The 136861-nt window shown below is 48.5% G+C and overlaps 4 protein-coding genes across 9 annotated transcripts; 2 read left to right on the top strand and 2 right to left on the bottom strand.

Annotated features, from left to right (window-relative positions):
• Window positions 1–11173: 11173 nt before the first annotated feature.
• Pla2g2d (phospholipase A2, group IID) lies at window positions 11174–17885 on the bottom strand. Its single transcript, XM_013035703.1, has 4 exons — window positions 17825–17885; window positions 14966–15110; window positions 13721–13827; window positions 11174–12644 (listed from the first exon to the last, which is right to left on the bottom strand). Exons 1-4 carry the CDS (start codon window positions 17862–17864, stop codon window positions 12499–12501), a joined length of 438 nt encoding a protein of 145 aa, XP_012891157.1. The 5' UTR covers window positions 17865–17885; the 3' UTR covers window positions 11174–12498.
• Window positions 17886–31412: 13527 nt separating this feature from the next.
• Pla2g2f (phospholipase A2, group IIF) lies at window positions 31413–39829 on the top strand. The gene is made up of 9 exons (XM_013032615.1): window positions 31413–31528; window positions 32128–32180; window positions 33196–33340; window positions 34060–34169; window positions 35017–35216; window positions 36228–36363; window positions 38148–38241; window positions 39327–39442; window positions 39786–39829. The coding sequence occupies exons 1-9, from the start codon at window positions 31413–31415 to the stop codon at window positions 39827–39829; spliced, it is 1014 nt and encodes a 337-aa protein (XP_012888069.1).
• Window positions 39160–107745, bottom strand: Pla2g2c (phospholipase A2, group IIC). 6 transcript variants are annotated; one of them, XR_001175625.1, is made up of 8 exons: window positions 56094–56177; window positions 55138–55221; window positions 54138–54178; window positions 48984–49082; window positions 46681–46825; window positions 45686–45789; window positions 39962–40188; window positions 39160–39825 (listed from the first exon to the last, which is right to left on the bottom strand). XR_001175625.1 is itself a non-coding variant. In XM_013031026.1 (7 exons), the coding sequence occupies exons 4-7, from the start codon at window positions 49021–49023 to the stop codon at window positions 40019–40021; spliced, it is 459 nt and encodes a 152-aa protein (XP_012886480.1). In that variant the 5' UTR covers window positions 49024–49082; window positions 54138–54178; window positions 55138–55221; window positions 56103–56178; the 3' UTR covers window positions 39160–40018. The 6 variants fall into 6 exon arrangements, 5 of the variants coding, with proteins under 5 accessions (XP_012886480.1, XP_012886474.1, XP_012886487.1 ...); XM_013031026.1 differs by having other exon boundaries at window positions 39160–40188; window positions 56103–56178; XM_013031020.1 differs by having other exon boundaries at window positions 39160–40188.
• Window positions 56170–63031, top strand: Ubxn10 (UBX domain protein 10). Its single transcript, XM_013031015.1, has 2 exons — window positions 56170–56285; window positions 61994–63031. Exon 2 carries the CDS (start codon window positions 62009–62011, stop codon window positions 62855–62857), a length of 849 nt encoding a protein of 282 aa, XP_012886469.1. The 5' UTR covers window positions 56170–56285; window positions 61994–62008; the 3' UTR covers window positions 62858–63031.
• Window positions 107746–136861: the final 29116 nt, after the last annotated feature.

The following is a 136861-nucleotide window of genomic DNA, read 5'->3' as shown; positions in this document are numbered from 1 at the left end:
AGCACCACATAAGCAAAAAGAAAAAAAGCCAGAAGTGGTGCTGTGGCTCAAGTGGTAGAGCGCTAGCCTTGAGCTAAAGAGCTGAGGGACAGCACCCAGGCCCAGAGTTCAGGCCCCATGACCAGACCCCCCACCCCCAAAAGAAATAATAGTGGAATCTATTTTTAACGAATAGTGTTGAACATTTTCTGAAAACAAAAAAATTAACCCCATGATATTACCTTGAACGCATTGGTATTTCGACATATACTCAATGACTATATTTAAGACTGTAACGGAATAAGGATCATATGCCCAATTTTCTCTCAAAAAAATTAAAAATCAAAACCACTTTCAAGATGCAACCTTCCTGTGGCTTTGTAGGGGAAGCCGGAAGCTCCTCTCAGTGGCCAGTTTCTTCAGCTATGAAACACTGAATGATGTTTTCTCATTCTCCCACCAGGCTAAGAGGTGCTTGTCCGGTAAGGTGTGCAGATATGGCTGTGGGCAGGTCTTCTCCCTGGAGCGTCCAGCTCAGAGCCCTAGTATCTAGACAGGACAGGAAAGAAATGCTACAAGGTGACAGATGAAGTACCTACCACAGGCTGGTGTGCATTTGAGCTGGAAGGGACCATGGAGAACCTTCATTGATCAACCCAAGAATTGGGACCCCCGAGAGCTGAGACTTTCCCAAAGTCACACAGTTCATCTCCAGCCAAAGCAGGAATAGCCCTCCTGACTTAAACCTGGAGCTCAGCTCACCACCCGGCTACAACTCAATGGGAGAAAATGGAACCCAAAGCAGTTGAGAGATGCATTCACATTAGGGGTCCTCAAGAGACCCCTAGAGTCTAGTCAATGGCTTGCTCCATTTTTTCCCTCTGTACTTTGCCTCTTCGACTTCCAGCAGCCATCTGTGGCTGGGTTCTAGGCTTCGTACTCCATACCAGACACCCCAAGGCTGTTGTTGCCTTGGACCCACCTTCTCTATGGTGAACAGCTCCGAGGAAACAAACTAAGTGGTCCCTCAAACTTGGGAAGAGATATCCCCACTTCTGATTCACCCATTCCTTGGTGGACAGCAGCCCCATCAAAGAAGCCATTAACTACCCCCCTCTCCTTAAAATTGCATCCCTCCTCATTTCAAAGCTACTGAAATTTATAAAGCAGCCTACCATGCACCCTAGCTAGATCTTTGTATAAATGTGGGCAGAGAACACAGATAGATCTGCACTCAATGGGTAGACTGCCTTTTCTGGCATCTGAACGTGGCCTTTGGACTCAACCTTCTGAGCACATGGGTGAAGAGGTTCATGGCTGCCAAACTAAAATGGATTCAAAGAGAAAGCCCACTGGTAGATACAAAGCAGAGAGCACAGAGAAAAGAGGATCTGATGAGGTAGCAGGTGACCCTCCCTTTTGCTGGACACTGCCCCTACCTGATCTGAAACTCTGGAGGCAGTAGAGCACTTGTGTGCTGTGAAGGCAGAGCTGCTTTGCCTGAGGTCACACAGATAATGGGGAAGACAGGTGGGAAGGAAGCAGAGGCTGCCAGATCCCCAAGCTGTGTTCTTAAGCTGTAGAAGAGATGGCATCAGACTCGGAAGCTGGGGGACTGGGCCAGTTCTTGCAGCAGGCACTGGAGGAAAACATGTTTTTGTTTTGTTCAGTGTGGGTGTGAAGAGTTCTGATTGTGTAATCTTAGCCTAAGCCATGTGTTCTAGAATTCTTTTCCCTGCAGAGTTCTAGGTTGGCCGGGCCCAGAAAGGTGGAAGGGAAGTAACAGCCATCTGTATATGTTGTTTTCTTTCTTTTTTTTTTAACTTAAAAGATTGGATTTCAGAACTGCTATCATATTCTGGCCTGCTCTGTGTGTGTGTGTGTGTGTGTGTGTGTGTGTGTGTGTGTGTGTGTGTGTGTGTGTAAGAGAGAGAAAGAGAGAGAGAGAAGTTTTATATATTTTTTAAATATAAGCTAGACACCAGTGGCTCATGTCTGTAATCTTAGCAATTTAGGGGGTTGAGGTCTGAGGATCATTGCTCAAAGCCAGCCTCAGCAGGAAAGTTTATGAGACTCATCTCCAATAAACTACCAAAAAGCCAGATGTGGGGCTGTGACTCAAATGGCAGAGCACTAGCCTTGAGCACAACGTCTCAGGGACAGCACCTAGGCCCTGAATTCAAGCTGCAGGAACAACAACAAAATGGAGTGTAAAAACTAAAAAGTCACTGTAGAAACATATGACTATCCTAACCCATTCAGGCAGACTAACTTATTGACCTGTATTCAGAACAGACAACTGGTTGACCACTCTCCTAGAAAGGAAGTTGTGTTTGGGACTTCCTAGGGAGGCCCAGCCGCTTCCGAGGGTAAAGCCACAAGGCTGCTTGCCCACCTGTGTCTGCTGGGTCTCTGTCTTCAGTGTCTCTGCTGTTGGAGCTGGATGTGGGTTTAGCTCTATGAGTGAGACAGACAGCTACTTCTGTGAGGTGCTGTGGTAACCAAGCTGGGGCCAAACGTACTGAGACCCACCAGGATCTAGTCCATGCTTCCAGATGTCATTTGTTCTGTGGGTTCCTGTTTGCCCATGCTTGCTATCCTCCCTTTCATCTCCGGCTGTTTTTTAGACTCTCTAGCCTGCTCATTTTGGCTTTAGCACCAGACAGAAGAAATGGCTTCCCGCAGCATGCTAGGCCAGCTCTCTGGCTGATCAAGTCAAGTCCCTACAACTATTTTTTATTTAATTGGGAAGATATGTAACAAGCTCATATGGTTGTTACTTCAACCCATTGACCAGATGTTTTGAAAGACTGCCAGCAGAGTGGCAGAAGAACAGAAAGGCCTGCAGTAGGTTTCACACAAGCAATACTGTCACTTGAGCCAGGTGACCCAGCAGATCAATGGACCTTGAAAAAGGTGCAGCTAAATACTCAAGGAGGCCTGGACAGGCCTCAAGGCAATGCACAGGCAGACCCCTAGGGGTGCAAAGCAAAACTCACCATTGACCACAGAGAACCCTTCCCTGTCTTTCTTGCTTCAAACCAGAGGAATCACAAGGGGTCTGTGATTTGACAAGTCTCACATCAGAACAGAAATAAATATCACCAAGATCTGGATGGATAGATGTTCCAGCCTGGTAAGGGGAAGTTAGCATGTTTTACACTATATAAGGGATAATACATTCTTCTGGGCAGAAAGACTTTTTTATGGTCTTTACTTGGAAATTAATGGGAAAAAATATATATGAGTTGGGTGTGGAGTTAACAGGGGGTTGTGTGTTTGTCCCACGTTCCTTAGCTAAGTTGAAACTGTGTTCCCCAGAATCTCATCCCCAGGTATTGACTTGGGAGATCTGAAAGCCCACTGGAGCACTAGTCATGTGGTCTCTCAGTGGGAAAGCTGGAGCAGGGGGGGGCGGACACTGTGCAGCTAAGTCATGTTGGCCTCACCTGCAGGCAGATAATTTACAATGTGGGATTTGGGCATCCCGAGGGACAGTCTGGACAAGGGTAGGGCTCACCTTTTGGCCTCTCTGTCTGTCACCAGTGGCTCCCAGGTTGGGGCTCCTTTGGGAGGGAAGACTTCAGTTGAGGATGACATGCTAGGGAATGTCCCCCAGGAGGCTGGGGGTCATTGCACATGGAGGCACGGTCTTCTAGCATAGGTTGCATCTGACATTGAAGTTCTAGCCATTGTACATGCTCAGGTGCTACTGCAAGCCACATGCCAGCCTCTGCACCCACTTGGAGATCTGCTTCTGATATTTGCTCCCGGGACCTCTGCCAGCCAAGGAGGGAAACTGGAGCTCCTACCTCTGACCAGCCAAAACAGATGTAACACACCCCAACTCTTACCCAGGTGGCTGGATTCTCCCAGGAGTCCTGCTGGACTTAGAAAGCCCATCAACCCGAAAGCATACTTTCACACTTAATGGGTGAGTAAATTGAGGTTGAGTGTGTGCCCCATGCCATGCAACCTGAAAAATGCAGCATTGAGGTTTGAACCTAGATCTATGCAAATCCACAGGCTGAGCTCACTGGGCCTGGGCTTGGGACTTCCTGCCCTCAGCCTACCCATCTGATGTGGCATGGGGCTGGCAGAGGCAGTACCAGTGTATTGGATACCCTGTAGGTGTAACCCTGTGCATAGGGGAGTCTCAGTGGCTGGGATCCCCCAAACTAGGCATTCTTTGTTGTACCTAATTCTGACTTCTGTCTCTCAATTTAGACTTGTGGCTATGGATTCCCCTGCCTCTGGCAGAGGTTCTGAACAGGACTTCTCTGGCCAGCACATCAGTAAGAGATCAGGACGTTTTAAATACGTCTGAACCCTGCGGCTGTAGATGTATGTGCCAGCTGGTCTGGGTGTAAGTTTTATTACATTCTGTGGGTTACCATCAAAGGTTTGAAAAACCTTCCCTCCCATGACCTCACAGGGTGCTTTTCTACCTGTGAAGTCTGAGTCCTTGTCTTAGCCTTCATGATGCAAAACCTGAAGGATTCCCTGGGACTCGGGGTCCCTTCTCAAACCCGAAGTCAGAATTGGGCTAGAGAACTCAAGCTTTTATAGCAAGAGTCCCAGATGTTCAATCACCACCAAGTGGTGGATGTGGATGTACTGACAGACATCCACATCCAAGGTGCTTGGGACCTCAGTGACATAGCCAAAGTCACAGGTTTTAGGTATGCAAAGCTGTGCTGAATGGGCTTTAGAATCAGCGTGGGACTAGTATCTTCCCCAAGGGACCTCATTCCTGTGGCTTCAATTCTCAGCTGTGCCATGGGCCAATAACACCTTCCTCCTTAGATATATGTAGACACTCAATGTTACCTGTGATAGGAGTAGAACACCAATCCCCAGTGCTATTGATTCCAGCAGTCAGTTTCAAAAAATGAGCCCCAGAAGCAAGGTGGTTCAAGGTAGAGGCAGAGAAGCTGGCTCCTTTTCTCATTCTGGGAAGCACTAGCTACAGTGGATGTGGCCATGGCTGAGTCGGTCATTGTGTGGGTCCCACTTGGGAGAGCGCCGGTCAGCTCTGAGTAGGGCATAGCAGTAGTTATGAGTGTGGTAGCCACTGTGGAGAGACCCAAGCTGGGCCTGAAGCAAGTAAGGCTGAGTCTGGCCCTAACTGCTGTGGCTTTCCACACCCTAGCTTCTGCCTGCTCTTACTCTACCAGCAAAACCCATCCAAAGGCCAAGGCCCAGCTTTAACACCGCCTCCAGTGCTCTTCACCCCAGCAGGGGTCCTCCATCAGCTTCTGGGTGCCACAATCCTGTTCCATTATTAACACCCATGGGTGGTCCTTCAACACACTACTTATGCCCAGCCTACGGCTAGGCACTGAGGACACAGAAATTCAGTGACAGCAACCTTTCAGTCTTGTTTGACCCTCAAGATGCTTAGACAAGGGACCACGCCACCCTGTGAGAAGAACTGGAGGCTGGGTGAAGAAGTTTTGGAGTGAACCCAGTGGCTGTCATCTGGTTAGGACGATGATGATCTGTCATGAACTCCAGGATTTCCTGTCTCCCAAAGCAACCAGTGACATAAAGGACACAATTTACATCTCCCATTATCTTGTGACTCTCACAGCCCCAACTTCCCATGGCATAGCACAACCCCCCTGGGGACAGCGTGACATCTGAGGGCCTGGTGGGGAAAAGAAAGTTCTTCCTGAGGAGTCCAGTGAACTCTGAGGCGGCCCCAAGCACTAAGGGTAGAAGGGCCCTTCAGAATGTCCAGGCCCCCAGCACCCAATCAGAACTGCTGGTCTTCAACTCCACTCCCCATTGGTCAGAACTGGGGTCCTCAGGAAAAATGAATCCTGGGAGGTTGTATGGCTCCCATGATCTATTGTTTTTCTTCCCGTCCGAAGGTGAGCCAAACAGATGCTCACATATCCTCCAAGTCCACCATGATGACCTCAAACACCAGAACAACCTGTGGTTCCCGTAGGAATTTTCCAGATATCTGAAGTTGGGATGGTGTCCCAGAGGTCAAGTTGTCAGGAGGCATCACCTATAGCTGACCCTGCAGGGATCTGGGGAGAAGGTAAGCTGAATCTTAGAACAGTCACATCTCAAAGTCAGCTAGCTATCCATTCCAAAGTGGCGGGTTCTAGGAATCAGTGGGCAACTCACATGTCAGATGTGAGTACCCGTGATTCAGACACTCTGAAAATTGTTCTATCTCTACATCGAAAAATCTCTGAGTCATCACTTCAGAATTGCTGATCTTGTACATCCAGAAAGTTGCATAATGGATTTCCCAGAAGTCAAAGCGAACCAGCTGCCAGACGCCAAGGTTACTCAGGTTTCAAATAAACTGGGTTGTAAACCTCAAACCTGTGATTACCTTCGCTGAGCATCTGTTTGCTTCATCTCTAGATGAAGTCCCTCAACATCTCCCCCTCCCTCCGCCATGGCCCCCATAAGGAATTCTCCAGGCCTTTGAACATGTTACATTTTTCAGTGTTTTCAACCCATGAGCCAATTTGAGCATACCAACATCCATTTTACTGAGTTTGGAAACTGAGAGACAGAAAAAAAAAATGTCTTGCTTAAGGTGGGACCCAAGTCCATGGAGAGGCAAGGTTTGAAACAGATGCCCAGACCCTGAAGTTTGGGTGTGTGTGTGTGGGGGGGTCAATCCCAGCAACCTCAGCTGGTTTCTTGTTGCAGTATTACAGTTCCTCAAGGGCCTGGGACTCCTGTCGGTGCCCCAGTGCCTTGCGTTCTGCTTGTCACCACCAAGGATGGTGTCATCTGAACACAACACATAATTGTTTTAATGTCAGTCACCGCAAGGGCACAGACAGGCTAAGGGACTGTCCCAGAACCATTCTGTGTGTCCATAGCTGTATGACAAAATAACGTGGCTGCTCTTACTCAAAATGAAGCCCAGGAAAAGCTTCAGAGTCAGCCAGCTTGATGGCCACATAGGAGGGAAGAATAGGAATTCCATCTCAGTGGCCTCCATGAGCTGCCCCTGATCTCCAAAGCCAAAATGAAAGCCCTGGGTGCGGCAGCCACTTCCTCACACCTGCTGGACATTCCAGAGCTCTCACCAGCTTGCCCTGGGGGAAGAAGGAGCACATAGCAACAAAACCCGGTGTTTCTGATGAGGAGATCGACAAACCAGCAGTAGCTGTGGCGTTCCTGCGTGTTTTCCAGATGTTCCGTCTCCCCAGCCTCCCCACAGCTGGCGAGACAGTACCTTAACGCCCTCTTCACTTACAATTCCATAGCTGGGAGTTAGCAGACTGCAGAAAAGACAGCCCTGTGTGGAAGATCCCGAGCCCACCCTCGGGATTATGATGGTGTTTATGTGTTTTTTCTACCCTCCTTTATCAGCTATACCTTTCCCTGTATTCTTAAGATACCCAGATGGTGGGGATGTTGCTTTATCTGTTTTGCTTTCTAGTCGAGTGTTTTTCATCCGCGTTATTTAGGGGTCCATGGAGAATGACAAGACAGTGCAGGAGAAGAAAATTACTTCCTCCGCCCTCTTAGTTTGATTCATGGAGAGCCTGCAAGTTAAACCAAAAAGAGAGAGACACTGAGACAGAGTAACAAGAGGAAGGTATGTGATTTTTCCAAAGATGACCAAACATTTGGTCATCTGGGGCTGAGGAAGGGTGAAGAATGACCACAGGCTGTTGGCAGGGTCAGGACTATACACACCCATCTCGGGTAAAGCCTGGAGTGGAAGGGCGGGGGGCTGCCTCCACTTCCTCTTGCCCCAGCCCAGGCCCAGCCCCAGAAGGAGCTTTGGAGGGGACTGCCCATGTGGACATTCCACTTTGGTGGCCTCTTAGAGGTCAGGGGCAGTGTTTCTGACAGAGGTGGATGATTAATTTCTGATTGGTGGAGAGAGGAAACTAGGAGGTGATAAAATGACCCCATTTTCCCTTGTCCTAACCTTACCAGTGGTAGCACCCTCCTGGAGGGAGATGAGGATAAAAACCTCTCATGACTAGGCAAATCAGCCCATTACAAATAGGGGATTGGTGAGCCCCAGTGCACACAGCTGGGCCATGATCCCACTGGAGAAACAGTCTATATCCCCTTCCTTCCCTGGTCTCCTCTTGCCTCCAGGATGTGATTAAGAACCACTGAAAGTATAAATCAGAGAATTAAAACAGAGCAAGGGGCTGGTCCAGGTAGCAGAGCACCTGCCTAGCAAGCACAAAGCCCCTGAGATCAAATACCAGGACTGTTCAAAACAAAACAAAAAGGGGACAGGAAAAGGGGAGTAGGCCAAGGCAGGAAGGAGGCAGCTTCAGGTGGCATGGTAGGGACAGGGGGACCTCTGGCTGGGGAGAGCACCTGTCTTGCCAAGGTCAGTGAAGGCCCTAACACTAGGTGTGGCCAGAAACCTAAGTCTAGAAGAGAACTCGGGATCCCTCATGAAGATTCTGAAGCCAGGTGGCTGAGGGCAGCAGTCCAGCCATACACACATGACCACCCCTACCGTGGAGCTGTATGAGGAGCAGGAGGAAGCTGGGAAAACAGGAAAGAACAGGGAAGAACCTTTGCCCATCAATGGACCCTGGGCTGGGTCTTTCCTGGAGGAAGGAGCCTGGAGCCAGGAGACTTGACAATAGCATCAGATGGGGGTTGGGAAGGGGCTTAGTGTGGTACAAAGAGGCACCATTGGATGCCACTATTGTCCATCACTGGGATTATTAATGTGTCTGTGTCCCCTGCTTTGCAGTATCCTAACCCACTGTCTTGTCCCTGGGTGTGGCTGATCTTCTCTAGGGACACCAGGGCTGACTCAGGAGCCACCCTGACAAAAGACCGTGGGAGTGCAGGTGGGACATTGCCCTGCAGCTAGAGAGACCAGGGTTCGAGTTCCAGCCCTGTCACTTATCAGCAAGTGAGTCATTCCTCAAGTTTCAGTTTCTGGCCCTGTGAGATGCAGATTGCATGCCAAGTCTAGAGGGAACGGGGGAGGGCCTGGGTTAGTGGGTCCTGGGGTGTTGGTGTCAGGGGTTATATGTCTGCCTGCTCTTCCCTCCTGGGTATCACCAGGCACAACCAGACCTAGAGAGACCAGAATGCTGAGTGGGTGCACCCTGCTTTCTGCCCCCATCGATCCAGATGTCTGTGACAGATGTGGGTGGAGCGATGTCTTCTGAGCCTCCTTCTGCTTCTTGTCCAGTTACAATAGTTGGATATTGGGGCAGAACAAGAACTCAAGGATGGGAGGGTCTCCCCTTATCTTAGGACCCATAATCCTGGCTGCCTGAATCCACCTGCCCCTCCATCCTCCTGGCCCTACGTCCCAGTGCAGGGCAGGGCAGGTCCCATCTCTCCTTGTCTATAAGCACTTCTTGGTTCTCAGCCTGGCCTTGTGGCCCTGTCAACAGCCCCAGCACCCTGATTCTGTCAGCTTCCCACCCCTCGGGAATATTGACTATCCCCCTCTTGGGGCTCGATAAATCCCAAGGACTCTAACACCAAATAACTCCCACTGTCTTGGGCCACCACTGGTCTAGGGTGGCCAGTCCTGAGAGGACCTCGGCTGGGCAGTGGTAGACTGGATACATGGATGCTGCCATGGCTAGGCTTGAGGCCTAGAATCCTGGCTGCCATCCTAGAGACACAAAGGGCTGACCCATGAGCAAGAGCCACCACAGCCAAACCAGGAGTGGTCCTGCGCCATAATCACTTGTCATGTGAGATCATAAAACCTGGGAGCTGAAGTCTAGTGAGCCATAGTTGTTAACTAGAAGCTGCTTTTTTTGGGGAGGGGGCAGTGAAGCGAGTGGGGCCTGCTACTAGGGATCAAACCCAGAGCCTCACACATACTAGGTACATGGTCTACTATTGAGCTGAAAGGTTCTGGACCATCTCAAGGGAACATGATACTGGAATCTTTTAGGAGGATCCAGGAGTAGAATCCTTCTGACTGCTTATTGCTAGCTTTGGGCTATAGAAGGTTCAGGGCCTCTCTCTGCACCTCATCCCCTGGATTATAGATGCTCACATTGGCCAACACTGAGATTAAGAGTCACTATACAGAACCAGGGGCCAGTGGCTCATACCTGTTATCCCAACTACTCAGGAGGCTGAGATCCAAGGATCACCATTCAAGTCCAGCCCTGGCAGGAAAGTTTGTGAGACTCATATCTCTAGTGAAACATCAAAAAGCCAGAAGTGGAGCTGTGGCTCAAGTGGTAGAGTGCTAACCTCGAACACACGAAGCTCAGGGACAGTACTCAGGCCCTGGTGCCAGGACTGGCACCAAACAACAACAACAACAACACACACACACACACACACACACACAAGTCACTGCACAGAGCCATGGGGTTCAGATGGTCAAATAGGAGCTAGAGCCCCTGACTGTCCTGATAGATCTGGGTAGGGGAATCAGACCCAAGGAACCAGGCCAAGAGGGAAAAGCAACTTTCTTCACAGTGACTTCTTGGGAATGACTTCTGATTGGGTCTCTGCCTAGCAACAAGAATCACACAGTTAACTCTTTCTGTGCTGGACAACACTGTGCTCAGAGTGCCTTATGCATTGACCTTATCCAGCATGTACCCATAGCTGTTGATTCTTCTTACATTGCTCTGCTCAATCTAATGGGTTTCCAGGAAAACTGCTCCCTCACGTCGGACATGGACGTGTCAGAGGCTGTGAAGCACAGGGCAGCCAAATATGCCTTAGTTGCACAGCTGGAAAACACAGTCAATCTGCATGAATGGTAGATTGTGGGTCCTTGTATATAAAAGTTACTGTGACCAGGCACACACTATTTCAGACCCTGAGAGACAATGTCTTTTGCTAACTACTGTTCTGTTTCAGAACAAAATTCCAGCCAAGCCGGCCTCATCACAGACATCTGGGATCACCCACCTCTGGTACTGAGAAGAAAAACAGGTTTGAGCCATAAAGGGCACCCAGTGAGCCTGTCATTCACATTGAATAGCCCTCCCACTCCTCACCTACAACTTTCCCTTTCCTTTCCTCTTAAGAGACTGCCCATCCTTTGTTCATTTGGGAAGCTGATCTGAGCCATTCTTCTGGGCTTCTCCTTGGTTCTCTGGAAAAAGACTTTTCTTGCTTGCACCATCTACCTTTAAAAATTTTTTTTATTGAGCCTATGATTCAGTGAGAGAGAAACAAAACCTAGTTTGGGTCAGAGGCTGGTATCATAATCAGTCTAAAGTGTTTTCTAGAAGCAGAGGCTGAGATGAGGTTTCTTGCACAATTGCTTTATTGAGGGAGAATGTCTGGATGAACCAGTGAGGGAACCAGGAAAACAGGCCAGGCCAGGGATGTGCTGGAGCCCAGAGGTGGTTCCAGAGTATCTGAGCATCCTACCACCCCGATCCCAGGAGGAATTGGGCCACTGCACCACCCAGAAGTCCAGCACGCAGGCCAAGCCTTGGGTGTAGTGTTGTGCCACGGGTCACAGGTGGCCTCCAGAGGGTGGGAGTGGCTGTGGGAGTGGAGGAGGGACAAGGCAGCCCTCAGGAGATCTGAGCAATCCGTAAGAGGAGTCAGATCGGAACTTGGCTGGGGGAAGGGACTCCTGAGTCCGGAGGGGACCTGGGTGGACCACCAACATCTGCTCAAATCCTTATCTGTCTCGTTATCTATATCTATGCACTGTGGGCTCATCTGATCCACAGCGTTAATTGAGTGTCTAGTATGTGGGAAACAGAAGAAACAGAGATGAATCAGAGCTGGTCTCCAGCCTCTAGCTGGAGTTGCAGCCTGGGTGAAGGAGGTGGGAAAAATTCCATTTCTCATTCATCACAGGAAAGCACAGTAAATGGCATCCCTGGGAACTGCTAGGGAACCTGCAGGGAGGAGCCCTTGGAGCAGGGGGAGGAGCGGGGAGAGGAGAAGGAGGGCAAGCCAGGACAGATGGTCTCCTAGCAAGTTACCCTTCCATGCTGAGGAGCTAGAAGGGGCCATTCCTCAGGAGGTTCCATGAGCCACCCAGGCCTTGGCACCTTCCACTTTCCCTTGATCCTTCATTCAGTTTACTGAACCTCAGTTGGGCTGCTGATACTTGCAAGGGGCTCTGGGCTAGGGAAGCTCTTGGTTGGGCGGAGGGGTGGACTTCGGGAATTTAAGACACATGTGGAGTGGACTGAGACCTCAGAAGGGCTCTATCTAGCAACCAATTGGCCACAGCTTAGTGAGTGCACTGGTGGACATGAGGCAGGCTCGGAGGCCAACAGGGTAACTGGCAGAAACCAGCCTCACACTACAGAACCTGCCATCTCTCCCCCTACCCGGCTGCTTTGGCTCAAACACTACCCCCCAGCAGAGTCCCCGGCCTTGACTTTCACAAAGGACCTGGGTGCCCCCCACCCCCCTCAGAGGAGACAGCAGGAAGATGGGGAAAGCAAGCATGAGGCATGGCCAAGCCAAAACTGAGGGTTGCAGGCTGGTCCAGATGGTTAGATACTGCTCGCCGCGGGTCAGCAATCCTGCAGGACTTCCTGAAGCTCCAGATGCATGGGCTTGTGGGCCGCACAGGGCGAGCCTCCATTAGCACGTCGGTTTCTCACCCTGGCAGTGGGGCCTCCAGTAGTAACGAAGGCGCTTTTGGTAGGTGTCCAGGTTGCGCTTCAGGCACAAGGCTACCTCCTTGTCACAGGCACACAGCTGCTGCTCACACCAGCTTCCCTTGTCAGCTGTGGGGAAAGGCAGGCGAAGGCTCAGTGTCTGTCACTTCCCAAAATGGGGGCATCTGAAGGCCGCACGGTCCACACTCGGCTTTGGAGTTTTGCATCCAGACACTTTGACCCCTGATACCTGGCTTGGCTGCCAAGCATGGCTTTGACTTATACACTGACTCAGCAAATTACCAACAGGCTGGACAGGAGGGTGAGGCAAGGGTTAAAAGAACCACAAACTCGATGCTGAGAAGGTGCCAAGGGTACAGGACGTTAAACCTGTCAGGAGCCGAGATCTCAGCTGGAGAGGTTCTTCTCAGACAGAATTGAGGAGGGGAAGAGAGTGTTCTAGGCAAGTGGAACAGAATGTGCAAAGCCTCCAGGCAGGAGGGGGGGCACTTGCCTCAGTTTCATTCTCTGTGGAGTAGGGATGGAGGCAGGAGCATCCTGTGGTGGGAGGGGCTGGGGTGAGAATTGAAAGCACTTTGTATACAAGGGGTGCTCAATTCCTGCCAGATATTACTACTGAGTCCCCACTGACAGCAGTTGTTATGACAAACCCTTTGGATTTCCCAGCCTTGGGATCTTGGGCCAAAGTGGGACTGGACTCAGGGTCTGGATGCTCAGACCCCAGAGCAGGCCTTGTCATTTGGAGCCAAGTGTCCGGGTGACACATTTTTCGTACTTTAGTCTGGGTTTCTTATCCAGCCAGGGAGGCTCAGGGTTTCACTGCCTTCTCACTGAGAATTCAGGAGGATCCCTATGGTGAATGGAAAAAACCATCACGGACAGGACTGCATGATTCGCTGCTACAACTCCGTGGCAGGCCCCCCGCCAGGCTCCATCTGCTGCTCTCCCTCTAGCTCTTGGAATAACTTTGGGGTAGATTACAGAGGAGGATCCTGAGGGTTGGAGTGGTTGAGCAGGGTGTCCATGGTACAGAGTTGGTCAGGGTGGGGACTCTCCCTTGAACATTCCCACTCTCGCTCCTGCCCTTCTCCCACAGTTCAGACATCTTTCCGCCTCGGACGGTCACAGGGGCCAGAACTCTCTCCCCAGGGCTCCAGTTCCAGCCCTGAGTCCCGAACACTCACAACACTGGACTTCCCCCTGGGAAAAAGTGAACTTGTAACTGTCCGTCAGGATCCTGCACTTGTGGGTCGTCAGGTGGGCGTAGCAGCAATCGTGTTTCTGGCAGCACCTGTGGGGAGAGGGCGTGGAGTGGGGGCAGGCAGGGCGCACGGCTACACAGATCTCACAGTCAAGTTGGGTCTCCGTCTGCCCTACCCACATGCCCACTGGGAAGAGTGGGAGCCGGCAGGCCCCTGGGCTTCCTGGGGATTATAATGTTGATATTGATTTCCTGCACTGGCTGCCCTCTCCATGCATACATGCATGCTCTCTCTCTCTCTCTCTCTCTCTTTCTCTCTCTCTCTCCCTCCCTCCTTCTCTCTCTGTCTCTATGTGTCTGTGTGTTTCTCCCTCTCTCTCTCTTTCTCTCTGTCTCTGTGTGTCTCTCCCTTTCCTTCTCCCTCTCCCTCTCTTTCTCTCTCTCCCTCCTTCCCTCCTTCCTTCCCTCTCTCTCTCCCTCCCTCCCTCCCTCCTTCTCTCTGTCTCTCTATATCTCTGTGTCTGTGTCTGTGTGTCTCTCCCTCTCCCTTTCCCTCTCCCCCCTCTCCTCTCTCTCTCTCTCTCTGCTGGTCCTGAGGCTTGAGCTCAGAGTCTGGCTGCTGCCCCTGAGCTTTTCTGCTCAAGGCCAGAGCTCTACCACTTTGAGCCACAGCTCATCTTCTGGTTTTCTGGCGGTTCATTGGAGATAAAAATCTCATGGACTTTCCTGCCTGGGCTGGTTTCAAACCGAGATCCTCAGATCTCAGCCTACTGAGTAGCTAGGCTGACAGGTGTGAGCACTGGTCTCCAGCCCATACATTCTCTCCAAATTCCTGTGCCATCCCATGGCAGAAGTGGTAGTGTTCTCTCCACTTTGCAGATGAAGAAATACTCAGGTCAAGCCACCAGGCCAAGGTTACAATCCTCCTCAGCCCCAGGGGTGTGAGAGTCTAATGGAATGTGGTTAAAAGAGGGGAGGGGGCATTGGAAAATCATGTGCCATGGGAGTTGGATTGGAGGCAGAGGGTAAGGGAATAAGACCTTCAGAGACACTGGGGAACCTTCTAGAAGACCAGCTCCAGAAGCTCCAGAAGGGTTGGGAATGTTCAGGTACTCAGTAGAATTCCTACCATATAGTCCATGCTCAGGGAAAAGAATTCACTAAATGAATGAATGAGTGGAAGGAAAAAGGGTGAGTCCCAGGCAGGGCGGGCGGGGGAGGGGGTTACCAGTCCGTGGCGTCTTTGGGCTGGCCTTTGCCACCCAATCCACAGTGACAGGCGTACGGCCAGTAGTAGAGGAAAGGTGACTTCCCCGTCACTTGTTTGACCATCTTTCTCAGGTTCAGGAGCCCACCTTGGGTTGGAGTCACGCCTGCCAAGCATGCCAGCAAGAAAGAGAGGGAAAGAATGTTACGAGGTTGCCCTGGGGCCCTGAGTGGGCACCTGTGCTGTGTTGACGAGTGTGTCCACCTCGGATGAAGATCGTCATCACATCACACCTACTTCTGCTGATACAAATAAAGTGCTGAGTGGCGATGCAGCTCTGGGGGACAGTGTGGCTCTGGGTCAACCCCAGAAATGAAATAAAACATAACAGTGTGACAGTTGTTGCTTACTTTTTTGTTTATCAATTTGCTGACTGTCCCATTGTTTCAATGAAACTTTGTCACCTGGAGTAGTTTTAGATATACAGGAAAGAGGCAAAATTAGTCTTCCAAGGGCACCTGTATACCCTTTAGCCAGTTTATTAATTATGGTCAATTGTTAAAATCACCACTGGTACAATGGCAATTGTGTGTTTGTGTGTGTGTATGTGTGTGTACTAGGGCTTGAACTCAGGGCCTGGGTGCTGTCTCCTACCTTTTTCTCTACCACTTGCTCTACCACTTGAGCCACAGCTCCACTTCTGGCTTTTTGCTGGTTAATTGGAGCTAAGAGTCTCACAGACTTAATTGCTTGGGTTAGCTTTGTCAATCCTCAGATCTCAGTTCCTTGAGTAGCTAGATTATAGGTGTGAGCCCTGGCACTTGGCTGATTTAAGAGATACCATTTAAGGGGTTGGGAAGGTGGCTCAGTGGTAGAGCGCTTCCCTTGCATGCATGAGGCCCTGGGTCCGATTCCTCAGCACCACATAAGCAAAAAGAAGAAAAGGCCGGAAGTGGCGCTGTGGCTCAAGTGGTAGAGCGCTAGTCTTGAGCTGAGGGACAGCGCCCAGGCCCAGAGTTCAGGCCCCACGACCTGAACCTCCCCCCCTTGCCCCCACCAAAAAAAGAGATACCATTTAAAAAAGCCTGTTTTCGAAAGAATAAAAAGACTCAAGATTATAGAGGGGAAATGGAGGCAAGATGGAATCCACTGCAGTTGGGTTTTATGTTCTGACTGGGTCCTTGATTTTCCACTCATTGTGCGAGACAGAATCCTGACTCACCCGTCTCCCTCCCCTCCCTCTCTCTCTAGAGAAATCAAAGTACTCTGAGCTTGCATGGCTCTCCTGGGAGGCGGTGTGATTTAGAAATCAATGATTTTCATTTCAATCTTAATAACTGCTGGCCAGAATTGATCATAAGGGGAATCTGTTTTATTGGGAGACAGAAATACATTATGTTGAATTAGGAGAAATAGGAAAAAGCTATGAAGTCAATGAATTCAAGGGGTGGGGGTGGGGGAGTTGGAGAGAGACAAGCAGGAAGCAGAAATGGAAACGTGTGCTGCCCCTACCCCCCAAGAGATACTTCTAGAACACAGGGATCACACTCCAGATGGAGCCAAGAGTCTCAGGAGCAGGAGCTGGGCAAATCCCTTTGGTGACCTGACTAGGTAAAGGATGTCACATGAAACTCAGACACAGGGAGCAAACAGAAAATGAGGGGTGAGCCCCACATTGAAGAAGATTATGAGAAGAGTTGGTTGGGGTCACTTCACATAGTAAACAAAGGGAGGCAAAACTTATAAGCAGGTGGCCTGAGGCTGCAGCTAGAAAAGACTGGTCTGCGGTGTTCCTGTGTGTCACCACCCCTGCTTGTCGCTGGTGGCTCTAGCTGAACAGGGCGTAAAACAGAAACTTTGCTAAGCTTTAGCTATGCGGTGATGATCATAGGCTTCTGGAATTATTTGGGATTCCTAGCTGGAATCCTGGGATTCTTGACTTCCATGATAAGGAACTCTAAGGCAAACTAGCTAGAGAATAACTTAGAATCTAACCTTGTGGCCCAACCAAAGACCTGAATTCAGAATCTTGCCATTCTGGATGGACCTCTGGCTTCAACATCTAGCTCTTTCAATCTTAGCTCAGAAAGATTCACCAAACCCTCACCTGCCTGGCACAGCTCACCCCTTCTGCCAGACAAGGAATGCATTTAATTTGATTCTCAACGCTTTGGGAGTGGTTTCCCTTTGCATCAATATAGTGAGCAGAACCCAGCCTGAGAAGTTGGGCTCAAGGTACGTGTGGGGGCAAGCAGGGGCTTTGGGGGAATTAGCTTCACTTGTCAGCAATTCCTGTATCCATGGTTTCTCCCAGCCACATTGCCTCTGAGCAGGAAGGAGCGACCGCAGGAGACACATGGCTCCAGCTTTGTGCATGGACTGTGTCTAGCTCACACTTGCTCAACATTCAGTATCTATTTTTCTCATTCGAGTGTATGAAGGGGATGTTATCATGCCATTTAGCAGATGAGGATATGAGGAGGTTGGGTGTTTTGGCCAAGGTCCTGCTACCAGGAGGTGGTGGGGTCCATATTTAGCAGAAGGCAGACTCAACTGAATTATATTATCTCTCTACATTGAGAGGTATTTATCTGTTGACTGTGGATTTTCTAATGTTTTTCACTAACCTTGGAGAAATGCTCCTCTCAAGAATTTGGGAGTCCCAAGACAACATAAATCCACTTTGGGAAAATGCAAGAGCAAGCTGGGTATGGTAGCACACACTTGTAATCCCAGCACTCAGGTGGCAGAGTCTGAGGTCAGCCTGGGCTGCCCAGCAAGTTTGAGCCAGCTTGAGCTCCCTTCCTCCCTTCCTTCTTCCCTCCCTCCCTCCCTCCCTCCCTCACTCCTTCTTCCTATCACACTTCCAGTCTCACTCACCAGCCATCACCAGCAGCACACACAGCAGGGTGAGTTGCATGGTCTCACACCGGGCAGTAGAGGCAGCAGATGGAAGTCCCCTTCCACGCTGGCTGCCACTTATATGAAAGGCATGCCCCTCCCCAACCGCCCCTCCCCCCTCCTCTCTCTGCTCCAGTTTCTGTGAAGGCATCTCTGCTTCCTCTTTTCTGGGACTTGGAAATCGTACTTTTGGGTTTTTAATATATTTTTCATGAAAGAAGCATAAATCCAATGTAGAAGATTTGGGAAACATTAAAAAAAACACAGGAAACAGAATCACCTGCAAAGACATTAAACATCGTTAATATTTTGGTCCTATTACATTTCTTATCAAGCATTGTAGCCTCCTCCTTTGTTTCCCCTTCTTATCCTCCCTTCCCATCCTCCCCCCTGCCCCCCCACCCAATCCTCTCCACCCACTCCCCCCATCCATCTTCTTATCTATATCTATCTCTCTGTCTGTCTATCATCTATCATTTTCTATCATCTATTTATCTGTCTGTTGATTTATCTCCATACTTTTTCCTAACAAAACATGAGTACTTTGCAGAGTACTTTTGTCAGTTGGACACAGCTCCACGTGGTTATTCTTTTACAGTAACATCTTACAAGGCCGCCTCGCGTTCAGTGTTTCACGAAGCCCTTCCTGATAGTCACAGGTGGTTTCCCATGTTCTAGTATTCGAATGAACCACGAGACGACTGCCTCTTAGTCTATGTCTTGCACAGTTGCTTACCATGGGCATCAAGCAGGCAATAGATGGATGGATGTGTACAGACAACTTGGCCTTCATGACGCCTGACCTGGTTCATTTATGAGAATCCTAATGAGACAAGGGTTGTGGGCCCAACGTCCTGGGAGGAGGGTGTGGTGGGTGGAGCTGCTGGTGTCAGGACCTAGGTGGACATCTCCTAGACTCCATCCCCAAGGCTGTGTACATGACTAGATTGCCCTGGGTAAGAGCCTGGCCTCCCACGTCTTTGTAGCTCACACCAGAGCTAGATGCTCTACTCTGCCTCTTCTACCTCCTGTGTAAGACAGGGTGTGGGTGGTGCCTACTGCACAGGATTGATGTGAGGCCTGGAGGTGGTGACCAGTGCTATGGGTTTGAATGTGTTTTCCGTAGGTGCGTGGGTCAGGAACCAACAATAAGAGGTGAGTGGTCTTTGAGAGGTGTGCCCTAGTGGGATCAGTACTCTATCTCTGGCTTCCTATCTCTCCAGGTGATCTTGCCCTCACACACATACTCCTACCATGATGCCATCCATTGTGATGTGCCCAACCAAGATGGCTACATGTAACTAATGGTCCAACCAACATGGGCTGTCTAATCGTTCATTTACAGCCTCCAAAAACTAAGCTACACAACCTCTTTTCTTTATAAAGTACCCGGCCTTTGGTATTTCCTATAGTAACAGAAAATGGATGGATACGATCTGTGAATGGGATTTGGTCCACTGATAGAGCTCAACAGATGTTAGCTGAGATTTCTCCCATATCACATCTCCTTCTTCAGCCTCACACCTGACTATAAATGGAGTAAGCAGCTAACTTTTCCATCTGCATCATCAAATCGGCTGCTAATCTACTGCAGGTTTTATCTCTATGCATTTTGTTCTCTTGATAAATTTGATCTGGGTCTTTTCCCCTCTCCCCCTTCCTTACTCTTCCCCCACTGAGGCCCTTCCCCCCCCCCCGTCGAATATGTTCTGTTTCTCAGTGTACTCAATCTTTCCTTTATCTTCTTAAATGCATAGCTACTAATCCTATCATCTGGGTTGAGTCATTTCTGGGTCTTTTTCTATTGCTTGATATTTTTTTTAAGTGAACACAACAACTTTATTTGAAAGTAAAAGGAAAGTCATGAAGGCAGGGAGACTCTCCTTTGACACAAAGACTCCGGAGAAGAGTCCAGTGGATAGTTTTATAGGAAGGAGCCCCGGTCATGTCTCCTCTTTTCATTGATTGAGTGGGCCCTTGGGGCATTATGGGAAGGAAAAGTGTTTGAACAGAAGCCTTCGGCATTATGGGAACAAGAAGTGTTGGGCCAAGTGTTATCAGCCATGTGTTATATCCATCACTTTTTATTCCTGTCTGTCTCACCATTCCCTTTTCTTTCCTTTACCTCCCTGCTTCACCTCTAGGATGGAAATCCTGTTAGGAGTCAGGGGTGGTGGCCACACTAGGCTACTTCCTGATGAGAGAGGTGGAGGGTGTGGCAGTCTGGGGTCCTCTGGGAAGGGTCTTTTAAGACGACAGGATATGATTTGTTCCGGTGGACCATGGTAAAACTCCAGAGGAAAGCTTATATGAGGCTCCTTATAATGGCCATTTGTAGCTTGATGAACTCCAATCTAGAAAAAACTTCACAAGGAGGTTGAGAATGCATGAGCTAAGTTTGAGCAGAACTGTTATATGCCTGATGGGTTCTTTAGAATGCATTTCCAGAAGTGAAATTGCCAAAGCAGATGATAGGAAAGTTTTCCATTCTCTAAATTCTGTGTGGATTTAGGCCTGCCCTTGCGATCTGAGCACCTGTGAAGCTGGGTGTCTTTGAGACTTGTCAGCTGGTCCATGCTTTGCTTCCCTGGTCACCGCTAGATAAACCTCTTGCAGGAACTGTTGGGCTGTAATTGAGCACAGTCCCCAGGCAGTGGGTGGAAGGAGGCAGGAAGACATGCAGATACCAGAGAGCAAATTCTATGCATAATGGTTACCGGTGTCTGAGCCTCCCAGATGCCAGGGTTTGGGTGGTTCTGTCATTCAACTTTCTCAGCCACACCAGGCAGGAGAAACTGTTATTCCTATTTTACTGATGAGGGAAACAAGGTTGGAAACTTGAACAGGGCCACACAGTAGGGTATAGCTGAGTTGAAGTGAACACACAGGTTTACCAGGGCCCTAGGTGGAGCAGTGGGGGTTCTTGACACATGTGCAATGTGTATGGGTGCTGTTCTGGTCCAAAGTCAGAGATGAGTGGCTCTGCTGGACCTCATCATACCTGATTGTGCTTCCTGACCCACTCAGCATAGATCGAGGGGGAAATGAAAAAAATTAGCCATGCCCTGACACCTGCTGCTCAATCCACTACAGAAAAGAAAGGGGTCCCTTCTCCTAAGAGATCCCCCCCATGTTTGAGAGTGTGTTCTCCTAGCCAGACAAGGCCAGTGTCCTCCCTCCTACCATACTCCCTGCAAAGCCCCATTCTTCAGGACAAAATCCTTGCAGAGCACATCTGAAGTACTGCTCTGAAGCACACCAGGATGTCCGCAAAGCCAGGGAGCTGGGCTTCCTTAGGGTGGGGCCCATGGGAAAAGCAGAACCATAGGAAGCGGGTCCGACAACTGGAGCCACTCCTATGTCTGCCACCGCAGAATGGATGGACAAGTGTTAGCGTCGCCTCTCACAGATACAGGTTAACGAGCCACGGCACACAATGGCCTGGGTGAGCCTCCCAAACATGAGGCTGAATGCATCTCACAAACACAAGGACACATGTGAGAAAGAGAAGGGTCAGGACTGTGGTGCTGTGGAATGGTCCAGCTACTTTGAGTTTTCCTGAGTCAGGATAGTGGGGACACATGGAGATACCTGGGGTACCAGAAGTTGTCAGGAGTGCCGATGTCACTCTATTGGAGACATGAATGTGTTCACATGGTGGAAAATTTATCTGGCTCTTCTACCATTCGTTTCCTGTTTACGTTTCAATGATTTGAATAATTAACTATGATAATGGTGATGGAATGGGTTTCAACTTCAGTAAGAAGGCTCAGAGAACCTTCTAGATAATCAGACATCCTAGTTGATGACCAATAGAGATTAAGTAATAGAAATAATGCCACGGCCTAGATATCAGATGCACTCTTCAAACTCTGTCTGAACACTACAGTTACCTTGATGGCTTTTTTTTTTAATCTCTTATATCTTCCAGTTTTTTTTTTTCAACTGGAAAAAAGAGGCCTGTGGGGTTCTGCAATCTTGTTGTCATGGTAACAGGAATGGGCACACAGTAGGTGGTTAGGAAATGTGTGATAGCTGCTGATCCCTCTCTCCAGGAGAAAAGAGCTTCAGGAGATAGAGAAGAATCAAGAAGCACTTTCAAGATGACTCAAACTTCTCATGGCCAACAGCTAAAGGGTGAGTTTTGCTAAAAGGTTCTTGCTTGTTTTCAGACCCAGCCCAGCATTTTAAAAAATTCAGTCATTATAAATAATGTGGGAGGGGGAGTTAAAATATGCGGGAAGATAGGTGGAGATTATATGCAAATACCACCATATGGTATATAAATAATGTAGATGTAGAACAGATTTTAGTACTTTAGGATTTGTGAGGATTCCCAGAGACACCAAGTAATGACTGTATTTAATATGTACGATGTCATGGGTGGCATGTGCTCCCATCTGTGAGATGCTCACTACAGTCCAACACCTCCAGACCCTCCCTTTCTCTCCACTTGGATCCCAGGTAAACACTGATGTGCTTTCTGTCGCTATAGATCCATTCGCATTTTCTAGAATGTCATCAGGCCCTACTTATATGCTTTACCTAGTTTCACTCCTTGTAATTATTTGGAGACATACCTTTTTTTTTTTTTGCCAGTTGTGGGGCCTGAACTCTGGGCCTGGGCGTTATCCCTCAGCTCTTCAGCTCAAGGCTAGTGCTCTACCACTTGAGCTACAGCACCACTTCCGGCTTTTTCTGCTTAATGTGCTGCTGAGGAATTGAACCCAGGGCCTCATGCATGCAAGGCAAGCGCTCCACCACTGAGCCATCTTCCCAGCCCTTGGAGACATATCTTTGATGCTGCCTGAATCTCTATGGTGGAGTAATATACCATTGTGTTGATAGGCGCAATTTTTTAAACCATTTGCCAGAAAATGAATATTTAGTAGTTTCTAATTTTAGTCTTTTACAATCCTCCTCCTCTTCTTCCTCCTCCTCCTCCTTCTCTTAGATTTTGCATCAAGCCTTGTGACCCATTTTTCAAAAAAAAAACACATTTATTTCTTTAAATTATGTAAACGACATGTACCATGAAATCTATAATCAGAAAACTTTGCATGCAGTTCAGCAGTAACATTCCCACTGTTGAGCAACTGTGCCTGCCATCCGCCCACAGAAGGACTTTCATCTTGCAAAACTGAAACTCTGTCCCGATTAAGAGCAACTTCCTATTCCTATTCCCTCCCCAGCCCCAGGAACCACCATTCCAGTTTTCATTTCTATGAACTTGACTGCTCTCTGTACCTCACAAAGAGAGTCGTGCAGTTTGTCTTCTGGTGACCAACATTGTACTCATTTCACTATAAACCCAAATATCTTTAAAGTTCATCCACCTTCCTTAAAGACTAGGCAAATGGCTCAGGTGGTAGAGAGCCTGTCCAACAAGCACAAAGCCCTGAGTTCAATACCTGGTATTGCCAAGAAAAAATTTTCCTTCTTACTGGGCGCCAGTGGCTCATGCCTGTAATCCTAATGACATCCTGACTCGGGGGGTTGATGTATGAGATCTCAGTTTGAAGCCAATTTGGACAGACAAAGCTAAGCAGTAAAAGACTGGTAGTGGAGGTACTCAAGTAGCAGAGCACCAACCTTGATCAGAAAAGCCAAGCAGGAGTATAAAGGCCCTGAATTCAAGTACCAGCACACACACACACACACACACACACACACACACACACACACTTCCTTTATTCATTATGATCTACTTTCTTCTTTGTGTGTGCATAAACTTATTTTTATTTTGTGTTGTGCCATTTCTCCTTTATAATTTTTGCCAAAACCTGCCAGCCTTGTGTGTGTGTGTGTGTGTGTGTGTGTGTGTGTGTGTGTAGTTGTAGGGAAGTGTTATATTACTTCTTTCCCTGAAAGTCTGATGTTTCTCTACCAAAAATACTGACAATAGACAGAAGAGAGGAAAACAAATACAGATTTTATCATGTGCCTACATATGGGGTGAAGGTCCAAAAAGCATCATGATGGTTAGGGAAGTGTGATTTTCAGGCTATATGATTTACTTTCAAAGATAACAGTATTAAGTTAATATGTATATGAATATGCCACACACATTTATTTCAAATGTATAATTCAATATTTTTCCTCTGAGGCTAGGACTAGAAATCTGTATCTAACGCTCTAACACCTGAGCCACCCTTCCAACCCCATAATTCATTTTTTAATACAATCATTTCAGACACCCCCCAAAAAATACCCTTCCTGTTAGCGGTATTCCTCGGTCCGCTCCACCATGCGTGCCCTCCCCTCAGCCCTGGGGGGAATCACAAGTTTAGTTCCCGTCTGTCCATATTTGCATATTCAGCATTTCATAAAACTTCAGTCATGTTACATCCAACACCATCACTGCGTCCTTCCAGTGGTGTGATCAGATCCGCTGCCTGGACAGCCCAGGTTTGCCCCACCCCTCAGCACTGATGGGCCTATGTCCCTAATGAACAAAGCTTCCTGGGTACAGTGTGTGGATCTGTGTTTTCATTTCTGTTTATTGCACACCTAAGTCCAAAGCACTGTTTCATGGAAACTGTGTAACTGTTTGAGGAGCTGCCAGACTGTGTTGGCAGGAGAGGTGATTTCACACTGTCGTCAGCTGGGTGAGGGTTCCAATTGTTTCCCTTTATCACCACCAACCCTTGTTATCATTGTTTTCTTTTTAAAATCACAGTCATCTGAATGGCTGTGTTGTGGCGGCCCACTATGGTTTGGATTGTGATTCCCCAGTGACTAATGATGTGACCCACGCTTCCATGTGCTTATTAGCCATGAGTTTATCTCCTTTGAGGAAACGTCTAATTCAAATGATTTGTCACTGTAAATTAGACTGTTGTCTTTTTACTATTTTTCTTTGTATGTGCGACAGTAATGGTGTTGAATTCATGCTCTTACTTGGCTTTTTCACTCAACGATAGTGCTCTACCACTTGAACCACACCACCAATCCAGCTATTTTTGCTGGTTAAATTGGAGATAGAGTCTCCAGAACTTTGCTGGCTGGACTAACTTCAAACTGTGATCCTAAGATCTTAGCCTCCTAACTAGCTAGGATAACAGGCATGAGCCACTGGTGCCTGGTACGCAATTTTACTATATGTGTGTGTGTGTGTACACAAACCTGTGTGTATACATATATATATATATATGTGTGTGTGTGTGTGTATATATATTATAGTTGACAGCTATCCCATATATTTTTAATTTCCACTTAATTTTAGGAGTAGCTTGACAATCTCAATAAGAGATGTTGTGAGGATTTTGATTGGCAGTTTCTTGACTCCTTAGAGCCAATGGGAGACTTGACATCTCAACACTGAGTTTCTGATTCATGAACATGATCGAGCCTTCAATTTATTCTGCTTTTCTCTCATTTCTTTAAGCACTGTTATAGTTTTCAGTGTACAAAAATTCTACATTTTAAAATCACTTTCACCCCTAAACGTTCATATTTTCTAGATATTATTATAAATCAGCTTTAAAATGTCACCCTCAAGTATTCACTGTGAGAATGTAGAAGCATATTTTTTTAAATTTTCATCTTATATCCTAGAACCTTAGTAAATTCAGTTATTAATTCCAGTAGCCTTTCTTTAGGTCCTACAGGACCTTTTTGTGTTATTAAACCCTAGGTTTATTGCTTGGATGAGGGGATAAGTTTATGCAACCAGGACAAAACCTTTGGTTGACTCATATTCTCGGTTGTGGGGAGCACTCGTTTGGGGCCTATGTTGGGTCAGCCTGCAGATTCATCTCTCATCAAAACCACACAGAACTTACTTAGCATCCTTATTGTGTCTGTTCCTCTCAAGATGCTCCCAAATAGCAGACACTTGCTTAGATGGATGGTGGAGATGCTCAGGAAGGTCACAAGCAAGTCCTTCGGACTTAGGGATTCCTACGGTTTCCTTGCAATCCGTGCGAACCTCTCAGGATTACAATCTTTAGTGGGTGAGGCAGGCCTTTCTAGGCCAGTTTGTCAATCTGTTCCTTTGTGTCATCAAATGTCAACTTCAACCAGCTGGGGATGTTGCCACAGTAAGACAGAACATGTATGCATTCCATAAGGCTAGTGATCAGGCAGCAAAAATTCATGGCAAGGACAATTCTGTTTGTGCCAAAGAAGACATCTTTTTCCTTCCTAATCTGAAGTTTCTTGTCTTCTGTTCTCTCCTCTCCCCTCCCCTCCCATCTCCTCCCTCCTCTCCTTTCCTCTTCTCTTACTACTCCCCTCCTCTCCCCTCCCCTCTCTTCTCCTCCCCTTCCCTCCTCTCCACTTTCCTCTCCTCCCCTCTCCTCCCCTCCTCTTCTCTCCTCTCCTTTTCTCTTCTCTTCTCTTACTACTCCCCTCCCCTCCCACCTCCCCTCTTCTCTTTACCCTCTTCTCTTCTCTCTCTTCTTCTCTTCCCTCTCTTCTCTTTTCTTCTCTTCCCTTCTTTTCCTTTCCTTTCCCTTCCTTTCTCTTCTCCTCTCTCTCTGCTCTCTTTTCTTCCTCTTTCCTTCTCCCTATCTCTTTTCCTCCCCTCTCCTCTTCTCCTCTCTTCCTTTCCCTCATTCACAAGATCCACCAGTGCAACACCGAGTCCAATTCCTAATTTGGAGAAGGAAGAATTCAGTTCTCACCATCAAACATGAGACTGGCTGCAAGGTTTTGGCAGATCCTCTTTTAAGTTGAAGATGTTTGTTCCTATTTTGTGTTTGTTGACATTTTTGTTATTGCTATGGTTTTGTTTTGTCTTTTGAGATAGGCAGTCCAGGCTGGCTTTGAACTGACAGTGAAGCCCAAGACTAGCTTGAACTCCTGATGCCCCTGCCTCAGCAGGGCCACTGTACCTGGCTTGGTTTACTAAAGAAAAAAATTACAGATAGCACACATATGGTAATATTATATACCATATATTGTATATTGTATATCATACACATATATTGCAGTACTGAGGGATGAACTCAGGTGGTATCATGAACCTGTTATCCCCACGGGGAGGGGGAGGGGGGATGCAGTGTCTGGATGCAGTGGTGCATATCTGTTTCTCTGTCTCTCTGTCATCCCTAGCAATCTGCAAAAACACCACAGGAGAATCATAGTCTAGGCTGGCCCAGGTACAAAAGTAAGACCTTACTTTGGAAACCACCAATGCACAAAGTATCTGGAGGTGAGGCTCAAGGTGGTGGAGTACATGCCTTGCTGAGTTTGAGGCTCTGAGTTCAATCCCCAATATCACTGAAAAAAATCACCCTCCCACTCCTGAAATAGACCTGTCTTGGTCACTGTACATTTTTGGTTGGATATTATTAGATTCTGTTTGTCAGGAATTTTCATGTCTATGTTCATGAGGCATCTTGGAGTCTCCTTGACTCATAACGCTTCTTATTTAGCTTTGATATGGGAATAATGGTGACTTAGTGGACTGGGCTGGGAAGCATCTCCTCCGTTTAAATCCTCTGGAGGAGTTTATGAATAATAGATGTGCGCTAAATCGCATCCTCTCACGATTCATATGCTGCAGCCCTAGTACCCAAGACGTCAGAATACCACTATATTTAGAGATAGAGGGTGCTGAAAGAAGCGATTAATTTCTATTGAGAGTAGGCCCAAGGCACTTGATTTCCTATCAAAAGAGAAGCAAGCTTTGTTCATGACTGACATCCTTGGACACAACCACAGGGCTGTGCACACGAAAAGAGAAGACCATGAGAGGATATGGTGGGAAGGGAGCCCATCTGAAAGCCAAACTCAGAGAGGTCTGGGGGCAAAACCAGCACCTGCACCTGGGACTTGCAGCCTCCTAAGTGTGAGAAAAGAAATCCGAAAGCCCTAGGTCTGTGATGTTTTGCTAAGGCAACTTTGGCAAACCAACAGGCGAGGGAAGGAGCTAGCGTGTAGTCAAGTTCCTGCTGAGGCCTGTAAAACCAGAGGGCATTCCCAGGAAAGGCTTCACCTACAAGTTCCATGTCTTTAGTAGTTACAAGGCTACTTCTAGTCGAGTGAGTGTATATTGTCTTTCAAGGAACTTTGCCATTTTATCTGAGTTGTTGAATGTATTGTCACATTTATATTAACACAATGATGACAAATAAAATTGAAACCACATGTTTGCCTTTCCCTCCCTCCCTCCTTCCTTTCTTCCCTCCCTCTCTTCTTTCCCGATTTCTTTCTTTCTCGTTCGTTTGTTCTTTCTCTTTCTTTCTTTTTCCTTTCTTCCTTTCTTCTTTGTTGGTCATGGAGCTTGAACTCCATGCCTGAGCTTTTTAGGTTCTACCACTTTGAGCTACAGCACCAGTTCTGGTTTTCCAGTGGTTAACTGGAGATAAGAGTATCACGGACTTTCCTGCCCAGGCTGGCTTCAAACTGTGATCCTTAGATCTCAGCTTCCAGAATAGCTAGAATTATAGGCATGAGCCACTGGCACCTAGCTAAGTTTTGGCTGTCTGTGGAGATTTCCTTTGCTTTCTATAAAGATGACCATTTTGTAGTTATTCTTTGTACAAATAATAGCTCTAACTAATGGAAAACTACTTAAACTAAAAGCACTCACTTTCCCCAACAGTCATATCTTAGAACAGGTTTTGCTGCCATCTCTACTGGATCATCTCTTTTTCCCTTCCCCCTGAACAAAGGCACCTGGAGTTTGGGAAGAGAGCCTGAGACCAAGGCCACAATTGCTGCTGATGTCCCTGTCAGACAAAGACGCTGTTGAGATCTTGAAACCCTCCACTCAAGATAAGATTGCTCTTCTACCCCGCCTCCATCTCACCCCACTTCCATCTGCCCTGCCTGACTTCATTTATTCTGCCTAATAATTAAAGAGACCCTAGTTGTAAGGGGGGTGAGCCATTTCCCCTTCAGCCAGGCTGAAGGAGGCTTGGTTACCCTTCCCAGGTTTTCAACCAAAACCTGCTGTTGGTTTATTTATTGAGTTATTTTTGTCGGTCGTGGGGCCTGAACTCTGGGCTTGGGCACTCTCCCTCTGCTCTTCAGCTTAAGGCAAGCGCTCTACCACTTGAGGCACAGCGCCACTTCCAGTTTTCCGTGGTTAATTGAAGAGTCTCACGGACTTTCCTGCCGGGGCTGGCTTTGATCCACAATCCTAAGATCTCAGCCTCCTGAGTAGCTAGGATTACAGGCATGAGCCACTGGCACCTGGCCTGCTGTTGGTTTATTGAGTTTGCCTTTCTGCTCTTTTTCTTTTTGTATGTTTTGGTGCCAAAATCTGGGAAAGAGACTTGGGACAGGAGGATCTTTTCCTTCTCTCTCTCTCTCTCCTCTCTCTTCTTCTATCCTTCTCTCTCCCTTTCTCCTTCTCTTCCCTCCCCTCTCTTCCAAAACCACCATGTGCTTTTTTTGAAACATCAACTAGTCTTCAATAGTTTGCCTAATGAGTTCCCCTCTGTAAATTGCTTTGGATTTGTTACCTTAGTTACTGTCCTTTCGCATTTGTCTCTGAAAAACAGCTCAGGTTTTGTATTTTGGTTTACAAACCCAGAAGTAGAATTTCTGGGTTGACCAGTTTATTATTGACATGATTATTGAGCACACCCAGGCTAGGTGTGGGGAAGGAGGTGAGCCAGGCACCCTTCCTTCCCCTGGGGGTGGGGGAAGCTTCATGGAGACCAGTGTGACCAGCCCAGTGCAGCTTCTCCAGTGGGATTTGCAGAGGAGAAAGTGGCAGTGGGGCCCAGCACAGGCTCTCAGGGGTCCTTGGCCCTGGACCCTTGCATGTGAATCCAGAGACCCCCAGAGAGCTATAGGTTAGAAGCTGGGTTTTTCAGCATGGGCACTGTCCTCAGACTTATATCTTCTTTCTTCCCTCAGAGCATGGGAAGCTCCTTAAGAGATGAATGTAAGCATGAAAGCAAGAATAGAAACCCAGACTTGGGCAGACAGGTGATAAAGCAACCTTGTCACTCAGTCTGAGGAGGCAGAGTGACATCCTTAGCCCACAGGGAACCCCCGGGCTCATGGAGGAAATAAGGGCCCTTGCTCTATAGGATTCCTAGTCTGAATGAGCTGTCCGGATCCCCCAGCCAAAACACATAGAGATGTCGATAAAGGAATGCACGCACAAGTGCAAATTACCTCCTTTGTATGGAAGGGCTTGTGAATGGATTTGGCCTGGTATTTCTAGAATAACTTCCAGGGAAGGAGAGAGACCTGGCTCCACGAAGAGGAAGCTGGGGGTGAATGACACAGGAGATAGGCCAGTTGGTTTGGGGACAACCAGAAGAGGAAGCTGGCAAAGTCAGGGTTAGGAATGGGAGCCCAAAAGCTCCTTGGTGTGTCTCCTTAGCAGGTGCAGGGACACTGGAAGAGAAGTGTCATGTCCAGGCTAGAGGTCCATGTGTGGCGTGTCCATTTCCAAGAGTGTTTTCCTTTCCTCTCCCTGCTCCCATCTTCTAATTCACCTTGGGATTCTTAAGCAAGCAGATCTTTATACATGCCCCATAGCACAGGACCCCTGACTTGGGCTAGGACAAGTCTTACCTGGTGAGGTCTTGGTGCTAAGGACCAGGCAGAAAAGGAAGAGTGCCAGCCAAGTTCTCTGCCAGGAAGCAGAGGATGCTGGGATTGGAGTCTAAGGAGGAGCCATCCGTACGGACTCTCTGGCCCACCAGCCCCTCCACCAGAGGTAATGGTGCCTGGGTACATTTGTCAGTGTCCAGAGACACTTTTAGTTGTGATGCCTCCCAGAGGCCAGGGGAACCTGAACGAATGTCTTTTTCTTGATCAGACATAGATCCTTTTCTTGATGAGACTCTGAACTTTTTTCAAGAAGGCCTTGATGCATGAGTGAGTGTGCACTGTCTGATTTCAGTAAGAATCCTGCTGCGTTGGTTCAGCTACAATCTCCGTCCCCTCTAATAGATCACCCTCATATCTGATGGGTTCCCCACCCCACCCCGCCCCCCACAAGGGATGTCTACTTACCAGGTTTCTTCAGCAAGAATCCTGTCAAGTCAGTTGAACCAGAAATCCCTTTACCTCTGAGGGATCCTTTGGGTCATTTTCCAGCCACTAGCTCTCCTCCACACAGCCCTGCGCTGGAATTTCCCACTTTTCCTTATTGGATTTGGGGGTCCAACCCCATCTCTCTTCCTCACCCAGAGACCCAGATGTAACAGCTCTACACTTATTTATATGATGGATCCCTCCCCCCCCCCATAAAGTTCAAGGGCTTTAACAGGGATCAGTGAATGAATTTTTTTTTTGGTTGTTGTTGTTCTTTAGCATCTTCTAGAAGGGGATGGCCATATCTTCCAGCTAATTTCAGGTACACACAGGAGGCAATTCCTGGTATATAACTCCACCCAGGGGGCCAGGCTAGACTATGTGAGGGGTGGTGACTTTGCCAGCAGCTGTGGGCAGGGCTGTGGCAGTGGGCGGGAGGAGGTGGAGCCTCCTTTTTCTAGGGCACCTGTCTGCTGCCTCCTGCCCAGGGGCATCGCCCCAGCACTGTCCTGCCAGTGTGCATGGCAGTGTGAAGCTGGGGCCTGCTCCCCAGAGCCTTCTGAGCATATTCAGGACCTTTCGAGCCCTATGTCGCTGGCCCCCCAGAGCCCAGGACATGACAGATGGGGCACAGGCCAACCCCAAAGGGTTCAGGAAGAAGGTGCTGGTTAGATGCCCCTCTGGATGGAGGAGGCCAAACATCAGGGCCTCTCCTCCTTGGAGAACCTCCAGGTAGGTACTTGCTGCTCCAGGATGGAGCTTCTGGAGGGGGGCAAGGGAAGGTGATAAGGGACTATCCTAGAGCTCATTCCTCCTGAAAGGAGGACTCTGTTTCCAAGTGCTGGGTTGAGACATGTCCTTGTGTCTTCTAGCAATAAAAGGGTCAACCTCTAATGGGATGCTTGAGGTCAAAAGCTGAGACATCTCACTGTGGTCACTCAACATTTCAGAAGCAGAACTAGAACACGAATCCAAGGGACACCCATCTTTCTTGGCTGGGGCTTCAAGACCAAGCTGCTATGTTGGGTCCTGTGATTTCTCATCCCAGAACGCCCCCTGCAATCCACCAGAGTGGTTGGCTCTGGTCTGAGAGAATGACTTCCTATGTTGGAAGCTGATGCATGGAAGGAAGTTGGTTCCAGTGCCTCCTGGCTCTGCAACCCCATGGGGGTGTGCTCTCAGGAGGCACAGGGGAGGTGGGGAGGCCAGGCTGACAGGGACATAGAGGGACAGCATGGGTGATGCCTGTGTTGAAGCCAGGGAGGAACAGCAGGCTTGGACTACAGGAAAATTGAGGGAAGGACTCAGGCTCTGGCTTTCCTCTCCTTCAGGTCCAGCCTGGGTGTGAAGAAATTCTTTGCCATCGCCGTCCTGGCTGGCAGCGGTGAGCACTGGCTCTGGGGAGACTCCCCCTTCTCCATGTTTCAACCTTTCCTCTGTAAACTCAAGTGCCTCCATTATGGATCCACTGGCCATGGGGGCTCTACTTCCTGTCTCTGGGCCTCCACTTCCTGTTAGGCTTCTTCCTCTCCTCCGGGCTGTTTACTCCTCTGGGCTCTTGTAAACGTGCTGTGGGCCTTTGGCATTTACGAGCTGTGAGGGCGCAGGGTGCAGAGCTGAGCAAGCATTGTAAAACGGTGCTGTTTGCTGACATTTGTGGACTTAAGCGTATGTATTCGTGAGTTAATGAGTTTGTGTGCAGCCAGACACACGTCTGTTTGTACGCACATGGAGGTGTGTTCCAGTGTATGGGGGCGTCTGTGTATGTACCACATACAGGGCCATAAAATGTGTCTCCAGGCTGATGCCTGAGTATGTGAGCTTGTCTTGGTGTATGTTTATTGTGGTCTATATATCCAGAAGTACTGTGTGTGTGTGTGTGTGTGTGTGTGTGTGTGTATGTGTGTGCGTGTGTGCGCGCCCCTCCTGTTCAGGGCCCACTACATTTCCTACTCTTCTCTTCCGACTGTGGAGGCCTAGGCCTAGGTTTGAGCTGGCTCCTTGCAGGCAGCATCTACATAGCTGTGAGGGTGAGGATTTCCACATGTGGGGTGGGGGGGGGTCCCCTGTCAAGTCATCTCCTGGGCCAGGTGCTCTGTGCAAAAATTTAAACCTCTTGTCATTACCTGGGTGCCCTCAGATTGGCTCAGGTGGGTGTGATGCGCAGGTCTGAGCGCTTCTGGCTGGGACAGAGTAAGATAGTAACACTGAGAACCTACAAGAGTGGCTGGGGTGGGGGGGAGGGGAAGGAGGGGAGCATCCAGCCCCCAGCCGGGTTCTGAAATCTTTGGCTTCCTCCCCCCAACATTTCCTCATCCGTGCAGGGGCCTGTGGAGGCCGGGAGCGAGCAGGACGGGTGGCGGGCGAGGGCACAGCTCACCCTCCTGCTTCTCTTGCAGTTGTCTCCACAGCCCATAGCAGCCTGTTCAACCTGAAGTCCATGGTGGAGGCAGTCACAGGCCGAAGCGCCATCCTGGCCTTTGTGGGTTATGGGTGCTACTGCGGGCTGGGGGGACGTGGCCAGCCCATGGATGAGGTGGACTGGTAGGTGCTGGATGCCAGGGCCCTTGTCAGGACCAAGAAAGGGCAGCTGAAGGTCAGAGTGACCTCTACCTCCACGAGGTAGAGGACTGCTTTACAAAGGACTGGCTTGTTTGATGACTTAGGGGCCAAGAGCCTGATCTTTGCTTGTTAAGACTTTCTGTTGTCTGTCCCCAAGGTCTTGGGCTTAGAAATGTCACCGTCCATCCCCTCTCTAGGCATGTCCCTCCAAAAAGAATATGTGGGGACAATGGTGACACAGCTGATGCTCCCTAAACACCAGGCCCGTGACAGCCGCTCCCATCAGATCTATGGGCTGAGAGCTCCCCGAAGCCCCAGCTTCTGAGCTCACTTTCCCCAGAGCCCCTAGCTAGCATGGCCATCAGGCACAGCCAGGCACACAGCCTATGAGTACAGCCCGGGCTCCTCAGAGCCAGGCCTAGCTGCCCGCCTCATTGCTGGACCATACTACAGGATGTCCCTCCGCTAAGGCTCCAAGGGGAAACCGGAGATAGGACAGGGACAGGATCAAGGACAGAAGTCCAGGGCAGCAGACGCAGCTCTGTCTAGCTGTGACCTCAGACAAATAACTGTCCCTCTCTGGACCTGTTTGAAGGTCTGGCCCAAGAGGGACTGGAATAGATAATCCCCAAGTTACTACTGGGAGTGAGACAGACTAGCCAGCTGCCCCCAAACCCCCTGCTCACCTTTGCTGCCCCCAGGTGCTGCCATGCCCATGACTGCTGCTATCAGAAGCTCTTTGACCTCGGCTGCCGCCCCTACGTTGACCACTATGACCACAGGATTGAGAATGACACAGTGATTGTTTGCAGTGAGTCACTCCCCCACATCCAAGCTGGGAATGGGGGGTGGGGGGGCGGGGAGGTAGATGGCAACCCTTACCAACCAGTGCCGGGACTCCAGGCAGGCTTGCCAGACACAGGGTTCATGATATAAGAATGTCCCAAAGATTGCATGGGACATGCTGATGCTAAAATCTAAATGTTCATCTAAGATAAACAGCAGCATAAAAGGAAGAAGCTGGGTACAGTGGCTCATGCCTAGAATCCCAGCTACTCCGGAGGCAGAGAGAGGAAAGGATGGCATTTGGAGCCCTCCTACCCCACCCCCAGCCCCTTCTGAAGGATTGTAGTTGGCAGCCAGCTCCAGGGAAATTGAGCAAGATTCGGGGCGCTGAAGTCAGCAGGGCAGGACGAGGAAAAGAAATAATAAAAAATGGCCAGGGGCTCCTGGCCCTGGTAGGGTGCCCAGCAAACACAAGGCCCCGACTTCAAGCTCCCTAACCAAAAGAATTAGAATAAGCACTAGTTGGGTGTAAGTACTAACAAGCATGAATCTAAATCAGCCTAAGTACTGCTTCTCCTTACTTGGTACTTACTGCTTCCCTCTTCTGGAGTGGGGACCGGTCTTCATTTTTGCCACAAAAGGGCAGGAGGTCTGAGACTGTAGGAGGTGACCTCCTTTGAGGGTGGGCCTCAGTTTCCCCAATTGTACCATACCATATTGGATTCGCACGGCTCCCTCAGTTTGAAACGCTGGAGTCCCACCAGGCTGGCATAGTGGAGTGGGGCCCAATACGGCAATGTTGCTATTGGTCTGGGTCCACTCCAGCACCCCATGTCCTGACTTAAGCTCCTTCCCATCACCCACCCCGACAGGTGAGCTCAACAAGACAGAGTGTGACAAGGAGACGTGTGAGTGTGACCGGAGCGTGGCCCTGTGCCTCAAGAGCCACGCGTACAGGGACCAGTACCGCAGCTACCTCAACGTCTACTGCCACGGGCCCACCCCCAACTGCAGCATCTACGAGCCACCCCCTGAGGAAACCACCTGTGGACAGGGCTCCCCAGCCTCCCAGGCCCCAGCCTTGTGTCTCTGAGGTCTGAGAGAGAAGAAGGTGGAGGGTCTGGCTGGGGGACCCCAGCCAGATGGGGCGCATGGGGTAGGGCTAGACCAGAGCCTGGGGCTGCCCTGCTGCTCCTCCCCAGAGCCCAGCACTGGGCATGGCTGTGTCTGTCCCGTGTTGATTCAGCCTTGGGGGGATGTGGCATGTCGGAGTCTGTCCTGACCATGGAGGATAAGGCATGAGAGGGAAACACGGGTCTCGGCTTGGCTACCTTGCTACCTAGCCCCTCTGAGCCACCAGTGCTGGCCTGGGGCTGAGGGTGTCCTGGGACCACGCTTCCCATCAGGCCTTGCGCTGGTCTCAAAGTCCAGCTTGTAGGAGAGCTGCAGCCAGCCCTGCTGGATGGCGCACGGAGACTCATCTTGGCCTTGGAGACCTGTGGCTCCACTCAGGGATCAGAAGCTTCACCCCACCCTCAGCAAGGTGGCACAGAATCCACAGTGCCCCCCTCTGAGCGTGGCATGATCAGGATGGGAATGGCCGCAGCTCTTCTTGCTCATGGTGACCCACCGCCCTGGCCAGGCCCCTCCCCACATGCCTGGGGTAGGGGTGGGGTCACAGGGCTGACCTCCCTGCAGCAGCCAGGCCAGTATAGGGGCGGGGTGGGGGGACACAATTGGCTGGGCTGAGGACCCACATCCATAAAGATGGCCACAAAGGTAGAAGGGTCAGGCAGGAAGGTTGGAGGACTGTTCTGGAAGGGAGTAGAGAGGGTAGTAGAAAGGGGAAGGGAGAAGGCAGGAGGAACGCTAGACAAGTGAGAGCCGGGAGCCATCTAGGAGGGAGTGGCCTCTGGGCAGGAAAAGGGACAGTAGCAGGAGAGGGGCAGCTGGGGTGCGGGGCTCTCTAGATCTGGGGACTCGTGGGCAGGGTGAGGGGACCTGGGCCTGGGCTGGGGTCTGCACCGCACCAGACGTGCTGTTTCTGCAGGTCCCTTTGTTGCCTCCTCGTCCCTCCCCTCAGGGTCAGGAGCCCCCAGTGACCAGCACCGAGGACCCATGGTACTGTGCCCTGTCTGGACAGCAATCAGGAGAAAGCTCAGCCTGCCCTGGCAGTGACTCCCTGGCCATTGTCACTGAGGAAGCCAAGCAGGACGGAGGTGAAGGCAAAGGGAGATGTGTAGGAAGAAGATGGAGGGATGGGCCAGAAACCTCGAAGAGAAGCAGCGTTTAGAACAGCAGCCGGAGGACGGAGGCTGCCACAGGGGCTCTGAGTTGTCGTCGGAGGCTCTCCCACTGCTGGCGTGGTAGTCAGCACAGCAAGCTTAGGGTCTCCGCCCTGCCTTGGTGCCCTCCCCCCACTCAGCACCTCTTGCAGGGTGTTGACCTCTGACCTGTGGGGCCCGCCAGAGGCATACACATATATCGCTTCTTCTGGAATCTGGGCCAATGAGATTCTATTGCCCAGAGTCCCCCTACCCTCTGCCTCCTCTCAGGCTGTCTTGGAGGCCGAAGCTTTAGAGAGCCCCTGCAGTCCCGTACCCACCTCCTCCAGTCAATAAAGGTCTCCTGACTTGGCTCCCCCATGGCTGGGTCTTTCTTGGCTGCGTTTCCAGCTGGGAAGGCAGGATCCTGATGCCCTGCAACTGGTCTACCTGGCCTCCTTCCCCTGCCTGGGCAGAAGTGGTCATGGTGCAGCAGAGGCCAAGTACCTGAGCTTGGAAAGTGTTGCCCCACCCTGGGACAACGGCAGGGACTGGACTCAGGGCTCCACAGTGCTCCCCTCACCCTTGTCTGTTGAGTAAGTGGGGTCTAGTAAAGCAGGCAGCCCCAAGCCACGCTGCCCACAGTTGCAACCTGAATCCCGCCCTCTCCTTTTTCCCTAGTCACAGCTTTGGGACCCTCTTTTGCAGGACCAAACTCTTTTCTAGAACTTAGGCGCCACCTAACGGACATTTTGTGTCACCTCTGGTGCTGCGTTGGAAACCCTGGGCCCACACAGTGGGAACCCACCGGGGGAGAGCCCTCCCCCTGCAGCCAGTGTCCACCTCGCCAGCTGGTCATTGTCACGTCTCATGGGGACCAGCACAGACTGGGCGGCTCCCTCAGCCCCTCACAGGCTGCAGTCTTGGGCAAGTTCCATCCCCCTAGGACAGTTCAAGTTCCCCACTTCCACCCAGTATAGTTGATAATGAGGCTGGGATCAGAACTGCCCGGACAGGGCCTGGTGTAGAGGCAGAAGATGTCAGAGCTGAGGACGGAGGCCTGGCTTATGCCAGGGAGATAGGAGTTCCTCGGCGGCTGGTGGATGACCTGTGACCTCCCTGAAATGAAACCTAGCTGGAGGCACAGCGAGACAAGCCAGCTTCCCACATGCAGGGGGGAGAGGGGGGACAGTGTGGGCAGGGGGGGGACGGCGGAGAGGAAGCTTCCGTGGTATTGTCTCAAGAAAACTGACAGACCCCTGGCAGCTTGCCCGATCAGCATCTTGGCCACCCAGGGAACCATCATTTCTCGCAGCTGGGCATTGACTGTGAGCAGAGGTGGCACCCCCGGGGGCAAAACCATCCAGCAGCCTGCCAAGGGTGGCCTGCCGGGGCAGCTTCCTGGGTAGAAGCAGGATCCCAGTGTCGGGGCCTGGGGAGGGAGAGGCGGATGGATGTGTTGCTCTTAGCACGGTGTGCGCAGAGCGTGGTCTGCCTCTCCTCTCTCCGGTGCTGGCACTCTGCTCACAGCCGCCTTTCTCAACAAGGAGGCTAAGGCCCAGAGAGGCCAGGTCAATTGCTCCAGGCCACGCAGGAATGGAGCCCTGACTGCAAGCCTTAGCCTCGGAAAGCTCCGGGTCCAGCATCCTCCTCTGGAGAAGGTGATGGGAAGCAAGAGATTGGGAATGCACAGACAGTGGGTCCTAGCCCACCGTGGTCTTACTGCTACCTGTAACCAGGCCCCCGTTCTCACCCACTCCTCAATTTCATCAGCAAGACAGAGAGTCCTCTGACCATAAATCAGAACAAAGATAAGCACATCCTCCGAAAGAGGTGGGTGGACACAAACATCAGTTGTTCATCACAATGGGGAAACTGAGGCCCAGAGGGATATGAGCTCGAGGCCCTCCTTACTCCAACTGCCTCCACCATGCCCAGACCATGTCTAGTGGCTTCCATCCATCTCATCCCAAACTCAGCTTCCTCCCCATCTTCCCTGGTACCAGCGCCAGAAGACAGACTCTCTCCAGGTTGGTACTGAACCCTTGGAGGAGCTTCTAAGATCTCTCTCCTCTCTCCCAAGTGGCTCTAGATCTGGCTTCTTCTCAACCAGACTCTATAACTGGGGCCCTAGGGGCAAGACAGGCAGGCTCTGCCGTGCGGCCCCAGCAAGGCCCCTCAGTGGGCTTGGAGGTGTTAACTGCACCTGCCTACAGGCAAGTGCTTGGTGGGTGGAGCCTGTCTGCTCCAGCTGCAGGCACTGGCTGCAGATGCCCACACTCCCCCATGCAGGCTTTGGGGGCCTGGGCCATGCCTCTTAAGCCATTTCAGTAACGCCTGGCCTGCCGCTGGAGCCAGCACCCATGCATCCAGTGACCCAGCCACCCACTCCTCACCAGCTGCCTGCCCCCTGCAGGGCCCACAGCCACACCCACACCCACATGGCCACATGCCACAAACCCCAGGGGCACGACACCATGCCTGGCCCCTTAGGTGTGTTTTCTGAACATCCCTGCCCCGCACAGAGCAGGTGCCTAATCAGCGTGTGTTTGGCAAGCTACTGCACAATGACAGCTCTCTGTGTCTCCCACTGTCCTGTGAGCTGGGCCCTCGCCTCCTGTGCCTAACCAGGGAAGGGCCACGTCACAGGGTGTCCATGCCCTCCACGTCCGGCCTGCTGCTGAGAACCCAGGAATCTCAGGGAATGGAGCTCAGTAGTCAATCACGAGCCACACCAGAAGAACACGACAACTTTAATGCAGCTCACAGTTCTGGAGACTTGCAGGGGGAGGAGGGGAGGGAAAGGGGGTGTCCTCTGGGACACTGAGCAGAAAAGGCAGGTGGAGAGGGACGTGCTCTGGACCACAGAGGCCAAGGCCAAGTACAGCCAGCAGATCCTCCCTCTGCCTGCCTCCTAGTGAGCACCGAGTCACCGGGCCAGTGCGGCTCAGGGAGACCCCGCTGTTGGGTGAGCAGGCTGAGCATCACGGTGGGAAAGGCCAGTGTGAGACCATGTTGGCCACCTCCCGTTCCGGTCAGGCGCTGTCATGCCCAGGGTCCACCCCCTCCCCCCCCCACCCGGGGTGCACACGTCCACGTTTATTAAAATGGACATCTGGTGGAATAAGAGGTTCCTACATCTGGGTGGAGCCTGGGACCCCGCTGATTTGCCATGTCCCCCTCCCCACCACCCCTGGTTTCTTGACATCTTCCCAACCCTGGCCAGGCAGGGGTGGGAGTTCGGGTCCTCGTGGTACCCCGACTCCTGGGATGCCAGCACAGCACGGTTCCCCTGCCTGGGGACCTGCGGCCCACACCGCACTCGGGTGTGATGCCTGGGGACCTTTCTGCCCACCTCTCCGCTCGCTCTCCGCCAGATCTGGGTTATGAATCTGAATTCTTGGCCGACCCTGTACCCTGATTGGGAGCGGAGTGGGGGTGAGCTGGAGGGGAGATGGGGGTAGATCCAGGGCCTCTCTCCTCCCAGATCTTCCTTGTGTCCTGGTCATCTCCACCCACCGTGGGGCAAGGAGTCTGTCTCCTCACTTCTCACCTCCCCAGGGCTGGCGGCCATGTGAGGGAGGGCGACGCTCAGGGACAGGGGGTGGCGCTAGCACTCCCGCTTGCGCTTTCTGCACTGGGGGTGGCCGGAGTAGAACTGCTTGAAGTTTCTCTCGTAGGTGGGCAGGCTCTCTTTGAAGCAGTACACGGATTGCTTGTCGCACTCACAGGCCTGCAGCCCGCAGAAGCAGCTGGCTCCAACACCCAGGGAGCATCTACCTGCAGAGACACACAGCGTCACCCCGGCCCCTCCACCCCAGCTCCCGGCAGAGGGTGGGCTGGGACAGGAAAGGGAGAAGCTGGGACTCCTTGCCCTTCATCTGCAGCCCTTCCCGCAGCACATCCGGGGTCCCACAATGCTGTGAGGGGCCTAGAAGGAAACACAAGAGGCCAGGAGGGTGCCTTGCCCAGGGGAGGTCCCCAATGATGGTCCCCCGCCACCTGTGGGCCACGGGGACAGGTAGGACCCATGTCCCCAGGGCTCAGCTCCCGTGCCCACATGTGGGTTGCCAACCCCAGCCACCTCCACCAGGACGCATTCCCAAGGGCAGCCCAGGAAAGCCAGCGCCCCCTCCACCTGCCAATCATGTCTTCTACCACTGCTCCCAGCCCAACCTGCCCTCCGTCCAGTTCCCGTATCCGGCCCACCGCGAGTCCCACACACGCCCCCACGTGTGTGCCATTTCACACTCTGCCTCCTTCTTTCCATCGTCCAGGCTGCTACCCAGATTCCTGTTAACAGCAGTTCTCTCTCCTTCGTAGGAGGAAGTGTTTTTAAAGGGTCCCGTGAGTTAGGTTCATGCTACTGCTGAGCAACCCTCCTGGTTTCCAGTTTTTCAGGCAAGACCTTTGTAGTGGCAACCATGTACTCCCATGCCTTCCCCCTCCCCCAAAACCATCCTCCTCCCTCACTGTGCTCCAAGGTACACCTGCCTCTTTGCAGTCATGTGTCTGGCTCTGTTGTGTCTCAGGGCCTTTGTGTGTGCTATATCCTCTTGGTCTAGAACTCTTATCCTCAGAACAGATTCAACGGAAGGGCCTATCATCCCCTTTGAGTTTGATCAAACTCAGTCCTTTAAAGAGGCCAGCTGCCTGGTCTGGAGCTCTCTCCCAGCTCCCTTCCCCTTTTTGTCACTGTGGATTTCATCAACATACTTTCTACAATCTGCTCCCACTCTGAGGTCCCTGAGGCTGGGGCTCTGGATCATCACTGCACCTCTGGCACCCTGAAATGCTGGTGCCCTGAAGCTGCTCAGAAATAGCTGCTGTGCACTCAGATAAAGCTGACTGCCCTTTGTCTGAGCAGCCAAGAGGTGTGGGAGCAGTCAGAGCTCCTGCGCCCAGGGTGCGCCCAGGTGTACAGGCCCGCACGGAGGGTCTGCCTGAGGCACCGCTTCCTCCTCCTTCTTTTCTTTCTTTTACATAAACCCACCCCAGGCATCTTTGTGGGGTTAAGAGTGGAAAGGGGTCAGTGGGCACCATGGCTTCTGTCGGTAATCTTAGCTGCTCAAAAGGCTGAGATCTGGAAAATCTTGGTCAAAGCCAGCCCTAGTTAGAAAAGCCCAAGAGACTCTATCTCCAATGAACTAGCCAAAAGCTGGGCTGAAGGCATGATGAAAGTGGTAGAGCACCCGCCAAGCAAACAAGCTGAGCAACTGCAAGGCTGTGAGTTCAAATTCTGTGCCGCTGCTCCGGCCCCATGACCAACAGTAGAACTCCCTCCTAGGACAGATGGTGAGGTGGCTGTGGCTGCTGGAATGCTCCACAGACGCCTCCCATGATGACTGCCACGTGTCCCCATGTGTCCTGAGCTTCATGTGCGTCCCCTGGACAAGCTCCAGCTGCAGGCTGCCTGCTGTCCTCCTCCCTCTCTGAAGTCCACAGCCCTGCCTAGTTCTCATCCCGCTTCTGTGTGGAGATGGGGCTGGCTGGGCCCCGGTGATGTGCTGTCCACACCATTCCCGCTCTCCCTGGCACCTGCCCACCCTATGTCATCCCGCTTGCCATCGGGCCCCAGCTCCCCAGGGACTCTCCTCATGCACTGTCCCCAGGGACAGCGCACCCTGGGGTCCCTCCCGGAGCTGCTGCTGCCACAAGCCTGCAGGTGTGGGCCACCACGCCTGGCTCTTCCTATCCTTTCTCAGGTGTGGTCCTCTGGAGCAAGTCTCTGGCAGCAGTCTTTTCTCTGTACTATCTCTTGGGCAGCCTCCCTCAGCCATGCTAGGACAGGTTTGTCATGACCTGGGAGAAAAGATGGCCCTAGACCAAGAGAACATGCCTAAATCCAGTTCCTGCATCTAACGTGATGAAGGGGAAACCGAGGCGTGAAGAAAGGATCTGGTGACTGCTTTAGAATGCGCTTTCTCCTCCATGAACTCTACCTCCACAATACACAAGGTGCAGCCTCAGTTCCTGCCTGTGACTGACACCATCCCCTGCTCTCCCGCCCTGGCAGGCCTCTGGCACGTGTCTAGAATGAGACTGATGTTCCCCAGACAAGGCAGGCTTGCTGCCTGCTCTCAGAACACACTGTAGTCTGTGCCTAAAGACGCAAAGAGGAGGCAAGATCATTGCAGGGAGCCAGGAGCACGGAGAAAGAAAGCTGTGACGAGGCGGCTTTCCCAGTAACAGGAAAGGTCCCTGCAGACTAAACTTGCAGTGGTGTCCCCCACCCCAGTCCCAACCCTAGGCAATGATGCTTAGTGGTCTAGGTGGCTGGAGCAGATTCCAGGCTGTGTGTACGAGTGGGCAGAGGGGTGCCAAGTACTTGCATAACCCACTCAATGGAGGGATGTCCTCCACACTGGAGGGCAGCTGTCCCTTCCTGGCAAACTGGCCGCACCCTGGGCTTGTTGGTGACAGACCTTCCTCTGCTCGGCTGATCTGTTGGTGGCATTAAGAACTGTGGACAGATCAAGTTGCTTCTTTTCTCTCCTGCTCACTTACCCCTCCCTCCTGAAGAGCCACTGGTTGCTAGGCAACTGGGGCCCAGGCCCAGGTGTGGCCAGCCTGGGTGCTAGGTTTCAGAGCTTCCAGAACGCTGGAGGCTAGGAGAAGGGAGGAGGTGGCAGGGGGAGGCATCTGCCCTCGCAGGGGCTACTCTTTGAACTGGGTGTGGAGGATGAGGTTTCATTCCATGACAGTAAATAACGTCTGTGACCCTCACCCCTGGGGTGACTCAATGAGACCTCCAAATGGTGATCAAGACACCCTAGTCCTCTCCCACCATGGAAAGGGGAACAGGAAGTCTGGGGAGAGCCAGGAAGCCAGCAAGCACCTGCTGGCAGCCAGTCCCACCTGTGGGTCACTTCTGTCACCCAGCCACCTTGTGAGATGTGGGTGATTCGGTCTCCTTTACAGATAGGGAGACTGAGGCCTGGTTGGGCAAGGAGGAAACTGAGGTCAGAGACAGCTCGGCCAACTCTGAGGCCTCTTGGCAGGCATGGGAAGATGTGGGGCACCAAGAGGCCCAACTCCATCTCTCCCTGCCCTCCCGTGGCTAGCGCTGAGCACCTCACCAGCCTGTGGTAGACCATGAGACTTGAGTTAGAGTGAGAGCCAGCCCACCACCTTCCTCCAGACCAGGGGGTCTGAATCCCCACTCTCCTCTTCCTGGCTGTGGGACTGTGGCCATCTCCCTCGAGCTCTCTGAGCCTTGGCATCTTCTTGAGAATGGGTATGGGGGGGGGTGGGTAACCGCCTCAGAAGCTGACCACGCGGTGCTGTGTTTCTTAGATGAGAAAACAGAGGCCCACACAACTCGGGCTAGGCAGGTGCTGTGGCGCACTGGAGACTTCAGTATAGGCATCTTAACCTTGCCTGTGCCTTAGACCCATCCCTTCCCCGCCCTCCGTGGGCTCAGTCTCGCCATGGCAAAGAGGAGGAGGATGGTGTGGGAGAGCAGTTTCTGCTCTGGGGCGTCCGTAAGATCGCCTATGCCAAAAGAGTAGGAGCTGAGCTTGTCTCGCTCCGTGCCCAGCCCAGGTGCTGGCACTGGACCGGCCCCCAGTGGGCCTTCACTCAACCCTAGGCAAGAGAGCAGAGGTCCCTATATTAGAACCTGGGGTGCCAAGAGGGTGAGGACAGTCCCCCAGAGCCCTGAGCAAGGCTCTGGCCTGTCAGAGCCCAGGCTGAGGCTCAGGGTGGCCCAGGAGGGGGGCATAGCCCAGGCCTCAGGCTCCCGGGTCGGCTCCCAGCCCCTGCCTTTACTCCCACTATGGTCCAGCACACACATCACAGGGACAAGGGTCACTGCTGGGCTCCAGCCTCTGCCCCATATCTCTTTCCTGAACTCTCCCTACCTCTTGGGACTCTGCACAAAGTCACATAGGGCACTGGTGGCTCACGCCTGTCAGCTACTCAGGAGGCTGAGATCTGAGGATTGCAGTTCAAAGCCAGCCTAGGCAGGAAAGTCTATGAGACTCTTTATCTCCAATGAACCACCAGAAAACCAGAAGTGGCACTGTGGCTCAAGTGGTAGAGCGCTAGCCTTGAGCTGAAGAGTTCAGGAACAGCGCCCAGGCCCAGAGTTCAAGCTCCAACCAAAAGGAAGAAAGAAAGAAAGACCATGAGCCATGCACCCCCCAAAACACCCCAATATACACTAACCAACCGCTAAGGACCCCACCACTCCATCTCAGTCCTCTGTGCAGCTAGATCCTGTCCCTGGCCTGTACTATACTGAAGTATTGTACTATGTGACGCTAATGATATGCCAGGTGGCCTCCTGCAGCCCTGCCCCAGGCCTCCCTGCCTCAGATGGGGGCTTCGAGTGTCACATGGAGTGATGTGTGGCTTTGGGCCAGGGCAAAGAGCTCCAACTCAGGAAGTCCCCCTGAGTTTGTGCGGGAGGGACACATGCCAGCGTGGTGTGGTCTTGGAAGATGGCTCCAGGAAGATCTCCCAGTGCTGACTCTGTGGCTCCTGGGTGGTGAATTGCTGGGCACTGTGTCTAAGCCCCGAGCCCTGGGTGAGGAGGGAAGGAGGGGAAGGGACACAGCTGTGGGTCACATCCCTGTGAGGACAGTGGCTCCTGTGACTCCACAAGGCCAGGCGGGAGCGGGGGGAGGGGACAGGTGCAGATTCTAAGGGACACAGATCCCCCGCCAGCCTGGCATGGAGGCGCTCGCCAGAGGCCAACGTCCAGAGCCTTCAGTGTTCCCTCTTCAGAGCAGACTTGCCCTCCCTGTGCCCACCACCTGGCCCCACAGCCTGCTCAGGAGCCCTGGAGCCCTCCATGAAGGTAGATGCTGTGTACTTGCCCACGCTGGCATCTTCCCTTTACCCTTCCATGCCCTTCCTAGTGTCCCCCGCCTGACCAACCACAGGGCATTGCCTATAGTCACCCTTCACAAATATTTGTTCAGCTGAAAGATGGCTGACTGCTTTGATAACACAGGACGGAAAGAAGGAAGAGCGCTCTCCAGCAACAGCTGCCAAGGGAAGCTGCAGGCGTGTAACTAACTGCCAGCTGACCACTTTTTATTGAGCAAGCTCTGCACTCCCACAGGGTGCTGAGATTCAGTCGTGGGCACAAGAGACCCTAAGACCATGCAAGGGGTCTCCACAGAGCTCTGGTTTTTCACAACTGCCCTCCAGCCGCCCCCCTCCCCCCTGCTTTCTACCTCAAAACACTTGGGGTGAAAAACACCTTGTTTCCCAAAAGATCACGGCAACAATGAGGCGGCGGCGGTTCAGGCACCGCCCAGCTACTCACATGCCACGGTCCCGTTGGCGATGTAGAACTGGTAGGTGTTCAGCACCGGCTGGCAGCCCAGCGCCTTCAGCTTCTGGTAGCAGCAGTCATGTGCCCGGCAGCACCTGGGGGCCGTGAGAGATGAGATTTGTTGGGACCATGGGTAGCAACAGGGAAGGGCTTGCCTGCCTCCTCTCCCAGGGGGAGGTAAGGGGGGGTGGGGAATACAGAAGTGGCTGTCCCTCCATATCAAAGGGGGATGGGATCCAGGACCCCCAAGGATGCCAAAGCCCTGCAATACCCAAGCCCCTCAAAGTGGCAGGACACACCCTCCCATGATGCCTTGCACAGTCTCTAGATTTATAATACTTAATTCCACGTAAGTTATCATCATATGGTGTCATTTAGGAAATGACAGGGAACTCTTGAACATGTCCAATCCAGGTGTCATTTTATTTTTGAATATTTAATATCAACGTCTGGTAGACTTGAGGACATGGACATGGACATGGATTCAGAGAGTCAACTTTAATATTAAAAATAATAAGTTGGAGCTGGGTGCTGGTAACTCACGCCTGTCATCTAGCTACTCAAAAGGCTGAGATGTGAGGATCGTGGTTCAAAGCTAGCTCAGGCAGGAAAATCTGTAAGACCCTTATCTCTAAGTTAGCATCAGAAAAGCCAGAAGTGGAGCTTCTGTGGCTGGGAGAGTGTTAGCCTTGAGCAAAAATGCTCAGGGACAGTGCCCAGGCCCAGAGTTCAGTGCCCAAGCCTAAGAAAAAAAAAGGATTTCAGACAGCGCAGCAGAGCATAAAGCACGCTGGCGCCCACGGCTGTGCCAGGTCCCCGGCAGCTTCCCGAGTCACACCATCAAGAAGCTGGCCTGCATCCTCGATGCCTAGCCTGTACCTCCCAGGCAGAAGTTCGAGTCCGTTTCTGTCACTAGCACTTCAAGCATCCTAACTCATCCTCCAGCCTCCATGTGAATCCGTGGGACCCTGTACGCTCGCACGCACCTGTCAGTGTCGTCCACGGGAATCCCTTTGCCCCCAAGTCCACAGTAGCAGCCATATCCATAATAAGAGAAGAAGGCGCTGCGGCCCGTGATGTGCTTGACCATCCTCTGGAACTGCCAGAAGCTGCCGAGGGAGGGGGCGGGCCCTGCCAAGGAGGAAGCAGGAACAAGGAAGCCAGCATGAGCACAGGGTGGCCTTCACAGCCTGCACCAGAAGGGTCTGCGGGCCTCTCCCGGGGCCCTCAGACAAAGCACATGACCCAGCCAGGTCCTCAGCCTCTTTGATGGGAAGGAAACTAGGACCAGACTCAACCCTGGCAACCTAGGATGGGCACCCAGTTCCCCTGATGAATGCTCTAATGGCAAATAGGGTTTTCCCCTGAGTAGTTAAAAACTACCACCCCTGGCCACCACATGGGGAGCAGTGGTAACTAGAAAAACTGAAAGCTGAAAGCCCTAACAAATGCACTCAGAGCTACAAACACTGTGTGTGTGTGTGTGTGTGTGTGTGTGTATAGGTGTGCATATATATGTGCGTGTGTGCATGCACACATAGGTCCTGGGGCTTGAACTCTGGGCCTGGGCACTGTCCCTCAGCTTTAGTGCTCAAATTTAACACTCTACCACTTGAGCCACAGCTTCACTTAGGCTTTTTGGTGGTTGATTAGAGATAAGAGTCTCACAGACTTTCCTGGCCCAACTGGCTTGGAACCTTGATCCTCAGATCTCAACCTCCTAGGATTACAAGCATAAGCCTCCAACACCCAACTCCGAGCGAGAAACTTTTACTTCTAAAAAATGGTTATGAAAGTGGGCCCACAATGACAAATGCGGATTTTTTTTTACCACAGCATTATCTGCAATATCAAACTCTGCAAACCACCCACCTGTCTACTGAAAGGAGGAAAATAAAAATGTGTCTTGAAAATATGCTTCTCTTAATAGCAGTATCTCTAGGTGATGGGAGTGAGGAGGCAGGCTAGCAAAGAAACAGACAATGTTTATTTTGTACACCGCTAGGCAGTTTGTTTTCTTTTTTAAATAATAAGCCTGCATTACTTTTTTATCCCAGTGTTTGAATACCTAAGTGTACAGCTCTAGAAGAAATGTATCAGGCTGTGGGATGGATGGGGTACACTCATTTGACTTTTAAATTACAGGTATATATGAGTTTTGTAATAACAACAGTGAACACATAAACTTAGAACTGGGTGCTGGCTGTTCATTCATGTAATCCTAGCACTCAGGAGGCTGAGATCTGAGGACTGCAGTTCAAAGCCAGTGTTGTCAGAAGAGTCGAAATGTCTCCACTGAATCACCAAAAAGCCAGAAGTGGAGCTGTGGCTGAAATGGTAGAGTGCCAGCCTTGAGGGTAAAGCTAAGAGCTAGCACCCAGGCCTGAGTTCAAGCCCAAGCCCTAACAAAATAAGCAAACTCCAAAACATGAACTTGAAGAAGATAAACCTAGTTTTGCAAGGAGGAGAGGAGAGTGTTTTCTCAGGCGTCTTCCTGTCTCACTGCCACGTGAGACACCATGTTGATGAAGCAGTGCTGGGGATGGGCAGAGTGTGAGCCCCAGGGTGCTCAGTTGCCCCATGAGACTCTGCACCAGTTCTACACACACACACACAGGAGGTCCTCCTCCCCACAGTGACTCTGAGAACCGTAAATCTCACCATGAGGGGAAGAGGGAAACCTGGTTTTGACACTTTTGACTTAAGGATAAAAAGTCAGCTGAAAAATTGATTTAAATAAATAGTTTCACAGCTAATTCAACAAATGTCTCTTAGTTTCCCAACAGACCCCAACGGTCTCCCAAGAGGCCCCCGTCCACCTGGCAGCCTGTGACCATCTCCCAGCAGCCAGGACTTTAGAATGACCATTTACTCCACAAGCCATCCTAAGACTGTCTTTCTGATAAGAATTAATCTAATTAGCTAGAAATGTATCTGCAGTATAGGGCTGGAATCCATATGACTTTATTTTTTTAAGGAGCCAGTCCTAGGGCTTGAACTGAGGATCTGAGTGTTGTCCTTGAGATACTTTGCTCAAGGCAACCACCATTCCAAGGACAAGTTTCTGGGGAGTGGGGAAACCACAGCCCAATGTCCTCTCCATGGTCAGGGAGCATGGATTTCCCATAGTTGTAGGAGGTTCCAGCACAGGGACAGACAACAGAGACAGAAGCGGAACGTTTGCAGGAGCCTGGTTCTCTTCTGAGCTTTGTGCCCTTCCTTTGCCCAGCGGCACAGCAATGCTGCAGACAGGAGCACCGTGTTGTGGCACAGCTGGCTTCGTACTTACAGCAGGAGACGCAGACAATGAGGATGGCGATGACCTTCATTCCTGAGGAGACCAGGGGTGCAGGGTGTCAGGGTCCTGCTTCAGCTGCCAGCTGAATTCCTATTTGGGGAGGAAATGGCCAAAATTGGATGAGGTCATCTGGGTGCAAACCCTAGTTTCAGCACAGGCTTTGAAAGCCTTCAGCTTCTAGAAGGCTCAGCTAGATCTTTTTTCAGACCTAATTATCTCTGAATGTGGTACTCTTCCTGGTGTTAGACTCAAATATAAAACAGAAGAAGGGCATGAAAACCGCAAGTGTTAGCCAGGCTCTGGTGACTCAATGCCTGCAATCCTACCTACTCAGGAGGCTGAGATCTGAGGATCACTGTTCAAAGCCATCCCAGGAAGAGAAGTCCAATTAACCAGAGAAAAACAGGAAAAAGAAAACCACAAGTGGAGCTGTGGCTCAAGTGGTAGAGCTCCAACTTTGAAGGAAAAAAGAAGCCAAATGAGTATGCCTTGAGTTCAAGTCCCAGCAGAAGCCCAAGAAACGCAAGCAAAAATTGTGGTAATTTTTCTTTCTTTCTTTCCGTGGCAACACACTAACTCTCCAACTTTTTTCCCCTTTGGAGGAGTCAGTAGGCCCTGTTCTCCCAGGTTTAAACAGCACAGATATGGTTCACTATGGAAATGGGCTCAGGAAAGACGAGTTCCATCTTCTTTCTTCAACCTCTGGAATCTGAGCCGTAAACTTACCCTCTCATGCTTCGTTTCCACTTCTGGAAAGTTGAGACTAAAAATCTCTTATCAATCATGTTAAACCTTCACAAAGAAACTCCCCAGTCATTGCAGGCATTACATTATGCAATCCTCACAACTTTCATGATCACTTCAGAGATCAGGCAGCAGAGGTTCAGAGAGGGTGAACAAATCCTCACCATCTCACAGCTGCCGAGGGGACCGGGTGGAATAGTGAAAATAAAACTGGTTTGCACCATCAGCTTCCATGATAGGTAAACATGGCCTTTTCATTATGTTCAGCTGAGGAAATAGCGCCCCCAGCAGGCACCCCTGCCACAGACAGACACTGTGGGACTCCGTCTCTGCCATGGAGCTGCCACATACTCTGTCCACAGCTTGCTTTCAACTGCTGCCCTGGACTTTTTTTTTAAATTAAGTTCTGTTACCATGGGTACGGGGAGGGGGGGGTGGGAAACAGTCGTGCTGGGTTTGGTGCACAAAGAAAGGCATGTTTTAAACAAGCAGGTGTCGACACTTTAAAGAGACAGAGAAAGGGGCTTAGCCCAAGACTGGTAACAAAATCAGACTTTCGTTAAAACACTTACTGGGTGCTTTGCTAATGAGCAGAGTCTAGCCCAGCTGGCTACACACACCAGATAGGTTAAATGTAGAGCAAAGATCCACCAAAAGCCCTGCAAGGGCAAAATTCTAACTTTGCTTTGCCTACCAGCTCTAAAAGTACAGCAATTGCGTTCTGGGGAAGGGAGCGTCCAACCGCCTCAGCACTAGTCAGCAGTCCTCTGCTCCAAGAGCTAACCACAGGCTGCTTGCGGCAGCAATTTCTTTTCTTTTCTTTCTTTCTTTTTTGTGCCAATGCTAGGAGCTTGAACTCATGACCAGGGCCACTGTCCCTTAGCTTTGTCACTCAAGGCTGGTGCTCTACCACTTGAGCCACAGTTCCACTTCCAGCTTTTTGGTGGTTAATTGGAGATAAGAATCTCACAGACTGTCTTGCCCAGGCCGGCTTCAAACAGTGATCCTCAGATCTCAGCCTCCTGAATAGCAAGAATTATAGGTGCAAGCTGCTGGTGCCTGGTGCAGCAATGGTTTTAAGGGTCCGCCTTGGGCCTCTTGCAGGACAGCTCTGAAAGGTATGGTGGCCCCACGGCTCCCTGGAGGATCAGCTGAGACCCCAGCAGTCACCTCTGTGTCAGTGTCTCCCTGCATAGCCACTTGACCCTGTGTGTGCCAGATCCTCCAAACACCAGCTTCTTCTGCTCCCCAGTCTTGCCTGTCTATTCCATGGCTGCACACCCTGGGAACCTCCTAGCATGGTGCTGTCTCAGAGTTGTTTCTAGGGAGCCCAGGCCAGCTCCCATGGGCCAGGGAACCCTGTTGTGGTGTGGTGCAAAGAAAGGCCTCTGAAATCACAGGCAGGAGCGGCAACCCCCCCAGGGAAGGCCATGGAAAGGTTTTGAGTCCAGTACATTCTGATTCCACCCATCCCCTGCTCACTGCACCCCTACCAAGTGACCACTGTCACTTCTCCATTTGACAGAGGAGGAAAACCAAGACTCAGAGAAGTGACTGGGAAAAGATCCACATGACTACTCAGTCTCTGGTTCCTAACTCCAAGTCCAGGCCTCCTCCCCTCTCCGGGTCATCTGGCATTTCCAAGGTCTTAGGATGTTTTCACAGACATTGACCTTCATGGGAAGCCACTTAGGCCACAGGGACATGGTTCTCTCCACTTGACTTGTGGTTTGGGGCTCTCAGGTCTGTGCTGAATCAACACCTAGAGCACAGGGCCAGAGACTCGACACCAACTTCTGAGGCAGCAGAGCCTTAGGGGCTTCCCTCGGCCTATCAATGCATCATTCAGACAGCTGTGGTCAGCTCCCCTCCCTCCCAGGAAAAGAGGATGGAAAGAGCCTGTTTGCCAGCATCCTGAGGAGCAAAGTCCATCTTGTCCCAGGGCCTGCTTAGAGCCATGACTGGTAGAACTAGACACTAAAAGAGAATTACAGGCATCCTATACATTACATTCATTTAATTCTTTGCACAGTTTTTGAACATATACTACTCACTAAGTCCTCACATTGTTATCCTCATGGTATGTGGGCCATGAATACTTGAGGAATGAATGAATGAATAAATGAATGATCAGAATCTTATTCTTCAGCTCATAGAAATAACAGTGACTATAACCCATTGAGTACCCATATGGAACTCACCATGAGAACAAAAAGTGTAGCTCAAGTGGTAGAGTACCAGCCTAGCCAGCATGAGGTCTGAGTTCAATCCCCAGTGCTTCCAAAGACAATGAAACAATGAAAACTTCACACGGAGGCAGGTGTTATCAATCTCAGTATTATCAAGGAGGGCAGAGATTAGGTAAATTTGCAATTTTCATTGTAAATCAGCAGGGCCCTGGTTAACCCCAAGGCTAGTCTTCATCCCTCAGCATTTTTTCTACTTGGAAGACAAGAAGGCTGTGTAACCCAAACTCAAATGAGAAGGCAAAACAAACCAAGCAAATCTGCACATTATCACTATCATCTTCTTTCACATACAATTCTAATGAACAGCTCAGCCTCTTTCTCTGAGACCCAGCAGTTGAAAAGGACTGGAATTCAAGAGTGGCTTTTCTTAATAGGAAGGGCAGGGGGAAATGATCCAAACAATAACCATCAAAGGGTAGGATCCTGGGGCTCTGAGTGTAGGGGCAGATGGCTGGGCCCACACCAACTATATTGTACCTAGAGTACCATTAGTGACAGTGAGTTGCTAGAATGTTTGCATTGTGCAAGAGATAGCAATGGTCTCCTCCACTAACTTTGGCTCTGTGTCAAAAAAGAGTCAGAGCTGTTCCACCATTTCCCATCAGAAGGATTTAAGCTCCTCAGTTAAACTTCCTTATCTAAGATGGAGACAATGACCTTCCCCTCCACTCCCTGAGGCTGGTACATTCTTCAAGTTCTGGAGGTGAACGCTCTCCTAACAGTAGCCAAGGTCACTGACAGTGTCTGATAGTTCCACTCCACAAGTCTGGAGAGTAGGCAACACATTTTTTGGATGTTTTCCAGTGATGTGGGGGGGGAAATAACACAACTCTGCAGTACTTCAAGGATTATGTTTCATTATCTAGAAACGTCCTTCAGTAGGTCTGCTTAGAAAGTAATGCACAAGGAATCACAACTAACTGAGCAACTCTAGGCCTTGTGACTTTGCTTAAACATTATCTGTGATCTCCATCCACAGGTCTAAAGGAACAGCATAGCAAGACCCTGGGTAGAGACTCTGAAATCTAGAAGCCACCAGTTCAAGATGGGGTCAAGGGTTCTTTGGGGCCAAGCTGCTAAGACACTGGAGCTTCCATCTCTGGCCAGCCCTCAGGGTGGGAGGGGGGCTCATTAAGCCTTCTAGTTGGTATCCTGAAGGATACCACCTGGGAGCTTGTGACTCTCTTGGTAGAAGACCTGGTTGTTGGAATCAGCACCAACATCGTTATTAATTTAATTATCATCTACTGAGCACTTACAGGAAAGCAGGCATTGTGTAAGCAGAGCAGAGGACTCTGCGATCTATAAATTCCTGCCCCCAAGGAGCTCGTAACCTACTGAGGGAGAGCCCTATGGTAAGATGGAAACAAGAAAAAGATTATCAACCCTCACCAAGAACCTCCACCTGCCAGGCACTGCAAAACTTATTTTCACCCTCACCACAATCCAATCTTAAAAACTCCAAAGTCCTCAACTGACAAGTAGTGGAACCAGAATTCATACTCAAGCATTGACTCTAGGATCCATACCTACAACCCCAGTGCATCAGGTAGCTCTAAATGCCACTTGAGAACAGAGTGGCAGAGGTGGGATCCTGGGGGTATAGTGAATCTGGGGACCAGCTGAATGTGAGCTCTGCAGCTCACCAGCAGAAAGCCCTGAGTTTAAGGCAAAGCTCTCCTCCATGGAGGAGAGCTGATCTAGTGAAGGTGCATGGCACCATCTTGGGTAAATTCCACTGGACCAGAAGGGACCAGAAATAGCATGGGAGATTGAGGAGAGGATGGTCAAGAATGGCCTTCACAGAAGAGGCAGCTTTTAAAACAGGCTTGAGAGGAGCAGGCAGTTTCACTTCAAGGAGAGAAGCAAGCTGAAGCAGGCAAGACCGAAGACCCAAGATAAAAAGGCTGAAGGCCCATTTGGAGAACAAACCAGCTGATCCCAGAAGAGACCTGGAGAGTGGAATGGGACATAGCTGAAAAGGAAGGTGAGGACACTTAAGAGGGCAGTGACCTCTACCATGTTTCCTGAGAACCCCATCTGTGTGTGTGTGTGTGTGCATGTGCGTGTGTGTGTGTGTGCTGAGTCCAGGGCAGCCTTTGAAGAAACTCTCTGTAGAGAAAGTCAGAAGATAAAGGCAGTAGAGTCTCACCACGGAACTGGCTTGTTTCCTTTCCTTTCTTCCACAGGGCCCTGGAGAGCAAAAGGTATGTGCTGCTGAATATGAAACAGGCCACAGGCACAACCATTACAGCACCAGGTGTCAGCAGGGGCAGACGGACCAAGTGCATGCACACACGCATACAGCAGGTAAGAAGCCAATCTGAGTCTCCAAGGATTGCATAATTGCTAGTTGATGTTAAAATAGCTGATGAAGAATCTACTTTAATCTTTTCTGAGTGGGCGCTGAAGAGCATTGCTTAGATATTTCTGACAGAATCATTAACAAGAAATAAGCTGCTAGCACCTAACTGCAAAAAAAATCACCAGCTTCTAAAACTGCCACCATCTCCTCCATCCTCCTGGATGTCCGTGGTGGCCATGGGGCAGGCACTTCCTCGCCCACATCAGCAGACTGTACACAGCCTTTGAAATGATCCCAGTTCCCTGCCCTCAAAGAATGTGCCAGTGTCTTTGCCGATCCTCACATCTAGCCTGTGCCTGCTCTTCCACCTTTGGCTCAAATTGTACTGAAAATAATCTCTTTATCTAGATACAAAGTGTCTTCTCAACCAGCTTTTGAATGTCTTAAAAGAAAGGTTAGGCTTGTGTTCCTATCAAAATCTTGTGCCTACAAGTACAAAATAGACCAGAGAGCAAATATTTGGCCATAATGCTAGATAATGAATGAATCTATGATTCTTGAATATCTACTAAAATTGGATTCTAATAATATAGTCATTAAATTATTTATCTGCATATTCCAAAATTCTAGAGCAGAGCTTGGAAGAAAGTAAGTTCAGCTGGGACTCCTTTTGAAGCCATCTTTTTTTTTTTGGACAGTGCTGGGGATTGAACTCTGGGCCACTACCTTGCTGGGCAAGCACTCTATCACACTCCTAGTCCTTTTGAATTTTTTAGCTTTTTTTTTTTTTTCAGATGAGGTCTTGTGTTTTTGCTCAGTTCAGCATCAGACTGCATTCATCTCTTACCTTTTCCTCCTGAGTAGCTGGGATTATAGCTGATCCTCACCACACCTGGTTTGGAGTCATCTTAATTCCAACTTGGAAGGAAGGCTTCATCCATTGATGGGATATGAAGGACAGGTGGAAATTAGGCAAATGGAAGAAGGGGCAAAGGTTGGGGAGGGAAGAATCATGCAGGCCAAAGAGACAAGCAAGAACAAAGCTTGGGGATATGGATGGGTGTGGAGATAGTCAAGCTTGTAGGTCTCATGGCAGGTGGAGAAGTTTCCATAAGATGGCTTCAGGGTTTTCCTCTGCTGAGGACAAGGACTATCATCCAAGTGGGAGGAAGGAGGGGGAGTCAAGAGGTTTCATAGTAAGAACAAGGTTTGAAGGAGTCGCTGAGGAGAACGGCTAGGATGCAGGAGAGGAACCGGAGGTCCTGCTGGGGAGAGCTGACAGTCTGACTGGAAATCAGAAAGCACACTGTCCCTTCCACCAGAGTGCGGGTGAAGGCAGATGGACGCGGCCTGGCCTCATCCCATGGGCAGGCAGAGCAGGAGCAGGGGGAAATTCTTACCCAGAGAAGGGCTGAAGTGACAGACTGTGAGCCGCCCTGATGAGGGAGAGGGGAAAGCGTCCCCAAAGCAAAGCGGTCAGGCCCTCGGAGGAGGTCTGGGTGCCAGTGACCAGAAGGCTCTGGAAGGCTCAGGAAGGAGGTGCGGGTGATGAGCAGGCCCCCATGCTCAGACACCCCCCCCCAAACAGCCCCTCTGCTTCTAGGGACCACGGGAATGAATCTTAACCCCCATGTTAAAATTGGAGAGGGCCGGGGCCTAACCCAACGTCACAGAAAAACAAGGGGTGTTTGAAGTGAATGGGGTGACACCCGGGGCCGGCCCACCCCTTCCCCTAGAGATGACAAGGAGAGGAAGAGGAGGTGCAGGCCGGGTCGGGGCCACCTCCCCAGGGCAGGGCCACACCTGGCACACCTGAAGCACCTCCGCCCTGCGGGTGCGGGCCCAGCTCCTCCACGGCCTCCCGCCCCCGCACTGGGCAGCCAGGTTCCGGTCAGGCCGGAAGCACGTGGCCCCCCACCCCGGGCGGTTGCCGGGCGACGGGGCTGTTTACCAGCTGGACGCAGGCAGCCGGGCGCAGGCGGATGGAGTGCAGAGGTGAGTGAGGCCTGCTGTCAGACCCGAGGCCTCCCCCCACCCCCCACCCCCGCCTGCACGGGGACCCCAGGAGAGGGCAGAGCCCCAAACACCCCACAAACCACCCGGGTTGGACCCCCTCAAACCTGGCCCCAGGGGGGCGGAAATCCCTGGAAGACTGGAGCAGGAGGAGAGTCAGGCTTGCAGCCACCGCTGAGGAGCCTAGGAAAGCTTTGGGGCCATGCCCTTCTGGAGGGGGTACACAGCGCCTCTGGACACAGACCAAGGACACAAAAAGACGTCTCTGTCACACAGGCCGGAGCCTCCCCCAGACCTGTGCCCTTTGACCCAAGTCAATTTTCTTTTTCTAGAAGTTCTTTCTTGCCCCCTCTCCCCAACCCCTCTGCACTTTTAGGTTGTTTGCTTGTAGCGCTGCCAAGAAAAGCAGAAGGGATTGAGTTATCTTTGCCTCCCTCCCCCTCCCCCCTCCCCTTTCTGCCCAGAAATCTTCCCCAAGTTTCCTCCCAAGGTTTTCTCATTCTCCAGCCAACTACCATGTTCTTGCAGCCATTTCATCCTGCAGGCCTGCCTTGAGGGGAGGCTGGTAGGGATGGGGGGGGAGGTGGCAGGAGGTGACATTAACTGATAAACAGTTTTAAAAGACCAATTCAAATGTATGCATCTTGCAATAAACCAGCAGATGGTATGTGGGTGGTTATATTTTATTGCTTTTATTGGTTTCAATTTGGGTTGTGAAATAGACTGGGCTGACCTTGAGATGGGTTTTGTGGGTGCCCTTGGAATGCAGAGATCTTGTTTGCATGTCTCCTATCTGATTTTCCTTCCTTCCAGGGGATCAGGTGGTAATCTTAAGGAATGGGCACCTGCCCTCCTGGCAACAGTGCCCAGTGTTTGATTCTTGCCTCCTAGCAGGCCACTGCAGCCAGCCCTTATGTTTAAGTAAACAGGCCACTTGCCTATTCAGCTGGCAGCTTGATGGATGCCTACGCCCAGATCTTGTCAGATCACTTGGTGGTTGGGTGTCTGCCAGAACTAGAGGTGGTGAAATGCACTGAACAGGCTTAAGGATGTCTGGACCCAGGATATTAGGCAGCGTTTGGGACCCAAGGTGAGAATAGAAAAGGCACAGTTGGAAGCTGAGTGCCAGGAGCTCAGGCCTGTAATCCTAGCCACTCAAGAGGCTGAGATCATGGTTCAAAGCCAGCCCTGGCAAGAAAGTCTGTGAAACTCTTATCTCTAATTGACTAGCTCCAAAAGTGGAGCATCAGTCTTGAGAAAAAAAACAAAAACAAAAACATGGGAACCACACCCAGGCCCTGAGTTCAAGCCCTCATACCACATACACCAAAAAAGAAAGGCATAGTTGGCTTGGTTCACCCAAATACTAGTTTTCCCCACCTCCCCAGCCCTTGCACTAGATGCTGGGAGAACTAGTGTTTCCCCCATGTAGCAGATGGTCACTACCCTCAGGAGGAGGCAGTGGGTTACGAAATCAGGTTGGATATAACGGTTTTACCTGAAGGAGGTGTTAAATCTCTAAATAGCCATGAGTGGGCTTTTGGGAATTAGTCATAATTGAAGTTTTTCTCTTGAGCTAGCTTGCAGTCATGTTATCTTATGACCAGAGTGTCTTGATTATGACACCCCCTGAACATAGCTAATTATATAGTACCAAAAGGTATAGCAAGTGCATGCACATACTCAAGTTTTACTGTTAAAAATAATCTAGCAAGAGTGCCTGTAAGAACACATGACTTTCCCTCACATCAGGGTTGTTAAGGAAGAGGTTTCTAAGTTACCAAACTTACTGACAGATAAACCTTCCCGAGGCATGTGTGGGTGTTGGAAGCCAAACCTGTGATGATTATGTGGAAGCTGTGGGCAAATTAATAGCCATTCCCCTGTGGGGGAGGGTGGGTAGGATAGGGGCTGGGGGTGGATCTTATCTTTGGCTCATCATCGGACAGTTCTGTCTTTCTCCTGTCACCCTGACGTAAAGGGCAGAGCTGCTTCCTGCAAGTGAAAGACTAGAGAAGTGAACTCAGAAAAACCACAGCCCTCACAGAATGCAGATGAAATGAACATGGACAGGGGCAGGTGTTTCAGGTGTCAAAACTTTGCTAAGGAAGTGGCTCCTAAGATCCTGGCAGCCAGATTGGGGTGGGAACGATAGGCAAGAAGTGGGAAATGAGAGTGGAGAGAGACTCAGGCTGTGAGTGTAATGAAGCAAACATGAGACCTTTAAAATGCTAGAAGAAAAGTAGAAAGTATCTGGGATGGGATGAGAGAGGCCAATGTTGTTAATAAACTTTTGTCTATACATACAGACATCTGATGGAATGGTGAGGCCCCTAATAGAAAAGGTAGCTCTAGGAATACTTGGATTAAAAAATAAAATAAAATGCAAAATGGAGGATCACTGTCCCAAACTTCGGATGCAACAGGATGTTGGGAACACGCAGGAACTGTGCGCTTGGGTTCATTGTGGTTTGGTGGTGCAGAAGAGGAAATGCCCTTATGTTGTTGGGTTGTGTTCTCAAGTTCTCCTTTGATTCAGGAAAGCCAGAGACCAGGATGCCAGGCAAAGTGGGGATGCACGCCATGTTTATTCAAAGCTGTCTGTCTGCACAGTAATCACTGGCAGTAGCAACAGCCTCACAGTCCCCAGCATCACAGCACACTGGTCCACCCCAGCATAGATTCACAGCCTGCATTCCATCATCGACACCACCCCTGTCCTTCAGGGGCAGCTCGCTGTCATCCCACGCTTTAACCTGCCCTTGTGTGGTACCTGTTTATACCCTCTCTAGATAAATGTGGCATCTGGCCAAGGATGGCCACACAAGGCCAGTCTCAAGGCTACCTACTGGGCTACCTAAGATGGCACATGCATACATGACTCAAGGTTACCTAGATTTGCTGAGCCAGCTGACTCCCAGTCCTTGGGATGTGTAGGCCCAAAGCCCTCCAGAGGCCATAGTGAGAGAAGTCTGACTCCATTTACCCCACACTGGGAAAGTGCAGAGTGGCAAGATTAGAGCATACAGCCTGAGGGGTGGAATGACACTGGTCAACAGGGGAACTTGGAGGAAGTGGATTTGAGGTGAGTGAAGACATGGCCTTGGAAGGGAAGTGAGCAGTTCAGGAAGTTTTCCCACAGTTTTGAGGTAACTGCATAGGAGGTAGCTGACTGGAGTCAACATCCTGGTGTTTCTGGGCCTGAGACCCAGGTTAGCAGGGACTAGGAGACACACCACCAGCACCCTGGGGAATGTTCTAGCAATAGGTTCCCAGTCACACCAAACCCCAAACAAAACCTCTTTCCTTTTTCTCTAAGGCCTCAGAATTGTACCTGCATTGCTTTGGGTTGGGGGGCTGAAGTTCACAAGCATTTAAATAATATCTTCAAGGTCGTGTTGCTAATCTGCTCAATGAGGAATTGTTGTGTATCAGAAAGGTAGGATGGTCGTATGGCTGGCTGGTGTCAGAGCCTGAAATAGACTAACCTGAGGTCTTGTGACTCCTGGTCCTCTGTCCTTGTGCCCACACATGCTGTTTCTTGGGGACCGTGGGTTGGGAGGAAATCACCAGAAAATCTTCAGTAAGCAAGAGAGTAAGCTGGCCAGCCTGTGAGCAGAGAAAGCATTAATCACCACGGAAGGCCCTGCAGCGGAAGGCAAGGGAGTCCAGCAGGAGGTCAGCCGCATCTTAGGAAAGGTATACTGGGAGACAGGAGGAGGAGGTGGGAGGTGTTGGTGCTGAGGGAGTGGGGAAGGGTGTTGAAACATGTGACAAGATGTGGTAGTTCCATTCCCCCAAGACTGAATGTTCCCATCGGGCTTCAGTGCTTTGCTTCTGTCAGGTCAACTAAGCATTCCTGAGCACCAGGAGTGGGAGAGCTAATCCACAGGTCTTCAGGGTGTTGGCAAGGTAGTGGGCAGCAGACAGACAAGATGTGATGTGCCTGGAGAAAGCCAAAACTGCCCCTTCAAGAACAGGCTTATCGGCTGGGGCATGGCTCAAGTGGTAGAATGCTTGCCCCGCAAGCATGAAGCCCTGAGGTCAAACCCAGGACTGCAAGAGGACAGGAGTGACTTGTTTCTAGTACAAAAGAATACAAAACTAGATGTCATAAGACATGGATTCTGTTTCAGACTCTGTCACCAGCCAGGAGTGTGACTACCAGGCAACTACCATATCTTCTGGCTCACGTGAGCTGCTGAATTTACGTGTACCCAGAGTTTCCTTAGGATAGCAGGGTTCAACAAATTATGGCCCACAGATAAAAACTAGGTGATTTGTTACCTTGTGTCTCATGGGCTAAGAATAGCTTTTATGCATTAAAACACCAACAAGTCCAAAGACATGTATATGGTGACCTATGAAAATGACATGAAATTCAAATATCAGAGTCCCACAAGAAGTTTGATTGGTTGTCACCAACCCATTCATTTACTTATTCTCCATGGCTACATTGAAAGACAAGAGTTAGGATAGACTTACATGGGCTACAGAACTCCAAATAGTTACTCTCTGGCTCTGCCAGGAAGGGCTTGTCCACCCCAGCTCTAGAATCTAAGCACCTTCCCCGTCAGCTCTGGCAGGAGGGCCTTCTGGCTCCTCTCCTCCTAGCCCAGTTAGGGACTAATATTGCATTAAGCAATTTGTGCGGAGCCTCCTATCCTAGCAAGGGTGAATCAAAAGATAGAAGGAAAATGAAGGACAGACAAGCTATGGGTGAATAGGGGAGGAGGAAGGAGGAAGGCCTGTGGCAGAAGGAAAATGGGGTCTCAGAGTGTGTTTTTCTCCAGTGAATAACATGCTAGGGCGGGCCATCTAAAGGGCTGTGACAGGACAAGCGACCTGCTGCTCTGCCTGCTCTGGCGTAGAGCTGAGCCCGGATTCCTGGCTAAGATTGAGTGGTCGCCCAGTTGTCTCATGGTGCAGAGGCCTTCACATGGTTACTTTCTCTCTCTTTGCAAAGATGGCCATTGCTGCCACTGACTATATCTCCATCTGTCTTCGTCCATGGGTGGTATAGGGCTGCCAACGCTAGGATCCTGCGAGTTCCCTGAGCACAGCAAGCTCTGCCTGTCCCAGGATTTCACCCAGCTGCTCCCCTCCCCTGGACACTTTGAGACCAGGCTTGACAGCCTAGAGCCCAGGGGCCCAATCTTGCCTGCCCCATTTTTTGTGAATAATATCATGCTTGAACACAGCCCCACATTTGTTGAAGGCACTGCCCACAGTGACTTTGTGCAGTGATGATGGAGCTAAGCAGGTGCAGGCAAGACTCTGTTTCCCAAAGCAGAAAATATATACAGAGAATGTTGGCTGACCCTGGGTCTAGACTGTCTCAGGACACATTCCCTTTCATCACCATCCTCTCCAGCTTAAAGGCCCCTCCCCATACGAGCAAGAATTAGTCCCCTACCTTAATCCCTTGCCTAGTTACTATGGGTTAAACCTGTTGTTTGTCATTCTAATAATTTAAGCTGAAAGGTCTTTGGTTCACTGATATATTCCAAGTGTGAGGAATGAATGAATGAATGAATGAATGAATGGTAGCTGGTATCGCTCCCTCCAAATGCCAGCAATCCAGAGAGAGACCCCATCAAGCTTGCTCTGAGCACTTGCAGGGAAGGGCCTTGTGTGGATCCTGGTGTCCCAGGAAAGTTAACCAAAGGCCTCTGTTTTTGCTTCCTTAGGGGCCCTGAGAAGCAATGGCCACAGAAGGCCCTGTGACCATAGCACCACCAGAACGCATCCCTCTTAACACAGCAGCTGAGAGCTCATCTGCTTTCATCTGGAAGCCAAACTCACTGAAAATGCATGTCATCAGGCCCAAGTCTGCCAAAGGCCGCAAGCGGCCCAGTCTGCACAAACCCCAGGGCACACAGTCAGGCTCTCACTGCGGACCTTCCTCTCCACCACCAGCCAGTTCCTCGGAGTCACCAAGCAGTCAGAAACCAGGAGCCTGTACACCCACATCTCCAACGCAGGGAGTCCCAGATGAGTTCCCCGAGCTACTGCAAGTACCCATGGGGGCCTCCTCTTCCCTCAACAAGTACCCAGTCCTCCCATCCATCAGCAGAAGAGGCCTGAAGGAGGAGGCTTTGGGTACAGTGGGGAGGAAGGCTAGCTCCCTGCAACTAAGCAGCATTCAGGCTCTTTATCACGAGGAGGCCTGCACCATGAAGACAAAGAAAGAAGATTCTAGAGTTCCAGCTCTTGCCCTAGAGAGGAAGTTTGTCATCCACACCAAGAGGCAGGGCAGCCCCAGGCCTGGAACCCTGGAGGAACCCTCAGACCAAGAACCCAGGCTGCTGCTTGCTGTCCGATCGCCATCAGGCCAGAGGTTCGTGCGTCACTTCCGGCCCACGGATGACCTCCAGACCGTCCTTACTGTGGCCGAGCAGAAGAATAGAACCACCTATCAACACTGCAGCATCGAGACGATAGAGGTGCCCAGGAGACGGTTCACAGACCTCACCAAGTCTCTGCAAGAGTGCGGCATCCCCCACAAGTCAGTGCTGGGCATCTCTCAGGAAGACGGGGAGGGGAACCCCTGAGCCCACAGGCGCCCACCTGGGGTCCCCGTCTGTGAGCCAAGAGCACACTTGTGTGGCAAGGCCTTCCATGCAGCCTGGCTCCAAGTGCCGTGTGAGCCTGTGCACCTGTGGCCCTTGGGCCTCATGTCCACAGTATGTCCTTGGGGGGTCAGACACATCTGCACATGCACCAAGCGCCTGAGGAATCCCAGCCTTATGCTCCCTCCTCCTCTGGAGCAACCACAAGTTCCAAGGCTGTGCCTGAAGCAGCTGCAACCAGGATATTTCTTCCCAGAGTGTTGGCTCTGTCTAACACAGCCCTTTCCGGAGCACCTGCCGCCTGCACAATGAACTCTGATTCTCTTAAAGCCAAGGTTTGCCTTTCTGTATTTGCTGCAGGATTAAACACTTCCCAGAGGGATTGCAGTCTGGTAAATAACCAGGGTCCAGGAAATTTCTAAGTGGCATTTGTATTTCTCGCAAGTATCTTAAGGATTAACAGACTACTGACCCTATCTTTAGACGCAGCAGCTCTGCTGGGCCAGGAGACCATAGCTGCTTGGGGATTCCAACCTGTGTATACATCAAAGGGGAGAGCAGGCCTTCTGCAATCACAAATCCCCAATACAGCAATGGCAAGTCAATTGCTTCCGCAGCTGTGGATGTGCCGCTGGCTACTTCAATTAGAAGCTGGCTAGCTTCCCCAGTCTTGGTGGCTCCGGACTATGCAGAAGTCTTCCAAAGCAGAGAAAAGCCAGGGTACTCTGTTCCCATTGCCTTTAACATGCACAAACTTAGAAGTCTGTACAAGATCTACTAAAGGCGCCTTGGCTTATCTGGGTATGGACAAATCGTTTCCTTCCCCAGGCTCAGTATCTGGATGTCTTTAAACATAGAAGGTCTTTTGAAGCAACCACGTGCCTTGTGGTCTGAGATCCAGGGCAAGGCAGGCACCTTGCGGGAGCTGCTCTGCGGTCCCTCTGCTGAGACCATGGCCACACAGCTGGCAGACTGGCATTGGATCACTTAGTCTGACTGCCCTGAAGACTGTCAAGTGTTGTCTGTGTGCCTCTGAGGTGGAAATGTGGATAGTTTGCCAAAGTTCTCTAGAACTGCAGATTCAGCCGGACTCCCACAACTCATCTGGAACTCTCTATGGCCCAATCCTCATTCAGAGTAGACTTGGGGACCTTATCCCACAGGGCACAGCCTTCACACAATCCTGGGGACCAGTACATACCCCCACCTCCTAGGCGCACACCGGAGGCAGGAAGCAGGCGTTCCAGAAGCACATGACAAGGGCATCCTAGAGCAGAGAAGGCCAGTGGTTAGAAATGTTACCCTGTCCTCTGCAACCACACTTGAGACCGGCTTGTCTTGTCCACTATGGCCCACCCACATAGCTCACTCTATCCTGGGTCCTCTCTGAAATGTTTGCCAAAAGCCTTAATGCCAACCTGGTCTAGTCAACAGCTCCTCTGAGTAGAAAGGTCAGCTAGACCTGGCAGGGCCCTGGACAGGCCCGGGTAACTGGCCACTTCTTTCAGTCCCTGACTGTGGCAAGAAGGCCAGTGAGTCGATCCTAGAGCATACAACACAGGATCTTCATCTCCCACAAAGATACAAAACTCAGCCTCTGATCTCAGAGGCTAGGGAGGAGCCTCCCATAAAACCTTACTTGCTCTATGGTAAGAATAAAAGCCCACTCACCTACAACTTGGTAATTTCTCCAGCCTGGAAAGATTTAGAAGACTTGCTTGACAGGACTAGAATCTTTTGTTTTTATTCCTGATACCAGGACTTGAACTCAGGACCTTGTTGTTTTCATTAGGCTTTTTTGCTTATGTCTGGCACTCTACTACCAGAGCCATATCTCCAGTCATCAGACTTCAGTTGGGGATTTTGCTAGTTAATTAGAGATGGAGTCTTGTAGACTTTTCTACCTGGGCCGGCTTTGAACCACAACAATCCTTACAATCTCAGCCTCCTGAATAGCTAGAATTACAGGCATGAGTCACCAGTACCTAGCCAGAGTTAGAATGTTGTGCACACTGGGGTTTGCTATTGGTATTTAGCTTAGCATTTTGCGGTAGCAGAACAAAAGGAAGGCATGAGCGTAGAAATATTTTAGGATATGTGAAGAATACTAGATTTGAACCATCATAATTTTTTAGACAAAATACAAACAATTAAAACTGATTTGTGTGAGACATGCTGTGGAGAAGTGTATCTTGTATTTTATTTAGCCTAAGCCTTCGGCCACCACCCCAGTAGGCAGAAGTGTCCAGACTGTCTCCTTTGTTTTTCCCTGGGAAAGTACTATTTCTACTCTCAGAGCCAAGTCCTTCTCCCCACACACACTTCAGATACTCACAGTAGGACCTCCTCCCCAGCCCCACCCCACCCCACCCCGATTGCTGCATTTCCAACTTGCATCCTTGCTTATATCAATTGTTCCTAACTTCCAGTTATTGAAAGCAAGAACAGACGATGCCAAAATTCTGAGGATCTTGGTGGCTGTGCATGTAGCAATACCAACTAGCACCCTGCCCTAAGGGGCTCAGCTGGGTCTGCATGCTACTTTTGGTGGCCCTGGGGAGGCTAGCCTTGCCCATTTTGTGGTCATAGATCTTAGTGATGTGTGTAACCAATGGTCCTGAAAGCCTCCCCTGGGCCACATATGGTGTCCCACACCCACACATGGGTGTCCCAGGAAGAAAGATGAGACCACCACTGAACTTCCCACTGGAGCCTAGTGATGTCCATGGCTGCTGCCATATCCCAGGGTGAGGCCCACACTGTATCACACGAGATCTCACTTTTCCTGAAGGAGATGCTCATCCACCTCTCCCAGTGACGGCACTCAGAGGATTGTGCAGACACGAACTTGGCATGGGACAAAGCATCATGACATAGTCCCCAATAAAGCCCAATAGGTAAATTAGTCTTGGCAGCAGGAAGAGCAGCAGGAGAAATAAGTGACTCATCATTTAGAATCCAAAAAAAGAAAATGGCACCAACAGATGGCAGGTGGTTTTAACACAACAGTCTTCACCCTGAAAGTACCTGGGATTCAGTAAACAGCCACCAAGGCCAGGGCAGTCCTGCCAAAGAGATGGCCTGTGGACAAATGAGTATAGGCCAGGAGTTACCATAGAGCCCCATATAAAATGCCTCACAGAGAAACGAAGTCCATTCCAACACAGAACCTTAAAGATGAGTGACAGAATGCCAGTATCACAAGTTTGCTTTTTATTGGCTATTTAAAATAAGTTTCTAATGTCAAATAAAACCCCAGGCTAAGAAATTTCTAAATTTTCATGACAAACTGTGATGAAAGAGTGCTTAGTTTCCAATTGTTTGGGGCATATTTGGGATGACATTTTGGTGTGTTTGTGCCATTCCTGGGACTTGAACTCGACCTGGGTACTATCTCTAAGCTTTTGTATTTTTTTGTGTTCAATGCTACCACTTGATCCACAGCTCCACTTCTGGCTTTTTAGGTGCTTACTTGGAGAGAAGAATCTCACGGAATTTCCCACCTGATCTGGCTTCAAACCATGATACTCAGATCTCAGACTCCTGAGTAGTTAAGATTAGTCATGAGCCACTGGTGCCCAGCTTTGGATGACATTTTTATATGCTAAGAGGATGTGCTTTTCTATCTTCTAAACAATCATTAAGAAAACTAGTTTGCTTTGGCATGAGTTTTGAAGGCATCCTGAGAATTAAGCAGGAATATCTGATTTCCTGGTCAAAGGCAATATACCACAGTGACACTGAAAGTTCAGGAACTTCTTTATCTCACATCTAGCCAGACCCCAGCCGGCCTCTCTGAAAGTCACAGGGAGGTCAGAGCCACTGTGGGGAAGCTGGCAATCAAAGTACAGCAGACTTTGGTGATTCAGTCCTCAACACGAAAGACAGCATCTCACAGTATAAATATAAATGAGGATGTTTTATTTTTTTGTCCACATTGGTGACATGCCATTTTCCTTTCTCAATTTTATCGGAAAAGGAAAGTTCCTACTAGCCTTCTCTGTCATTCCTTCATTCCTCTACATCCAAACAATGCAGGAATCAGCAGCCCTCCTGCACAGCCTGAGTGGAGGAACAAATCTCCAGGTGTTTCTGGGCACACCTAAATTCTATCCTAAGAGACTGAATAACAGATGTAACAAATGTCAGTGGGTAAAAAAAAAAAATCAAAACTTATTCAGCTTGTCCTTGTCAGAAGGGGCACCAAGCTGCTGGGCTGAGTGGACTCCAGAGGCTGCCAACACCATCCTGGAAGACAGAAGTTGATTGCTGGTGACTCAAGACAGGGTTGCAGTCACAGAAATCCAGAGATGTGGGTAGATTCTGTATATATCCTCCTCTTTAGGGAAAAGGCAAAAAGGGGTATGGCTTGACTAGCTGAGAAGTACCCAAGTAGACCTGGCTTGAACAGTATTGCCAGTGTGGACGGTTTCAACAACAAACTAGCCAACAGTTATGACAGCAGGAAAACATATGGCTGGTAGAGGGGCAAACACGGGCTGGCAGCAAATGTTCAAATGAAGGAAGTTAATTGTTTAGGAACAAAATGTATGGAGACAAAAATCAAGGCTAACTTGCTGCTTTCATTGAGAATCCAATACAACTAAAAAGGTCACTGATTCATTTCAACATTTGGGTACAAGTTAAAATGAGTTACCATCTAACTCTAGGGGTATGATGACAGGCCAAGGATCATTTATCCCTCTCTCCTCCTTTTCTTGCCATCCTCATTCAATGTATTTGAATCCAGCAGCTGACTGGGGATGTTTTTTCTTGGGAAGATCTAGTGACCACAGGAATGATGGTTCCGGGGGGCTTACGTTCATACTCACTTGTTCTTTATATTGAGGGGAGTGTGCTGTGGAGCCTTGGTACTTGTAGTGAGTAACAGAGCACTGTACCTCTCTGCCATGTGTCCTTTGGAACAGGAGATATGAATGTCCTGGTGTGATCCTGGCTGTTGAGTACTCCTGATAGACAGCCCTGGGTCTTCCCAAGCCAAGCCCATGTTAACAGAAACCACCTACCACCGGCAGACAAATCCCAGGAGAATGGCATCACTTCCTCCTTCCCAACTGGGAGGTCTAGCCAGAAAACATCTGCTGACACCTGGGTTTGTACCCAACCCTGGGATGCAGTGATGCCAACCCAGAGATTGCCCTGAAGACCCTCACAGAGACTCTGAAGGGGCTTCCTGTACCCAGACCTCAGCACCCCTGGCTCTTCTACTCTTAATTCACTTCTCAGTAAGGCCTTCATCATATTGAACATATTGAAGTCACCTGTAATAACATTAATTCAACAAGTATAATTAAGTACCCACACAACAGGCACATGCTAGACTCACAGTGAATAGAACGCCCCCCCCCTCAAAGTTTTCATAGAAGTTACATTTAGTTGAGGGACCCAGAAAGCATACGATATACATACTATGGAATGCATAATGAGGAGGAAGCGGATAATGGAACACAGAATAGCTGAGCGGGATCAGAGGGTCTGGAGAGCTAGAACAGGGGAAGGATGGCCAAGGAACATCCAAGTGAACGGGAGAAGAGGGGGGAAGTCTACTGATGGCTACGTGTGGGGAAGAGCATTGCCACAGAAGGGATGCTAAGAGCCAGGGATGGGGTTGGGGGGAGGGGAATGTAATCTAGTCCAATAGAGTGAAGGCCAGTGGCCGGTGAGGGCGAAGTGTGGGAGGAGAGAGCTGTCACAGAGAGGGACAGAAATTGGCATTGTCATCTGGTTACATGCTAAGCAGAGAACTAGGGGCCAATAACATGCTAATATGATGGAAAAAAAGGCAAGGGATGAAAGAGAGAAGAAGGGATGGGAGGAGAGGGAGGAAGGGGAGAAGCCACCAGAAAAATTCAAGCCAATGACCGAGACTAGTGAGCAGGTAGCCACAGAGATCCTAACAAGTGTTATCTTCTGGAAATATACTTTACTTTAAAAAGTCACTCTAGCCGGGCGCTGGTGGCTCACGCCTGTAATCCTAGCTACTCAGGAGGCTGAGATCTGAGGATCGCGGTTCAAAGCCAGCCCGGGCAGGAAAGACCGTGAGACTCCTATCTCCAATAAACCACCAGAAAACCGGAAGTGGCACTGTAGCTCAAGTGGTAGAGCACTCGCCTTGAGCTGGAGAGCTGAGGGACAAGCGCCCAGGCCCAGAGTTCAAGCCCCACGACCGACAAAAAATAAATAAATAAAATAAAAAAATAAAAAGTCACTCTATTATAAAAATAGTCTTAAAGCCAATGCTAGCCCATAATAAGCATAATCATCAAACATTATTTTTTCCAAGCCATAAAGGCTCTATTCATACAGAATCCATTATACCCTGCCTCCAAAACAAAATACATGTTGTTTCCGAAGGCAAAACTTGGAAAACAGAAGAGTGAAGAGGAAAAGGAAACCATAATCATTTTAGTTAGAGGTAACAGTTTTTTAAATATCTTGGCATATATGGTTTTATCCTTAGAGATTAAATTTTTGTTGTACATCACTTTCTTGCCAATAGGCACACACAGGCATATTTTTAACATTTGTAATCCTAGCAAACAGTTTTATATTCTTTTCTCCCCCAAATTCCTACAGTCTTCATAATTATTTTAAGAGTGAGTAATATTTCAACATGTTGCTGTCCTGTAATTATTCTTTTCTCTTCCTTTTTATGGAACATTTCACATTTCCAATTTTTTAGCATGGACGTCAAAGTTAGTCTTCATTTATATAGGGGTTTTTTTTGTATCTTTTGAATGACTTCTTTAGGACAGATGTCTAGGAATAGGATTGAAATGTCATATGAAACATTTAAGGATTTTACTTTTCAAAAGATTGCAGAGCAAAGCAACAACAGTAGCATCTACTTTGAGATAAGTGCTTTTTATAACTGTCTCTTTTTATTGAAAATAAAAGTTAAATCTTTTCCAGGCACTGGTGGCTTATGCTTGTATGTAATCCTAGCTACTCAGAAGGCTGAGATATGAGGACACAGTTCAAAGTCAGTCTGAGCAGGAAGATCCATGAGATTCTTATCTCCAATTAACTGCCAAAAAGCCGGAAGTGGAGCTGTGGTTCAAGTAGCAGAGTATTAGCCTTCAGGGAAAACACTGGGGGATAGTGCACACACTGAATTCAAGCTGCAATACCAGAACAAAACAAAACAACAACAACAAAAGCTAACCTTTTCTTCCTTTCATGTCATGGATGGCTATTAAATATTCATATTTTACACATCTTGTTAATACTAAAAGAGAAAACTGAAGGTGTGGCTACTTTCTTATCATAACCTAAGATACTGTATTGTGATGGAGGCCAAAAGAATTAGGAACTGCTGGAGGCCAAGAGGGTAATTGCTTTGTACTTACTACTGGTAAACACTGTTCAAAAGATATATAGCCTTGAGCTACATGTATGCTGGATTTTATTTCAGTATTAGAAGATTGGGATTACAGATGGGTGCTACCATGTCAGGCTTTGTATGTTGGATTTTAATGAATTCAATCTTATAGAATGTTTTCATTTGACCAACTAACTGGACACACACACACACACACACGCACACGCACACGCACACACACACACACACACACACACACACACACACACCAGCCATAGAACAACATAACAGGCCAGACTGGTTTCTGCAGACTGCTTTCTGCTCTCAAGGAATTTCCTTCCAATCAAAGCAGGGGGGTGGGGGGGAAGGGGAAGAAGGGAAACCAGGTGAAGAATGAAGAAATGGGCCTGGATGGTAAGTAGTCTTTTATCTCACCTGACAAAAACTTGAAACTAAGCCCAATGTGACAAACAATAATTCTATTCATCGGTGATAAGCTGTCTTTTATCTCAGGTCTGAACATTCAGCCTCACAGGAGCCAAAGCCATTAACTTTCAGTCTGAGGACCACAGCTGCCAAGCCACTGTCTTCTACTGCTTTTTAAAATGTGAATTTAAAAAAAAAGATTGGAGAGGGAATGTGAGAGGCAGATGAAGACAAAGGGCAATCTGAGAGTCCTGGAAATCAGTCTGCTCTGCAGAGAGTATTCGCCCCCATTGCCTCATATTCTAGAAAAGGGCCATTCGGGAGTCACCCCCGCTTGCTGCAAATGCTCCTGGACTTCATCCTTGCTCTTCTGATTATGCTACACTGCTCAAATCACTCCTGACCAGGCTGGCCAGCAAAAGGATTGGCTCCAAACTGTCTAGATTCTTCAATCTCATTGTCCAAGAAGTCCAAGATCTTAGCCACAGACTTTCTTGTCCAGAGGGAACAAATCAGTGTAGACATGTAGGCAACCCAAGAGGCTGTCTTTCCATGTTCAGGAAGAGGAGCTAGAAGACCAGTATGAAAAATGGGGGTGGGGATGCAGCAGGCAGACAAGAGCTAGACTGCAAGCTATGGGGGGAAAGGATGGTCACTAATAAACACGTGGTTTCTATAGATGGAGAAAAGTAACACTTGACTTGTATAGCCAGAAATACAGCCCAAATGGCTTTTTCATTCTAAGTCCATGTCCAATAGGTAAAATTTGTCTTTTACCAGGGAACTTTAAAAGGGGGTCTTATCAAGGCATCTGTGGCTCATACCTGTAGTCCCAGCTATTCTAGAGGTAGAGATCAAGAGGATGAAGTTCAAGTCCAGTCCAAGTAAAGCCAATAGCTGGGCACAGTGATGTGTATCTGTCACCCCAGCGACTTGTGAGGCTTAAATTTAAAAAAAAAAAAAAAAGAACAAGAAGGGCTGGAGACATAGCTCAAAGGATAGAGCGGCTGTCTAGCAAACTAGAGGCCACGTTCATTTCCAAATACTAGAAAGAATTACAAAAAGGCAAGGGGTGAAGGGATTGTCTCAGCCTCTAAAAGACACTGGAAAGTTTCTACTAGGTCTGTCTGTTTAACTCTGAATTAAAATAGCCAAGCCTGGGCCCTTGATACCATTCTTTCAGAAACAGCCGAGGGGTCACTAAGGATCAGCCAGGCTAAGAACTGGACTACTCTCAGTCATTTTAAGGTCACCTCTGAGAGCCATGATTCTTTTCCTCTTACCTTCCAGACCTGCCTAGGACTTCCCCCTCCCCATGGTCGGCCTCCACCCTCCCTAGTAGTCTCTCCCTTCCCATGTCAACAGCTCCTCCAAGCTTTTATAAAGGAAATACTCTTCTGTGGAATAGAAAGGGAGTGGGAATCCCACGTTCAATGTCTGGAATGGGTCACACTTTCTGCAAGCCTCAGTTTTCCTCACCACAAACAGAAACAATTGCTTCCCTTCGGGAAGGCGAGATAGTTATGTGTGGGGATGTTTTGGCATCTGTAAAAATATGTATGCGTGCTCGCCTTTATTTTAGTAACTATCTATCTTATATTGTGTCATTTCTCCCCTTCACTGGCTCTGTAGATAGCAGCTGAGCCTCTGCTTTGTGTGCCAGTGCTGGGGTGGAATTGGGGGGAGGGGGCGTGCATACAGAAATGAAGACAGCTGAAGATGGGCTTGCTGTTCTCAAGAAGCTCCTTGCTCAAGGAGGCAGAGGACACACAGAAAGCGGAATGCTCCATCATGGATTGGCATAACTGTCTTTTTCCTCACTGAGCATGTCTAGTGCTCAAACTGCACGTGACAGGTGCCCAGTAAATGGAATGAGTAAACCAATTGCATGGTGGATTAGAATAACAGATCTGAGGATGGGGACACTTCCAAAGGATAATGGTGGTTGGGCAGGGAGGGTGGGGGGAGTAGGCACAGAGATACAAGGGTTCAAGAGAGAGCCAGCCAAGGGAAAAGCTACATCTGAGAACCAGGACACAGATGGCCTCTCCCACAAGCTATTACACCCTTCAGTGCCAGCTTATGATCAAGTCATTGTTCAGCCCTCCTGGTGCCTAGCAGTGGACTCAGGCATGGTTGGTGCCAACCTCAGACCCAATAAAATGGTTAAAGACCCTGCTTTCCAAAGTGCAAGGCAGAGCTCAGCATCACAGGCATGAAACTAACTTAGGTGACCCGGGTCAGCCAAGCCCTTCAGCAGGTTCACAGCGACATGGCCCTGAAGAGCTTGGCATGGTTTCAAAGCTCCTTGCAGTGCTCCGTGTGGAGCTGGCAAACAGAGATTAATTCAGCCCATCTGCTGCGATCCTTCTGCACATATTTCAGGGCAGGCCTCTCATTACCCTAATAGAGATAATAGATTCTTCCCAGCAAGGAGTTGTACACACAGGTAGGTTCCTGTTCTCTAAGTGCTTTCATGAGAACAGAAGCCCAGTGAGCAGGGGAAACAGGGTCCTCTCTGTAATCAATGACTCATGCTCAGGTCCCCTGAGAGGCCATATTGCCAACTGAAAACACTGGGACCTAGGCTCAAGGACCTGGGGCAGAACTATCATCACTCTGCAGACGCTGGGTAAACACATTTTGGGAGTACTGCTCTGAGCTCTGTCATTGGATCTACCCCAAAAGAGAAATGGAACCTTGTCACAAGGATAGCTTATGTGTTTCCCAGCTGATGAGGATGGAAGCCAGGCAATCAGGGCCCTTTCCACTCCACAACTCCACAGCCCACTGCGACTGTGGAATCTCCCTGGCCTGTCATGGAAGCTTTTGTTAAACTCAAGCACGTCCTTAGAGTTTTATGTATAAAAATGCTCTGACATGGCCCGCTACCCAGCCTGTCTGGGACCAGGTTTCTGCACCTTTTACACCTGGGGCCAGGTGAGCAAGAAAGGCTCATAGATACTCTAACCACATTCTAGAACTTCCAGCAATTGGAGAACATCTCATCTCCCCCCCCCCCTTTTATTGATACTTTGCCTACACCCAAGATAGGTGCTCTGCAAACAGTTGTTGGAGACATAACTGCACCATGGCAGTGTGGAGCCCACTGCTACCAAGCATCTGTAGGTAGAGCTTTTAGCCGACAATAGAAAGAAGAGGAAAGGCCCAAGGCCTCAGGGTTCTGGCATGACCTTGCATCAAATGGCCACGACAGGCAATAGCTACTTCCATAGAACCTGGACTGGATTTCTAGCCGAACTGAGGACAGAGAATGGACCTAACCATGTGTGGCTATCTCTAAGGAGCTGTATAAGTGGAATCTTGTTTATCTTCAAGGTGTTCTTTGGAGGCAGAGGTCTTACCTCCAGTTTGTAGATGAGGAAGTCGAGGTCTGCAGAGTCATACAACCACTAGTAGTCTCTGATGCAAAGCCCTGCTCAGTGCCTACAGCAGGGCAGAGGTGGCACAGAATAAGGAGGGCCATTTTACAACAGTGGGACAGAGGGGCGGCAGCATCAGTGCCACGGGTGCGAGAAAACCTGGGGGTGACTAGGAGGCCCTGGGCTCCCACCTCTGGCTGAGAACACTGCTGCAGCATTCAGAGGACATTTCAATTCCAAGTCTTTGTGTGCTTCTCTATTTGACTATTACAAAAATAATGAGCCAGCTTAATGGTGTTTACCAGCTCCTAATAATCAATTACACAATCCTCATGGGTTAAACGATTCAGAATGAGTCTTTGAAGGCGGCTGAAACAGCAGATGACAGATCTTGAGGAGGGTTTTTCAAGGCCAGGCCACACTGCCCAGCAGGAGCTGAGCCTGCGCAGCCCCACAGCAGTGTGGGGCAAGGCCCAGGTTCTCAAATGGCAGGAGACACTCTGACCCTCATTGGGCAGGGGCTTCTGCTCACAAAAGAGTAGAGATGGAGGTAAGGAGGATGAAGGGCAGCCGACCCCCTGGGTCTCCCTCAGAGCTAGAGAGCACAGGGGAATAGGGAATGGCAACTCCCAAACTCTGCCTCCCACCTGCCCAACTGGATTGTATTTCTCAGGCCACAGACAAAAAATGAAATTCTTGTATGTGTGTGCATGTGAGTGCGTGCATATGGGTGCAGGCATGTAAGTGCACACCAGTACTAGAGCTTGAATTCAGGTTCTAGGTACTGTCCCTTGGCTTTTGTTTTTGCTCCAGGCTGGTGCCTTCTAGCTTTTTGCTAGTTAACTAGAGATAAGACTCTCACAGACTTTCCTACCTTGGCTGGCTTTGAATAATGATCCTCAAATCTCAGTCTCCTGAATACTAAGATTACAGGCATGAGCCACTGGCACCCTGCAAAAATAAAATTCTTTTATCCATCAAGTCAGACCTTTAGAAAAACTTGCTGAGAAAACAGGGTTACATGTGGAGCTCCAGTCAATAAAGACTAAATGTTCATTGGCCTCAAGCTGCAGACTAGGCCTAGGAGATTCAGATCTGCCCTGGAGCTCAGTGTTTGTACCAGAGCTGTGGCTAAGTACCTAAAGTACCCTCAAGGTTTCAGTAGGAAGCTACCAGGGTTGGGGGAGTGTCACCTGCAGCTGAGTCCTAACACGAAGCAGGAGTTTCCCAGGCAGTGTGAAGAACAGGCACTAAGCTTGGAGGCAGGAAAGGCCTTCCTGGACAGCGTTAGATGAGATGCACGGGACTCTGAAGATCATGCTGAGGTGGGTAGACTTGACTGTGGAGATGAAGGGAGCTGGCAGAGATTATTAAACACAGGCATATCATGGCCCACGTCCGAATTTGGTCTTTCTAGTCTGGAGGTCATATGATGGGTGGGGGAAGGTGAGACTGACTGGACGTGGTGGAGGGGTGGAGTGGGGGAGAAAGGTACAGAGAGAGCTGAAGCCATGCCCACTAGGCAACTAGCACAGCGCCTCCTACAGGACACCCCGGAACTTCTGCATCAGCAGCCCCGCCGGAGAAGCTGGCACTGCTATCTTAGTACAAGCAGACTGTCAGGCCCCTGGGAAATGGATGGCTCAGCCCTTAGGAGACAAGCTCTCCTCCAGAGCTGACCTTCTGCAGTGATCAGAAAGTTAACAGTTTGGCCTGACTCTGCCTGCGTTTCTGGGCTCGTGTCACGGCATGCATCTCCTCCCCTAGTGATGTATTAGAACACAGAGCAGCAAAGTCCCCCATTGCTGGCTGGGCAGCGGGCACTGAGCCAGGAGCTTTCTTGTGACTGTACAACAGCATTAGTGGTGGCTCTAGAAGGACCAGAAGGACCCGAAGGGAGGGACAACTGAGAAGCTCTAGAACCCTGATTCAGCAGTTGGCACTCCTTGAAACCAGAGGGCCTGGAGAAACACCATGTACGGGCCGGGGCAGGGGGGACCCTTCCCAACCCATCAGAAATCGGGAATGTTATTTTAAATGCTTTTGGTACATGTGCTTTGTCTACCAGAAATGTCTGTTGAATATTTGCCTTACTTTTTTTTTTACTGCTCCTCATTAATTGATGAGGTGGCTTTTCTTTGAGGATCCCTGTGTCTACCCAGCCTGGGGAATGGCTCTCACATTTAATGAGGTAGTCTGTGGCTTTTGCAATGTGCTCATTAGTCACACTTCTCAGTTCCTGCTTTAGAAAAGACATTGAACTCCTGCAGACACACAATGAGTTCCTTCACCCCCTAGCATTTGCCCCTCTGTAATGAGGCCTAGAGGATACCTTGAAAGTAGACTTGTGTCAAGAATTTATTGCGTGGAACAATTTTTGGGGGGTGGGGGCGGGAGCTAAGGGGTAAGAGCAGGGTGAGCTACAGCTGGGCCCGGCTGGTTAGACATGAATCAAGGCGGGATTCTCTGTAATTCACTCAGGAAGATGACTCAACTGGCAAATGACAGCTTTTGCAAATGTTCTCATGGACCATTTTGAGAAATGGGATATGATTTGCTGTGAGCAGGTGTTTTTCATGGACGTAAGTTTGTACACTTAAGCAGGGGATGATAAGTCTCTGTTCCTTTATGTAAAAACCAGCAGGCAGACCCCAGCATCTCCAGAACTTTATGCCAGGAAAGTACCCCAGTGGCTGCGGAGAGGACCTGGGGGAAATCCACTATTATGCCCATAGAATCCAGAAGCTAAAGTCTGTGACCAAGAAAGATAATCCTTGGGTACCCAAATACACCCGAGTGCTGACCCAAGAAGGGAACCCAAGAAGGCTTCCAACTGGCAGCTTGTATCCCTGGGGAGCCATGCATGTTTAGGAGACACAAAGTCACCTTGAGGCCAAGTGAAGAATTACATAGACTAAATGTCTGCCAGGGTCCTGTGCCTCCAGACTCTCAGAGAAGGTGGCATCTAGCAGGCCAAGTGCCTCTATGAAACAGTGTTTCAGAACCAACCTCCTAAGACTTACTATGAAGCCCCATACATCTTCCAGAGTAATGCTAGCTGTTCCACCCCAGGAATTTGTTTCCATAACAACTGCCCCATCTGTCCAGGGCTGGGTGAGAGGACACCATAAACACACTACTGCATGGGAAGGAGCCACAAACTAGTGTTCAGAGCCCCTGTTGAGTCTTGGCTGTCGTGCACAAGCTCAGAGAATACTAGCCCCCTTGAGCCTCAATTTCCTTATCTCCAAGGCACAGATGTTAACACTTCCCCCAGAAGGGCAGAGGAGTAAAGAGAGAGAATAAAGGTGGGAAAACTTCAGAGCCTGCCCAGAGCCAAGTGAAGACACTGAAGGTCACAGTGTTCTTACTCATCTGAGACCTCACCTGCTCACCAAAAGGCCTGTGGAACTAGATTTCATAACCAACCAACTCTAACCCCAAGATCTCCTTCTTTTCTCTGACTAAATCTCTGCCAAAAGAGCCCTGAATGCCTAGATATGGACTCTTGATATCATGGTTCCCAAATGCCTACCTAAAATCCTTACTGTATGAGAGATGCTGTAGTCTGTGCTCTCAAAACAAAACCAAAAACATATCAAATGTAGAAAACAATTAATCTAACATGGCAGTGCCTAAAGTCCTACAGATGGAGGCATGTGACACTGGCATACCTGGAAGCCAGCCCATGAAGCAGGAACTCGGCTCCTCTCCGGGTCAGCAACCAGAAGGTCAAAGTTAGAAGGGTTCCGTCAGCTGGTTTGGTGTTTGTCTTGGGGGTGGAGTGAGAGGGCAAAGCCAGCTGTCTCAGAAAGCAAGGGGAGTTGCAGGACAACCAGGTGGTCATCTGCCCAAATATAGAAAGCAAACCTTTACCTAGATTTTACTTCCAAAAGACAGCCACATTTTGCACCTGTAAAACTATTTCCTGACTGAGAGCTGACCTACATTGCTATGCCTGTCCACACTGGTAATTGTCTACCACAGGGTGCCTGTTCTCTGGCCATAGTTCTTTTCTCTGGGTTTTCAGGCTGTTAATTGGTTTCCAGGGGTTCTGTTGTACCAACTAGACTGACGCGTTCCTTGTGATCTGTCTATGGCTTCCTTGAGCATACTCAAGAGGGAAGACGCTCCCCCAAAGGCATCCAGCGGCCCCAAAGAGGCATCCTACCCACAAAAGCCACCCTAAAGAAAGAGTCATTTAGCTGTTCTTAGTACAACATTTGTGAGCCCATACAGATGGGGAAGAGAAGATCTTCAGGAACTAGAGGGGAAGGCAGGTGGGTGAGCCCCAGTGGAGAGGGCTCTCCCTTCTTTCTTAAGAGCAAAGAATCATCCAAGCAGAAGAGAATGGTGAAGACAGAGAGAGCACTACTTGAATGTCTGACTTAAGACGACGCAGGAGAGTTCTCTGCTCTCCACTGAGAAGCCAGTGACTCTATAGTATATGCAGCAATGGGGGAAGGTCTTAGCGGAGAGTCCTTCCCTTTGACGGGGTCCAGCCTCTTCATCAATGTCTGGATGGGGTCAGACTTCCCGATTCCCCTGCCCAGGTGGTCTCCACTCATGACACAAATGATGGTGTGACCTCTACAGCACCATGTGAGCAGGGATCTTTTTAAAATTGATTTTCTCCATGTGATATCCCAAGTGCCTCAGAAAGCAGCTGGCACATAGAAAGAGCTAAATAAATATGGTTTAGGGAGAAAATGAATGCTCCTTTTACCCTTCCTTCCACTTTAAGGCACAGTAAATTTGAGGTATGTTCAGGAGATCTTGGGGCTCTGGTCTGCACCTGTTCTCCAGGGCTTCTCTTACAGGCCAATCACAGTTTGGATTTCACACTGTGGGGAGGGGAGCTGCTCATCACAGCTCAGGTTGTACCAATGTAGGGATGGGGGTGAGGGAAGGTCAAGGCCAACCAATGTGTAAGGATAATGCCCACCCCCAGCCTCAAGATCCAGACCAGGGTGGAGGGAAGAGGGACTCCTAGAGGTATGGCTGGGGAGGGAGAGCTAGGTCAGTGAGCAATACAAGCAGAAGGCCTTCCAGAATGGAGAGGAAAAAGGCTTGTCAGAGAGTTCTTCTGATGAGTGATCACAGAGATTTCAGGACATGGTGGCTTTTCTGATTCACCGCCAGATACCACTGTGATGCATTTGGTGCCAAGCCTCTGGTTAGACATAAAGCCTCATTATAACAGCCTCTGTGGGGCAAAGGGGTCAGCACCCTGATGATATTCTTCATAACTCCTTTGCCGGGATGTGTGTGGACACACTGTACTGTGTGTATCTACATTTCAACCCACTCCTGGACACTGTTATAAAACTCACTTTTGACCAAGAGTACCAAGGACAGTGGATTTCGGAGAGTGGGCAGTAAGTGTGGACAGGTGGTAGAAGCAAGTACAACAAAACCTGCCTGGGTAGGCTTTCTATCTGGAGGCTCTTGGCAGCAGGTTCTGTTGTCTGAAGAACGTGGAGAACATTTTGCTTGGGGCAAACCAGGCCGTGTGAGGCTGTACTGTGACTCAGCCAGGGCTTCGAGCACTAAAGGTTTTGCCCAGTTTTGGCCAGTTTAAGACATTCCAGCCCACAAATGTTCCTGAGTCAGATTCTCCAGGACAGAAAAGCTAAGGGTATTAAAAGTTCTCTGAATTCTAATCAGCTTTTTATTCTGATTTTTTAAAGGATGGACAGACAGACTGGCAAATAGATGGATGGACGGATGGATAGACAGACAGACAGATAGATAGATATTGCGTTACTGAGGATGTCAGACAAGTGCTCTACCACTAAACCACATCCTCAGCTCAGAAACTTTTTTCAGGTACTAAGAATCAAATCCAGGGCCTCATACATGCTAGACAAGTGCTCTACCACTGAGTTTTGCACCCCTATCTTAATCAGTTTTTTGTTGTTGTTGTTGTTGGTTGTGGGGCTTGAATTTTGGGCTTGGGCGCTGTCCCTGCGCTCTTCAGCTCAGGGCAAGTGCTCTACGGGTTGAGCCACAGCGCCACTTCTGGTTTTCTATTGGTTAATTGGAGATAAGAGTCTCATGGACTTTCCAGCCCAGGCTGGCTTTGAACCGTGATCCTCAGATCTCAGCCCCCTGAGTAGCTAAGATTACAGGCATAAGCTGCCGGTGCCCAGCTCCTGATCAGTTTAAAACATAAAATAAAATCAAAGGATTTTATAGCTTTTGGCTCTGTAAGCAATCTCTACCACGTGGCAAAGACTGGGATGACATTCCGGGAGTCCTGGGCAGGCTAGGCCTCTGAGGGAAGAGACTATAGCTGAGAAATTCTTTGCTGTTTACAAATACCCTCAAGAAACTAGGCTAAAACATGTCCCAAAGCACAGTCATATGGTTGGAGCCAGCGTTGTAGATTTTGCTTTGAAGGAATGAACAAGGCACTGGCTTCACCTTTCCCTGCACTGACACTGAATAATGCAGTGTGCAGTCTCCTTCCCCATTGCAGATAATCATCTACTCAGCGCCAGGCCTTTCAGCCACAGATTGCTGAAAAGTTCCAGTGCTGAGCAGTTCCTTGTGGTAGTTTAATCAAGGCCATGCTGTCTCCAGAGAGCAGCAAACAGGGGTGCTGTCCCTACTCCTTCCCTGTGATCTGGACAGCTATGCACTTGGGAACCAGGAACTCGGAGTTGCAGGGGTTTCCAAGCAGTAGGAGAAGTAGGACTGACCCTAGAGGCTTCAAGTTTTCTGTAAGCAGGGCTGTCTGCCCACCGCTCTTTCCTTTCTTGCCCTTAGACACAGATAGGCCTCAGTGATCGCTATTGGTCCCTAACCCAAGCCTCTCACATAGGTTCATCTTCTGCTGAGCCTCTTGGCAGGTGATACGCAGTAGAGAACTCTGCACCCATCACCCAGAGCCAAGCCAAGACAACTCTATAGACTAGTAGTAGACTGCTTCTTCCTCCCCCTCTCCTCTCCCCCTCTCTTCCCTTTACCTCCTCCCTCTCCTCCTCCTCCTCTTCCTCCTCCCCCTCCTCCTCCCCCTCCTCTTCCTTCTCCTTCTCCTTCTTCTTCATACTGAGGTATGAAGTCTGGGCCTCATATTTGCTAGGCAAGCATTCTTCCTTTGGCCTCTAGCCCTTGTATGCTTTAGTTGTTTTTCATATAGGGTCTCATGCTTTTCCCCCCCAAGACCAGCTGCAGACCAAATCTTTCTTCCTCCACTCCCCTCTCCCACCACACACCAGGGATGACAGGTGCTCGCAGCATGCCTAGCTTGTTCTATACAGTGGGAGGTCTTGCCTCGGCTGGCCCCATACCACAAGCCTCCCTATCTCCACCTCCTGAGTGAGAGGGATTACAGTCATAAGCTACTGTGCCTGGCTTCCATCTCTTCTTTAGCCATCAAACCAAGAATATACCCATGTCTATCGCAGCAAAGAGCTGAAGTGGTACTCAACCAAAATCAGAAAGCTTTCACCTCATGTTTACTGTAGAATAATGGTATCAAGAATGCGGAACCTAAACTCAGATCATGAAGGTGTATAGTGTCAGGGCCTCTGGCTGCATGATATTCAGGAAATTCATTTCCTTCTCTGGGTTTGTGTGGGAATCAGTCCACTTCAATGGTTTCCCACTAATTAAAAAACCTGCAAAAACAAAAGAGCAACGAGGGTGTTTTCCTTCTTTCCACTAGATGGCACTGTGTCTCCAACTGCAGCCTGCCGGGCCCAGAATAGTTCCTGCCAGTATTCTCTGGTTCCACTTGGCCAAGCACAGGGCAGGTAGGGAGAGGGCGGCCGCTCTGCCAGGACCAGAACAAGATGGTACGATCAGGTTCTTCAGGTCAAATCGGGGCAGACCAGGAAATTATCAGGAGCTTAAATTTCCAACAGAAATTTGATTTTAAAAGGGCAAATCTGAGGCAGGCCTCAGACTTGGGTACTTCACTGGAACAAAAGGCTGGAAAACACTGGGGTGGTCAGGCTGGGTCTCCACTTGCAGCTCTACTTTCCAGGTTGGCCTCTTGGAAACAAAGACTCTGAAGCATAGAAGGCACCCACCGTGGAGCTCCCCTCCCCCCCCCCTCTCCCCAGCAGAATCTACCACGTGTCCCAAGGGGTGACAGCTCTCATCATTGTGACTGTCATCTTCCCTCATCTCTCCACAAGTTGAACATTACAAAACTGGCATTGATCTCCTTTTAGCTACTGTCTCCATATTGAAATTATCTTTTATTATTATTATTATTTTGTAGGTACTGGGGCTGGAACTTGGGGTATAGTGCTCTCACTTGCCTCTTTCCTCAAGGCTGGCATTCTACCACTTGAGCCATACTTCCATTTCTAGCTTTTTGCTGGTTAACTGGACAAAGGAATCTCATGAACTACCATCCTCAGATCTCAGCCTTCTGAGGAGCTAAGATTATAGACAGGAGCCCAGCATCCAGCTCAATTTCATTTTATTTTTTAAAATGTGGAACACTCCACGGATTTACATGTCATCCTTGTGCAGGGGTCATGCTAATCTTCTCTGCATCGTTTCAATTTTAGTAATGTGCTGCTGAAGAGAACATTCAATTTTATTTTTTAAGAGAAGGCCAAATAGTTCATAATAATAAATGTTCCAGTATAACCATGTTGTAAAATGCAGTCACTAACACCTTTTGGGGGGGTGGATATTTGAAATAATTCAGTATTATTTAAAAGCATTCTTTTATGGGGGTGGGTGGGGAAGAAATTGAACTAAATATATCTAAATCTACATTAATTTTTTTTCTGTATAGATGGGTAATTATTAGCACATGAGGAATAAGCAGGAAGATGGTTTGGCTTGTGGCCTTTGTGTGTTATGGTTAATTTTTTTCCTTGCTAAAGTCAGAGTGCTCTCAGTTTTGCTCTGATGTTTGAAAAATATCAATAGCAAATCCCTAATGACCAGGACATATTGATTTGTAAAATTATTTCTGTATTCCCCTAAAGCTCTTTTCCAAAGGTCAGATGCACTGACTGTTATTTTCATCATTCCCTTTCTGAATCTCACCATTGATGCTTTCCACTTGATTTTTTTAAACTTTTTTTTTGTGAAAATACTGTACAGAGGAGTTACAATTACATGGGCAAGATAATGAGTACATTTCTTACCAATCATTGTAGCCTCCTCCTTTGTTTCCCCTTCCCATCCCTTCCCATCCTCCCTCCATCCCCCCCATCCACTTGATTTTTTTAAATTAATGTTTTTCCTTCTCTAAAGTGAGGACAATATCATGTTGAAAAAAGTCTCATAGTTAATAAACTTACTACCATAATGTAACTACATTCACCACATATATTCCCCTCTGGATGCTGGCCTGCGAGACAATTATTTTGACATAATCATAGAGTACATTTTATTTGACAGAGTATTTCTTTTTATTAAAGACCTGCCAAAATTTTATCCAATATCTAGCTGACAGAGCTTTCCATGCCAAAACTGTCAATACTTGATCAAAGATGCTTCAGAACAAGGCTCAGTTAAAAGCTAAAGTGATAATGCATGATTACATTACCCAATGTGACCTACTTCATTCTCAGAAATAGTGAAGTGCTGTGGGTTCTACCTAGTAGAAATGGTCTATGAGGCCTGTACACACAGGATTCACTGACCTTCACCTGGGGCTCTCTGTTCCTGGTCCCTCCTGTGCTTTCTGGGTAACTCTACTTAGTACTTTCAGAGTTCTGTCCTGCACAGCCTCTAGTTTACGACTTGTGTGGTGACACTGGCCATGTCTCCTTGCCTTTCCATCCTGGCCCATGGTTGAGCACAGCACTTTACAGTGGATAGTGTAATCAGTAAGAGACTGTCAGACAAAGGGCTGCTATTAGTGACAGAATTGGCCTTCTTGGGCTGGGGGAATAGCTTGGTGGAAGAACACTTGCTTAGCATATGCAAAGCCCTGGGTTTGATCCCCAGCACCGGGACTGGGCAGGGGAGAAGATAGGATCGTTAGGATAGGATAAGGAAGGAAGGAAGGAAGGAAGGAAGAAGGGAAGGAAGGGAGGGAGGAAGGAAGGAAGGGAGGGAGGAAGGAAGGAAGGGAGGGAGGGAGGGAGGGAGAGGGAGGGAGGAAGGAAGGAAGGGAGGGAGGAAGGAAGGAAGGGAGGGAGGGAGGGAGGGAGAGAGGGAGGGAGGGAGGGAGGGAGGGGGAAGGAGAGAGAGAGGGGAGAGAGAAAGAAAGAGGAAGGAAGGAAAAGAAAGAAAGAAGGAAGGAGAGAGGGAGGGAGGGAAAGGAGAAAGAGAAGGAAGAAGGAAGGGAGGGAGGGAGAAGAAGAGCAAAGAAGGAAGGGAGACAGGAGGTGAGGAGAGGGGAGAGGTGGGAAGGGAGGGAGGAAGGTGTGAAAGGAGAGGGGAAGGAAAGGAGGACAAAGGGAAGGAAGACAGAAAGGGTCTCCTTGGGGGAAAAAAAAGAAGGTAAGAAATAAACAGGAGCCATCTCTCAATTCCCCATGTTAAGGAAGAAGCCACTCTTCCTTAATATCCAAGCTTTTGCTTTCTGACTCCCACCTGGCAAAGAAGAAATGGCAGAACTGCTGTATCCTCCAGGTTAGTGCACACCTCTGACATCTGCAAACTCAGTGACACTCTTCGCCTGTCTATGCACATCTAGCAAATCCAGAACAGCTCCTCTGCTGTGGGCGGGGTACTCCCTGCCCACTCCCCTACACACCCCACACTCACCAGCCAGCTGGCTGCAGAGCCCTCCCCAGGAGGGTCAGAGCACTGTCAGTTATTACCGTACAGCAACAGAGGTATGCAGGGTCACTCCACTTCCTTGGCTCTACAAAGAGGTTCAGAAATCACTTTACAGCACCGCGGTGCTTGCACGGAACAAGTCAAGGTTGGTGCTCATGTTTAATTAAAACAAATGCAAAATAAACTACTGTTGTGTCCCTAGGTTTTGCTAACAGCAGCCTCACAGATACCCATAATGAGACATGGCAGGCCAGTAATTAAAATGTAGACTTGGTTTTCATGTCGTTACCAGGTAAGAACGGGCATGACTTGCGAAAATACTTAGGGAATGAGGGTAATTACTCGAGACTTCTCCGCAAGGTTCTATTAAAGCATTCCACCCAAACCCAGATGCCAGGACAAAAGAGCTACCTTTTTAATAATACTTCATCACATCATCATCTATTTATACCCCACCTTGACTCAGAAGGAATCTGAGGTAGCCAACCAGAGCAAGAAGAATAGAAATAGCTGCCATTGGTGAGCAACTTCCATGTCAGACACTGCTTGTCAGGCATTTCTTTTGTATTGCCTGCAATTTTATGGAAATCCCGCCAGAAGAGAGAACATGAGGGTGATGAAAGTGCAGAGTCTGGGCTGGAAAGTGGCTCAGTGGTAGAGTGCTGGCCTCGCACGCATGAGGCCCTGGGTTCAATTCCTCAGTACCACGTAAACAGAAAAGGCCGCAGGGGGCACTGTGGCTCAAGTGGTAAAGTGCTAGTCTTGAGCTGAAGAGCTGAGGGACAGTGCCCAGGCCCAGAGTTCAGGCCCCACAACCAGCAGGGGGAAAAAGTGCAGAGTCTGAGGTTACTTGGTTTCTATCCAGTGCCTATGGCTTCCCAGCTATAAGACACTGACAGGTTACCTAAACTTCCAACATGCCGTGGGCCATCTGTGAAATAATCTCCATGTCCTCAACCCCATCAGGCTGAGATTAAATGGGAGCATTAAAGTATGGAGAACAGTGTATTGCACGTAGGAAGGGTTCCACAAATGTTATAAGGTAGCAGAGATCAGCTGGTAGCTCAGGCATGTTCCCAATCTTCCAACCCCCTTGCAGCTGGGCAAAGCCACATGATTAGCCCAAGTCAATGAAATGTTACTGAGATGACATGTGTTATTGTTGTTGTTGTTTCCTGGATACAACTTTTAGGACAGTGCATGATGTTTTGTTTTGTTTTTTATTATTGTGTCCCCACGTGAGAGGTCTTAGATGTCATGTGTTGACATGGGACAATACTAGATGGGAGACATGTAGCCCAAAGCTACAGATGGGGGCTGGGAAGGTGGCTCAGTGGTAGAGTGCTTGCCTTGCATGCCTGCAGCCCTGGGTTCGATTCCTCAGCACCACAAAAGCAAAAAGAAAAAAGCCAGAAGTGGTGCTATGGTTCAAGTGGTAGAGCGCTAGCCTTGAGCTGAAGAGCTGAGGGATAGTACCAGGCCCAGAGTTCAGGCCCCACGACCGGACCCCCCCCCCCAAAAAAAAGAAAAGAAACACCAAAGCTACAGATGGACAGAGGAGAGGGCTCAGGGGATGTACATTCTTTATATCAAGCTAATGGGGGAATTTCCATTCAAACTTCCTGGCTACGTGGCACCATCCCCTTAATACTTGCCTGTTTGTGAAGCCCTGAACACACATAGGGGTAAAAAAAAATCAATTTTGGTGAAGCACTCATTAAGATGTCAGAGATGATAATTGCTGGGGAACACACAGATTGCCACCTCTGAATGTGGACTGAAGCCACCATGTAGAACAGCATCAGAAAAATGGGGAGGGGGAGAAGCTTAGAATTCTTTGATCACCTGAAGAAGAGTGAGCCCTAAGTCCTACGTTTGAAAGACATCAGAAGGCCTGGTACACCAGAGCCAGCAAGTGCATGGGAATCCGGGAAAGAGGACTGGCAGGTTCACGGAAGGGGGTTGAGGATGGTCTGCTAGAGCAGCCCAGGGCCAGCTGGTCAGCCAGGGAATACAGCCAGCAGAGGCAGACCCACTCAGCCCTGTCTCAGTCTGATGGGCATGGCGTGTGCTACTTCAGGTCTCCTTTCCCTTCCCTGAAGGTCTTAGTACAATTAATGCTATATGTTAAACTAGAAATCTCCTTTAGAACACCCTCCATCCCAGCAACGAGGCATAGAAATTCGCTTTTCAAACATCAGGCTAGCACATGGTTTGACTGTGTCCACTTCATGAGGCAGCTGATGATACAGTATCAATCTTAAATGTCTCTGCTTTGAGGGATGAGGAACGAAGCCACCACTTCCTCACCTGGTCCCTATACATCTTAAAATTGTCACAAAGGCAAAGTGCAGGGTTCACACACACACACGCCTTTTCCCATAAAACCATTACAATTCCTGCTGCCTACCACACAAGGAAGGTATAAAAATGAGCTCAGGTGCAATAAAATGCTTTAGAAACCTCCCACAATGTGTTATGTAAGTGCTAAACATTAATTTCCAACAGCTGCCACTCAAAAACAAAACCCTAATTTAAAGGTTCTACCTCTGTTGCCTTCAAAACCTATGAGATTTTTGTCTTTGCTTTTGTAGGCCATTGGGCTTGAACTCTGGGCCTGGGCGCTGTCCCTCAGCTCTTTAGCTCAAGGCGAGCGCTCTACGCTTGAGCCACAGCGCCACTTCCTTGTCTTTGCTTTTGCTAAATAACACTTGTGCAGAAATTGAAGTCATTCATATGTACTGTGGAAAAATAGAAAATATCAGGAATATAAAGAAGAAAACAAAAATCATCATCCCATACCAAGGTGATAACTTTGGTACACTTATCACCATAGTCATTCACCTTTCATCTTTTCATCTCTATATCTTTATATATATGCATATATATTAGATAGATAGATAGATAGATAGATAGATAGATAGATAGATAGATAGATAGATAGATTGAAGTCAGGATCAGGCTCCACACACAAATTGATGTTTTACTTTTATATTGCATCATAAACATTTTCTTACATTTTCCACTAAAAACTGCTCACAAATATAATTTTAATGGCTACATACAACTCCTTTTCTGGTGATGTGCTTTGATCTCAATCATGTCCTCATTGTTGGACATTCCAGGGGTGTTTCCAAACTTTTCCTATTATGAGTAATGCTGAGATAAGGGTTTTAGGGTTTATGAGTAATGTTGAGACAAAGTCTTAAGTTTTTGTGCGTTCAAGTTTTCCTTAGGATAAATGCTGATACACACTGGAGATGTAGCTCAGCAGTAAGAGTGTCTACCTGGTAATCAGGAAGCCCTGAGCTCAAAAATCTAGTACCACCAAAGGAAGGAAGGAAAGGAGGGTGGGAGAGAGGAAGAAAGGAGGAAGGAAGGGAAAAGGGAGGAAGGGATGAGGAAAGGAAGGGAAAAGGAAGGAAGGAAGTGCTCTTACATGCAATCAGTTTATACTAAAACAAATACTCAGATTGTGCAAATCCTCAGCTCTGCCAAAAAAAAAAGGTAGAGAATCCAGTCACAGTAGCTGATGTTACTAAGGCCTAACTCAAGTAGCAGAGCTCTTTCAGGGAGCCCTCATGAATAGAGAAGTGACAGCTTCCAGCTTCCGGTATACAGACACAAAGAAAGGTACTCTTACGATTACTCTTCATCTAGGGTTAAGATACTGTTATATGCCACCACTTAGCCAGAGAGCTATTTAATCAAGAACAGACATTAGTTTCAAAGTGTAATATTGCCATTCAAAGGGAAGAATCTGGGCACTCACACCTTCCTTGTAATTCAAAGGGCTCTTTGAGAGAAGACTGCATTGCCTGCAGACACTAGCTGACAGACACAAAAGACTTTGCAAGTCTCACCTTTCTGTGTCCTCCATCTGAAAGCCCAGCTCTGACCAGCCAGCTCAGCTCCTGCCCAAACAGTTGCCAAGGATACCCCAGTAGCTATAGCACCTAGACTCAATTAGTCCAAGGGCCCCATTGGTTAAACATTTTTTTTCTTTCTGTTTTGACAGATGAGTGCATTTTTAAAAAACACAAAACAGACAAAACACAGAAAAGTGAGCAGGTTTTATTCTTTGGATATGTTCAGTTACATGTAAATACTTATCACCCCAGACATCTATCTTTCAAAGAGAAGGAAGCCATCAATAAGCATCACAATAGTGATGGTGACAGCCACAATAATTAGAGCAGCAAATAATTTATTGCACTAGACACTCGTGTCTGTGAAAATGGTGGGTAGATGGGTCAAACACACCCTTCTGGATGTGCAGCCAGGACCAATGTTAAGTAAAACTATAATGATTTCACTCTTTATTTTTATTTTTTTTTGGGGTCCGGTCGTGGGCCTAAACTCTGGGCCTGGGCGCTGTCCCTCAGCTCTTCAGCTCAAGGCTAGCGCTCTACCACTTGAGCCACAGCGCCACTTCCAGCTTTTTAATTTTTGCTTATGTGGTGCTGAGGAATCAAACCCAGGGCCTCAGGCATGCAAGGCAAGCGCTCTAGCACTGAGCCACCTTCCCAGCCTGAGAAGTGGGTTTTTAAAGAATGAAATCAGGGGCTGGGAAGATGGCTCAGTGGTAGAACGCTTGCCTTGCATGCCTGAGGCCCTGGGTTCGATTCCTCAGCACCACATAAGCAAAAAGAAAAAAGCCGGAAGTGGCGCTGTGGCTCAAGTGGTAGAGCACTAGCCTTGAGCTGAAGAGCTGAGGGACAGCGCCCAGGCCCAGAATCCAGGCCCCACGACCGGACCCCCCAAAAAAACCAAACAAACAAAAAACCACTGGTCTTAGAAGTGGCTCTGTGGCTCAAGTGGTAGGGCACTAGTCATGAGCTGGAGAGCTGAAGGACTGTGCTCAGGCCCAAAGTTCAAGCCCCATGACCAACAAAAACAAAAACAAAAACTCACTGGTCTGTTATTGGGTAATTGCACAGAGAGGCCTATAATAGACTTTTTGAGAAGTTTCATAAACATCCAGCAATGGAAGTTTTAGCTCCATTTTACAGAAGAGGAAACTGAGGCTCAGAGAGGTTTAAGAGACATTGTATCCAGTTGTGGGATTTGAACTAGCTCAACATCCTGAGCTCATGCTCTTTGCCTCACAGCCTTCATGAAATTGTTAGACTGGCAGTAGTTCTCAGTCCAAAGCTGAGAGCATTTTGAGTCTGACAAGAGAGAAATCTATAGGGACACAAACAATTGATGAGGGAAAAGGGTTAAGTGGAAGGTAGAAGTGAAGGGCCGAACTCTATGCTCTTCAGCTAGCTCCTTCTACTTTAGGGGTCTCAGCACAACCATCAGTGAAAGACAAGTGTTTTCAGCTTTCACTCTCCAGCACGGCTCTTCAACCAGTCCTCAAAAAAATAAGTAAATAAAAGAAAGAACAAAGAAAAGCAAAAGGAACTATGATTCTGTCTCCAAGGAAGAGAGGCCAATTTTTAAAAATGCCCTAACACTTCACTTTAAGAAAACCCCAGAGCCTCTATATTGGAACCATTTTTTGGGCCAAAGCCTGTTAGAGGAGATTAAAAACAAACAAAGCATTCCACTAGGGAATGTGAGAGGCGGCCCTCTTTTGAAGGTAAAAGGGATGAGAATCTGTGAAGGCCCAGAACTATGACAAGCGGTAAGGATGAAGAGGAGAGACCAGCAGAATTCTACTAAGGAAAAATGACAGTCACCTGATGCCATGGGCCTGGTGGGTGAGATGAAGATGGCACCATCCAAGCCAGGGAGAGCCGCCTACAGCTTGCAGGGGAGGGCATTTTCCTCCAACATTTATGTATTTATTCAGTGCTTTGAGCTTTTCTTTGGGGCTTTTGAGCACAAAAGAACATCCCAAGGAAATGACACTGGGAATCAGGAGTCCAGATCCCAGACCCTGCTCTGCCACAAGCCCTCTGGAAGACAAGAAGAAAGGACTGGAGTCTAGCTGAAGTCTCTTCCAGGCTAAACTTAACACTGTTTAATTCAATTTGGCAAACATTTATTGAATGTGCAATTGGGCCAAGCAAATGCCCCTGGCTTTAAGACTTCAAGACCTGGCTCCTGCTCTTAAGTAACTCAAAGACTAGCAGGGGAGAAGCAGGAAGGGCAGTTCATGTGGTGCATGGTACAGCATGTTAAGGAGAGTAGCAGTCAGGGGTGCCAAGAACAGCTCTGCACTGGGCTAGAAAGGTTCATGAACTCAATGTCTAGGATGAGGATGAAGGATCACAAAGCAGTTATTACAGGGGAGTGGGACAATCAGAGGCAGCTTCCATGGCTCCCTGAAACTTGCTAACCTAGGGCATTCTAGAAGTCAGATGAGTTATATTCTCTTGGAGCAAAGGAGCTAGGTCATTGGTTCTTTGTCAGCAGTGTGGTATGCAACCTTAAAACAAAACCCCAAATCAAGCATAATTTCAGAAGTCTAACTCCAGCTTAGGCTATATAGGGAGATCATCTCAACAAACAAACACAACACAACAAATTAATTGAATCCAGAGCCACTGTACCTGGAGTGGTCTAAACTCAGTGGACTTCTTCAGGGGCAGACAATGTTCCTAGGCCTTCCCCCTCCCACCCCCGCCCCAAGCCTGCCCTCTTAGGCCTGCTCTCCTAGGTCTCCCCCTCATAGGCCTGCCCTCCCAGTCCTGCTCTTCTAGGCCTGCTCTGACCAGGCAGTTCTAACAAGCCTGTTCTCCTAAGCCTGCTCTTCTAGGCCAGTTCTCTTACGCCTGCTCTGCCCAGCCCGCTCTCCTAGGCCCATGTTATTACCAGGCCTAGTCTTCTAGGCCTGCTCTGCCATTCCTGTTCCCCTAGGCCTGCTCTTCTAGACCTGTTCCCCTAGATGGGCTGTTCCCAGCCTGCTCTCCTAGGCCTGTTTTCCTAGGTCTGTCCCTCTCAGGCCTGCTATTCTAAGCCTGCTCTGCTAAGCCTGCTCTGCTAGGCCTGACTAGTCACTTCTTACTTGACCTTCACTTCTCAGCTGCCAGCCTTCTCTGAGGAAATCTGCAGTGTTCCCGCAGGGCACGCCTGCGCTACAAAGGATTTATTTTCTGCAGTGCTTTGTACACTCTTTTCTACTATTATTTCTTTATTGTCTCTTTCAGAGTCATGTTTTCATCATGGCTCTATAACCTTTGATAGCACAAGTCCTGGCACATTTTATAGGCTATTATATTTTTAAGGTATGTCATTCAACTTCTTTTAGATACCTGTATTACTTCCTGACACCCATAAATATTCGTGGACCTCAGCTTTGGATTTCCCCTTTCCTCTCATTCTCTTCTTTCCCTTATCTCATGGCCTGGAGGTTCCTGTCATTTTCTCTTTCAAGTCAGGCCTTAATTCCCGTAACTCTTACATGCTTCCACACCCAGAAACTGGCCTCAGGTTCTATGGAGTAATGCCAATTGTGGCAGAACTTAGTCACTACTGTCATTTCTATAAAAGTAATAATTAGCCATGTACCAGTGGCTCACACCTATAATCCTAACTACTTAGGAGGCTGAGATCTGAGGATCTTGGTTCAAAGCCAGCTCACAAAGGAAAATCCGTGAAACTCTTATCTCCAATAAACTACTCAGAAAACAGCCAGAAGTGGCACTGTGGCTCAAGTGGTAGAACACTAGCTTTGAGGCTCAGGGACAGTTCCCTGACTGGAAAAAAAAAAGAATAACAATCAGAATTCCAGAATTTTGTCTAGTGTCCATCACCTAGGTTGACATAAAAAAGGGAGGAAATATTATTTCAAATATCCATCTGGCCTCAAGGATCACTGTTGCTTTTGCCAATAGATAATTATATCTACACTTTGGGAGATGTGCAGGTTCAAGAACTCAGCTTAGTCTAGATTTATCACTTAATCTCAGAAGCACAATACAGAGAGGGTCATCTGTGGGCACTTCTGTCCCCCTTTCAAAGCATACGATGTGTAAGCTCTAAGCACAGAAGAAAGAAAAAAAAAACCCTTGTTTTCCAGAGTCTGAATACGACTGTCTCCTGCAGTGCAGCCTCTCGCTGGTATAGGCAACGTGACCAGGAGCCAAGCATGAATGACGGAGTCTGGTTTGCTCAGTGAAGCCTGTTTCAAAGCAATTAAAAAGAGAATGTCATCTCCTGTGCAAGGTGCAAACAAAAGGCCATGGATGTTTTTCCCTTATTTTTTTTTCTAAAATGGATCCAGGCTGTCAGCTACTTCATTAGCAACCTGATTAGGCTCTAATTAGTACTCTAATTAAGTGATCGTAAATCAGACTCCAAGAAGGGTGTGAACTGTGTGTGGAAGAGAGGGCATGGTGGGCTAGTCCACTTGTAAGACATTTAAATGGCTTTCTAAACTTCAGTCAGCATTCAAACCCTGCTCCTGCCAGGTGAAGTTCCATAGCAGAGTCTTGCTTGGAAAGTCTGGGCAGGAAGGCACAAAGAACTGCTTGCTGAAGAACAACCCGGGGAAAAAATAATTGGAAAATATTTCACAGGCAGGAATAAAAAAGAGAGCAAAACTGAACCTCTTGGCTGTGTCCGTCCCCAGATGTCTTCTCGAGTGACTTTCTTTGACCTTATGAAGCCCTCAAATGCCAGATAACCATGGAGAATCTGGGAAAGATCTCTCAGATGAACAATTCATGGAGATCCAGCATCACCCCTGGCCAACCACAACAGGGCAAATGTGGATCTTCAACGATACCCCACTTCCAAGGTGTTCTTTTTGAAGTGGTAGTGGCTGTGTGTGGGCTCTATAATGCTCCTACTGCCAGTGTGAAGTGTGTGTGTGTGTGTGTGTGGGAAACCCCTGTTTCGCTCAACACCTCAACCACATCAGAGGTCCACAGAACTCCAACACAATGCCAGGGAAATTTTCAAGCCTACAAGTACCACATTTCAGCTGCTAAGATTATTTTTTTTAACAATCAAGCACAAAGGAAAGGAAATATCTTTCTTTCTTCCCTAAACTTCCTTCTTCAAATTAATTGTCCTTTTTTTTTGTCGGTTGTGGGGCTTAAACTCTGGGCCTGGGTGCTGTCCCTCAGCTCTTCAGCTCAAAGCTAGCACTCTACCACTTGAGCCACAGCGCTACTTCCAGTTTTCTGGTGGTTTATTGGAGGTAAGAGTCTCACAGACTTTCCTGCCTGGGCTGGCTTTGAACCGTGATCCTCAGATCTCAGCCTCCTGAATAGCTAGGATTACAGGTGTGAGCCAGCAGCGCCTGAATTAATTGTCCTTCTTTTGTAGCAATTCTAAGAAGGCATCAAATAAGAAATTGTGTGGTGTGACTCTTCCTGCATATAAGCATTGTGAGACAGAAGGACACTGGATGGCCAACCGGGGGCCTGACTTTTACTAAGTCAGGATATAATAACCCTATCCTATCTCTAGTACTTGCTAAGCTGAAAAAGGAAATTGATGGAACCATAGATCATTATGGAAATGATAAGAAGCAGAGAAACTCCAAAAGTTTGCTAAATTAAGGGTAATGTGTGGTCAGGAAGTATATCTGTTTGTGTGCACCTGAACACATGTATGTGTGCATGTGTATGTGCATACACATGCATACATGCATACATGCACCTGGGGGGGGATAAAATGCTTGGGGTAAGGTACCAAGTCATCATAAAACTTTCACTGGCTTATGCTAGAAACAAGTCAAAATTTTCAGCATTGTCTCCACATGTCACAAGGGCAATGGCAGAAACCAAAGCTGACAACAGATCACTTTAACATTACAAATGGCATCAGAACACCCTATGTCTTCACCAGCTAGGTCATTCGGTGGGGTGGAGTTAAGACCATTGCTTCTCCTCAGTGTGTTGGGCAGGATTTTATCTGCTCTGAGTCTATAAAGTATACTTGATCCTTACAGAGATTTTGTGACTGTTAAAGAGAAAAGAAGGTGTCAAGTGTTGAACAATAAATGCTAGTTCCCTTCTTTCTTTCCCCCTCTCTTCTCCCCTCTCTCCTCTCCCATCCCTTCCTCTTTCTCACCCGTTTTTTCCTTATGGTTTTCTACAGTATCTTGCTTCTCCCAGGCCCTGTTCTTTTCATCTTCTCCTAAAGCAGTTTTTTTTTTTTGGTCGGTCGCAGGGCTTGAACTCTAGGCCTGGGTGCTGACCCTCAGCTCTTCAGCTCAAGGCGAGCGCTCTACCACTTGAGCTACAGCGCCACTTCCAGTTTTCTGGTGGTTTATTGGAGATAGGAGTCTCACGGTCTCTCCTGCCCGGGCTGGCTTTGAACCGCAATCCTCAGATCTCAGCCTGCTGAGTAGCTAGGATTACAGGCGTGAGCCACCAGCGCCCGGCTTAAACCAGTTTTTTTTTGCTGTCCTGAGCTTCTTTGTGCTTAACGCTAGCACTTTACCACTTGAGACACAGCACCACTTCCAGCTTTTTCTGAGTAGTTTATTGGAGATCAGAGTCTCACAGACTTTTCTGCCCAGGCTGGCTTCAAACTACAATCCTTAGATCTCAGCCTTCTGAGTAACTAGGATTACAGGTGTGAGCCACTGGCTCTAAACCACATTTTTAAACTTTAACCTATGAAGCTAGAAATTACTTTTTCATTGTTTTTACTTATAGATCAACTGAATCCAAAACACAGACCAAAATATGTGTGTGTGTGTGTGTGTGTGTGTGTGTGTGTGTGTGTGTGTGTGTGTGTGTGCCAGCCCTGGGACTTGAACTCAGGTCCTGGGCACTGTCCCTGAGCTCCTTTGCTTGAGGCCATGGCTCATGCCTGAAACCCTAGGTACTCAAAAGGCTTATGGTTTGAAGCTAGCCAGGCAGGAAAGTACATAGATGCTTATCCTCTTACCTCCAATTAATCACCAAAAAAAAAAAAAAAAAACAAAGAAAAAAAGCCAGAAGTTGAGCCAAATGTGGATAAAGTGGTAAAACACTAGCCTTGAACAAAAGAGCTCAGGAATAGCTCTCAGGTCCTGAGTTCAAGCCCCAGGACCAGCACCAAAAAATTTCTTTTTTAAAAAGATATACAATAATTATACTTACTTATGGGGTATGTCATGATATTTCCTTACAAGAATATAGTGTGTGATGAAATCAGACTAATTAGTATATCCATTACATCAAGCATATATCATCTCTTTGTTGTGAACAACCAAAGTCCTCTCTTCTATTTGCAAATAAACAATGAAATATCACTAGAGTCACCTTACTATGCTATGGAGCCTCAGAGTCTACCCCTATTTAACTGTCATTTTGCATCTGTTAGAATTTTTCATTACTAGAGTTTAGATATTAAATGTCCCCAAGAGGCCACGTTAAAAGCTTGGTCCCCAGCCTGTGGCAATACTAGGAGGTGGTGAAAACTTTAGGAGGAAAGCCCTAGTAGAAAGTCACTGAGAGCATGTCCTAGATGGAGGGTATTGGACCCCAGTCCCTTCTCCTCTTTCCTTCCTGACTACCATAAGGTAAACAACTCATTTTTTAATCACATGATCCCACCACAATGCACTATGCTGCCACAGACCCAAAGAAATAGGGCCAAGTAAGGGCTCACCTATAATACAAACTACTCAGGGGATGAAAGTAGAGGATCGGGGTCTAGAGCTGGTCCTGGCAACAAAGAGAGTCCCTATCTGAAAAACAGCTAAAGGCAAAAAGACTGGAGTGGATCTGGGGCATGGCTTAAGTGATAGTGAATGTGACTAGCAAGCTCAAAGCCTTAAGTTCAAGTACCAGCACTGATAAAGAAATGGGGCTAAATGTCCACTGACGAAAACCTCTGAAGCCAAAATAACTCCTTTCCTTTATTGATTGCTTCCAGTATTTTGTCACAGTACTGTAAGCCAATTTACACATTGTACCTAATGTCCATAGGTTTTATGCTTTCTTGGAAGCCTCTGTGCAGGTCAGCAACTGAGATTTAAGGTCTTTATCCAAACGATCTAAATATGAAGCCCTGAGAACAAGGACTCACTTGCCTCATTATCTCTAGGCTCATGCAGAATCTCCTTCCCCTGGCTCTTGTCATAGAACCCCAACGGGTAGCTCTCATCTCTCCACCTTTCTCTTTCCTTCTCTGCCTGTTTAGCCTTGACAACCGTAACGATCACCAGACAGGCTGTTACTCAAGGGCATCAATTACACACAAAACTGCTAACATAATTCAAAAGCTCTGACAGAATGACTGGGAGCAGCCTACATGGGAAAGGCTGCGTGTCTTCAAGCCAATGACATGTCTGCTAGCGCCACTTCACACTCACATGTGCTGCCACAGCGAGGTTGACTGGACTCTGGGGCTTGCTGGGCACTCTCTGGCAGTGTGGAGAAGACTTGAGAGAGTTTGGAAAAGACAGAGGGAGCAGGAGAAGGACAGAACCTGAAGCTTAGACCAGGTGCTAGTGCCTCAAACCTGTAATCCTAGCTACTCAGGAGACTGAGATCTGAGGATTGAGGTTCAAAGCCAGAATGGGCTGGAAAGTTCATGAGACTCTCATTTCCAATTAACTACCAGAAAACCAGAAGTGGCACTGTGGCTCAAAGTGGTAGAGCACAAGCCTTGAGCAAAAGAACCCAGGTTCAGAGCCCAGACTCTGAGTTCAAGCCCCATGATCAACACCACCACCAACAACAATACCAAACCTGAAGCTTATCTAGATTTAGGCAATAAGGAGCCAACAAAGCAAGTAAGCCAAATGTTGAGAAAAGCGGCGGAATGCAAGGAAACCAGGAGAATGGAGAAGAGGTGGTCAGCGGTATCTGGTGCTACTGATGCCCAGCATTACCTCCTGTGGCTATGTGTGTGCTCAAAGGGCTTGACCTAAGTTATCTCAAATGCTACCACCTGTGATACTGTGAGTATACTCATACATGAGGAACCTGGGGCTCTGGGGAGGTTGCTTTACAAGGTCACGTTGCTGGAAGCATCATCATTGTGGAAGAGTCTAACCCCTGTGGTCTAACCTAGGCCACATGGGACCATTCTCTACCATCTCCTGTTAATCGGATATGGGCTTATGGGACACCAGAATACCTAGGAGTCTCCACCAAGGCTAGATACCCTGAGAGGTCCTGAGACAGACAGTTCCTTAGTGTTCCAGATCACTCTGGTGGAAGAGTGAGGCCATGAGGTACACGGAAGGAGAAAGTGAGCTGCAGTACGGTCACAAAGAAAGCCTCCACTGGGATCCTGGATAAGGCACAGGCAACAGAAAGGGTCAAAGTCGGGCAAGGGGACTCAGCCAAGAGAAGTCAGCTACCAATCCTTCTACCAGGAGGAATAAGGGCTGTGAACCAGTGTGCACCACATGTTAGATCCTCACCACCTAACCTAACCTGAATATGTACCATTCCCAACTCATTTCCTCGGGAAGACTGCACACATTTGGTGGGGAGGGGGTGTCAGTGGGCCCGAGAAAAGGAGGAGGATTAAAGTATCATATATGATCTGGGTGTGATGACACATATCTACAATCTCAGCAAAAACAGGGGGATCAGTAGTTCAAAGCTTGCCTAGGGAACAAAGTGACCACTGTCTCAAAATACATAAAATTAAGAATATAAAATAAAGTAGCAGATATGTGTCTAACTGAGAGAAGAGGTAGGAGAAAAAATTATCATTTCGTTAGCAGCCAGCACATTGCTAGGTGCTCATGCACTAGCTCATTTTATCTTCAAGCCTGCCTTAAAGATAGATAAAAAATGGCAACATCCCATTTCTCAGATGAGAAAACCGAGGCACAGAGAAGCATTTATTTCCCTTGCTTGGTTCTGCTAAATAATTTGATAGAATAATGTCACTCAAAGGCAGGCTTATTCTCTTTTCAGCACTTTAGTGCTTGAAATATTCTCTATCTAAAGTAGGCAATAGTCCCCCACCAGCCAATGACACTAACATGCCTAGAAACAGCTCGGGTTCTGACATCTCAGACACCCCCCACCAAACCCAGCTAGTAGCACTTCACACAGGAAGGGAGGCAGCTACAGTGCTGCCACAGCCCAGTGTCCAACTGCGTGGGCATCTGTTCTCAAGACCCCCTCCCACACAGTGCCAGGTACTGTCCCACCTTCCCACCCCCGAGCCCAGTGACCATGAACTTTTATAGCAAAAGGAAAGACTAAAAATCAGGCAAAGGCACTGGTATCCCCGACCCCCAGATTCTGTCTTTAAGATTACCGAGGTCTGGGGCTAGGAAGGTGGCTCACTGGTAGAGCGCTTGCCTTGCATGTTCGAGGCCCTGGGTTCGATTCCTCAGCACCACATAAGCAAAAAGAAAAAAGCCGGAAGTGGCGCTGTGGCTCTAGTGGTAGAGTGCTAGCCTTGAGCTGAAGAGCTGAGGGACAGCGCCCAGGCCCAGAGTTCAGGCCCCACAAACGGACCAAAAAAAAAAGATTATCGAGGTCTGCCACGCTGCTCTTGTGCTCCCTTCAGAGACCTCAATTCTAAAGCTCCCGTTCATCACTCATGAGCTGTTTACTAGTGGGTAAATCACGTTCCCTCTCTGCATGTCGGTCCATTGGCACAACCCACTAACAACTTCCTACCTGATGTCATGTTGCAGTGAAGACCTGGGAATGATCCAGGGGTTGGGATACTAAACAACACAAGAAGGCAAGAAGAAATTCTCACTGGGCTCTAGTGCAACTGTAAGGCCTGACACTTGCTCGTCTCCTCCCTCTTCTTCCCCTCCCCCCCCTCAGCTTTGACTATTCATTTTCCTGGGCTCCTCCAAATATTTGGTCAATAATGCAGGCTTTACTGGCGCTAAATCGATGACAACATTCATATTAAAGATTAGAAAGCATACACAACTACATAGTGGTACTCAAAAGAGATTAGCTACTGCATTGTATTTTTTATGATTATTAGCTTTGCAGTTTAATTGTACAGCTCACTGCCAAAGTACCGAAGAGCTCCAATATATTTTTTCATGGTACTTTGGAAGGAATGCAGCATCTTTTCTAATAAAGAAGGAGAGGAAGCAAAGGAAATAGAATCCAGAAGATTAGAGCCCACAACCTTGGTTAAGTCTGTTACTTACTAGATGTATAACTTTGAATAAGTTGAGTAACCTAGCCAAGTTCAAACTCTCGAGTTAATAGCTACTCTAACTAAACACTCACTACATGTTAAAGGACAGTGTTAAGGGCCTTCCATCAACTATCCTGCTAAAAATCTCACATCCTACAGAGGGACTACTCTATTTCATTATACAGTTGGGAAATAAAACAGAGAGGTCATTTGAGGTATCTCAAGTCACACAGCTGGAAAATGTCAGTGCCAGCCTTCAAATCCAGATCTTTCTGAGCCCATGCCTACTTCCTACAGTTTATACAAATCTTAAAAGACAGACTAGAATGTGCTTTGCACGCGACAGGCAGTTCCTTAGGAACTTGAGGACATTCCAGTGAGAGACAGCAAAAGAATGTTATCTTTTTTTGTTTTTTGGTCTGGTCACGGGGCCTAAACTCTGGGCCTGGGCGCTGTCCCTCAGCTCTTCAGCTCAAGGCTAGCACTCTATCACTTGAGCCAAAACGCCACTTCCGGCTTTTTCTGCTTATGTGGTGCTGAGGAATCGAACCCACGGCCTCAGGCATGCAAGGCAAGCGCTCTACCACTGAGCCACCTTCCCTGCCCCATCTTTTATTTTTTTAACTGAGTTCAAGAGCCCCCCAGGAGGAGAGAGGGAGACCAGCTGATGCTTGGGGTGTGAAGGCAGAGATACCCCCTTTCAGCACTTCTCAGCAGCCACCCTAGAACTTGTACCTCCTGGCGATTTGCCTGGAAATGAAAACAGCTAATGAGGATTCAGGGCAGGCGTGCCCCAGCGCATCTGCTGCCGCTAGCCGTGTCTGTACTTGAAATGCTCATGGCTGAGAGCACTGTAGAGAAGAGCTGCCTGTTCCCACACCCATGCAGGGGGGTCCACTTACAGTCCCCACAATTCCATCATTATTGGTATTTTATATGTATTCTTACATTCTTTTTAAAAATCATTTTTAAAAACACCTTCCATACCAGAAAAGAATCACTTCCATATGCTGGTACTGATTTTCCAGTTTTCTGGAAAAGTTCTGAACTCAAGGGAGTGGGCCCGTGGTTCCCTTTGGGGAGCAGAGGCTGTGTGGCTAGGACCCAGGAGGATGGCTAACAGGGAGCACCTCTGCTCTCAAGGAGGGAGCACAAGGCAGGGAGCACCGCTGCTTCAGAGGAACAGGAGAGGTGAGAGAACTGGAAAGGGACAGTTGCATGGAAGCATTCATGCAGGGGCTCCACCAGTTTTCAAGGGCCAGAGCTGATGCATGTTGATTGTACCAGCGTGTGCATTATGCAAATGAGCCCACAGGGGACAGATAATGCTTCGGGGTCACCTCCTGTCACATTCTAGCACCTTGTGTTTTAAGGGGGTTAAGAATGCCTGAGTTAGTCCTTAAAATACCTGAGTGGGAGTCAACAGCCTTGAATGCCATTATCTCAGATCTGACTCACCGTGAGCTCCGTTAATTTCCCATTTGCAGAAACCACTCTCTACCACATGATAGATCCTATTCATTCCATTTACCACCTACGAGTCTGTCAGATGTTACTGATGTCCAGAGGCTCTGCAAATGCAGTTCCTCCCCCACAGACATGGAAAAGCCATGCTCTTTCAATTACCTTCTTTAGATGGTAGCATTTGACGTTCGTCTCCATCATATAGAATTAATAGATGGATCGTGTTTAAGAGACTTGAAAGTGCTGGAGGTTAAAGGGGGGAGGAGAGAAATTGTATCAAAGTAGGTCAGTTCATCAGTTGACACTCCTCCCTCAGGATAGTCCCACATCAGCCACACACACCAGCCAAGTCCACCACACTGTAATTCACCACCCTTGCTCAAAGTCATGTATTTAATGCTTTCTGCGTCCCTTGGCTTTTTTAGTTCAGCAACCCAGCCAGCCCTCAGGAACTGTACCATCTGTACGAGAAGACAAAAAGTCTTCATGCACTAAAAGCTGTGCGTCCTCTACATTTAAGACCACACAGTGGAAGAAATAGCTACAGGCAAAGAGAAATAAACAGCATACAGACTCCTTTCTTCTACCCCCACGTTTCATAAACCCCTGCCCTCTTAAATGGTAAGAGTAAAAGCTACTGTTTTTCGTGTCTAGCCAATGCTTACTTAAAAATCTGCCAAAGCTATGCTGTAGTCCCCTGTATGAACGGACCTCTTGGTGCTATGACAGCATAAGGACTTCTTTTTTTCTTGACAAGACCACATTTAAAGGATACAAGATAAATTGAAAACGATATTTATACATCTGCCAGGGGCCATCTGTCTGTTTAATAAGATGGTCACAGCACCCCCCACTGTTTCCCCTCTTCCTCTTCCTTTATTGTTGTGATAGGATTTATGCAATAAATAAAAGTCAGACAGCTTTTTTTTAAAAAAGCACCAGGTCTTTTTTTTAAAGCCCATTTTTGTAATACAGAATCAAAAAGAATGAAATCACCATAGGTCTGGACAGGTTAACTTCCCTGCACGGCTGTTAGCAGCCTTCCTGTCCCCAAGCATACTGTGACAGCAGACAGAAATGACGCAAGATGTGATGACGAGCTGGGAACCTCGAGCCCATCCTCATCCCATCCATCACTTCCAAGTTATCCCCAGAGGGATGAGCACCCTTGGTGATGACACGGACCCTTGGCACCCAGAGCACTCTCAAAGGGCTTTTGATGGTTGCAAAGAACTGAGCAGCAGTCCAATCCTCCCAGGCCTCCCTACTGATACATAGTCTCCCGGGACCCATCCCTCTTTTAGCGATGAACACTGGTTGCTGTTGAGCCAACGCTCTTCAGTATATGGCTTCCAAGACAAATCCTGTCTTCCTTTGGAAGTTCTTCTTGGATGTTGTTTGTTTGGGGCTAACACCTTCCCAGAGCTAGAGGAGGGAAAAGTGGGAATTTGAAGGAGGCCACAGTCCACTTCCTTCTTCAGGTAACAAATACTGGCCCTGAGATGTGCCACACGAACCAAGCCAGGCTGTCCCAGCCATCCAGGATTGTTACCCAATGGATGCAGAGCAGGAAAGCCCAGGAGGAAACCAATTACATTACTCGAGCTATTGGAACAAGCCAGACCTACAGATGGGCCCATCCCTGGACTTCCTGCTTAAACCTGTTTAGGATGTTTCTCTCTTGCTGCTGAGAGTTCCACTACATATGTTTCTCATGCCACTGGTTTCCAAATGTCAATATTTAAGCTCCAAAGTCTATCAATGGCTTTCTACTGTCAATAAAGTTTCCTTAGTGGGGAACCCAAGTTCATCCACAAGATGGCCTCAATTTACTTCTCTACTTTTATTTTGAATTGTTCTTTTAAATAAAACTAGTCTATCAAATGATACATATTGTCTCTTGAATATTTATTTATACTTGAAAGCAGGACTTGCAGGAGTGGTGGGAGGAGGGATAAGAAAGAGTACTAGATGGGGCAAATACCATCAAAGTATAGTATACTTTGTATATGTATGTACTTTTTATATGTATAGAAATAAGAGTCCCAGGGCTGGGAAGGTGGCTCAGTGGTAGAGCGCTTGCCTTGCATGCTTGAGGCCCTGGGTTTGATTCCTCAGCACCACATAAGCAAAAACAAAAAAGCCGGAAGTGGTGCTGTGGCTCAAGTGGTAGAGCGCTAGCCTTGAGCTGAAGAGCTGAGGGACAGCGCCCAGGCCCAGAGTTCAGGCCCCACGACTGGACCCCCCCCCAAAAAAAAAGAAATACGAGTCCCATACATTGTACAACTAATGCACAATAACAAAAGTGTGGGGAGAAAGAATAAAAGATTTGGTTTTCCCTAAGAAATTACTCAAGTCTTAGACCCCACCCCTATCCCAGTGATGTCTCCTTTCTCTGAATTTTCATCACTCATTGTGTTCAGTTTTTCTTTGACAGTTGTCATAAAGCAACCTTGTTGCTCTCATCTTTAACCAGCTTCATGCTCGCTAGGCATGAGCTCTACCACCAGAGCCACTCTCCCAGTCATTTGAACCATTTGTTTGTGTGTGTGTGTGTGTGTGTGTGTGTGTGTGTGTGTGTGTACACCAGTACTGAAGCTTGAACTCAGGACTTAGGCACTCCCTTTTGCTCAAAGCACTCTACCACTTGACATCCCTACTTCTGGCTTTTTGCTTATTAACTGGAGGCAAGAGTCTCTCAGATTTGTCTCTCTGGACTAGCCTTGAAACTTGATCTTCAGATCACAGCTTCCCGAGTAGGTTTATAGGAACGGGCCACTGGCACCACCTCGCTCTATTTTGCTTTATATTTTGTTTTTGTTTTAATGGGCACTATGGGTGTCTGTTAAATAGTACAAAAAATTGAGTAGTGCAAAAAAAAAATCAAAGGGTCAGGGTTTCATAAGAAGGCATATGGGAACTTAATTTGCATAACAAGGAAAGACTCCTTGAGATGTGACTTAACATGCCTGGAGAGAATTGCAATTACGTGGAATTGTGGGAGCTGAGGTTAGAGGTCAGCAGCGGGAATATGTGTGGACTGTCAGAGGCCTTGGGCAGGGCTTTACCAGCTTGTACTTACTCTTGATGCTATGTAGAAAAAAAGGGCTCGAGGAGTGTGCTGAGAGACAGCTGTTAGGGTGGTGCAGGGAGCAGGATGGTGATGATGGTGCTTAGACTTTGGCAGTATCGATGGAGATGGAAAAAACTGGCTAGGTCTGGTTCCATTTTGAAGGCAGAAGTGACACAACTTGGTGATTTATTGGACATGCATGGGAAACTATGAAAGACAAGACCGCAAAAAAAGATCCATGAGTCCCTGGTTTCAGCTGCTCCGTAAAGATGGACAGCCCTGGAAACAGAGCAGATTTGGCGAAGGAGGCTTGTTTCAGATTAAATGTAAAGATGTTTCCGAATAAAGTACATATGCTCAAAGACAGATACATGGGCTTGAAGATTATAAAGTCTAGACTTTAGATGTAAATCTGGGAGTCTCTGGCATAGAGAGGATATTTAAAGCCACAGGGGTGGCTTGAACTACGAGTTTAACTATGGAGTAAGTATAAAGCCAAAAGATAATCTGGCCCACAGCCTTTAGAACAATTTTAAGAGGTTTATTAGTTAGGATAGAGGCAACACAGATAAGGGACAGAAATCCCTAGCTTCTTACATAAATGAAGTTCCAGATAAGCCTGAATTTCTTGAGCTATTCTGTCTATTCTATTTCTTTTAAAAGACAAACACTTCAAACTTAAAAAGGTGTTAAAGAAATATTGTGAATTATACCCAGAAGTGGACAGAACATTAGGCTGAGACGAAAGATGTGAATTCTAAAATTGTATGATTCTTGATGAATAGGAAAACCTTTAATCCAAGTTCATAATTGAAGTGAATGTGACAGGCCCTCCTTTAATGCAACTGGCATTAAATAAAATCTGCAGGCACAAGCATTGCATGAGCCTGGGGAGATAAATTATAACGGGACAAAGGGGTGAAGACTGCTTCCCATCTAATTTGTGTGTGTGTGTGTGTGTGTGTGTGTGTGTGTGTGTGTGTGTGTATGTGTGCGTGCGCGCAAGCACGCCAGTCCTGGAGCTTGAACTCAGGGCCCAGGCGTTTTTTGCTCAATGGTAGCGCTCTACCACTTGAACCACAGATCCACTTTGGTCTTTTTGGTGGTTGACTGGAGATAAGTGTCTCACAGATCTTCCTTCCCAAACTGGCTTTTAACCATGATCCTCAGATTTCATCTTCCTGAATAGCTAGCATTACAGGTATTAGTTCCTGGTGCCTAGCACCCATCTTCTTTAACTTAGTTCTTGCCACAAGTGTATGTACTCATACTTGTGAGATAGGCTTTGCATGTGAGAGCACAGGAAACTGAGCTCGACAAAGTTTTATCTACCAGCCAGTTACAGTTGGGACCAAATCTCAAACTCAAGACTCCTGAACTATCCTCCAGCCCTTCCTGCAGAACCCACAAACATATCATGGAAATTAATTCGAATACATAATTAAGTGTCGAGATAAGAGCTGTTGAGCATCACTGCTGTAGTTTAAAAAGAAGGGACAATGGATACATGGCCAGTATTCAGAAGGCTGGCAGGACTGTGGACTTTGGAGGAAGGATGAGAGTTTACGAATCAAGAATGCACATTCCATCAGGCATTAGTGGGTCATGCCTGTAATCCTAGCTACTCAGGCAGCCGAGATCTGAGGATCAAGGTTACAAGCTATCCCAGGCACAAAAGGCCATGAGACTCTTACCTCTAATTAAGCACCAAAACTGCCCAAAGTGGAGCTGTGGCTCAAGCTGGTAGAGTACTTGCCTTGAGCAAAAAAATCTCAGGGATCTAAGTTCAAGCCCAAGGATAAGCACAAAAAAAGGAAAGAGAAGAAAAACGACGCATTATTATGGGGTAGGGCAGCAAACCCCAAAGTCAGAATGTCAACATGAGAAGCACAGTTAAACCTCTGAAGCTCTTTTAATGTGCCCTACACAGGCCCTTTGAATATATTCCCAGAGCCAGGTGGTTTGTCTGTGGTAGACACTGACTGAATACAAAACAGGTAAAACACTCGTTTTCCATGACAACTTAGGGTCTGGGAAAATATGTAACTTTAGCATTAACTAAAAAACATGATACCAAGTAAAGAAACCATCATCTTTAATAAAGGGGTTTTCTGTGAACCTTTTATTTAGTGCTAAATAAACTCCACTACTATCCAAGCCTCTACTACATTTCCCCCCTCAATCTGTGAGGGGGGATCCTACGTATTTTTTCTAGTCTCAAAGGCATGGCACAGTGCCCATTCTTTTTTTTGGGGGGGGTCCAGTTGTGAGGCCTGAACTCTGAGCCTGGGCGCTGTCCCTCAGCTCTTCAGCTCAAGGCTAGTGCTCTACCACTTGAGCCACAGCGCCACTTCTGGCTTTTTTTTTGCTTATGTGTTGCTGAGGAATCGAACCCAGGGCCTCATGCATTGCAAGGCAAGCACTCTACCACTGAGCTACCTTCCCAGCCCCACAGTGCCCATTCTTGTTATTGCATAAATTGTGTATGTGTGTGTACCGGTACTAAGGCTCGGGCTTGACCTTGGGGCTTGGGTGTTGTCCCCTAAGCTTTTTCACTCAAGGCTAGTGCTCTACCACTCAGACCATAGCTTCACTTTTAGCCTTTTGGTGGTTAACTGGAGATAAGACTCTCATGGACTTTTCTGCCTGGGCTAGCTTCAAACCAAGGACCTCAGATCTGTGTCCTGAGTAGCTAGGATTACAGGTGTGAACTACTGGTGCCTGGCTAATACTACATTTTTGTCCACAAACAGAGCAATGAGAATGAGAAGAGGAAGTACTAAGGACAGCTAGCTCTCTCTGCCCCCTGCTGCCTTTTCCTCTTACAGAGTTTTCAGTCAACCAAGGGGAGAATGAAGGGAAGCAGGTGCCAAACGCTCCATTTTGAACATCAACACTGCCTAAACTAATTTACAAATTGAAATACATTCTGAAACTGCCAGATAATTCCACTCAGGGCAGCTACAAATTACCAACTCACTTCAGTCCCTTTGCAGGAATCTTAAAAGAGAGACTGCATGGCCAGGGCAGTATCTTAAGTCATCTGTTTGCATTGAGCCTATCCCACTGTCAACTCCTCCACTGATTGATTGGATCCATTAGCAAGAAATCTGGCTGGGGAGTGCAGGGTGACCTAAGGCAGGAAGATGGCAAAGCCTGATCTCTTTCTTGACAACAAACCAACTGCAATTACATAAGGCTTTCGTAAGAGCTCACATTTATAACATCGTTAAAAGCACGCCAAGGGCTCTCTCTTTTCATCATGACATTGGATTTAGGGTGCAGTTAATATTTCCTGAACGGGCAAAGACCAAGCGGGACTTACGCATCTCAGTGCACACGTGAGAGACTCTGGCTCCGAAAGGTAAATATAAAGCAGGCCTCAGAGCTCCCGCGGGGGGCGGGGAGGGAGGTGAGAGAACACCCAGACTCAGTTTACCGATCTGTGCGCATGCGCAGATCCTCCCTAAAGGCTGGCGCAGCTCCAGCCCTCGGCGTTGTCTGGGACCCTTCCGGGGTTTGCCAGTGTTCCAGGGCCGCTCTCGGCCCCACCCTCCAGGCCACCTCCCCACTTCCCTGGCTCACGTGGACCGCCAAATCTGAGAGGAGGGGGGGGAGAAGCCCACCCGACCACCAGACCAGAGCTCGTCGACGGCTTTGCACTGGCGCGGACCTGGTTTCCGGCGCTGATGAGGTCACTGCGCCTGCGCCAGATCTCCTCCTTTCCTGCCCGGCGGGAACACAAAACCTTGAACTTCCGTTCCGAGGTCAAACTCTAGGGCCGCTCTTCTGGAAGCTTTGCATTTGTTTGTGGGTCGTCCCCTTTCAAGGCGACCGAGGCCTGGCCGCTCCACAACAGGTGGAACCTTAGACGACAACTCCAAATAAGGAAGAGGAGGAGAAACTTCGGCTAATGGGAGCAGCTAGAAAGGCAGATTATGAGTCAGACTACCTGGGTTTGAACCCCAAGTGCATTAAGTCCCCCAATTAATATTGAGAATTTTGGGTTAATGGCGTTGTTGGTGGTACAACAACAAGCCACAGATGTGTGTTTTAAAACTCTTCAGGAATTTTCTAGTAAAAACCCCAGGTCTAAAGTAGCTACAGAAAGGGACATGTTATATGTGATTATTTTTCTTCTTAAGTTACATCCCCAGTTTTTCAGACTAAAGGCTAGAGAGACTACGGAATACAGCCAAATGAGGGAGGTGTCTGAGCCATGAAGTATAAATAATGACAGGTGTCATTTTTATTCAGGAATAGGGGGAGACTCAGTCACATAGATCCGTAAAGACTACACATCTGACTCCAGGATGCACATTTTCCTACATAGACCAATCTTCCCTTGGTTTCTTCAGTTAATTTGAAACTACATGTTCCTCCTTCCCCATATATTTTGGCTCATTAGTGTATTTCTTAGGCTGTTTTCATGTGTTGTGTTGTTTTGTTTTTAACTTGGAACCACCAAGGTGTAAAGTTACATTTTTTACCTGGCAGTTGTACCACAAGTGGGCTGTCAAGAAGAGTGAAGAATTGATAGCTTATATTTGTTCTTAAAATTAAATTAATCCACCAGGCACTGGTGGCTCATGCCTGTAATCCTAGCTACTCAGGAGGCTGAGATCTGATAATCACAGTTCAAAGCCAGCCCAGGCAGGAAAGTCCAAGAGACTCTTATCTCCAATAAACTGTCAGATAATTGGAAGTGACACTGTGGCTCAAGTGGTAGAGCATTAGCCTTGAGCTGAAGAGTTGAGACAGCACCCAAGTCCAGAGTTCAAGCCCCACAACCAGCCCCCCAAAATTAAATTAATCCTATATAAAAGTTTTTAAGGGGTTAGTTTTTGATCACTAGTTTGATACTATCTCCATTTTGGGTAACTCATTGTACCAGCAGGCCTGTTGCTTTTCATGACTAACTGTGTAAGTGCTTCTAAGAGATTAAATTGCTTTACTACACTAAATAAATAAATAAATCCTGCCAAGTGCTGGTGGCTCAAGCCTGTAATCTTAGCTACTCAGAAGGCTGAGATCTCAGGATCGAGGTTCAAAGCCAGCCCAGGCAGAAAAGTCCTTGTGAGACTCTTATCTCCAATAAACCACTCAAAAAAAAGCTGGAAGTGGTACTGTGGCTCAAGTGGTAGAGTGCTAGCCTTGAGCACAAAGAGGCTCAAGGACAGTGCCCAGGCCATGTGTTCAAGCCCCAGGACTGGCAAAAAAAAATCCCAAGTGCACTGCTTATTACCCAGGTATCCTTGAACTTCAGTTTCTTCAACTTAACTTTAAATATGTTGGTAGCTATAAACTACCTACACTTGAACAGGGTGTTAGCATTATGTAAGAATAAAGTTGTATTATCCCAAATATTTTGTCTCTGGCTGCCAGTGGTTTGCATCTGTAATCCTAACTACTCAGGAGGCTGAGAGCTAAAGATCAAAATTCAAAGCAAGTCCAGGCAGTAAAGTCCATGAGACTCTTATCTCTGGTTAACCTCTGGAAGTGGAGCTGTGACTCAAGTGGTAGAGGGCCCAATCTTGAGCAGAAAAGCTAAGAGAGAGCACCTAGGCTCTGAGTCCAAGCCCTAGTGTTGGCACACACAAAAATATTTTATTGAGCCGGGCGCTGGTGTCTCATGCCTGTAATCCTAGCTACTCAGGAGGCTGAGATCTGAGGATCGCAGTTCAAAGCCAGCCCAGGCAGGAAAGTCCGTAAGACTCTTATCTCCAATAAACCACTAGAAAAACAGAAGTGGCGCTATGGTTCAGGCAGTAGGGTGCTCACCTTGAGCTGAAGAATGCAAGGACAGCACCCAAGCCCTACGACTGACAAAAAAAAATATTGGACAAACATGGTATCAGTCTACCTTTAAATGGACTTTCTAAGATACAACTATAGGATTTGCCTCTGTCCTCCTGGCATGATCATTTTTCTGTAATACCAGTAGCAGACTGCAAAATAAATAAATCCTTCCATACTTGACTTTATTCCTTTTTGCAGTGTATATGTTTGCTGCATCCCCCAATCAAGAGAGAGGGTCTATTTCTATTCCTTTGGATGCAACAGAAGGTCCATCACAGACGTTGAGTATAGACCTCAGAGGCCTTGTAACTTCCACTCTCTTTTTTCCAACTAGATACCCATCCTGACTTGCCAAGCTTGGGGACTTTCCCAGGGTGTATAATTCTCATTGTTAAAATCAGCAATGTAGTATGTCCCAGGCAACCTCAGTCCAGTCACACAATGACAGCAATTGCTAAATATATCTCTAATTACTGTTTTTACAGTCTTGGGAGCAAATAAATGAGTGGGTAAGGTTTTATTTTTTTAACACCTAGTTTGGTATTGGTTTGTTACACAGCAATGGATGGTTGAAACAATATTGTAATCTATAAGCTATACGGAATTGTACTAAAAAGCAAAGAGGACAATGTTTAGCTCACCTTTACCATTTCTCCAATTCTTTATCCATTCAATTCAAAGAATTCTCATCAACTACTTATTATGTAGGCAAACAAGAATATTATGTGCCTAGCTAGCATCAAGTAGTGAATAAGTCAAATAAGCTACTCTCAGTACTCTTGCCTAGTTTGAGACAGATATTAAATGAATAATTATAAATTATGGGATGATTTGGCAATTAATAGGGCCAAATTGAAGAGGAGGAATGAAAAAAGAAAACCCAGGATTTTTTGTGAAAAGTATAAGGAAGAGGAGGATAAGTAAGAATGGAAGGCATTTCAACTCCCTTCTGAAGTAGGAGATATGCCACTGAAAACTGGATTGATGTGTGCTCCAAGAAGAGGAACCAGAAGCACCACATGAGTCCCTGAATCAGGAACACGCTTGATGCAGAAGGATACAGTAGATGTGTTCAGGAACCAGGGGGAAGGGCCTGGACTGTGGCTGGAGATGCTAGCAGAAACCAATTCTGCAGAGCCTTCTGAGCACAGTGAAGTCAACACACACCTGACATCAGGCTCCTGCCTTCTTTTAAAGATTTAAAGCCCCATGCACTGTGGCAAGTTGATAAACTACAAGACAGGATGCCTAACTAGCAAATAGTGAAATCTCACCAACCTAGATTTCTTTACTTGTAAGAGGACAGAATAACTCACCTGCAACACTATATATCTTAGATAGAATGTGTGTTGTTAAACAAGTTAGTGTGGAAGCAAGCCCTCTAAAGTGGCAAACATCTTGTAAATAGAAGACTATGATAATGAGGTACTGGTGTGCCCAAATCCCATCAGTTACTTATTGTGACCTGGCCTAGTAAGAATGATCCTTCTGTTCTGTCTATGAGTTCTCACCTCCAGTCCCCTATAAGAACTCTGCCTTGGCTGGGAAGGTAGCCCAGTGGTAGAGTGCTTGCCTTGCATGCATGAGGCCCTGGGTTCGATTCCTCAGCACCACATAAGCAGAAAAGCTGGAAGTGGCACTGTGGCTCAAGTGGTAGAGCGCTAGCCTTGAGCTGAAGAGCTGAGGGACAGCGCCCAGGCCCAGAGGTCAGCCCCCATGACCAACAAAAAAGAAAAAAAAGAACTCTGCCTTGCTCTCTTACAGAACCAACAAATAATCAATACAATAAGGAGAAGTGGAGATGCCATGGAACTAATTCCAGGGCTGGGTCTTAAGAGGTCTTTGTATAATCCCATCTACCCTCTGTGTCTCTGACGTCACCCAGGAATGTGCTTGGGTTACCTGCTCCCCCCACAAAGAGGATGGGAAGAAGTACAGACTATCCCAGCGATGTGAGTTCCCCTAGCTCACTGTTAAGTTCTTCAGAGTCTCCTGTGCATAGTCTTATTGTAGGTTTCGGTGCACCGACACCCATGTCAGCAGTCTTAGGCACTGAAGATACAAGAGACAAAGCTACGCACCTGTCATTATGTAGAAGAGATGGAAAAGACAGAGAGTTGGGTAAATAGTACCTCCAGGAGTCATAAATACCAAGAGGAAATACTATGCCCATAGAGAATGATGGGGAGAAAGAAGAGTGCCTTTTCCAAACAACAGCGGTAGGAATGAGCTCATTACCAAGGAAGAACAATGTAGTTAATGTGCCGAAGTTCAGGAGCTGTTCTTTCAACACCTCTTGTTCCTAAATTGTTCAGGATTTAGGCATTCTGCCTGGCAGTTTATCAGCTTAGCACTAGCTCCACTCCTGCCGTCACTCACTAAAGCCATACTGGATATTTACTGTAGCAAAGAAGATTGTTCTGGCAGGGTTAGAAGAGATGAGATAAGTAATTAGTGTTTCCCAAAAGGATGACTATATATTGGCAGCATCCAAAATGTCTAACATTCCACGTGTGGTACCTTATTATCTATGAGCTAAGCAAGGAGGTAGAGATTGGGTAGAGTGTAGTTCAAGGCCAGCCTGGACAAAAAAGTCTGTGAGATCCCATCTTAGCCAATATAATGTTGAGTATAATTGTAGCTATTAGGGAGTATAATTGCAGCTATTAGGGAAGCATACAACACAATTGTAGTCCAGGCTGACCTAAGCAGAAACACAAGAATTTACTTCAAAAATACCCAAAGCAAAAAAAGGTCTGGGAGTGTTGCTTAGGTGGTAGAGCACATGCACAAGAACTCAAGAACCTCAGTGCACAGTACTGAAGCTCAGCCATTTTGCTTGGTACTTCGCATAAGCTGAAAAGGGCATGGGTATCTATTTTTCCTGACACACTCTTTCATCATGGCTGGTCACTGCTAAGTCTTTATATAGTCACCCCCCAAGAACTTCTAGTTTCTTTGTTTCTCACATGTTCATGTCTTTCCTGCCTCAGGATCTTTGCTTATTCTGTTTCCTCAGCCTGGAAGGCTCCTCACCTCTTCCCTTGCCAGACTTCACTGAGATCCATTTCTTCATGGGATCAGAAATAAATCAGTGTACTAGATATTTATAACCAATAGTGTCAAGTGACCGATGGCCACAAACCCTCAGCAGCTGAGACCATAGACTTTATAGAACTCCAAATGCACAAAAAGGCAACTGGACTGGATGCTAAGCTGGGTTGTGATTGGCTGAGCAGCTCTGTTGACCTCCCCTGGACTCTCACCCAACTGTAGGGCTGAGGGCACTATCTACGCCCCTAGGTCATATGGCTGGCGGAACTCACATCACTGGGAAGGCTCTGTACTTCTTCCCATACTCTGTGGGGGCAGCAGGTAGCCCAGGCACGTTCACAGGTGACATCAGAGACACAAAAGGGAAAATGGGATTATACCAAGACCTCTTAGGGCCCAGCCCTGTAATTGGCTCCCTGTCATCTCCACTTCTCCTTACTGACCCAAGCAAGTCACATGACCAAACCCAAGAGATTGTGGAAATATACTTTGTTGTTGGGCAAGAACCTTCAGAGTCACGTGACCCAATGGAGGATCCAAGGAAAGGACAGTATTGATGATGTAATTCATCACCCAGATTCCCTAAACACACTACCTCTGAGTACCCCAGATTTCTTCATGGGGATTGCTACACTAAACATGATGTTAGAATATGTGTATTTATTTGTTTCATGTTTTATTTCCATTTAATAAGAAGTTCCAAAGGGCATAGAACAAGTCAGGATGGTTCCTGTCTAATGAGGTGTCTTGCACAGAACTTGGCACGTAGTTGATGCTAAAGAAATGGTTGTTAATTGAATGCATGTGAACAGAAGGAGAATTAGCAGAAGGTGTTCAAAGGAGGAAGCAATAATTTATGAGTGGAGCATCCAGGAGTAAGGGGCTGTGAGTTATCAACTCAAAGCATCTCTCTCTAGCTCACTCCTCCCTGACTGGTTTTGAAACAGAGATTGGAGTTTATAGTTCTTCGTTCTGAACAGCAGGAAGCCTGCTTACTACTACACTCTCTCATTCTGTGGGTGGGGCAAGGCCTTTTGGGGAGGTCCAGGCACATAGTTCTTTAGCATGGCCACAGATCTGGGGTCCAGTACTGGGTTTCCCATGCACAGGCTTTCCCTTGGCACAGGGGCTCACCCATGACCCCTTACCCCTGCAACTCTTCCTCTACACGAGGAGCAAACTGATTCCATGAAAACCTTGCCATCAAGTCTTTCAATGGAGCCAGGCACTGATGGCTCACACTTGTAATCCTAGCCATTCAGGAGGCTGAGAACTGAAGAACTTTGTTTGAAGCCAGCCCAGGGAAGGAAAGTCTGTGAGACTCTTACCTGCATTTAACCATCCAAAGCAGAGCTGTAGCTCAGGTGGTAGAATACTAGCCATGAGAAAAAAAAGACTAAGATACAACACTCAGGCCTCAAGTTCAAGCCACAGTACAGGCACAAAAAAATTGTGGAGGTGGGGGAGAAAAACAAGGGCAGGGGTAACAAGAGGGGTACTCATTACCTTACTCATGTAACTGTAACCCCTTGGTACAGCATCTTTACAATAAAATAAAATAAAAAATAAACATCTTCAGTGGCTTCCCAGAAGCAGGAAAAGGCTAAGAAATGGACTCTCCCCTAGAGCCTCTACCTAGCAGGAATGGAACCTGCCAACACCTCGACTTTTGCCTTCCTGAGACCCATTTTTTTGTCTGTACAGAGGGGTTACACTTACATAAGTAAGGTAATGAGAAGCCTAAGACCCATTTTTGGACTCTGAGCTCCACAACTGTAAAATAAAAAACATGCTAGTTTTTTGGAGGTTGCAGGGTGGGGGGAAGTTGTTTGTTTTTTGAGGGTATCAGGATTCGAACTCAGGGCTTCACACTTGCTCAGCTGGCCTTCTACCACACGAACCACACCTTCAGACCTACCTTTTGCCAGTTATTTTGGAGACAGAGTCTCATTAACTTTTCTACTTGGGCTGGCCTCCAACTTTGATCCTCTGGATCTCAGCCTCCTGAGTCAGTAGGATTACAAGGTGAGGCATCTGTGTCTGGTGTCAATGCTGTTTTAAACCACAGTTTGTGGTGATTTGTTAGAGCACTGACAGAACACAGATATGACAACCAACTCAGCACATTTCTAGAAGAAAGGGAGGAGGGAGGGGGGAGTTTAAATGGGAGGGAAGCTGAGCCAGTTGGAAAAGCTGGCCTCTGGGGTCTGCTCAGGCTCACCGCCTCAGATATGGTGGTTGAGAAGGAACGCCTGGCGTCGGTCAATATTTACTGAAGGGCAGCTTCACCTCTGTGCTGCTGCTCACTCGGCTTTATTATGAGTCACCTTTAGCCTTCATTATAAAACACTCAGAAACCAAATACCACAGGCCCCAGAGCTCTCGCAAACATATGGACCTGAGATCCCAGCAGACACCACGGCAATATTTTAAATGTAGATGAAAACTTTAATATGAGCCAGGAATCCCAGGAGCCTCCCCCCACCACCCAGCCCTGCCTGCAGGCCTGGCACAGCTAACACAGAATGGGCCAGGCCCAGCTTCGCTCCTCAGCCTCTGTCCTCTGTTCTTCTGGACACCTCCCTGGCAGGAAGACTTTCAAGGAGAACATAAAGGTGATGTCCAAGGACAAAGATGGCTGCTGAGGGCTGGGAAGTTGGCTCAGTGGTAGGGCGCTTGCCTTACATGCATGAGGCCCTGGGTTCAATTCCTCAGCACCACATAAAAAAAAAAGAAAAAAGCCGGAAGTGGTGCTGTGGCTCAAGTGGTAGAGCGCTAGCCTTGAGCTGAAGAGCTGAGGGACAGCGCCCAGGCCAGAGTTCAGGCCCCATGACCGGACCCCCCACCAAAAAAAAGATGGCTGCTGAGGGGCACTAGGCACCCAGCCACCCTCTGCCACACAGTCCAAGGTAATGAGGCTGGTTTAAATTTTGGCCCTTCAAACCTGATGTCTGATGGTGGTTCATGTCTGTAATCCTAGTTACTTAGGATCCTAGTTACCTGATGATCCAGGTTCGAAGCCAGCAGAAAAAGCCCATGAGATGCTTACCTCCAACTAGCCAGCAAAAAGCTGGCAGTGGGAGTGGGGTGTGTGGCTCAAGTGGTAGAGCACCAGCCTTGAGAGAAAAAGCTAACCAAGAGTCAGAGGCTTTGAATTCAAGCTCCAGTACAGGCACATACACAAAACAGAATCCCCTCCAAGAAAAATAAGTCCTTGTCTCAGTGCCTCAGAAAGTTTGCTTCCTGGGCCAAAACATCTTATTACTTGTGGTTTTCCCACACTCCCTCAGCCCAGGCTGCTTCTCTGCCAAACAGCATGTTCAAGGTCTCATGAGAACCTCCAAGCAAAAGCCCAGCCTCTAGCTAGGTCCACTGTGGGTCTGTCCTGTGTTTGTTCCTAAGGAGATGACCTATTGATTTATGAATTTCTTTGTTTGTGGTCACGACCCCAGATATAAGCCCCCTGAGAGCAAAGACTTCTCACATGTTTCATTCCTGTCCAATAATGGCAACCCCATTTCTCAGGCTCTATGGCTGTGAGCGCTGCACTGGGTTCTACCTCCTCCGTAGGTGGCAGCCCTAAGCCCCAGGACCCCAGCCACACCTGTATTTGGAGATAGGGTCTTTAAAGAAGTGCTTAAGATGAGATTGTTGGGGGCGCATGCCATTCCACACGGTCAGGTGTTCTAAGAAGAGGAAGTGCAGACATAGGTAAGTGCAGATGGAAGATAACATGAGCATGCCTGGAGCAGACTTCCATCCACAAGCCAAGGAGCGAGGCCAGGGGCCGGTGCCAGCACTTTGAGCTTGGGCTTCCAGCTTCCACAATCGTGAGATATGAATGTCTACTATTTAAGTGTCCAAGGCTTTGGTGCTTTCTTCTAATGACCTTAGCAAACTTACTAACACACCATCCCAAGGAGACCAGGAATTTGAAGTACAATACTGGATAGGGTGTCTGTGACTTTCTGCTCTAGAAGTCAAGGGGCCTTAACAGGGGTCTCAGCGGGAGCCTCCAGGCTCTCCAGATGCTGCCCAAGAGGTAAGAGTACTAAGCACCCTACCTATGTATTCGTTGTGTTTTGGCTGGGAGCCATTGCTACAGCTCAGAGTCCAAGGGAAGAGGAAGAGGGAGGCTTATAGAAGAAGCCTTCATCTTGAGGAGCCTTAAAAGCATCATTTCCACTTTCAGGACTGAACTCACAGAGAAAAGCCAGAGCTCTGGGCCAGGAAGCCACTATACAAGTCTCATAGATGGCAAGAAGAGGTATGAGCTTCAGCACTGGACCCACAGACTCAGGCCTGGGTATCATGTGCTACTGTGTGAAGATGGGTGGATTGCTGTACCCCACAGGATTCTGGCTTCCTAGGCTGAGGGAAGGTTTGATGTCCATTCACACGGCTGAGACTCAACTGAGAGCTGGTTTCCCACCTCCCCTCATTTCTAACAGCAAGTCTGTGTTCTGCAGCTGCAGTGAGACTGCCACCATCCTGCCTGCATCTCACTCTGATGAAGTCCCTCCACCCCCTCTAAACAGCTGGCCAACGATGAGTCTTATCCCCAGGAGAGCCATATCCTGGAGAAGGAAAGGGAAAGAATATTGTAGGCAGAAAAAGAACTTGTGGGAAGTCACCAAGACGTAACAGGTTTGGAAGATAGGGGGATGGCAGGTAGGCTGGGCTTCTAAAATGTACACAGAAATCCCAAGGGCTCAGTCTGAATGATACATTGGAGGCAAGGCTTTTATACTGTTTATATGGCAAACTCCTATGCATCCTTCAAGACCCATCCCAAAGATTTAAAAAACAGTGTTATACATGAGTACAAAGAACCCACAATGGAGTGATCTCAGGCACTAGGGTTAACAGCATGTTTGGGACCAGCTTGTGAACGCCTGGGCCCTTGGAGTGTTTACATGAAAACTCCTACCCTGCCTGTACCTCGTCTCCCAGGTAAGTCATTCATACACTCCTTGCTCTTGTCACTCTAACATGCTTAATTACAAATGTTCACATCCTTGACTCTGACCTCAGAGGGACCCAGTGTGGACCAATGAGATGCAAGTTGAATTCTCCTGTTCAAGGGTCAAGCCATAAAGGGTCTGTCTGCCTTCACTTATCTTCCCATCTAGAATCTTGGACTACACATGTAGAGGTAGAGAGGTCATCTCGTGACCACAAGATGAAGGGTTCACGGGGCGGTGGCGGGGGGGGGGTTACTGAGCAGATGCCTGGGAGTACCTGAGGCCCTCAAGGATTTCCCTGTATAGCTGTGAGCTTCCCTCCTCTGGGTGTGGAAAAACAATCCCCACTTTAATGCACTCCGCGGGCTTGGCTTCTGTTAATGTAGCAAAATGCAATCCTAGACACTAGCACCACCTGGCACGCACTAATGCTCGGGGAATCGGGATGGTCCAGATCGCTGCCAGCTCAGCACAGGCCAATAACAGAAGCAGAAAGGATGCACAGCTTGAATGGACCCCTTAAGATGTTTTTCTTCTTGAGCAGCTGGACACAGTGGCTCATGCCTGTCAACCCAGCTACTTGGGAAGTAGAAATTAGGAAGATCATGGTTCAAAGCCAACCCAGGCAAAAAGGTATTGAGGCAAGACTTTCTATCTCAACGGATAAGCTGGGTGTGGTGGTTCCTGTCTATTATCCCAGCTACGTGGGAGGACTTGAATAGGAGGATCATCATGGTCCAGGCCAAAGTGTGAGATCCTTCTTGAAAATATACAGCTGGAAGCATGGCTCAAGTGGTAGAGTGCTTGTCTATTAAGTGCAAGGTCGTGAGTTCAATCCTCAGCACTACCAAAAAAAGAGACCTTTCTTCTTAAATTTTTTTTGATATTTCCATTCTTAAAATGATAAAGACTCTGAGGCTTCCTCCATCTACAGTCCCCTCCTTTCTTAGAGAAGGTTAAGACTGGAGCTCATTCTCAACTAGTTCATATAAACTTCGGGGAAATCTGTTTAACTGCAGGCCTAGACAGTGGCTTTGGTTAAGTTGGAACATTTATTTTTGTTTTTTGTTTGTTAATGTTTGTTTGCTTGCTTCCACAGATCTTCGCTAGGCAACCGGTCTACTAGGTGGGGGGCTATGCTGGGAGTGTGTGGACAAGAATGGTCCCCTTCAAAGATGGTGCAAATAATGCACAAAGCAAAAGCACTGTGGAAGCTCACACCTGTCATCCTAACTACTCAGGAGGCTGAGACATGAGGATCACAGTTCAAAGCCAGCCCAGGCCAAAAAAAAGTATCCATCAGACTCTTATTTCCAATTAACCACCAAAAAGTCAGACATGGAGCTATGGCTCAGATAACAGAGCACTAGCCTTGAGTGAAAAAGCTAAGAGACAGCATCTAGGCCTTGAGTTCAAGGCCCAGGACCAGCTCCCCCCAGCACTGTGGAGGACACCTTGCAGGAGTGGACAGACTTCAGCGGGTGACCTGCGGTCTCTATGCTGTCACTCTTCAATGTCTTCTTGGTGTATCACTGAACCTCCCTATACTTCCATCAAACAGGGTTCTCCCCCTTGTATTCAGGAAAGGTTAAGTGAAATAACGTTTGTGGTCCTGGCTTGTGGGAGGTGCTTCTTAGGGACAACTCTTCAGGTTTTGCTGCAGCCCCAGGCTGCTCCATCCAACACGTGGGGTAGGTGGGACAGTGTGGATCTCTGCTGGTTCAAACAAGTGTGGATCTGCTCAGGACAGCACTCGCTGAGAGAATGGAAAGGAAGCCTTCAGATGCGGTAAGGGATAATTAAGTCCCCAGGGCTGACCCCAGCAAGGTCTCTATGTCCTCCACCCTGGCTGCTCTCTCCACACCTCCCACCCCACACTTCCCTAGGCAAAAGGGGTGAAGGACTTACTGGGATGGGAGGAGCCATGCAGGATAGGAAATCCTCTGTCAGATTAAAGGCCCCTATCCTTGGCCTGTAGGACAGATATGCCACAGAGAAATTTGGGTGAACCCATTTCCAACTGACCCTCAATTCCCTCCTCCATACCTAGTAATTAGACTAAATTAGTGGTTCTCAAACTTGCTGTACACCAGAATCATGGAGGCGTATCATGAGGGCATAGATTACAAACAACAACAACAAACCAACTGCTATACCCTGGGCCAATCCATTCAGAAGCTCTGCCAAGGTACCGGCACATCAACACTCTAAACTCCCCAAAGTGCAGTGGGGTGGAGAACCCACATCCTAAAAATGCCAGGTAGGTTCTGCCACTCTTTCCAGCCATGAGTCCCACACAGCATTCCAGCTGCAAGACCTGAGAGGAGGGACACATGCGCTCCCGCCTTGATTCTCCATCAGAAAAGAGGGAGAGGGAGGGTGCCCAGCTCCCCTCCCTCCCCGGCCACTTACAGATGCTCTGAGAATTGAAGGATTCATTTCTGTAAGTGCTGATTAGAAATAATGACCAGACACTGTATGAAGATCCCACATATAATTGCTGGTGCTGGTGGTGGTGGTGGTGGTGGTGGTGTGTGTGTGTGTGTGTGTGTGTGTGTGTGTGTGTGTGAGCATGTGTGCACTTGCACACATAGGCCCTGGTGTTTGAACTCAGGGCCTGAGTGCTTTCCCTTAGCTTTTTCATTCAAGGCTTTACCATCTGCACTGTGGCTTTAGATGGGCAATTGGAGATTCAAGTCTTATGGACTTTTGTGCCTCATTCAAACCACAATCCTCAGATCTCAGCCTCCTGAGTAGCTAGGATTACAGATATGAGCCACCAGTGCCCAGCTTACAGCTGCTCTTGTGATCCTGAAGACAAGGAGAAAATAGAGTTGGGGGGGGGGTGAAGCAGAGACTCTGGATCAGGCCCTAAATTCTTTCCCTTTTTCTTTTTCTTTTTTTGGGTCCAGTCATGGGGCCTGAACTCTGGGCCTGAGCGCTGTCCTTCAGCTCTTCAGCTCAAGGCTAGCGCTCTACCACTTGAGCCACAGCGCCACTTCTGGCTTTTTTCTTTTTGCTTATGTGGTGCTGAGGAATCAAACCCAGGGCCTCAGGCATGCAAGGCAAGCGCTCTACCACTGAGCCATCTTCCCAGCCCCCTTCTTTCCCTTTTTCTTACGCTGCCCCTGCATGCAACAGGAGATTGGACTCTGTATCCTGTCAGCTCCACAGGCAAGGTTGCCTTGGTAATCTTAGATGCTATCTGGCTCTGTGGAGACTCTGAGGCACAGAGAGATTAAGTAATTCACCCAAGGTCATACAGCCAGGTCTTACACCAAACCAGGTCTCAAATCTAGGATTTTTATTTTAAAAAAATTTCATCTAGAAGCCAATAAATAAATAAATAACATCCTGTAGCCTCCTCTCAGAGGACAGAAATGCATCAGCATTAATCAGTCTTCTTTCCTTTGGCACAGATGCCTTATCTCTTCCTCCTAAGCAGACACAGTGCCTGCGGCTTAAAGAGCAGTCGTGATAATTAATAATAATATTTTGCACTTGGAATTTTCCCCTGGCAGCATCTACTCATTCAGCCACAAATATCAGCCAATCAATCAGTCCACAGGAGTTCTTGGAGCCCGGCTGCCAGCTCCTGGGCCCTGGAGGGCTGAGGCCTGGAAAAGACCCACATCCTAAAAGAGGTCTAACACTCCAAGAGCTTGGGCGGCAAAATCCCATCCCAAGGAGAGGCAACCACTAAAACAAACAAACAAAAACTACTGCTGGGCCTGCCACATCAGCACCTACAGCATGGTGATAGGAGTCCAGGACTGTTATAGAAGCTTCCCTTTGCCTTTACCACTCTGTTTCCTTCATCTGGAATCAGGCCTGAAGTCCATTGGGCCAGGGCACTTAGCAAACACACCCAAGAGTACTGCCAGGTAGCATGGTCTATACAGGGTGGGTTAACTGAGTATAGCACTCCAGCAAGACACACACGGGAAGACACACCAGCCATGTTGTCATTAACCATATGCCTTGTGTCTGCGTGAGCCAGGATCCCCTCAGGAAGGTACATAGTATTCAGGGGTTAATGGGAGCCCAGGGACAGGGAAGGAAGGGTAGCACAGCAGAAAGCTGTAATGTCTACGGGACAAGATGTGAGAGCATGAGAGAAATGGCTGGCTGGTGAGACTGGAGCCATCCGAGAGAATTCTCTAGAAACATAGCCACAGAGAAAGCAGCCAGGCAGGAGGAAGTGAGCAGCACAAAGGACTGCTCCCTCTTCATCCTGCCTACCAACCTCCTCTTGCTACCTCCAACCAGAAGCCCGAGAGAGGCTGAGGGCAGCTGGCTGATGGGGTTTATGTGGCTGCAGAGAACAGCAGGGGAAATCCAGTAGGAACAGACAAACAGACTCAGCATCTAAATACATTCAACAACTCAATATGGCAGTTGTGCCATTAGCTTGGGCATGGGCTAACGGGATTCTCAGAGAAGCTCAGAATGCAGCTCTTTCTTGGATGTTCTGATTTCTCCAGTGTGGAACATACCTGTTCCTTATTCTAGAATTCTGATAATGACCTTGATTGGGCCAAAAGCCCCTCGCCCCCATACCTTGTGATTGAAATCAGGAGCCTAAAGCTTCTCTCAATTTCTTATTCCAGGCATCCTGGTAAAATGAGGGGTCACTCATATGGGGATACATGTGAAAGGGGAAAGTCATCAGTATAGAGAGAGAGGAGGAGAGGAGAGGAGAGGGGAGGGGAGGGGAGGGGAGGGGAGGGGAAAGCTGGAAGCTATAATTATACAGCATGAACTCATTTTAGCTTAAACATAGGGAAGAAAGCTGCATATGCAGCATTCCTTAATGCCTAGGCAGGTCTGGGAGATCAGTACCAGGTTGTCCAAGGGTGAAGAGAGAGGGAAGGAGGGAGGAGGGCAGGAAAGAAGGGCATTAGAAGGCAAGGCTCCTGCCCTGTGTGGAAGCTCATCCTGCCTTTGGGATCCCACTGGGAAACGAGGCTGGACTGTGGGTTTGGGTGTCTGGAGCTGGACTGGACAGCATACACGGGGAGGGGAGGGGGAGGGGGAAGCCAAGCCTGCGGAGGGACTGCAGGAGGCATACAGTGACTGCAAGATGCAGGTCTGGGCCTCCCACAGTACATCCCAGGCTGGTGGCGTCCATGTCATCTGGGAACACAAAGTCCCTCAGGGGGCCCTGCTGCTCTCTGGCACCCACTGAAGCAGAAGCAGATTCAGAGTAAGTCAGATCTGCGTCAGGACTGTCCTGGCTCTGCTTGGCTTTGCTCTGTAGCTCTTGGCATTGAGCTTCTGTTGAGTGGGGTATGGTGACCCCACTCAGTGTTCATGACACCCCTCTGACATAAGAATGGTTACTGTACTTTCAGACCAGGCTGGATGCTCAGTAAACATCACTGTGTGTGACTGCCATAGACCCAGTTGTCAGATACCAACCGTCAGACCCCCCCAAAGACAAGACACCTCTGCAAGACAGTGTGTGTGAAATTGGCCCAGCCTGGAGGCCCCATTTCCCAAGAAAGAGAGATGGAAGCTGTGAGAAGTTTGGGGTGAAGAGGCAGGGGCAGAGTGGCTGTCAGGATGCCCCGTTTGGTGCTTAGGTATGGATGGAGATTTTCCTACAATTTCACCCCGATTTCCTAACATTTTTTTGGGATGAGTCTTGTATAATAGCAACCACCTATAATCCCAGTTTCTCAGGAGGTGGAGGTAGGAGACTCAAGGCCACAATCTGGCCCAGGCCAAAGTTAGCCTAGGAACAAACAAAAGTTAGCCTGAAAGAACAAACGAAAAAGCAACTGAAGCAAAAAAGATGAAGGGTGTGGCTCAAGTGGTGGGGTGGTAGATCAGGATAATGGATGCCCCTTTCTCTCCCTCCCCTTCCCTTACGAGGAGGGAGCTGCCCACGGAGAGCAGAGTTCCGCCATGGCCCAACGCTGCCCACACCCGTGGGCGAGCCAGCCTATTCTGAGTGTGGACATACGGCCATCCACTTCCCTGCAGACACAGCCGCTCTACCCAATGTTCATTTTATCTTTCGGGAGGAGCACCATCTGCCTTCCTCTTGTTCCTACTTCTCGGTTCAGGGTGTGGGTGAGAAATGAGGCGATTGTTCTCTGGCTACTCCCCATTTTGCAGCTTTGTGACAGAGATTCCACCTGAAGGCCTGGCTCACCTCAAACCACCGAGTGTCTTAGGGTACTCGTGCGCTTGTGGCAAATAACAGTCTGACTAAAAGTAGCTTGCCTACTCAGGGTAAGACTTCTGGAGGCAGATCTGTCTTCCAGCCTCCAGGGCTGGCTCAGTCCTCCGGCGAGCTCTGGCTCCGGGCCTCCTTTCCCAGAGTCACCATAATGGGAGAAAGGATGGGGAGAGGTAGAGCACAGAGTTCTCATGTCTGTTCTTCCATTTCATATCTATGGCCCTTAGGTTTGTGGCAACCTCACCAAAGCTCAGCACACCCATCTTCCTATCTAAGCTTTGCTTTTATAAGGCCTTGATCTTAGCGGGTTAGAGGCCCTGGCTCCTGTAGGAGGCATACGAACTGATTCCATTCACAAGAATGGTTTGGAAACAAAGGCAGGCTCTGGGGGTTAGGACATGGTTTGGGAGGCCCCAATCCAACTTATAACCCAACTCTGTGCATAGCTATGATACCCGCCCCCCCCCAACCTAACCTTCTCTTTCTTATCTCAGTGTTCTTGCCTATGGATTCCTTTCACCTAAAATGTCCTTTACTTCTCTGTTGTGTGATGCTGTGTCCAGGGCCGAGTCCAGCCCAGCTTCAGCTGTGTAAGGCGGGGTTTCCCTGCCCACAGAGGGCCCAGGAGCCAGGAGCAGCCCCATCACCTTGTTAAAAATTTCAAATGTCATTGGGCCCACTGGCTCTTGCCTCTGGCCACTCAGGAAGCACAAATTCAAGGCATAGTTCAAGGCCAACCAAGGGGAAACACACACACACACACACACACACAACACACACACAAACTTCAGAGACCTGGGCATGGGAGAAGGTGCCTGTCATCCCAACTATGAGGGAAGCTTTTTGCCTTCATTTCATTTTAAATGAAAGCAAAAAGGGCTGAGGTTGTGATTCAAGTGGTAGAGCACCTGCTTAGGAAGCACAAGGCTCTGAGTTCAAACCCCAGTAGAAGAAAGAGAGAAGGAAAGAAAGAAAGAAAGAAGGAAGGAAAGAAAGAGGGAAGGAAGGAAGGAAAGAAAGGAAGGAAGGAAGGAAGGAAGGAAGGAAGGAAGAAAGAAAGAAAGAAAGGAAGGAAGGAAGGAAGGAAGGAAGGAAGGAAAGAAGGAAGGAAGGAAGAAAGAAAGAAAAAAAGAAAGAGAGAAGGAAGGAAAGAAAGAAAGGAAGAAAAAAGAAAGAAAGAAAGAGGGAAGGAAGGAAGGAAGGAAAGAAAGAAAGAAAGAAAGAAAGAAAGAAAAGGAAGAAAGAGAAAGAAAGAAACAAGTTGAATCTCAGGCACCAGCCTAGATCCACTGAAGCTGAATCTAGGGCTTAACAAGACGGCCAGTTGTTTTCTGTGCGTTCTGGACTGTGAGCACAAGTAGCTTATGGGAGCTACTTATAGCTCCCATCTGTGGCACTTTGGGATGGCAGCCCTAGAAAACAACATACTTCTAGGCCTTTCCTTCCCAGCATGGTGGCAATCACATGATGCTGCACTAGCACACAGCTACTTGGGCACCATCTTATCTAGTGTAGCACCTGGCACATAGTAGTTACTTAAAAATGACTGGAACAAATGAATGTATGGACAAATGAACCTCATCAAGGTGAAAGAGCTCTAGCCTGTTTCTTAATATCCCTCAAATGAAGCTGCTCCACTCCGAGCTCTACAATTTGATTTACTCCCATGTGACATCATAGCCATCACCATGGCAACATTCAGCCGTGCCTGTCAACCAGCCCAAGTCTCCTGCCATTAGGAAAGGGCAAGCAGACTGATGGATGCCCATGATGGAAAGAAGTCACGTGCAAGAAAGGAGCCTCAGCTTCCAGGCCTTGCAGTCAGGGTGGGAGGCAGCCAGGGCCTGGGGGGCAGGGCTGGGGGTGGGGATTGCCTCCCCTTTATCTTTGAGACAGGCCAGCCAGCCAAAAGCAAATTCATGTAGGTGAAGGAAAAGTGCACACGCCTATGGCTGGCTTATATGGGGAACCTGCCCTTTGCTTCTCAAAGTACCTGAGAAGTAAACAAAACTATTGCTTTTCCTGGTCTTGTTTTCTGGAGCCTTCTTGCCTTCCTTCCTGCCTGACTTCCTGCCTTCTCTCTCTCCCTCTCCCTTTCCCTCTCCCTCTTCCTCTTCCTCTTTCTCTCCCTCTCCTTTTCCCTCTCCCTCTCCATCCCTCCCTCTCTCTCTCCCTCTTTTCTCCCCCTCCCTCCCTCCTTCCCTCTTTCCTCCCCCCCCCCCCCCCCCCGTCTCCTGCCTCCATTTTCTTTCTTTTTCTATGGGCATCTGTATAGAACCTGACATGCTTCAGGCATTGTCTTAGATGTAGAGTCATAACTGGAATTCCCAAGGGCTCAGACCCTGGGGAAGGAGGGACTTAGGCCTCCCTCCTGGTCTCAGGGAGGAGCTCTGAGGTGCAGCTTTGGACGTGGGGAGGAGAGAGCTGTTGTTGGTAAGGCAAGCAGATTCTTGGAATGCAGCAACTCAGGTTGAAATTCTACTAGCACCACTTCGTGGATTTAGGAATGAGATATACTGAGAGCCAATCTGGAAGTTCAAGTACCATCTTACCTAGACAGATGGATTTTAGATTCCAGACTTTATGTGTGTATATGTGCGTGCATGTGTGTGTGTGCCTGCGTGCATAAATACAGACTCATGCATGCCAATGCTGAAGACTGAACCCAGGTCCTTGTGCTTTTGCTTCACTTTTTCCCTTAAGGCTGGTGTGCTCTACCACTTAAGCTATAGCGTCATTTACAGCTTTTCGTGGGTTAATTGGAAATAAGTCTCAAGGACTTTTCTGCCTAGGCTGGTGTGTAGTCGGGATCCTCAGATCTCAGCTACCTGAGTAGTTAGGATTATAGGCACGAGCCATTAGTGCTGGACATAGATTCCAAACTTGTAGACTGTATCTTTATATAAGCTGTGGCGGTATCTGGGAGTCTCCTGTTGTCTCCCTCTATGCCTTCCTTAATCCCCAGAAGCAAAGGGACCAGCTAGAAACTTCTTTAAAAAGTCACAATTGTATATCATGCTGACTCTTAGGCTGGGCTGCCAGACCATGAAACAATACAGCTTATAACAAAGTCACCGAAGGCTGCATCCCACCCCACCCCCGCCCCAGTTGACTCAGTGATCTCTCTCAGAGCCTCAGTGTTTTGGTCTCTAAAATGGATATAATAGCACTTTCATCATCATGGGCAATGGCGCCATCCTTTATAAAGAAACCAGAAGGCACAGGATAAATGCTAGCTCTTCCAGAAGCTTCTATAGGAAGGCAGAGCTTGCTTCTCAGCTAGCCCCACTGGCGGAAATGTCAATAGGAAGAATAAACTGTTGAGCGATGTCTCCTGAGCTGACACTGACAGAGGAGCTGTGACAATCTGCCTCTGGAATAATCTCAGCAAGCTGCCTGGCCCTGGGGAAATCCAGCCATGACAATTTGCTCAGGCTCTGCAAGATGTTTCCTAATTGTTGACGTTCATGAGGGACAGCCAACAGCTGAGCTAATTCTGTTTCCCATCATTTTGCAACATCTGCCCCAGCCCTGACTGGCAGTGGAAAGAAAATACAGGGAATCTGGAGAGAACGTTTTTTTATGCTGCCAACCTTTGACTAGTTACTGGACCCTTCCAGAATTCAGATTTTGTGATTGGTCTCTGCTTAAAACCAATAGCTTTGGGGAACATAAGGGCCTTGCCTTTCTGTTCTTTGTTTCCTTGCACATAGTAGGCCATGACACATAGTAAGTATTAATAAATGTTTGTTGGATGGATGATGGGTGGGTAGGTAAATTGGTGGATGAGTGGATGTGTTGACGTGTTGGTAGATGTGTTGATATGAGTGTGTGGATGAATTGATAGATGGCTGGATGCATGCATGCTGGGATGTATGGATGGACAGACACAAGATGGGTGGGTGGGTAGGTGGATGTATAGATTGGGTGAGTAGATGGGTGGGTAGGTGGATGGATGGATAAATGGGTAGGTAAGTGGCTAAATGGATGGATGATGGAAGGATGGATAGACTGGTGAGCAGGTGAATGATAAATGGATGGGCAGGTGGATGAGTAAGCTGGGTAGGTGGATGGATAGATGGATAGACAGATGGATAAGTAGATAGACAGATGAATGTGTGGATAGATGTATTGACAGGTGGATGATACGTGGATAAATGAATGAATCGATGGCTACATGGATGGATGGATGGATGGATGGATGGGTTGGTGGGTGAACAGATGAATGATGGATAAACATGTGGATAATGAGCTGGATAGATGAATTGATAGATGGATGGATAGATAGGCGGCTCCCGCAGCTCTCCACAGATGGATGGATGGAAGAATACATTAAAATTGCTTTCTTCCTTCCTGAGAATTCCAGAAGTGAAGATTCTCATTTTGGAAAGACCAGGACCTAGAAAAAGCTGTGAGGACCACAGAAGTGTCTGAGCCCCTTAGTGACCTTGAGACCCAGGAAAGTCATTGCTGGTATACATGTGAGGTTTAATAGGGGTAGGGACTGAGGGCTTGGCCAGCCCAGGTCCATCTAGCTCACCACGGATGCAGCCTTGGTGTCCATTTCTTCTCAACTGGAAGGTATAGCATGACACCTCCCTTGAAAGTTGGTATAACATTTTGGGGATACTATCACCTAGGCAGTTTGTATTGTGTCTGACAGATATCCAGGCTCAATACAAATGTTCCTGTGATTTCTAACATGCAAACGCTTATAACACAAACATATGAATGTCAATGCCTCAGGAGAGAGCACTCTAAAAGGAGCACACCTAGGGAACAAGAAATTTGTCTCAATTTTGTTCCCTGAAGGACAAACAGCATCCCCTCCCCCTCTACCCTTACCCAGCTCAGAAAGAAGCAGTGGTAGAGATCCTGACTCTACTGCATGACCTTGAACAGGTGATGTCCCTTTTCTGAGCCTCGGTTTCCCCATCTCCAGCTTTTTTTTCTGCTTATGTGGTGCTGAAGAATCGAACCCAGGTCCTCATGCATTCAAGGCAAGCGCTCTACCACTGAGCCACCTTCCCAGCCCTGGTTTCCCCATCTCTACGTAATGATGATTGCTAGGCTTCCATGACTTGTATGTTTTCAAGAGCCTGGTCTGGGCAGTTAGATCTCTTCTAGATTCCTCTAAAGAGGAATCAAGATGTGGGCCAACGTGCAGAATTGATCTGTTCACCAGGGACAGTTTCCAGTCCTCCTGCCCTCCCTGTTAGCTCTTGCAGGATGAGGGAGCAAGCAGCCCAGAGAATGAGAGTCACCCAGTGTTCCAGAAGCTGGCAGGAGAGCAGACGGAGGCAGAGTCGGGACTGTGAGTGCCATGAGGGACATCCACATCTTAGGCTGAGAGAAGGAAGAGAGAGAACACGTGTAATCTGCCAGTGATTGATGGGAGCTGGATTTTGAGTGGGATCTCTGCCAGCCACAAGCAGGGTGAGTGACAGATGGGCAAGGCAGAGGCCTCAAGTCCAGTTCAGGGTGGGTTAGGCCTGCGTGAGAGGTGAGGAGGCCCAAGCCATGCAGTGGGGGTGGGGAAGGGTGGCCGAGTAGATTTAAAGAACGGGTTTATTTATTGAGCACTTTTTTACCACCTCCAATCTCTCCATATCTGTTCCCTCCAGATCTTACCTTGGAATTCACATGATCATTTCAGAATGGCTCCAATCATATCTTCCCTGGTTGGCCCTTAACATGAGGGTCAGGCTCCCCAGTGCGTCAGAAGGCTTTGCAGGGTCTGGTTCTCAGCCTCCTCAGTGCTGTTCCTTTCCATACTCACAATCTGCATGTCCCTATCACAGGGTCTTTGCGTATGCCATTAACTCTCGTAGACTTCTGGACCTCTGTAGGTGGGCCCAACCCCATGACTGGTAAATATCATGTACCTCTATTGGCACTGGCCTTATCTTAAATAGTGGCTTTCTTACCCAATGAAGTAGAGGCTTCATGAGAGTGGGCATTGTGGGTGTCCAGCACACAGTGCTAACTAGCACCAGATGAGTGAATAAGTGAATGACTGGAGCCATGGGGGAAGCATTAAAGCCAGACACCCAGGGCCAGAGGGCCTCTCAAGAGCAGAGGGCTGGACCCTAGAAGAAAGATACCTTCTAGAACTGTCTCTGTCCCCTCAGGCTCCTCTCTGATAGTCACAGGTCGAGAAGCCTGTGGGGGGGCCAGCATCCCCTTGGCAACATGGCCAGCAGCCAATGCGTGAGTGACACTTAGCCAGACTGTGCTGGCTGGGTCCAGACTCAGAAGGGCTAAGGCAGATACCATGGCAACAGCCAGTTCCTTGGAGGCCCAGGGCTGCTTCCAGGGATGTCAGATCGGGCTTCTCCACTCTCAGGGGACTGGCCCAAGGTTCAAGTTCAAAGTCACCAATGTCTTTGAGGGAGGAAGAAAAAAACAAAACAAAAAATAAAACCTTCAATTTTCTGGGAATATATTATTGCAATTGATTTTTCTCGGGGGGTCCAGGAGAGCCACAGATCCACTAGCTCGAACATGTCCACAGAGTTGGCCACCACAGGGCCCCCAAGGTTCCTACTGGGAGGAAGTGTGTCAAGAGCCTCTTCTTTGCCTTTTTCCTTCCTTCTTTCTTTCTTTGGGGCTAGTACTGGGGCTTGAGCTCAGGGCCTGGGTGTGGTCCCTTAGCTTTTCTACTCAAGGCTGGTGCTCTACTTTTTTTTTTTTTTTTTTGGTTGGGCATGGGGCATGAACTCAGGGCCTGGGCATTATCCCTGAGCTTTTGCGCTCAAGGCTAGCACTGTTCCACTTAAGCCATAGCTCTACTTCCAACTTTTTGCTGGTTAACTAGAGAGCAGAGTCTCATGGGCAGACTTCAAACCTTGACTCTCAGCTCTCAGCCTCCTGAGTAGCTAGATTGCAGGTGTGAGGTACCCGCCTCCCTGGCCCAAGTGGGACACACATAGAACACCCCACCCCAGGCAGGTGAGGAGAGCAGAAAGATGCTGCAGAGATAGAAAGGGAGCCTGGGTTCAAATCTAGACTTAGCTCACTCTTTCCTTTCACTTCCCCTGTATCCAGGGTCTTCATTTACAAATGATCTTGAAATCAAGACTCTCTGTGGAGTCCTTGTGAGGACTGGTCTGCAACGACATGGCTACCTGCTGGAGCAGAGCGAATGGGAGCCATCTGCACGGCGGCTGGTGGTGTGAGCAGGACATGGTGGCTGTGTGGCACCATCCTCTATGTGGATTTCTCAGTGGCACTGGCAGCTTTCTGAGGGGGACCTGCCAGGGTCCTGATGCTGTTGGAAGGGCCAAAATCAAGCCATCAAGGGTCTTGGGCTCTGGGAAATGGAGAGAGGAGGATTTCCCCGAAATGAACTAAACCTCTCGAATCTTGGTACGATGGAAGTGGAGGGAGATTTCAACAGCAACTCCCCATGGGGGTGAAGGGACAGCCCCTCTACCTTCACGGCCTTCCTCCTGTGGAGCAGGAGGCTGGAGCTCCACTTTCCAGAGCAGAATAGCTCAAAGAACTTGCCTGAAGTCCACCAGACAGTCCCACAAACCCAGCTGGAAGGCTCCTTGACCACGTGCCCACCCACAAGTCCACAAGGATGCATCTTTGACCCACCTGCCCCAGTCCCAATCTTTGCCCCTGAAACAGAAACGCGTCTTGGTTGTGTGGACTGTGGTCCCACCTGGGCCCTGCACTCCTCTGACTACCTGTATGGTTCCTCACCTTCCACAGCAGGAGGACTGGAGCGTACAAGTACTTGTGTGTGGAACGGCCACAGCAAAAAACACCCAGGTCTCCTGTGCACTAACCACCCTCCCCTGCTCTGAGGGGGGCTCAGCTCAGCCCAGAAGCTTCCCCCAACAACCAGTTAACCTTTCAGCACTTGGCACACATGCCATGTGACAGCTTTTTCCCAAGAACAAAGTCCTAGTCCTAGTACTCTCCAAAGATCCCTGACTCTGTCCAAGTCAACTTTAGAAGTGTATGCTGAATCTGATTCCCTGGTTGGAGGATGCAAGACTGACTGACAGAATGCAAACATACTGCACTTACTACACGGAGACAATCTGAGAACAAAGGATCATACTGAAGGCCAGTAGCCATTAGCAACTGTCATTTGCAGGTACCCACAAAACCCACAGACAGGTCCAGGGTGGGCAGGTGGGTGACAATTGGCCTACATACACTAACAAGCCAGTTTCCACTAGCTGAGCAGTGCATCATATGTACAGTGGGGTTTTGTTTTGCTTTGCTTGTGTCCTACTGGGACTCCAACCCAAGGTCTGGCTGCTTTCTCTTGGCTTTTTTGCTCAAGGCCGGCACCCTGCCACTTGAGCCACTGCTCTACTTCCAACGTTTTGGTGGTTATTGGAAATAAGACTCCCATGGACTTTCCTGTCTTAGGTAGCTTCAAATCTTGATCCTCAAAATCTCAGCCTTCTGAGCAGCCGGGATTACAGGAGTGAGTCACTGGCACCCATTATGTATGGTGTTTTGTGTGCTCCAACAGCTGCCTCAGCCCGGGTATTATAACTCAGTGTTCCCCAAGATGAAGCCTCAGGATGCCAGCATGGCTGGCTTTTCCCTTCTCTTCACTGGGGAAAGCCAAACTAGGGGCTACAGAGAATGAGGAGAATTTGCTCATGTTATATCCAATTATTGAGCATCTACTCTGAGAAAAGCACTGGAATGAGGTAGTCAAGAAGGGCTTCTGTGAAGAGGTGGTCTTTCTGCAGAGACCTAAAAGCTATGGAAGAAGCGAGGCACAGAGCATGTCAGGAAAAGAGCACCGTATTGAGGTGAAACCCTGCAGGATGGACTTGAGGAATGGCTAAACCCCAGAGGAGAAAGAGCCAAGGGTGGTTGAAGAACAAGGCCGAGCCGAGCCTCCGTCAACTCCAGGGCGAGGAGCTGAGATTTTATTTGTGGTGTCATGTCCTCCCTAAAGTGTTCGAACCAGAGCAGGGATGTGATTTCATTTCGATTGTTAAAATGTCCCTCAGACTGCTGGGCAGGGACTGCACAGTGGGAAAAATAGAGAGCAGTAAGGCACAGTCCAGGAAAGAAGCAGGGAGGGAGCAGAAGGCTTGGTCCAGTGGGGCAGTGGGATAGGGCAGATGGTGGAGGAGGATGGGTGAGAGATGAAATTTTCGAAGATCAACCATGCTTGATTAAGAACTAGTCATGGGCTGGGAAGGTGGCTCAGTGGTAGAGCGCTTGCCTTGCATGCCTGAGGCCCTGGGTTCAATTCCTCAGCACCACATAAGCAAAAAGAAAAAAAGCCAGAAATGGCGCTGTGGCTCAAGTGGTAGAGCACTAGCCTTGAGCTGAAGAGCTGAAGGACAGTGCCCAGGCCCAGACTTCAGGCCCCACGACTGGACACCCCCCCCCCGCCAAAAAAAAAGAACTAGTCATGGCTAACTTGGTTAGTTATTATTGATTAGTTATTATTTACTCACATCTGTAATCCTAGCTACAGGAGGCTGAGATTTGAGGATCATGGTTCAAAACCAGCCTGGGCAGGAAAGTCCCTGAGACTCATCTCTAATCACTAAAAAGCTGGAAGTAGAGCTGTGGCTCAAATGGTAGAGTGCTAGCCTTGAGCAAAAAGCTCAGGGACAGCGCCCAGAGCCCCAGAATGAGCATATAAATGATGATGATGATGATGATGATGATGATGATAGTGATGATGATGATGATGATGATGATGATGATGATACTCTAGTGGCTCATGTCAGTAATCCTAGCTACTCAGGAGGCTGAGATCTAAGGATCGCAGTTCAAAGCCAGCCCAGGCAGGAAAGTCCATGTGACTCTCATCTCCAATTAACCATCAGAAAACCTGAAATGGAGGTGTGGCTCAAAGTGGTAGAATGCTAGCCTTGAACAAAAGAGCTTAGGGACATACTCCTCAGTTCAATCCCTTTCTCAGACTAGGCCTATGTCTATCATCGATGGCACAGTGCAGATTTTTCCCCCTGAGGAGAAATCTTACCTCCATAGCCCATGTAAGCACAGGACACAAGCAGTGGGACACAGGCATGAATGACCATTTCTGGCAATATTTGAAAGAAACCAAGGCCCAGAGAGGTCACGAGACTTAACTTCAGATCTCACAGCAAACCATGTAGGAAGTCTTAAAACCACAAGTGTAGTTTTTATTGCTGTTGGATCATGTGCAGTAATTTTGAGAAGCCTTACCTAAGGGACATCCTTGGAGAACTTGTTTCTCTAAAGAGTGAATAATTCATTTATGCAATAACCTCATCAAGTTTCTGATATTTATGGGCATCAGTTGCCTTCCATGTTTTGCATGCAAAACACCTAGCTAGCCTCTGGTGTTAGGAAGATACAATTAGGTAAAGCCCCCTAGCCTCACACACTTTAAAGGCTGGTGGGAAGATGGGCAGGAAGTTGGGGAGGGGAACAGAGCTGCAACACTGAAGGCAATGAACAAAGACCCCCACGATGTGTTATGCTACAAACTGCATCGAGACCCAGCCCACATAGCTCTGCCCACATCTCATATACATTTTCTCAAGCTTCTTTCAAATGCACGCTGAACCTTTGGACCCCCTCCGCCCCTCTCCCCGCCATGACAGGGTCTCTGAGGCTAAGGTAAATGTCAATGCTGTCTCATACAAACGGACCCTGATTCCACGCCGGTCATGTGACTCTGGTCTACATTTGTTTCCTGGTGGCCTGGCATAATACAAGCTGCTGCGCCTCTGGCCTTCTTTCTCCCTTGGTCTTTACTAACGGTTTAGCCAAAGCCAGCATGGGCTGGATGACTGTGTGAGGCAACGAAGAAGGCAGGCAAGGGGCTGCGTTCAGGCGCTCAACCAATTCTTGGCTCAAAGGGAATCCTGTTGTGTAGCTTTGTGACTCTGACATTTTTATTTCCAGCCTCAGGTCAGCTGAGCTCCAGATTCACACATCCAGCTATGACATCTAGCTGGATACGTGCTTTGCTATTAACTCATTATGTCCCAAACAGATTTCTACAATGCCACCACCCAGCCTCATCCCCCCCGACCCTGCTTATCTCTCTGAATGGCACCATCACCATTGAATCACACAACTCCAGAACTGAGGAAGCACCCTCACTCTCCCCACCCCCACCCCACATCTGATCATCCGGCACTCTCTAACCTCTACCATCAGGGCTGTTGCCATCACCACTGCCACCATACTTCATCATGGATGACACCACCACTTTCTGGCTTCCAAATCTAACCTACCACTCTCCACTCTAGCATTTCACTCAAATGACTCCTCCTGTAGCATTTACCAAACTTTTAATAATCTCACTGAGGTACAGTGCAGGATTTGTGATGGCAGGAACAGCATCTACCTGCAGGCTCATTGTGGCTCAGGGTCTAGTACAGAGGAAACACTAATATGTGCTGAATTAAAACAACAAAGCCAAGCACCAACGGTTCATGCCAATAATCCTAGCTGTTCAGGAGGCTGAGATCTGAGGATCACGATTCAAAGATAGCCCAGGCAGGAAAAGCTGTGAGACTCTTAGCACCAATAAACTACCAAAAAAAAGCTGAAAGTGTCTGGTGCTGTGGCTCAAGTGGTCAAGCATTAGTCTTGAGCAAAAGCAAACAAAACCTTGCCAGACTGCTTTGAGGGTAGCATGTATCAGTGTATATAAAAACCTCTGACCCTTAGCCAGGTACCAATGGTTCACACCTGTAATTGTAGCTACTCAATAGGCTGAGATCTGACATTTTCGGTTCAAAGCCAGCCTAGGCAAGAAAGACTGAGACTCTTATCTCCAAATACTACCAAAAGCTGGAAATGGAGGTGTGGCTCAAGTAGACCAAGAAGCTAAGGGACAGCACCTATGCCCTAAATTCAAGCCCCAGTACTGGCACGTGTGCGCTCACACACACACACACACACACACACACACACACACAGAGGCAATTGCTCCAACCATATGGGAAAGAAGCTATTTCTCATTTTCTTTCTCCCTTTTTGCAATATGTCTGTTTTAATAGAGCTGGGAGAGCCTGATATTGGCAGCTCTTGCTGTCCCCCAAGCAGCCTCCCTTGCCTCAAGCAAATAGCTCTTCAGCATCACCTGTTCCAAGGCCCTTGCCTCTGCCCCAGCCCTCATTGCTCCTCTCTTCACCATCAGTGAGCTATGTAGGCCCCTGCCAGGCCAGCTGTGTCCTTGCCCCCAGCACTGCTTTGAAGCCTGGAGCTTTCGCTGCATGTTTGTTTACACCAAGACACCATGTATGCGACAGAACATGGATAAGAAACAAGCACCTGGTGATGAGTGCCCTTCATCTCCCACCAGCGCCAACCTCAGTCAGCAACATCTGCTGGAGAGGGAGTGTGGTGCAGGCCACAAGCCACTGCAGCTGGAGGGAGAAGCCAATCAACTCAGTAGGCAAAGATCAAGCCCTTCAATGGGCCAGGACCTATGGCTGGACTCCAGCCCTGGCTCCATTCATTACCAAGTAGGAAACAGGTCAAGCCCCTTAGCATTTCTGACCTTAGGTTTCCTCATCTGCAAAATGTGTATACTGATCATTCGACCCCCTGATATTTTTTAACAATATTCTTTCTGCCATGGTGTCATTTAATATTCTTTATCCAGT

The sequence above is a fragment of the Dipodomys ordii genome, unplaced genomic scaffold, assembly GCF_000151885.1.
Source record: "Dipodomys ordii isolate 6190 unplaced genomic scaffold, Dord_2.0 Scaffold6, whole genome shotgun sequence".
In the NCBI taxonomy this organism is placed as follows: domain Eukaryota; kingdom Metazoa; phylum Chordata; class Mammalia; order Rodentia; family Heteromyidae; genus Dipodomys; species Dipodomys ordii.
This window is presented reverse-complemented; position numbering and strand designations above follow the sequence as displayed.

What these genes read in the sequence shown, in the direction of transcription:
- Ubxn10 (XM_013031015.1), top strand. Translation starts at nt 62,009, where the DNA reads ATGGCCACAGAAGGCCCTGTGACCATAGCACCACCAGAACGCATCCCT.
- Pla2g2d (XM_013035703.1), bottom strand. Translation starts at nt 17,864, where the DNA reads ATGCAACTCACCCTGCTGTGTGTGCTGCTGGTGATGGCTG. An exon ending in CCCAAAGACGCCACGGACTG is followed by an intron (nt 13,828 to 14,965) that starts GTAACCCCCTCC and finishes CTCTCCCCACAG; the next exon opens with GTGCTGCCAGAAACACGATT. An exon ending in CCAGGGGGAAGTCCAGTGTT is followed by an intron (nt 12,645 to 13,720) that starts GTGAGTGTTCGG and finishes CTTTCCCCACAG; the next exon opens with CTGACAAGGGAAGCTGGTGT.
- Pla2g2c (XM_013031055.1), bottom strand. Translation starts at nt 49,023, where the DNA reads ATGAAGGTCATCGCCATCCTCATTGTCTGCGTCTCCTGCT. An exon ending in CATTGTCTGCGTCTCCTGCT is followed by an intron (nt 46,826 to 48,983) that starts GTAAGTACGAAG and finishes CCTCCTTGGCAG; the next exon opens with GGCCCGCCCCCTCCCTCGGC. An exon ending in CGCCAACGGGACCGTGGCAT is followed by an intron (nt 40,189 to 45,685) that starts GTGAGTAGCTGG and finishes GTGTCTCTGCAG; the next exon opens with GTAGATGCTCCCTGGGTGTT.
- Pla2g2f (XM_013032615.1), top strand. Translation starts at nt 31,413, where the DNA reads ATGACAGATGGGGCACAGGCCAACCCCAAAGGGTTCAGGAAGAAGGTG. An exon ending in AAGCACATCCTCCGAAAGAG is followed by an intron (nt 38,242 to 39,326) that starts GTGGGTGGACAC and finishes CCTGCCTCCTAG; the next exon opens with TGAGCACCGAGTCACCGGGC. An exon ending in GTTGGCCACCTCCCGTTCCG is followed by an intron (nt 39,443 to 39,785) that starts GTCAGGCGCTGT and finishes GCTCTCCGCCAG; the next exon opens with ATCTGGGTTATGAATCTGAA.